The sequence below is a fragment of the Corapipo altera genome, unplaced genomic scaffold, assembly GCF_003945725.1.
Source record: "Corapipo altera isolate COAL_440 unplaced genomic scaffold, ASM394572v1 106, whole genome shotgun sequence".
Classification (NCBI taxonomy): Eukaryota; Metazoa; Chordata; class Aves; order Passeriformes; family Pipridae; genus Corapipo; species Corapipo altera.
Genome location: NW_020885019.1, coordinates 208,129 through 344,589, shown reverse-complemented (window position 1 = coordinate 344,589; position 136,461 = coordinate 208,129). Strand labels below are relative to the sequence as shown.

At 56.1% G+C, this 136,461-nt stretch overlaps 3 protein-coding genes and 1 long non-coding RNA gene across 24 annotated transcripts in view; 2 read left to right on the top strand and 2 right to left on the bottom strand.

The window, feature by feature from the left end:
* TTC24 (tetratricopeptide repeat domain 24) overlaps positions 1–1,964 on the bottom strand; it is a 5,402-nt gene extending 3,438 nt beyond the window's left edge. For 4 of the 5 annotated variants that reach the window (XM_027667772.1, XM_027667776.1, XM_027667775.1 and 1 more), the window contains exons 1-2: positions 635–1,964; positions 1–337 (exon numbers count right to left, since the gene is read on the bottom strand). The exon at positions 1–337 is cut by the window's left edge and continues 491 nt beyond it. In XM_027667772.1, the coding sequence (XP_027523573.1) occupies positions 1–317 (317 nt within the window). In that variant the 5' untranslated portion in view covers positions 318–337; positions 635–1,964. The remainder of the gene's footprint in view (positions 338–634) is intronic. The other variant, XM_027667773.1, reaches the window with a different exon arrangement.
* Positions 1,965–2,995: 1,031 nt separating this feature from the next.
* IQGAP3 (IQ motif containing GTPase activating protein 3) lies at positions 2,996–18,316 on the top strand. 2 transcript variants are annotated; one of them, XM_027667771.1, is made up of 37 exons: positions 2,996–3,547; positions 3,896–4,052; positions 4,126–4,203; positions 4,387–4,463; positions 4,613–4,680; positions 4,921–5,034; positions 5,424–5,602; positions 5,895–5,982; positions 6,238–6,401; positions 6,599–6,686; positions 6,835–6,998; positions 7,114–7,274; positions 7,503–7,627; positions 7,812–7,975; positions 8,234–8,324; positions 8,437–8,604; positions 8,701–8,843; positions 8,917–9,087; positions 9,371–9,454; positions 9,915–9,986; positions 10,544–10,613; positions 10,989–11,197; positions 11,451–11,603; positions 11,716–11,879; positions 12,042–12,266; positions 12,346–12,486; positions 12,936–13,020; positions 13,319–13,551; positions 13,640–13,772; positions 14,075–14,177; positions 14,335–14,479; positions 14,623–14,710; positions 14,978–15,190; positions 15,288–15,454; positions 15,610–15,711; positions 16,067–16,175; positions 16,401–18,316. In XM_027667771.1, the coding sequence occupies exons 1-37, from the start codon at positions 3,330–3,332 to the stop codon at positions 16,512–16,514; spliced, it is 5,028 nt and encodes a 1,675-aa protein (XP_027523572.1). In that variant the 5' UTR covers positions 2,996–3,329; the 3' UTR covers positions 16,515–18,316. The 2 variants fall into 2 exon arrangements, with proteins under 2 accessions (XP_027523572.1, XP_027523571.1); XM_027667770.1 differs by lacking the exon at positions 2,996–3,547 and having other exon boundaries at positions 3,684–4,052.
* A 2,053-nt stretch (positions 18,317–20,369) lies between these two features.
* On the top strand, positions 20,370–121,218 carry MEF2D (myocyte enhancer factor 2D). Of its 16 annotated transcripts, none has more exons than XM_027667781.1 (12): positions 20,560–20,583; positions 63,688–63,756; positions 81,040–81,335; positions 87,470–87,673; positions 94,249–94,386; positions 97,987–98,197; positions 100,901–100,957; positions 104,599–104,789; positions 105,065–105,085; positions 108,190–108,319; positions 111,483–111,732; positions 113,129–121,218. In XM_027667781.1, exons 3-12 carry the CDS (start codon positions 81,282–81,284, stop codon positions 113,457–113,459), a joined length of 1,587 nt encoding a protein of 528 aa, XP_027523582.1. In that variant the 5' UTR covers positions 20,560–20,583; positions 63,688–63,756; positions 81,040–81,281; the 3' UTR covers positions 113,460–121,218. The 16 variants fall into 16 exon arrangements, with proteins under 16 accessions (XP_027523591.1, XP_027523582.1, XP_027523585.1 ...); XM_027667780.1 differs by lacking the exon at positions 20,560–20,583 and adding an exon at positions 38,535–38,556; XM_027667779.1 differs by lacking the exon at positions 20,560–20,583 and adding an exon at positions 38,839–38,981.
* Positions 121,219–129,787: 8,569 nt separating this feature from the next.
* Positions 129,788–131,489, bottom strand: LOC113959030. Its single transcript, XR_003531688.1, has 2 exons — positions 131,221–131,489; positions 129,788–130,012 (listed from the first exon to the last, which is right to left on the bottom strand). It is a non-coding gene; the product is annotated as an uncharacterized LOC113959030 (long non-coding RNA).
* Positions 131,490–136,461: the final 4,972 nt, after the last annotated feature.

Below are 136,461 nucleotides of genomic sequence, written 5' to 3'. Positions count from 1 at the left end.
ACGTCCCTGGAGAGGAGCAGGGCCTTCCTGAAGCACCCCACTGCCTCCTGCCCGGCACCCAGTGCCAGCGCCTGGCGCCCAGCTTGTGTGAGCCCCTCAATCGCAGCCACCCTCCCCACTGCCTCATCACCTCCCTCCTGGGCATCTCCCCTGGCCTTGGCCGCCTTCTTTTTCTTCAGGCTCTTCTTGCAGCTGGGAGGGTTGGTGGGGGCTGTGGAGGCTGCAGGGGCTGCAGGGGTGGTGGTGGTGGTGGGGAGGACGGGTTTGTCAGGGGTGGTGGGTTGCACTCCCGGGTCAGCAGCCTCCTCTGAAGCCATAAGCAGGGGCAGTGACCTGTCTACAAGAGAGGCAGAGGCTCAGGCAGCTAAGTTGGCATGATCCTGCCAGGAATCCCTTTAAATGAGCAGAGTTATTTTATATTATTTATGAAAAATTAGGGAACTCTTGCAGTTTGTTTGCTGCTCAAATTTCAAGGAGGAAAAAGGCCTTTCCACAGAGGACCCTGCAAACCTCGGTGGCCACCAGAGGTGAGAGAGGTCACTCTGGGGGAGCAGGGGAGATGCTGCAGCAAGGGGGGTGGGAAGTTCCCGGGGTGCCTTTTTGGGAGGCAGAATAACCATTTGCACACACTTACTGTTTGCTCTTCAGGCGCAAAGGGTGCTGAGAGCAGGGAGGGAAGGGACAGGGCATCCCTGCCGTCGCTGCTGCAAGTCACAGCTCTCTGATGGGGATGGATGGAGGGGGTCCAAGGGGCCTCTCCACCTGGGCTTCCTGGAAAGTTGCCCCGAGCAAGTCGCAGCCCCCCAGTGATGGCCACTGGCGCCTGGTGCTGGAGCACAGCCGGGTTCTGAGTGGCAGGAGCGTGGCAGGAGCTGGCACAGGCTCGGACAAAGCTCCTGGGGAAGCATATCCTGCAATGGCCCCGCTGGCTCTGGTTTCATCCCTGTCACCAGCATGGTGTGCAGCGCCATGGCAACTCCGTGCAGCAGCACCGGTGTGAGACCTGTCATGGATGGACGGCACAAACTGGGTGGCAGTGTCGTGGTTTAAGCCCAGATGGAAATTAGGTACCACACAGCCACTCGCTCGATCCCCCTTTTTCTCCCTTCCAACCCCATGGAACGGGGAGGAGAATCAAAAGTGAAACTTGTAGGTTGAAATAAGAAGGGTTTAATAATAGAAAACAAAGTAAAATACAATAATAATGGTAAGTAATAATAATAAAAAAAAGGGAAAGAAAAAAAACCCAAGTGATAAACAATACAACTGCTCATCACTCGCTGACTGATGCCAGACTCCCTTCCCAAACTCAGAATCACCCCCTCCCAGGTAATTCCCCCAGTTTATATACTGGGCATGATGGTCTATGGTGTGGAATATCCCTTTGGCCAGTTTGGGTCACCTGCCCGGGCTATGCTCCCTCCCAGTTTCTTTTGTGAACCTTCTCACTGGCAGAGCATGAGGCACAAAAAACCCAAAAGGTCCTTGACTTAGGAGAAACACAATTTAGCAAAAACCAAAACATTGGCGTTATCAACATTATTCTCATTCTGAATCCAAAACACAGCACTGTGCCAGCTACTGAGAAGAATATTTTAGCTCCATGCCAGCCAGAACCAGGACCAATGGATCCTACAACCGCACGATGGAGGGCACAACTGTGTGCTGGGCAGCACCAGTGCACGATGGACAGGACATGGGCACAATGGATCGGGCACAATGGATGACACAACCACACCATGGATGCCACAACTGGCCCCTCACTGTCTCGGCAGCTCATGGCAGGTGCTGGGGGCTCGGTTCGTGGCAGGGCAGGTCTGTGCTTTGGCGCAGGTTGATGGACAGTTGCAGAGCAAGGAGGGCACAGTGAACCCCAGAGCTGGCACCCTGGGCCTGGCACAGCCCTGGCCCCTGGGCACAGCCCGTGGTGGGGTCCCTCAGCAGCCCTTGCTTGGACCTTCACCCACCAGTTCCCCCTACACCCCGGTGTGTGCCAGTCCCTGAACCCACGGGCTCCTCCCGCCCCCCGGTGTGTGCCACCCTCCGCACCCATAGGCGACCGCTGCATCCCGGCGCGTGCCAACCCCCGCACCCACGGCCTCCCCCCCTCCCCTCGGTGGTCCCCACGCACCCCGTTTTGTGCCACTCCCCGCACCCACGGGCTCCCCCCGCTCCCCGGTGTGTGCCGGGCCCCCGCAACCCCCTCTTCACGACTCCCCCCTCCCCTCGGGGGCCCCCGTCCCCCAGTGGTGTCACCCCCCGCACGCACGGGCCGCCCCCGCCCCGGCGCTGCCCCCGCCCGGTGCCGGTGCCGGACCTGCAGCACCCGGCGGCCCCCGCGCGGAGCCACGTGGGCGGCGGGAGATTCAAACCGCGGGTGGAGCCGCCGCCGCCACCGCGGCCATGGAGGGAACCGGGACGGGACGCTGTGAGTGACCAGCAGCGGCAAGGGGGGACTGCCGGGGGAGGAGAGGCGATGGGGAGTGCGGGGGGCCGGGGGGACAGGCAGGTCTGGGGGTGCAGGGGGATGGGGGCCGGGTAAGTCTGGGGCAGTCGGGGGGTGGACAGGGAGGTCCGGGGGTCGGGGGGGATGAGGGGAGCAGGCAGGTCTTGGGGTGCAGGGCGATCTGGGGGAATAGGTAGGTCTAGAGGTGCAGGGGGATCTGGGGGGAAAGGTAGGTCTGGGAGTGCAGGGGTTGCTGGGAAGACAGGTAGGTCTGGAGGTGCAGGGGGATCTGGGGGGAAAGGTAGGTCTGGAGGTGCAGGGGGATCTGGGGGGGCAGGTAAGTCTGGGGGTGCGGGGGTTGGCCAGGGAGGTCTGGGTGCAGGGGGGTCGAGGGGGGAAGGTAGGTCTGGGGGTGCAGTGGGATCTGAGGGAACAGGTAGGTCTGGAAGTGCAGGGGATCTAGGGGGACAGGTAGGTCTGGGGGTGCAGGGTGATCTGGGGGGAGAGGGGGATGTAGGGGCTGGTAGGTCTGGGGATGCAGAGGGATGAGGGAACAGGCAGGTCTGAGGGTGTGCGTAGAGGAAAGGTAGTGTGTAGGGTCCCAGGCACCTGGGGACAAACAGGGGGATGTGTTTGAGGAGTTGTTTGGTGGTGGGCAGCCGGGTGCCCCCCAGCAGTCAAGGGTACCTCCAGCACCAGCAGTGCCAAAGGATCCCAAACCTGCAGCTGTGTCCCCCTGAGTGCTGGCTCTGGGCCCCCGCTCCCTGATGTCAGCTCTGGGTGCCAGCTGTGGCCGTTATTTGGGAAAAAGGGAAGTTGGAAACTTTTCCTCCAACCGCCTGAAGGGCCTGGCTGGTGTCACCGTCATGCTGGTGCCTCCCCCATGTGGCTGTGGGAGGTTGCTGTGCCAAAAGCCTGCCTCCCTTTCTCAGATCTTAGTTTGGGTGGCCATGGGGGCTTCCAAAAGCCCCCCCAAGCAGAGGGCTCTGACGGGCACCCCCATCACTGCCCAGGTGAGCGCCTGACTGCGGCCGAGATGGACGAGCAGAGGAGACAGAACGTTGCCTACCAGTACCTCTGTCACCTGGAGGAAGCCAAGCGGTGGGGCTGCAACCGGGGATCCCCTCGAGCTCAGATTTGGGGGGGGAAAGGGGTGCAAAGGAGGGGGGGAGGGGGGGGGGGGGTCTGGGTGGGGGGCAGCTATAATGCTGCAGAATCTTGCCCAGACTCTGGGGCTTTGTGGCCCTCAAAGATGCTTTTGGAGGTGGTTTTTGGGGGGAGGCCCTCAGCCAAGCACCCAAACAGAACCAGCTGGCAGCAAAGGGCTGAAGGCCAACCTCCCCTGCCAGGGGCATTTATGGGGAGGGGGTTGAGGGGGTCTCCTCTGGGTGCTTTTCCTGCCTGGTGGGATGCTGGGATCTGTGATGTGCCCCATCTTTGCCCTACCAGCTGGATGGAGGCCTGCCTGGGTGAGGGGCTGCCTCCCCCCACCGAGCTGGAGGAGACCCTGCGCAACGGGGTCCTCCTGGCCAAGCTGGGCCACTGCTTCGCCCCGGCTGTGGTCCCACTGAAGAAGATCTACGATCGTGAGCAGACTCAGTACAAGGTAAGGCTGTGACACCAGGGGTGTGTTCCTTAGGGTGTACAAGTTCAGCCTGACTCTAGCTCTGCTTTTCTAGGCAGCTGGGCTTCACTTTCGGCACACGGATAACATCAACTACTGGCGTGATGCCATGAGCCATGTGGGCCTTCCCTCGGTAATGTCCCCCCTCTGCTCTCCCTGGCCAAGGGACATGCTGGCCTCTGCCCTGTGGCAGCACCGTGGGGAGTGCCGGTGTGGCAGGGGGTCTTTGTCTCTGCCCCCCACCCTTGGACACCATCCTGCCCAGGGACCGTCTCGATGCCATCCCCACCTGAGCTGTCTCTTGTCTTTCTGGCAGATCTTCCACCCAGAGACCACCGACATCTACGACAAGAAGAACATGCCCCGGGTGGTCTACTGCATCCACGCACTCAGGTGGGTGGCCTGGCCTGGCTGTCACCACTCATGAGCCGCTCATGTTTGTGCTCACGAGCCCTTTGGTGGCATCACTCCCCGGCCTCGGCTGCCACAGAAGCTTTGGGAGGGAGAAGCAGGTGATGTTACGGTCATGGTCTGTCTTTCAGCTTGTACCTCTTCAAGCTGGGGCTGGCTCCTCAGATCCAGGACCTGTACGGCAAAGTGAACTTCACAGGTATGCTGCTGTGTGGGGGGACCTGGGCTGGGGGCTGGTGAGGAGGGGTTTGCCATTAATGTTTTGGGATCCTGTGGGAGGAGGGGTGTGGGGAGTGAAGATTTTGAGTGAGGTTTGCCAAAGCTGCCTCAGGGATGCTCACCCCAGTGTGGGGATTTTCTGCACCCCTCTGGTCTGGAAGGGGAACAGGGGCTCTGCTGGCTGCCCCCGCTCCAGTACTGTCTCTCTGCTCTGCTCCAGAGGAGGAGATCAACAACATGAAGCGGGAGCTGGAGAAATACGGGCTGCAGCTGCCTGCCTTCAGCAAGATCGGTGGCATTTTGGCCAATGAGCTCTCAGTGGACGAAGCAGCAGGTGACGGGTGCCTGGTGGGGAGCAGGGCTGGGCAATCAGCCCCTGGATACCAGGTCTGAGACCAGCAAACTTGAGAGGTGGTGCTCTGGGAGGTGGTGGTGGTCTGGGATGCAGTGGAGGCACCTGGTTGCTCACCTTCAGCCCCGCATGTGGCTGCAAGGGCTGACACAGCCCCTTGCCCACTGGCAGCACCGGGGGTTCTACATTACCTGTTCTTGCTGTGAGACACCAAGACTTCCCACGTTCTGGAGACTGCAGCTCACTCTTTGGTGGTTCCCACCATCGTGCATGGAGTGGCTCTTGTCCCACTGCGTGCAGGGTTATAGCGGATGGTCCATCTCACTCCTCCATGTCTCATCTCGCCCTCCTCCTTCCCACCTCGCCTCCAGTCCACGCCGCGGTGCTGGCGATCAACGAAGCTGTGGATCGGGGGGTGGTGGCCCAGACGATGGAGACCCTCCGCAACCCCAGCGCGATGCTGCAGGACCTGCGTGGGGAGCTGGCGGGCGCCTACCAGGAGGTGCTGCACCGGGCGAAGCTGGAGAAGGGCAGCAATGCCAGGAACAGGGTGAGGAGGGCATGGGGGGCTCGGGGGGGGCAACTGGGAGAGGAGCAGCCCCTTTGCTGATGGGTGCTTCGAGCTGAAGGGGTCCCTTGGCCACAGACCATACGGTGATTGCTGGGTGAAACACAGCCTGGGAGCCCTTGTGCTGAGCAGAAGATGGGGGAGATGATTCCTCTTTGGGGGCCTAGTTGATCCCCAGGGCTTGGGAAATGAGCCCAGGCACCTGCAAGGGGCCCTGCTGTGTGCTGTGGGTTGAGCTTGGGAGGAAAGCTCAGGGTGAGGAGTCTCTCTCCAGTATCTGCAGGTGATCCCTGAGGGAGAGGACGTCTACGACTGGTGTCTGACCCAGGCTGAAATCCAAGGGAACATCAACAAAGTGAATGGTGAGAGAAGCTGGGCTTTCCTCTCAGGGGGGGCTTTAGGGCTTATAGTGGGACCATGGTACCCCAGGGCATGAGGAGAGTGATGGGTACAGCAGGAATGAGTGATGCAGACCCATCAGGGATCAGGGCTGGATGTGCATTTCCAAGGAGAAATTAAAATGATGGGTATGCAGGCTTCAGCCATAGCTGCCTTTGCTCCCTGAAGCTGTGGGATGATTTACCTGCTGACCTCTGGGATGGACTGGCCTCTTGTAGTGCACGGGGCTCTGGAGGAGGTGGACGATGCCCTGCAGAGACAGGATGTGCCGGGACTGCACCGGGCGCTGCAGGACCCTGTCCTGGCCCTGCACTGCTTCCAGCGCGACAACCTCCAGCTCTACTTGGAGCAGCTCAGCATGGACCGGGAGCAGAAGGCACTGGTAGGTGCTGGCAGGAGCCTGTGGTGTGGGGTACCTGTGCTGGGGGTGCACCCCTGTGGTCCTGAGGAGGAGGAAGGTCCCCTGGGTGGGAGTTGCTCTGCAGGTTGGCAGATTTCTGACAGGGTCTGAGCACGGCTCCTCCATCAGTGTGAGCAGGATGAGGTGTGAGACCCAACACCCATCTCTGCCCACTGCAGGACCTGGGCTACCTGGAGATGCTGGACCAGGAGGAGGTGCAGGCAGGGATCCTCACAGCCAACAGGAGGGGCAAGGAGGAGCGAGCCAGTGAGTGCCAACAGGGACATGGTGCTCGCGGTGCTACCTTGTGAATGCCCAGGAGCTGGTGCCCCTGCCAGCAACCTGACCAAAGGAAGACCAGGCACGGCCACCTCCTGCAGCCCCCCTGTGCCAACTCCCCTGGTCTGTCCCTCAGTGCTGCTGGCTGTCAGCCGGATCAACGCTGCCATCCGCCAAGGGATGCTGGCTGAAACCTTGGAAGCGCTGACGGACCCTGCGGCGCAGCTGCCCGATGTGCACCCCTTTGCTGCCCCCCTGTACCAGCGCCAACTGGCCCTGCTGCAGCGCCAGCACCCACGGGTGAGAGACCCCCAAGCACGGGAGATGAGGGGGATTGGTGCTTCCCCTGTGCCCGGGGGTGCTGGGCTGGAGGAGGGGGTTATGAGGGATCAGTGTCTCTGTCTGCCCTGGGCAGGGTGAGCTGGCGCAGGAGGAGCTGTTCGTGGCTGTGGAGATGCTCTCGGCTGTGGCGTTGGTCAACCAAGCCCTGGATGTCGGGGATCCCGACAGGCTCTGGAGCAGCCTGGTCAGCCCTGCCCTGGGCCTCTCGGGAGTTGAGGATGCAAACGCACAACGGTGAGAAGATGGGCTCTGTGTTTGAGGTCAGTGTGGAGAAATCCAGTGGGAGGGGATGGTCAGTCGGCCTGCACTTTTTGTGGGTTTGTTCCAGCAGCCTCCTGCCCTGTGCCTTGCCTTTCCCCTCTGAAGAGCCAGGCAGCTGGCTGTGGCAGGCGCCATCCTGCTCAGAATGCACTGAACCCTGCTTGGAATGCACCAAGCCATTGCCCTGTGTCTCTCCTTCAGGTACTTTGAGGACTTGCAGCAGCTGAAAGGCCAACCTAGGGAAGCGGGAGCTGAATTCCTGAGCTGGAATGACATTCAGGACAGTGTGAACAGCACCAATTCATTGGTGCAGGATGAAAATGACAGTGAGTCCTGCCCACATGGGGTTTGGGCGTGCAGGGCAGTCTGCAGACAACCCGGGTAGGGAGATTGCACTGGGATTCCAGCCCCAGTGAGACACCAGAGAACCTCGCACCACCCTGGGCTGTGACTCCCTTGGGTGCCTGGAACACGGAGGGTTGAGCAGCACGTCCCTCCCTTCCCACGCAGGAGTCCACGCGGTCAGGCTGGTCAATGAGGCGCTGCTGCAGGCAGACCCCGAGAAGACGCTGGCGGCGCTGCTGCTGCTGGAGGCCGCCCTGCCCGACATCGCCCTCCCGACCGCCCAGCGCTACCACGACGTCCTGTCCCGGGCACAGAGGCAGAAAGCCCAGGTGAGGTGGGGGTCATTAGCTGTGGAGTACCTCCATGGAAGCATGGCATCCCCCCTTGCTGTGGAGTACCCCACTGACTGCATGGCATTCCACCCTGGAAGCGGGGTACCCCAGCTTGGTAGCATGGTATCCCCCAAGGCTGTGACGTACCCCCCCCCCCCAGTAGTGCAGCACCCTGCAAAGCAGAAGGTGCTCAAGGGGGGCTGCCCAGCTTGTTAGACTCCATTTCCCCCCGTGCCCAACTCTGCTGTCTCGCAGGCCATGGGGGATGATGGAACTGTGCTTTGGTGGGAAGAGATCCAGGAAGGGGTCTGCCAGGCTAACCAGGACACAGCGGCAGCCAGAAGGAGTGAGTGCTCTCCCCACACAGGCTCTGGGTGCTGAGCCCCTGTGGGCTGAGGTGCTGCTGTGGGGGTCAGAGGATGAGAAGGTGCTGATGTGAGCCCCCTCTGTTCCCTCAGTGGCTCTGGGCATTGCTGCCATCAACCAGGCCATCAAGGAGGGGAAGGCGGCGCAGACACTGCGGGTGCTGCGCAACCCTGACGTGGCCCTGTGTGGTGTGGTGAGCGCCTGTGCCAGTGCCTACCAGGAGCAGCTGGCAGCTCTGGTGGCCACCAAGAGACCGGCAGGTAAAACCTTGGGAGCTGCAGAACTGCCCCCCCTCCACCTGAGGTGTTCGAGGGGAGCAGCACCACCCAGCAGTTCCTGTCTGTCCCGGCATGCAGGGAGTGAGAAGCTGTACTGGATCCAGCACAGGCTGCCAGATGGTGCTGAGTACTACCTGAGCCTGAAGACCTTTGAGGGCAGCTGGCAGCGCCCACGCGACGGCGGCCTCAACACCGCACACCTGAGCCGGGAGGAGATCCAGGTACAGGCCGGACGGGGCTGGGTGAGCACCAGTGGCATCACTGGGGCTGAGCTGGTGCCTCATGTCCCCACAGTTGGTTGTCACCCGAGTGACAGCAGCGCATGACCGGGAGTGCCTGTGGGCATCCAACACCTCCTTCGTGGTGAGGCTGCAGGCTCGGCTCCGGGGCTTCCTTGTTCGCCGGGAGTTCGCGGCACAACAGCACATCCTGCGGGAGCAGCAGCCGGCTGCCGTCAGGATCCAGGTGATGCAGCCAGAATCCATCCCACCTCTGTGCATGGGGACACAAACATGGGCAGCTGCTCACAGCATCCTCTGGTGGGTCCAGCGACCTTTGCCATTTTACTCCTTGGGCCCCCCGAGGTGCTGCAGAGGGTGGTGTGGGGCTTGTTTCTCTCACAGTGGCTGCTTTGGGTGCTGGTTTCTTCTTTTCTTGTGCTGCGTTATCTTCTTCCCTTGTGTGCTCCTGATTGAGAGTCATGGTGACCTCATGCAGGTCTCTAACTGGTGTCTTCTCTTGTGCCCAGGCTTGTTGGAGGGGGTACAAGCAGCGCAGAGCTTACCTGGAGAGGCTGTGTTACCTGCGAGCCAACGCAGAGGCTGCAATCAAGGTTGGGAAGACTCTTCCTTCGGCCTTTGCTCCCTCATTGGGCATTGCCACCCTCTTGCTCGGCTGCAGGATGGCACCTACCCCCTGCCCAGTGCAGAGGAGCCGAGGGGGCTGCTGGGCCAGGGCAGCATGTGAGGGGATAAGAGAGAACATCTTGCAAAAATCATTGAATAGAATTATGGACTTGTTGAGCTTGGAAAAGCTCTTGAAGATCATTGAGTCAAACTGTTCCCCCAACACTGCCAAGGCCGCCACTAACCCATGTCCCCAAGTGCCACATGTCTGTTAAATTCCTACAGAGATGGTGACTTCACCATTGCCCTGGGCAGCCTGTGCCATGAAGAAATTTTCCCTAGTGTCCAATCTAAACCTCTGGAAATCCTCAGTTTCCCCCCTTTCCACCCACTCGCTTTGGCCAAGTGAGTCCTTGCAGAATCCGACTATTTGAACATCTCTTCCAGATCCAGGCGTGTGTGAGGATGTGGCAGGCTCGGAGGAAGTACCAGGAGAGGCTGCGCTACTTCAGGCAGAATGTCAGTGATGGGATGGGAGCAAAACAGCTCCTGGGAACATGTTGGTGGGGATGGAGGAGAATGATCTGGAGCCCATGGTTGGATCTCCTTCCCTGAGTGCTTGTGGCACAGCTGGAGGGAGAACTGCTGCATCCTGGCCAAGGGGGACACATGGGAAGGAAAATGTGCCAGGGGGGTCTGGAAGCCAAACTATCAGGCTCTGTGAGGTGTGAGGAGAGACAAAAGCCACTCCAGTTCCATCAAAAACCAGGGAATTCAAGATGCTCATTAGAGGGGAAGGAAATTTTGGGGGAAAGGGAGGTATTGGCTGCAGGAAGCGAAACTGCACCTCTGGAGTTGCTGCAGCTTCTGAAATACAGTGAGCACAGGGGAACAACTGCTGAGGAGGGTGGAATCCCAAAATCCCTCCCCGGTTGTGGAGACCCTCATCCCAGGCCTTGGCACACTGCCAGCAGTGGGAGCAGGCAGCCAAATACCTGTCCAGCTCTCCTCCACTCCCCACGTGTGTCAGGGATGCTGTGGGGAAACATCCCCCACCCCCTTGTTTGTCTTGGCAGATTAAAGCTGTAATTAAAATCCAGGCTTTTGTGCGAGCGAACAAGGCCCGTGGGGATTACAGGATGCTGGGTAAGTGTCTGCTCATTGCTGCTCTGAAGTGTGAGGGCTAATTGGGAAGGGGGCTCTGCCTCCTCCCTCACTGGCCTTGCATGGTGGGGAGGTGGTGGCAGGCTGGCCATCAGTGTCCCTGTGCCAAGGACAGGAGTGACAGATCCTTGGTGGTTCCTGGGTGTCAACCTTGGAGCTGCTCCTCTGCCCCCAAAAGCTTCCTGGGGGCTTTTTTGCGGTGTGGCCATGCCCTGTCCCATGTCCTAGTATGGCAAGAAGATGCTTTTCCAGGAGGATGGGGTCTCTGGGTGAGGTCCTGGAGGTCCAAGGGTTTGTGATGGAGGTGGCTGCTCTGCCCCCTGCAAGCATGCACGGTGTCACTGTGTCTTGCCGCAGTCCATGCCAGGAGGCCACCACTGAGCATCGTCCGGCGCTTCATCCACTTGCTGGAGCAGAGTCAGCATGACTTCTGGGAGGAGTCAGAGGTGCTGCGGCTGCAGGAGGAGGTGGTGAAGAGGATCCGTGCCAGCCAGCAGCTGGAGAGTGACCTGGACCTCATGGACATCAAGATCGGGCTGCTGGTCAAGAACAGGATCACGCTGCAGGTGGGGAGCAGGGCAGGGGTCAGGGGAGGATCTCAGACATCTCATGTGGTCCTGCCAAAGTGCCTGAGCCCGTTGGTCCTGCTCTCCATGGCATTGCAGCTTGGACTTATCTCTGCTTCACTTTTCAAGTGGTTGGAGGGGTTGGGAGGGGTTGAGGAGCACTGGAATGCCTCAAGCTCTTTCCAGAGGCTGGTTGGAATGCCAGAGCCTATGGCAGTCCCCAGCACTTCTCTCCCTGCCCACATGGCTGCAGGAGGTGGTCTCCCACTGCAAGAAGCTGACAAAGAAGAACAAGGAACAGCTCTCAGAGATGATGTCCATAGACAAGCAGAAGGGGCTCAAGTCACTCAGCAAGGAGAAGCGGCAGAAGCTGGAGGCCTACCAGCACCTCTTCTACCTGCTGCAGGTGGGGCTGGTGGGGATCTGCTGTGTCCCCCACAGTGGGGGGGCAGTGTGGGGACCTGGTCCCCGAGTACTCCACAACATTTGGGTTAGCTTGGTGTCCCTCGTGCCTGCAGACGCAGCCGGTCTACTTGGCCAGGCTGATCTTCCAGATGCCCCAGAACAAGTCCACCAAATTCATGGAGTCCGTAATCTTCACGCTTTACAACTACGCATCCAACCCACGGGAGGCTTATCTGCTGCTCCAGCTCTTCAAAGCAGCGCTGCAGGAGGAGGTCAGGTGGGTGTCCATGGGTGTCCTGGTTTGGGGACAGGCCTGGGCAAAGGCTGAACCAAGGGCATCATCTTGGATGCAGTTATCTCCTCTGGCTACTCCCTCCTGCTTGGAGAACACACACACTGGTCCATCCCCTCATCCCATCCGCCCTGTCTCTCTCCCCAGCTCCAAGGTGGACCATGTCCATGACATCCTGATGGGGAACGCCACGGTGATCCGGCTGGTGGTCAGCTTCTACCGCAACGCGCGTGGGCAGAATGCCCTGCGGCAGATCTTGGGTGGCCCAGTGCAGGAGGTCCTGCAGGGCAAAGCCCTTGGCATCCGTACCGACCCTGTGGACATCTACAAGGCGTGGATCAACCAGGCTGAGTCACAGAGTGGGCAGAGAAGGTCAGGCCCTGGGCGAGGAGGCTTGGCCCAACCACAGGGTGACAGGCATTGGGATGGTGATGGGATCTTCCTTTCACAGCAAACTCCCGTATGAGGTCAGCCCCGAGCAGGCTCTCAGCCACCCCGAGGTCCAAAGGCGGCTGGATATTTCTATCCAAAACCTCCTGGCAATGACAGACAAGTTCGTCTCTGCCATCACCTCTTCCGTTGACAAGATCCCGTATGTATCCCTATGGTATCCGTGCCCGCCCCGGGAGCACTGCCGGCTCAGAGGTGTCTCTAGCAAGGCCTTAGAAAGGAGGTTCGGTGACTGAGGTCCTTTTGCCCCTTCAGTGCTGCAGGGCTGTTTTACTGCACTGTCAGCAAGCTGAAACCAAATATCAGCAGTGCCCCGTAGGCTGGCTCTTTGGGCCACTCTGAGTGCTTTACTGCTGGTGTTGAGGTGTTGCCAGGGAGAATCTGAGCTGTGGTCATCTCAGAGGATGAAGGCTTCCTCCAGGGATGTCTGGGCTGGCAGCAGGGAAGAGGAGAGAGCCAAGGGATGCTGCAGCTGCTGGCCCCTCCTGTGGGCTCCTCCATTGCCCCAGGGCTGGAGGTTGAGTTGTGGGTGGTAGAGCTGGGGCAGGGTGGTCCTTCATGCTGATGGACCTTTCCCTGCCCTCTCCTCAGCTATGGCATGCGCTACATGGCCAAAATCCTGAGGACATCTTTGATTGAGAAATTCCCCAAGGCCCCGGCAGAGGAAATCGATAAGGTACCCTGGGGCTGGGGGGGTCTGTGCCGTTTGATGGGGTTCATCTGTGTCTGCACATGAAGGGCCAGTATCTCTTCACAGAAAGTCAAGTCCTCTGGACTTAAAAATACCTCCAAGTCAACATTTTCCATGAGCCACTAAGGAAATGCCAAGGGTGGGCTCTTCTCAAGGGTGCCATCTCCTCTGGGAGGCTCCCACAGGGCAGTGCAAGGATGCAACACCCTTCCCTGCTGAGCCACCACCTCCTTGGGCCTCAGCCCGCCTGCTCCCCCAACCCCCAGCCTGTCTTGTGCCCTAGATTGTGGGCAACCTGCTCTACTACCGCTTCATGAACCCGGCTGTGGTGGCCCCTGACGGCTTTGACATCGTGGACATCTCGGCTGGGGCAACCCTGCACCCCGAGCAGCGCCGCAGCCTGGGCTCCATCGCCAAAGTGCTGCAGCACGCAGCCGCCTGCAAGGCCTTCAGCGGGGAGAACGTGCATCTCTGCAGGGTGAACCAGTACCTGGAGGACACCCACAACAAGTTCAGGTGGGCACCAGGACAGCATTGGGGTGAGAAGCCGGTTGTGAGCCAGTGGCAGGGTTTTGGGGTTGACCAAAGGGGTCCTTCTCTCCAGGAGGTTCATCTCTGCTGCCTGCTGTGTCCCTGAACCAGAAGAGAGGTTTAATATGGATGAGTACTCAGAGATGGTGGCGGTGGCCAAACCAGTCATCTACATCACTGTGGGGGAGCTCATCAACACACACAAGGTAAGGGCATAAAGCTCACAGCAAGCAAGCTCTGTTTCCTCTGCTCCCACCTCCTGGGCTTTCTGCCGCATTTCCTCACACTCTTCTGTGTCCCACCCCCAGCACAGCTCCTCTCCTCCTGACTCTTTTTTCTTTTTTAAGCAAGGAAATAACCCAGATTCTGCAGGTTTGTTGCTGCTTGTCCTTCCCTGAACACCATATCTGCTCCATCCCCTTTTGGGTGTAAAGGATGCAAAGGGGAGCCTCTCTCCCTCTTCCTTTGCATCCCCCTTTGCCACTGACTCATCCCTTGCACCGTCCAGCTCCTGCTCGAGCACCAGGACTCCATCGCACCGCACCACGAAGACCCCCTGCACGAGCTCCTGGAGGATCTTGATGAGATTCCTACGGTCCAGTCCCTGGTTGGTAGGTCAAACTCTGGGACACACCACCCACACTGTCAGGAGGAGGGTGGACATGGGGACAATTTGACTTGCATGAAGCTTGATCTGGATTCCTTCTGTGTGAGAAACTGGCCCTTTGGAGCCCAACACAGCTAGCAGGGCTCTCTCTGCCCTTGTAGGGGAAAGTGTTGCCAGCCTGGCAGACAGTGGTGCTGAGCAGGTGCTCTCTCAGCTCAGCAGAACAGAGATCTCCCTTACCCTCACTGGCAAGCTGCTGCCAGCGGCCAGCAGTGAAGAGAGTGACACGAGGAGCTTGCTGCTGAGGTGAGGATGGGCCCCACGGGCATTGGGATTGTGCTGGGGGCTGGGATACTCTAGAGGGGCAAGAAATCCTTGCGTGGAAAGTAAATATTGTGAACAGGGTGGTGGTCTGGAGTGGATGCCTGACATCTCGCTCTGGTCTCTAGTACCAAGCAGATGCTGGTAGATGTGATCCAGTGCCAGTCAGGAGATTCCCTCCCAGAAATCCTGTGGACACAAGCCTTGGAGCACGAGGTGGGTTGAGTGAGGCTGCTGCTGGGCATGAGCTAAAAACGTTTGCAGCAAAATGGCAAAAAAAACCCCTCGCAAAAAGCTGCCCTGCTCCTCTTGGAGCCTTGGCCACTGCTCTTGTGCTCCAACGAGAGCTCCAGTTTACACAGAAAACATGTGTTCTGGACCAGGAGAGATCCACATCAAACTGTGCGAGAGGGGGTTTGGTTGCTCCATCTCCTCGTGCCCCATTTCAGCTGCGTTCCAGGCTCAATGGCTTCTCATCCCTAGGAAGCCGCCCACGACCGCCTCGTGCACAGGCGAGCGCTGCAGGATGCCCAGACCCCCACCCAGCTGAAGCGGCACCGCTCCCTGGCTGCCAACGGTCAACTCTCCATGGAGGAGAAGAAGCGCAAGATCATCCGCAACCTGCGGCACTTGGAGAGCCTGGGGCTGGTGGACTCTGCCCACCAGTACCAGGAGCTCATTGATGAGCTGGCCAAGGTGTGCTGAGTCAGCCCCCCTGAGATCCTGCTCTGGTGCTCTGAGAAAGCTCAGAATGAGGTATATTGGCTTTCTTGCCTGGCTTTGTTCCCTCCAGGACATCCGGAACCAGCGGCGCCACCGGCAGCACCGCCGTGTGGAGCTCCTGAAGCTGAGGCAGACCCTGCATGGCCTAGATGCCAAGACCTTATTTTATGAGGAGCAAATTGATTATTACAACCAGTACATCAAGACCTGCCTCGACAACCTGGCAGCCAGCAACAAGTATGGTTTCTTACCAAAAATCAGTACTTTTTAAAAAAAACCCATTATTTGTTTTCATTGTTCTCTGGTTGTTGTGACTCCTGGAGATGTTGGGGGTCCAAGGGGACACAGGTGGCAGGAGATGAGCTTTCACCATGTGGTTCCTCCTCTTCCAGGGTCAGCGGGAAGAGTAAGAAGCTGCCGTCACTGCACTACACAGCGGCCCGGCTGTTGGAGAAGGGGGTGCTGCTGGAGATCCAGGACCTGCCACCCAGCCAGTATGTAGCCTTGGCTCCATGAGAGGAGCTGTTACTTGGGGTTGTCCTGTGCCAGGGCCAGGAGTTGGACTCGATGATACTTGTGGGTCCCTTCCGACTCAGGATATTCCATGAAAGCTTGGGCAGGTAGAGGAAAATAACCCAGGAGGAGAGTGCACCTGAGCCACCATTGTCCTCCTGGGATGGGGCAAGTCATTTCATGTAGGAGAACACGGGACAGTTGGGATTTGGAGGGGGGATTTGGGTTGTGGGTCTGGCTGCTGTGCTGAGGGGTTGTGCTGGGTGGGTGACCAGCTCCTTGGTTGCCTTAAAGCCATGAAGCTCCTTCTGGCAGTGAGTGGCTCTGTCCCCTCAGGTTCAAGAATGTGATTTTTGACATCATCCCCTGTGAGGAATCGGGCAAGTTCCAGGTGAAAGCCAAATTCATGGGAATCGACATGGAGCGCTTCCAGCTGCACTACCAGGTGGGGAGCCTGTCCTGGGGCTGCCAGTGCCCAGCAAGGCCAGGGAGTGCAGGGGACAGGTGGTGTCCCCTCGCCTGCAGTTTTTGGGGGACTCAGAGCCCACGGGGAGCCCTGCCCTCAGCTGGGGACAGCCTTGTTGTGCATCTCCCACTGCAAGCCCAGCTCTGAGCTGATCCTTCTTCCCGGGCATGGGGCTGGCAGCAGTGACGGTCACCTCTCCCACAGGACCTGCTGCAGCTGCAGTACGAGGGCGTAGCAGTCATGAAGATGTTTGATAAGGCCAAGGTCAACGTTAACCTGCTCATTTTCCTCCTCAACAAGAAGTTCTTCAAGAAGTAACAGGGGTGGGGGAGTGGGATGGGCTACAGGGACGGGGGGGACCAATGAAAACCTGCCAAAGACACCTTGGGGTTAGTGATCCTGGGGTAGGGAAGTTGCTGCTGGCCATGGATCTTTCCTGCCTGGACACAGAGTGCTTGAGCACCTGCAGCCGGCTCAGCCCCAGCCCTGGGCACCCCAAGCTCGGTACTGAGGCGGTACCCGACCTCCTCGCAGGAGGATGCGGCTGCCAAAGCTTTTGCAGCGCGTGTTGCTTTTAAAATCTTTTTTTCGTGGGTATTTTGGCTGTTTAGTTCCTGTGTTGCCAACAGCCAGCTGCTCAAGGACACTATGGATTTCTGGACACTACACAGGTTTTAAGTCATGTAATAAAGGTATTTTAATATATATATATATATATTTCTTCCTCACAGTAAGGCCGGAGAAATGTCAAAATCAGTCTTTATATTGGGGGGTAGGAGAGGGGCAGAACATAGAGGCAATAACTGCTTGTGAGGACATCCGTGGCTGTTCCCTACTAAACTGAGGTGCAATAGGAGAATGTTGGTTTCCAAAGATGAATTTCATTGCTCTCCAGCCAGGCTGAGAACAGATAAAAAGCACAGTGGCTCAGAGCCACTGCCTTCCCATGGATGCCGCAGGGCACCAGAGCAGGGACCTCCCCTTTCTGGGTTTGCCTGGTATTGGATGTGGAACAATCCCATGGCACTGTCTCAGCTGGGATGGTGATGTCTCTCTCCCCTCTTTATTTGCTCTGGTGGGAGCAAAGTTTTCAAATGTGGATAATGATCGAGTTTGTCCACGGATGCATTTAAAGCACTTTCTCTTCATGTGAGCCCCTTCCCTGGGATGGGAAGGGAGCTGGTGGCAGTCCCAGCCTCCTCCCAGCCCTGTCTCCATCAGGCATAGGAGCAGCAAGTCCCAAGCCTGCTCCATAAAGGAACTTTTTGGGGGGATCGGATTTGGAATCTCCCTCGCTGCTCAAGTAACTGCCATGGGTTAGGGTTAGCCTTGAGGCTGGCTCAATGGTACCTCATCTATTGCCATCTGGGGCTCTGTCTTGTCTTTGAAAAGTGATGTTTGTTTGTGAGGGTTTTATGTGTTTTTTCTTTCCCTTCTGTCATATAAAAGCTGCAAACGGTGCTTACCCTCATCCCTGCTCATGCTGGATTCCTGCTGTGCTGCCTCTACTTGTTTACTTTAAATAAAGTTGTATTAGAAAATGCAGAATTGCTCTGGATCATTGTTTCCCCGTGGTCCTCACAAGCCTCTCCCCTGGCTTATCAGGGTCTTTCAGACTCATGACATTCTCTACAGTCTCCCATGTCCAAAGAAGGTGCTTGTGGCCGTGGGCACCAGCCATTAACCATCGTTAGATGGGGACCGGCTCCCTCGCAGTGGTGCCGAGTCAGGCACTGAGGCACCGACTCAGCTCTTGCATGGGGAATTTAGGCCACTTTCAGACACATTTAATTCTTAAATAAATACTATGATTACATCTCCTAAAGACTATGATTATATCTCTACAGGAGTGAAGCAGGATCAAGCTGCAGCACTCTTCCAGGTTTAAAACAGGATCTGTTGGCTGCTGTGGGTGCTGCTCTATCTGCAGGGAGATGATCCGGAGGAGTTGCTGCTGCATGTTCCCATTACCATGCTGGGGTGTTTTTTATTCTAGTTAGTATATTTGTTTATTTTTCTTACCTTCCTTGCCTTCAGAGGAGAATCCAGCATGTCTCTGGCTGTGGCTCGGTGTGGTTTGTTGCCACCAGCCACCTCCCACAGAAGCTGTCGGATTTGCAGCAGCAGCATTTGGCACACGAAAACCATTTATTTGGGATGTTTCGGGGATGGAGGAGAACTTGAGGTAAAGACTCCACATAACGATAATAATCCCTAGCTCTTCATTAAGCAGTCGCAGCACGACTGGAGGGGACTCAGTTTTCCTGTGGAAAAGGTGATTTTTTTGGCTCCCAGGAAGCTGTGCTGTGGCCAACCATGACTCAGAAATGGGGTTTTGGCTCTTGCCTTGTGCCCACACGTTTTGGAGAGAAGGTTGGAGGGGAGAATTGAGCCCTGGGAGCGCTGGGGGAGGCCTGGCGCTGGCACTGGTTCGCTGAGCTCCTCCCGAGGTGGCTCCACTAGATGTCATTGCAAGCTGGGGATAAGCTCGTGGCTGTGGTCACCCGGGCACCAGCCGCGGGTGCTTGGAACACCCGACAGCACTGCGGGTACCAGCAGCCCCCCCCACAGGGTCCTGAGGGACCGTGCTGCAAACACACATGGTGTGGCCCCAGCTGGAGGGGTGGATCCATCACAGTGATCCCAGGACATCCCAAATGGGACAAAGCGAGACTGAGGCTCACAAGTGACAGGGATTCATCCTCACAGCAGGGCCCCTGGCCTCTCCTCCACCCTGGCAGCTTTCCCCAGGGCACTGGGCTCACTAGGGGCTCTGTGGTGCCTGCCCAGGCTGGGACTGTGAAAGGGGCCTGGAGGAAAGCCCATCCTGAGAAGCATTCTTTGGGAATGGGGAGAAAGGAAGAGATCTGAGCTCCCCCTGAAGCTCATATTTCATATCAGAGGATCCTACAATGGTTTGGATTGGAAGGCACCTTAGAGCTCATCAGGTTCCATGAGCTCATCAGGCTCTTGCGATGGAGCAGGAACACCTTCCACTAGACCAGGTTGCTCCAAGCCCTGTCCAACCTGGCCTTGAACACTTCCAGGGATGGGGTAACCACAGCTTCTCTGGGCAACCTGTGCCAGGGCCTTACCATGCTCACAGGGAAGAATTTCCTCCCAATATCCCATCTAACCGTGCCCTCTGTTAGTGAAGCCATTCCCCCACATCCTGTCACTCTTTAGGTACAGAAAGGTGCTGTTTCACCTCATCCAGCTCCTGCAGGTCCTGTCCAATGCCTGACCCACGAGTATTCTCTGCATGGACAGGAAATCATTGTGCTTGCACAGTCCACTCACTGACCTCCCCACTCTGCACCTTGTACTGTAAGTATGTGTATAGATGTGTGTGTGAGAGAGAGAGAAAAATGGCACCCGGATACTGGATATGTGTTACATATTTCACATCTCACCCAGCTGGACTGGGTATAAATCCTGCAGCCTGTGGCCCTGCATGTGTAGGAATTAGGGGGATTGGAGGCAGCTGCCAAGTGTAATCCATGGGGAAATGTGCCACCAAACCCACACTGGGACTGCTGCCCTGGTCTGGGGTGGGAAAGAGGCTGCTGGGGTTTCCCAGGTTTTGGGAGGGAGAGGTGAGATAGGATGAAGGAGTTTTGGGAGGTTCATGGCTGGGAGCTCGCTGTCCTGGCAGCATTCTCTGTCCACTCCAGCCTGCTCGTGGGAACCCACACCCAACAGGGATGAAAAGTTGTTAAACTGGGCTCAGAAAGCTGCTGCCACGAGTCCTGATCCTGCCAGCTTGGGACTGCATGGCCTGGTGCAGCAGGTGCTGGGAGCTGGTGCTGGGTGATGAATGCTGGTTCTGAGTGGGGGGTGTTGGGTGCTGGTTCTGGGTGCTGAGTGTTGGGTACTGGTGCTGGACGATCGTGCTGGGTGCTGGTGCTGGTGCTGGGCAGGCCGGCTCGAAGGTAGAGCTCCCCCAGAGCCGCTGTCCCCGCTGTCACGTGCCGCAGCGATGCTAATCCCGTTTTGAAAGCCCGCGCCCCGCACTGCACCCGCTAATCCCCCTCAGTGCCACGGCTGCGGGGCTCGGCGCTGCCTCGGGGAGCCCCAGGGTGTCCCTGCCCTTGGGTCCCCTCCACAGGCACATCTGCCTGAGCCCACATCCTCTGCCTGCTCCTGCTCCAAGCCCCGAGGATGCTCAGGTGCTCCCTGCCCTGTGCAAACGGGTGCTGAGTCCTGGACATCCGCAAAACACACGTTGGATAGAGGCTGGGCCGTACCGGGTCAGGACATCTCAGCAGTCCCTGGAAGCGCCGTGCTGCCCAGGAGGAGGGAGGAATTCACCTACTTGGCCAACCTGGCTTGGGCACAGCCCTGGTCACTCAGCACGACGACCTTGGCGGCAGCACCGAGGAGGCAGGTGAGCGGCTCGAACCTGCCTGTGTCGGAGCCGGGGCCCCTCCCCAGGGGCAGCCGCCTTCCCGGCAGCGCCGGGGGCTCTGCACCGCGGCTCCCGCTGGGGTGGCCCAGGCTTCGTGCGCTGAGGAGTAATATTGTTGTTCCCTTCCGATGGCAGCAGCTTCCTCGTGGGAGAGGGGGAAAAAGCACAAACCGAACTGGGGAGAAAATAAGAGGGGAATGTTTGCCGACTGTCTGCTGTGTGTTGTTGCTGTTTGTTGTGTTTCTGCGGTTGCTTTGGCAACCGCGGGAAGATATGCCAGGCTGTAGCATGGCGGGTACCAGCGCGGCGTGCGAGAAGCCGGGGCTCCGCTCCCACAGGGCCAAGCTGCCGGCCCGGTGGCAGCCCTCGGTGGGGCTGGAGGGCTTCAGGCAGGGGATTGATGGAGTCACGTTTGTGCCCAGCTCAGCTGCTGCCCTCCTGAGCGAGCCTGTGGTGGGCACTTGCTTCGCACCGCATGGACCTGGCTCAGAGACGAGCAAAGGAAGAGTGACTGGAGGGTCCGATGGGTTATCTCTGCCATGGGGACAGCCGCCAGCCCCACTGTTCCCCAGGAGCCTGGGAGTGTCTGGGCTCATCCCCTCCCTTCTTGTCCAGAGGAAAGGGAGTGAAACAGCCGTGTCGTGGAGGGGCAGCTGCTGCCATGCAGCGCTTGCCAGAGGGGCGTCAGGAAATGCCGAGTGTGGGGGCACCTCTGTCTATCCAAGGAAGGAGCCATTCCTCTGGTACTGGAGCACCAAACTGTGGCCTAACACGGGCAGGGTCATGCTGCTTTCTGTCTCCTGTAGCTCCGTCTCCTGCTTTGTGGGGCAGAGGGGGCTGCTGCCTGCGTGGCAGTGGGGGATGGAGCCAGGATCCTGAGGGGCAGCGTGGGACTAGGGGGACCAGGGCAGAGGAGCCTGGCCGAGGAGGGGATGGGGCCAAGAGCAGCTCGGGGAGGATGGGGATGCTCCCAGAGCCACTCTCTCCCTCCTGCAGCCCCGGGAACAGTGAGAGCTGACATCCGTCAGAGCAGGAGTTGGTGTGCCCCGCGGCATCCCCAGGGCAGAGCAGTCAGGGGGTGGGTGAAGGCTTTGCCCCTGGGAGCCAGGAACATTCTGTGCAGCTCCAGAGATGCGTGTTAACTCTTTGGAGGCTGCAGCAGGAGAACTGAGCTCCTCGGGGATGTGGGCACCGTCCACCCAGAGCCTGCAGATCCCAGGGCTTGGATATTTAGATATTTCTGCAAACCAGTGGTTTGGGGGCTCTGCTGCTTCCTGTCCCACTTTGCACGAGAAGTGCCAGCGAGGAAAGGTTTCAGCCTGCTGCTGGTCAGAAGTGCCAATTTAATGAAATTATTTAACTGCCGCATCTCCAAATGGTGCTTTTTTAACTGAAAGGAGAGGCCTGATGAGGAATCCTGCCCTGAGCTGGAAGCTGACTCATTCTCCTCCCAGTCCTAGGGTCAGTGCTGGATTGCAAATAAACACACCAAATTCCCACTGCTGGGTTCTGGGAACGTGCTCCCGGCTCCGCGCGGAGGGCAGGGACCCAGGAAGAGGCTGAGTGTCCGCCTGCCTCCCACTGCATCCTCCCACCCTTGGAGGAAGGGGGGCTTTGGTGACACCTGGAGCTGTCTGGGGTGGGGGGAAACACCACTTTGCTCTGATGAGGGTCTGAAAAATCCCAAAGGGCAGAGATTTGCTGCCCTGTTCCCTCTTCCAAAAGGAGGCCCCAGCTCTGTGACATCCTTGCTGTGCCCACCAGGCGAGACCCAATTCCCATTTCTTTGCTTACAGCTCTGGTATCTCCATCCCCTCCTTGGCACATGACTTCCATCACAGGATCTCTGGGTGCAGCTTCAGCCCAAGCCCAGGTCTTGGGAGGAAAGGAAAACGGAAGCAATAAGAGGTTGGAGCTGGGACTTGAATCCGCATCCCAGGATGAAAGGGCAGCACTTTCCACCCCAAAAACTTCCCCACGCAGGGCTAAGCAGAAGCTGGAGCCAGCCTGAGTCACCCTGTGTGGCTGCTGCCGAGGCAGGAGTGACCTTGTGCTGCTGAGCCAGCGTGGGCTGGGGGCCGTGGCCCTGTCAGCTACGGAAGGGGAAGCTTTTGCTCAGCATGGATGCTCCAGGGGAAAGAATGAGCTCTGGGGCTGAAATTGCTGTCTGGAAGGGACTAGAGCAACGGGCACAAGGTCAGGGAAGGTCTGGGGTGTGCCCTGTCTCTGAGGGGAGAGCATCAGGGCCTGCTGGAGCAGGGAGCAGGGTTTGGGCACTCCTGACCTGCTGGCAGTGTGCTCTGGGACTTGATGAGCAGCATCTGTGAACCATGCTGTGACAGGACTCACTTTCCTGTGAAATCTCAGGGAAAAACAGATGAAACTCCCCTCTGCTCCTGCCATCCTGTCCTCAGCCTTGGGATCCTTCCAGCCTGGCGCTTGTGAATGTTTTCCCCCCATCAACTTCTTTCGCTTGAATCAGCGGACGTGACTCACCGGGAGGAAAGAAAGGGCTCGGATGAGCTGCTCCATCCGAGGCACTGGGGCCCTTCAGAGCACGGGACACCACAGGAGCAGCGTCCACATCCCCCTGGTTGTGAGGAGCCAAACTGTGGGCTAACATTCCCCTCGTCCCATCACTGTTCCCTCCCCGCGCCCAGCCCAGTGGGTGCAGCAGAGGGGGAACTGGTTGAGCCGGTGCACCCCGTCCTGTCAGAGAGGGGAGATTCCTCTGATGGGGGTTGACACTTGGGGGGCTGTGCTTTTGTCACTGGGGCGGCCACCACACCCCAAGGGGACCAGGTGCTGGGGACATGCATCGCCTTTCCCAAGGGACCTTCAGAGGGGAGCAGCAGGCAAAGCTCCTCTGTGGCAGGTCTGCGCTTTGGTGGGAGGGTGGAAGATGGGGAAACTGGCTCCGGGGGGGGGTTACTCCTCCTGGCACTGGGTTAGGGGAGCAGCCAGCCAGGGTGCCGAATCTTGGCTGGATTAGTTAAAGAGATCGAGCAGCTGAGGGATTAGGGAGTCAAGAGAGCCAGGCCACCTGCAGAGGGGAGGGGGGAAACCTATGGAGGAGAAGGATATGCCAGAGCTCTGGAGAGAGGTGTGCAAGGCCTGGGCTTTGGAGTGATTAGATAAGTGAATCAGGGCCTCGGAGCGATTAGAGAAAGAAATCAGGTTTTACACCAATTAGGTAAAGTCCCTGAGTGATTAGACACAGTGGTGGCTGCAAGCAGAGGTCTCCTGGCGGCCCATGGAACTGATAGGGCCGAGCATTGATTAAAGGAGCATCAGAGGCTGAGAGCAATTTGATAAGAAAACAAAACAGTGGATCAATTAGCCTGGGAAAGAGGAGAAGGCTGGGTGATAATGGGAATAGGGGCCAGTCAAACCAACCCCTACAGCTCCAAGCGTGGGACTGGTGGAGCAGAAGGGAAGGGGTGGAAGAGGGAAAATGGTCCCAGTGGGAGCCTCCAAGGGCTGCGGGCACCTGGGGCACTGGGCTAAGATTGGTGGGCTACTTCAATTTGGCCTTGGCACAGGTGAAATTACACTTGGCCTACAGGTTCATTTACTGTTGGCTGTGGCTGGTGTGAGCCCCACACAGCTCACTGTGGGCTGCAGCAGAGCATTTCCAGATGGCTGCTCCTCCAACCAAGAGAAGCAAAAAGTTCTATATTTCAGAGTCATGGATTCATGGAATGGTTTGGGCTGTAAGGGACCTTAGAGCTCATCAGGTTTCAACCCCTCTGCCATGGAGCAGGAACACTTTCCACTAGACCAGTTTGCTCCAAGCCCTGTCCAACCTGGCCTTGAACACTTCCAGGGATGAGGCAGCCACAGCTTCTCTGGGCAACCTGTGCCAGTGAATTGCAGAGAATTTCTTTTTATTGAGCAGGTTTTGCTCTGGGCTCACACCATTGCCCACCTGGAGCAAGTTTATCCACTGGGAAGGCAGTTACACCAGGATAACTCAGCCCTGCGCCCCGTCCCAGATGCTCTGGGAGCTTCTAGATATGGGTGCCAGACGAACAAGCAATTAAGTAACTCAACGGAGCCTTGAAATAATTAGACCAAGGAATGCAGTTCCGGCAGATGAGTTTAGTGAAGAAATGGGAGTGTTGGAGAGATGGAGATGAGAAGGGTGATCAGGTCTCGGCACAATTATCTAGAGAAAGTCTGCTCCAGACTGATTAGAGGAAGGGAAAAGAGCTTTCCGGGCAATTAGGTGAGGGAAATCAACTCTAGGCAGGAAGAAAATAGACTATGGAAGAGATTGGGGTGGGAGACAGCGAGTTATCTCTGCCCTCTGAGTTAGACAAGGGACCTTGATAAGGGCTTTCCGAGGCAGAGGCAGAAATGAGGATTAGAGGGATTAGGGTGTGCAGTGTGTGCCTGGTGCTGGGGTAGAGGGAGTGGGGACTGAGGTGGCAGGAGAAACTGAGCCCTGCACCTGGGGAATGGGAGGACTGAAATCCTGGGATTAGGGCTAACATGGTAAAACAGGGGTGCTGGCAGTCAGGATGGCTGTGGGTCGAAGTGGGGAAGGGAGCCAGGCACTATTTCCAACCCATCACATGGCAGGATGCTTCCTTAATCTGTAAAACGGGATTAATCCTTCGTGCCCAGCGGTGTTGAGAGCCGTCAGGGTCTTTCTGCACGACTGCCTTTGACTTTAGGACAGAGGAACCTGCAGGGTGGGAGCGTGTTCGGGGATGAGCACGGGGATGGCAGATCCCGGGATGCACTCCAGGATGTGCCTCATGGCACCTGGCGATCCCTGGCTGAGCCAGTGGGAATGGGCAGGCAGTGGGGCAAACTGGGGTGTCCCCAGCAGTGAGCTTTACCCTGGATTTTGGGGTGCTGAGCCACCATAAGAGAGGTGACAACCGCTGGCTGCAGCTCAAGGTCGTGCCGCAGGTCCAGCAGCAGCTGCAGCTGGAGAGTGCCGAATCCTTTGGGAACGGCTGCATTTGCTCTTTAATTAGCCTTGACGGCTGCTGGAGCAGATTTTGCTGGTCCTTTCCTCTCTGAGGTTGGCCCTGGCTTGAAGTCGCAGGGTTCGGTGAGGTCAGGTTCCTTCTTCCTTCCTTGCCTTTTTCTTTCCTTCAGTCCTTGCACACAAAAGGCAGTGGAGGGAGGGAGCAGCATCACCCAGGCACATGATGCTGACTCTGATGCTGCGGGAAGGGGAAGCTGTGGTTTGGCTGCCGGGTCATAGTTTGGCCTCTGGAAATGACCCTTTTGGAAAGGGAAGTGGTGTCTTGCCAAGCTCAGGGCAGGAACTCGGGCAGGGGCTTGGCAGCCCCCTGGGAGAGGCAGCAGCATTGGTGGTGGGCGGCTGGAGTGGGAGTGAGGGACCTTGTGAGCAGCGACCAAGGGCAACGGGGAAACAAACCCTGAGTTAACCCAAACACCTAGGCAGGTCATGGAGAGTTTTTAGATTTTAATTTTTTTAAAAAATTATCTTTTCTCATTTTCAGTTTACTGGTTTTTCCTCCCAATTTGCACATGTGAGATTTGGCCACAGCTCCCAGTGGCTGCTGGCAAGTGACAGAGAGCAGTGCTGGGGCCAGCCAGGGAAGGTCTCATGGACACTCGTCCCTCCTGGGCATCACAGTCCTGCTTTTCCCAGTGGGAGGGCAGCTCTGACATATCTCCTTCACCCCTTGGCCTCTGCTGAGCTTGCTGGGACAAGCCTGGTTTCTGTGGGGTGACAGCGTTATCTGGGACACAAGCAGAGGCAGGCTCCACTCCCGTTCCTGTTCCTTGGCTGGTGTGGATATCCTCAGGAGATAGCACAGTAAATTGTCCCCCTGGGACTCCATGTGGTTCACCTCCCTCTGACAGGATGGAAACGGGGCTTTATGGATGCTACAGCCCAGCAAAGCCCCAGAGGCATGCGGAGCATCCCTTGAGGCCCTACGGGTGTGTCCTCCTGCTAATGCTTAAACACTGCTTTTGTTTGAGCCCTAATGTGGATTTCAATGTTTTCATGGGGTTTTTTTTATTTTTTTTCCCCCTTTCGAATTCTGATGAAAAACGTATTTGGGGAAAATAGAAATATTTAGACATTTCCCTGACAGGTGGCAGAGCTGGAAGAGCTGTGGTGCATCACGTGTGCTGATGAAAGCTCAGCACAAAGAGTTGGGCTGGGGGATGCAGCGTCCTCAGCACCACGAGCCCCACAGGGTGGAATGGCTGTGCTCACCCCACAGGTCATTCCTCCTGCCAGCAGCCCAGCACCAAGTTGCCTTTGAAAGAAAATGGGTTTGAGCTGGATTTGGGGATGTTTTGGGGGGGGGGGGGGGTGTATGTATGTATATATAAAAGTAAAATTTTGGATATATAAAAATATTCATAGTATATTAAAATATACTATATAGCATATTAAAAACCACTATAGTAGGAGTTTTGTATTGAATAAGTAGTAGTATATGTATTAAAATATATATATCTTGCATTATATTGTGCATCTGTCAAGGCTGGAAAGGGCTTTGGTGTTTGTGGTCCATACCAGCCCCCCATTTTCCTGTCAGTGGATGTCTGGGCCAGATGTACCTCGAAAAGGCCAGTGAAAAGCCCACCTGCAGCCCCAGGATGCTGCAGGGACCTCGGGAGTGTCAGTGAGGGACAGAGCTACCCTCCTCCATGCTGATGGCTCTGGGATGAGCCCAGACCTCCCTTTCCAGGAGACAGAGAAATCCCCAGCCCTGAAACTTGCCTTCCCCACCCCATTTTTTCTCCTGCTCACACCCTCAGGCTTTGGTCTCGGGGACGTGTCAGCCCTGAACAGAGAGCGGCCACCGCACCCTGCACTGGGGAGGGAACAGTTCCCATCCTGTGCCCCACTCCCTTCATCCCAGCCCCTCAGGCTTCACCCATCGCTCTGCGTCATTCCAAGGGGGTACAGGGCCTCCTTTCTCACCTAGCAGGGCTGTGCCTTCCCAGGGCTGATCTCTGACCCACCACTCTCCCCACTGGGTCCCCACTACGTGAGCTCCCTGGATGTGGATGCCACGTGCACATGGCATCTCTGCAGCACTGTGTGTTTGGGGCTGCTGACCTGCTTCCTGGGGAGAGAGAGGGGCTGGAGGTCATAGAATCATGGAATCATGGAATGGTTTGGTGCTGGCAGGAAGGCCCTTAAAGCTCTTCTCATTCCAAGCCTCTGCCATGGGCAGGGACACCTTCCACTAGACCAGGTTGCTCCAAAACCTGTCCAACCTCGCCTTGGACACTTCCAGGGATGGGGCAGCCACAGCTTCTCTGGACCAGCTGTGCCAGGGCCTCACCAACCTCATTGTAAAAGACTTCTTCCTTTTATCAAATCTAAATCAACCTCTGTTAGTTTAAAAACATTCCCCCTTGTACTATCTGGCCTTTTACTTGGATCTAGGAAGAGGAGCTCGAGGCCCCTGTGCCCAGAGACCTTGCAAAGACATTTTCCTGCTCAAATTTCAGGGAATTTCTCTGCAGAGCTGTTCTGTTGCTCCCTCCCTTCCCTCCCTTTTCTAACTTGTTGCTGGGGTGGGGGAAATAAATACATTTAAAGAGTTTTGTGGCTGCAAAACCTCTGGATTACACACAGGTTTGGAACTGCCAGGGTGGGGAGATCTCGGGGCAGGGCTATTGGCAGTGTCTCTGGCCTCAGCCCCTGCCTGGTGGGAAAAACGAGGCAGCTGTTCCTAAACCACCTGAAAACCACCTCGGCATCCTCGTGTCCCTTTGGGAGATGACCCAGAGTGTGGTTTTGCCCCACAGCCATGTCTGTTCTGCCTCAGCCACCCTTGGTCTGGATGGACCCTGCAGTGGTGTGAGGGACTGGAGAGCTGGACAGACCCAGAGGGGACAGGAAGACTGGAGAGGGGAGGTGGTAAGAGCATGGGATGGGGTGTGTAGGTTGTCTGTCTTCCCTGTTAGTGGGTCAGGCCTGCATGGAGCACACGCGTCCTTGGGCCGTGCAGACATCGAGGTGTTGAGGCAGCGTCGGCCCCTGGGCCAGGGTGGCCATGGCAGGGGAGCACTGCAATGGTGGTTTTCTCAACTATTGGTGCTGGTTTGGGGGTCGGGGAGTGGCGTGGGGGCCGTGGGGTGGTGGGAGCACTGGGGCTGGCCACCCCTCCCCGCAGCCCCCGCGCATCCCAGCTCCATCGTCAGCCTGACCCCTGATTACACTCCGCAGGCTCTGCATCGCTGCCGTTGCCCCAGCAACGTGTCGTCACCACAGCAACCGTGACAACCTTATGTTCATTAATTTAAAAAGGTTCACAGTGTAACAAATGAAATAGTTATAAGCTTGTCAGGGTGTTAAGGAGCAGGGGCTGACAACTCGCCCCCCTACCTGTGCTGCTGGAGCAGCCCTGCTCTGCCATGAGGTCCCAACCCCAGGCCCGGCTTCATCCCATCCTTGAGTGTGGCAACTCCTTCAGGCCAGTCCTTGGAGCATCCTGGCAGTGTGGCATCTCTCGGTACCTCCCTGGGGATGACATGGGGCCAGACACAGGCAGGGGGGCTGATGCAGAGGTGGCTGTGGGGGATTCAGATCAAAGATGCTTCCCTTGGGGCATTCCAACTGGAGTGTGGCTGTTGTCTGTGATGGAGTCAAGGTGATCCCACCATCCTTCCCTGAGGTCAGTATGGGATCTCACACAGAGGATAATTACTTTCATGCAACCTGTAGCACCTCAGAATCTGCACCATTAAAATTGATATCTTTACTTTGTACCTAATATGGTTGAGAGGGGGAGGACGAACAGATTAAATACATAACTATACACCTATATTCCTTAGGAAACCTGGGCACATCACAGATACCCTGGATATCTGGTGGCAGTCAATTCTAGCTGGCTGAGCCCAGCACCTGGGGCAAATCAACGTTTCCCTTGAAGTCCTGGGCCAGGTTGCTGACAGGTACGAAAAGGTGTTGGAAAGATGAAGGTGCCTGGGCAGTGGATGCCAGTTGAGGATTTGGCTTGTACTTTATTATGTACCATTTTGCTGAAATCTCAGTGGATTTCAAGTTGACCAAACCCCTTTAATCTCAAATAAAGGCCATTCTCTGCCTTTTTGTAAGTGGAAACATGAAAGGAACCGTTTAAAAAAGAAATCTCCTGCCACTGTGATTCTGCTTGGTGAGATGAGAATAAGGTCACTTTTCAGCAAGAAAAGTGGCCGTTTTAGCTAAAACTAAAACTAGTGAATTCTGGGCCACATCCATTCCTGGTAGAAGCCAGCACTTGGATTGCACTCTTTTTTGCTGGCTGGGACTCAGCATTCCCCAGCTCCAACACGGTCCCTTTTGCCAGCCTAGTGTTGTTCTGGGGATGGGGTTTGTCCCTCATTTTGGCCCCTGAGCCGCTCCCCCTCCTGTGCAAGAGGTGGTTACAGCTCACCCACCAGCTCCAAAGCCCAGCCCTGCTCCCTCCATCCCTGTGGCCATCCCTGCAGGCAATGCAATGCAGGCTGGAGCTGATGTTGGAGGATTCGTGTGGTGATGGGGGAGATGGCAGCTGTCATGGCCCTGCTCTCTGCCCTGTGCTCTGGGAAGGGAAATCTAGTGAGGACCCTGGGTGCTCATCTCCTTGCCTTCAAGAGATCCTTCAAAATCTTTCTCAATAATTAAACAAGCAAGGCCTAAAAATAGCACCAAGATCTACTATATGTGGCAGGATAATTTAAGGGGAGAGCAGGGAACAAAATGTCCTCAGTGCCCCAACCTTCCCCCTGATGCCTTGGTGGGCTCCAGCTGGGCACAGGGAGGCTGCTGGGTGTCAGGAGCAAGGGTCTGGTGGCAGGTGGCCGGGATGCCTTTCAAAGCCGCCCGGTTTGGGGATGTTTCATTCCCTGGAAGAGGCTTTTTGGCAGCTTCTTATGCTATGGTGGGTTTTGGAAGGGCATGGCAGCCTCAGCTGGGGGTCCCAGGCTGCAGCGAAGAAGGCACATGTTTGGGCACCCAAAACTTTGACTTGGAGGCATGTCCTCCATTCTGGACAGTGGGCACCCCAGATCTACCCCAAAATAAGATGGTGGCACAGTTGACTCCCAGCCCACAGTGCAGAAGCTGCCAAGTACGTCAGCCCAGGAACAGCATTCCCAGGCACGGCAGCTGGAGCCTTAAATCCCTGCTCTCCTGAGTTCTCACCTATCTCCAAAGCTCCCAGCATGGAAGCAGGGCTGTGGTGGAGTAGATAAACCCATGGTCTGGAAGGGGCTATTGGAGCCTCTGCTCGTAGGAGAGGGGAGGCCCTGGGCTGGGGAGGCTTGGCCCTGGGGGCCTGGCTGAGATTTGGGGCTGTGCCCCCCGGTCCTTGGACAGTGCTTGTGCTGCTCTGACCTGTGTGCAAAGCAAAACAGGACTCGGTGTCAGCAGTGCCAGGGCACCATGGTGTGTGAAACAGGGCTGCCACCACCACACTGAGAGTCAGTGAGGATCCCGACTGGGAGCCAGCAGAGACAGCCAGGATGTTACAGCAGGATTTGCTGGGATGTTGTGCCAGGGTTAGCCAGGATGCTGCACCAGGGTTAGTTGTGATGCCATGGCAGGGTTTCTTGGGATGGTGTTTTAGGGTTAGCTGGGATGCCATGGCATGGTTATTTGGGATGCCATGGTAGGGTTAGCCGGGATGCTGTGGCAGGGTTCTCTGGGATGCTGCACCAGGCATGCTGTGACCTTGCAGAAAGCTCTTCTTGCAGCATAGAGTCCACATGGAAAGGGAGCAGGGCTGAACCCTGGGGGACACCTGGAAAGAGGAGAAGAGGAATGGATTAGGAATGAATGGAAGCCTCAGGGACAGAGCAGGGAGGGGAACCACTGTGCTGCCTCTCAGTCCCCTTTTGGGGCACCCCATGACCTGCCCACTCCCCAGAACAGGGTACCCAGCCCAGCCTCCCCAAAATCCTCGCAGCAAAAGGCAAACAGCTCAGCCGTGCGTTGCATAACCAGGAAAAAAGGCGTCCTCAGAGCCGAGTGGCTGCCGGCCAACGTTTGGCATTAAAGTGGAGCAGAGGATACCGGGAGGGGAGCGTGGATTAGGCGGGGAGGAGACGGGATCAAGTGAGCAGCGAGGGCAGCCTGGCCGCAGCCTCACGGAGGGTCACGCTCCCCAGGGCCGTGGCCAGGAGGGCTCCAGCCTCCCTTTGTGGGCAGAGCAGGGTGGCACACAGCCGGATCTGCGGTGCAGAGCCCCAGGCACCTCCCATCCCAGCCAAGGTTGGGTCGGGCCCACGGCAGCAAGGCTGCCTTGACTCACAGGTGATAAGGACCTCACCCAGGAGAGGCTTTTTGTGTGCACTGGGCTCAGTTCGTGCAGGTTTAACTGGCTGAGCAATGGGGAGGCGCTGGGCCCTTTCATTAGGGCCAGGTGTGCATGCAGGAATCATAGATAGTGTCTCGAGGATGAGGGGATGAAGATGCTCATGCTCAGCACTGAAGTTCTGGCTGCAGAAACCCAGGTCTTTGCTTTCTCCAGGCTGCAGTGTGGAGCTGCTCTGGATCTCGCACTGATTCAGCAAGACGTGAAGGCTTGTAACTTTTGGGAGTTCCTGGAAATTGGGCTGCTCCCAGTCAGCAGTTACTCCTACACATGGAGGAGATGCACTTCCTTGGGGAGCTGCTGAAGCTCTACCCGCCGGCTGCCGCAGCCACCACCTGCACCAGAATGGGGAGAGCGGAGCTGCAGTTCTCTGCTTGGGAAGAAAAAGGAGAGATCAGGTTAATTTGAAATTGCAAGGTGCTCCAAAGTGTTCCCAGTCTCCATTAGCTGATAAGCTTCATGCTGGGCTTAACCCTCTGAGGTGCTAAAAGACGCCTCCCTGGCTGATAAACCCCCAGCAGAAGGAGATGGGGGGGGGCAGGTGTCTGCTGTGCCTGATCTGCCCCAGGCACTGCTGCTGTCCCAGCTGGAAACCTCCAACACAGACCAGCAAAGCTGCCACCAGCTTGGGCTGAGCTAAACCCCAGCTGGGTTTGCTGCCTGCAGAATCACAGAATTACAGGCTCATTTGGGTTGGAAGAGACCTTAAAGCTCATCTCGTTCCACTCCCTGTCCCGCTTCCACTAGACCAGATTGCTCCAAGCCTTGTTCAACCTGGCTTTGAACACTTGCAGGGATGGGGCAGCCACAGCTTCTCTGGGTAATCTGTGCCAGGGCCTCACCTCCCTTATAGGCAAGAATTTCTTCCCAATATCTCATCCTCTGGACTTGCTCCAGCAGCTCCACATCCTTCCTATGCGGGGAACCCCAAAGCTGGAGGTAGCACTGCAGGTGGGGTCTCACCAGAGCCGAGCAGAGGGGCAGAATTCCCCCCTCACCTGCTGCCCATGCTGTGGGGATGAGCACGGGAGAGCACTGGTTTTCTGGGCTGCCAGCTTGTGTTGCCAGGTCACATAGAGCTTCTCATCCCCCAACAGCTCCAAGTCCTTCTCTTTTGGACATTTCCCACCAGGGCTTGGCCACAGTGGTTAGCCCATGGAGCATAAACCACGGTGAGCAGGTCCCACACAGTCTGTGCCACAGAGGGGTGGAGGCAGCAGCTTGCTGGGAGTGATGGCAAAAAGTCCTAGACCAGTGGCCAGGTCAAGGCTGCACTGATGCTTTGCAACAGCAGGGGGTCCTCCCCCACCCCCCACAATTTATCAGCTGATCTCCAGGCTGGTCCAAGCCCTGCAGCCCTGGTAGCCCATGCAAGAAGTGGCCCCCACTGAAGGTGGCTGCCTTCTGCAACTTGAGTTTTTTAATTTTTTTTCCCCTCTCTCGTGGTGGCTCCTGTTTGAGGGCTCACCATGATGGTTCCCACTCGCCTATCTGTCTGCCTTTGGAAGCTGAGCATTCCACAGGCTGGGTGCAAATGGAGCAGTGCCAGTGGCACGGGGCAGGGGCTGGGGATGCTCCAGGGGAGGAGGTTCAGGGCTGCATTTTGTGCCCTGAGGAGCTGAAAGGCATCATGTTTGTACTCAGATTTGCATCAGAATCAGGGTCAGAGCCAGGAATCTCTGCCCCCCAAGAGCCTTGTGGTGCCAGCGCTCATGGCATGCTGCCCAGGCTTCCCGGCCTTGGGTCCAGGATCAGGGCGAATCCCATTTTAAGGCAAAAGGTTATGGGCGGGAAGGAAGTAATCACAAAGCAAACACCACAGCCTTCTCCAGCCACACATGGCTCTGGCACAATAAATAGAAGGGAAGGGACAAAAATAGCCCCCCGGGTTGCGGTGTGGTCACAGAGGGGAGGTAGGGCTGTGCTTTGGGGCGGGGGGTGCTCTCCTACCCACCCTGACACCCTGAGTCATGGGGAAGGGGATGTCCTGCAGAGCTGGGGCTGTCAGACAATGTCCCAGAGCAGAAATGATGAGTGGGCTTCAGGGAAGGTTCCTGAGCCCTTGCAAAACTCACTGCACCCCACATCTGAGCCCTTGGAAAACTCGCTGCATCCCACGCCCTGGCAGAGCTCTGGCGCTTTCCCCTGCGTGCAAACCCCGTTCCCAGCCCCAGGACCCAGCCAAGCTGCACCGTAATTCGGGCAGAGGCAAAGCCCAGATGTAAAGGCACAAGGACTGGCTGGGGGCCCGACAGCCGGGAAAAAAACTCAGGAGTCTGGCTCTGGCTTTGGGAGCAGGGTCGGGGAGCTCACACATCTAAAGCAAGCTGTCTTCCCTGGCCACCAGAGCTGCTGATCCCCATTTGGGGTGGGTTTGGAGCACGGCAGGGAGGGAAGGAGGATGAGAGCACGGACCTGGAAGCAAAATGTGTTCATGCTCCTGTGCAAACCTTGCGACGGGAGAGGAAAAAAAACCCTCATCTCCCCCCAGCCTGCGCCGCTTCCTCCCAGGGTGAGGTGGGAAACACCTCCCGGCAGCACCAGCACCCCGGGGCCGTTTGGGTGGGGGGGTTCACCGGGGCAGCCCCCACCCACCCCCGCCGGGCTCCCGCGCCCCCTCCCCACGCGGCCCCGCTTGTTGGGGTGCGCAGCTGGAGCCCTCCCAGGGCCCTGCCGCTTTAACCTGCCTCTCCCACGTGCTGTCTGGTTGTGCTGGAGACGGTGACGCAGGCAGGACGTCAATGGACGCTGTGGGAGAATTTAGACTTGGAGAGGAAGGGGGGGACAGGGAGGAAAGGGAGCGTTTGCAGGAGCGGGGGGCCGGCGGGGGTGCACGGCCGGGGCAAGGAGGGACCCCACACCCAGCCTTGCAGGGTCACCCGGGAACAGCGCCGGCGGCTTTGCTCCGTGCAGTGTTCCCCCCCTCCCTGCCCCGGGCATATGCTGGGGCCTTCGCCAGCTGCGAGGGCAAATAATCCTCCTCCCGCGCCCGAGCCGGGGTGGGCGGCGGGGGGGGGGAGGTGCTGGGGGGGCCACGTGAAGGCGATGCTTCCTCCCCGCTCGCACGGCCCCCCCGTCTCATCACCACACGTGTGCCACCCTTGTCCTCCTGCGGGTCGGGCGTGCAGCTGGTGTGCTGCGCTGTGCCCTGGGCAAGTCACCCCGGCACGGGCACGGGGGTCACGGGAGCCGCAGCGACAGGGCTGGCAGGGACCCTGAGGGTCACCGGGGCTGTCCCTCGGCTCGGGGCTGGAGAGTTGGGATTGATCCTGTGAGTGTATCTTTCTGCACAGCTCTGCTCCTCTCCCCGCCCCCAAAGACGGGCTGTGTGACCACCAAGGGTATCACCCCCCCTACCCCAGGCCAGGGTCCAGCTCATGTGGGGCTGACAGGACCCCCATCCCCTCTCTCACTTTCAGCTCTGCATCCCAAGGGCATCAGCATTGACAGGGACGAGCTGGCAGTGGCACTTCTACGCCAGCAAGTGATGAGATGAGCCACGAACTGTTTCCTCCCTGCATCCAACTCCGATCTTTAAGAGCCAAACTGGTCTCCCCGAAACTGGCATGGGAGTCTGCTCCTGCTTGGCTCAGAAGGAGGAATGGCAGCAAGGAGAGACAGAAAGTCGCAGCAAGGAGGGTGGAAATGCTGCTCCATGCACAGGACACTGCTCTCGGCCTCCTGGCTTTGCCCCGCACGCCGCTCCTGTCCCTGCGCTCAGTGTGGGAGAGGAACAAATGTTTTTCCCACTTTAGGTTTTTGGGTGTCTTTTATGGTTTTATTTTAATAGCCTGAGCGTGTAGGTGGCTGCATATCTCAGAAGACCCAGGAGTCCTGCCTTCTTCACGCTGGCATAGGGCAAGGGAAAGCAGTTTCCACTGTCAAGAGGCTGCGTACCAGCTGTACGGAGCAGCAGCCTGGTGTGGGAAGGGAGTTACTCAGCATTCAGTTCCCAAGAGACCAAAAAAAAAAAAACCTAGCTCGAACTGACTTTCCAAAATACTTTGAGGTTCATAGTAATGTTCTTGTCTTTGTCTCATAAATATCCTGGGTTGGATCCTTCCCTCATTTCCATCCCGTAACTCATGGAGAGGCACCAGAGTGTGGCTGCTGCGCGTTATTCTATTTTTATTTTTTATTTCTTTGGATACATGATCTCAGTTGATTGGAAAACAAACCCCAGAAAATCCTTGAGGAGAGACTGCAAACAGCTCTTGGTGAGATGACTAATCCCATCTCTATCTAAACCAACAGCGTGCTAAAAATAACCCTATTTCTAACAATAAATATAATAAAATAACTAACTGACAACAAACAGCCCCAAAAAGCCAAACGCACTGAAAAGTCCACTAGAAATATGTATCGGGATGGAGGAAGGAGCCAGCAGAAAACTGTGTCAGTGAGTCAGAGGGGTGGTGGAGGCTGAGGTGCCCGTGCCACCGGTGATGCTTGGTCAGATCCGGCCTCTCTGTCAGGACCGTCTTTACCTCTCACCCTAATGGAGATATTTGTGCCTTTGTTTTGTTTGCTCCAGATCAATGTGGGGAAGGTGCAGAGGCACCAGATCGTGAGGAAGCTCAGCCCAGAGTCACCATCCTGGCCCTCAGCACCTGCTGTCCCACTGAGAGCCCTCGAGCGGGACCCCCTCCCCCAGCTTCGGGCTGCAGGTCCATCACCCCCCAGCCTGCTCCCTGCCCACCAGCCTCCCTGGCCCTGCGCTCACCACACACCTTGAATGTCGGATAATTTTCCACCTACTTTCCACGCACCAGGTGCCTCCCACACCCAGCGTGTTGCAAAACAACCCCCTCAGCTGAGTCACTGGCATCAGGGAACCTCTTCCTGCCCTCCCGGCCTGGGATGGGGCTCAGGGCAGAGCCAGCCATGACGAAGAGTCCCTATGGGAGTACACCCCAGCCCCATCCTGTGTCACCCCAGGCCTTTGGGGAGGGAACTGGGTGTTTTGGGCTTGTGCAGTGCCCTGTGCCGTGGGGGCTTGTGCAAGGAGACCATGTGATGCTGTGTTAATGGCTATGGGCATTGTCTGGGTGAAAATGCAGTGACTCTGCCCCCATCCCCAGCAGCTCCTCTGCATCTGGTTTTGTGCTCCAAGGACATTGGGAGTGCCTGTATTCCCAGTGCTCCAGCTGAATGTGACCCAAAAGGACTCAGACATCCTTGTCATTGGTCCCCAGTCCCCCTTGTGCTGGGACAGTGGCCTTGTATGTGATAGAGTCATCACTTGGTATCCCTGACTTATGGGGCACTGGAGTCCCACTGGACTGGTGTTGGGCTCCTTGCTGCTGGTATCAGAAGGTGGGCTGCATTCCACTGGTCAGGGGGACCCGTGAAACATCTCCTGTGGAGGCTCTAACCCCTGGCACAAGCTTTTTTCCAGCGGGAGCAGTCCCACACCAGCCTCATTTTTATTTTTACTGCTTTGTGCAGCACGTGGGAGCCCGCCCAGGCCTGCCATGCCACGTGTGCCCTGGGAAAGGAAAGCCTGTGCCCCATGCTGAGCCCCAGCTGTGCCATACAGCACTTCTCTGGCATTCCCGGTGGTGGGAGAACTCATCCAGTGGGAACACCAGCTCCTGCTGTGCCCCTTGTTGTGGACCTGGGGTGCAGGCAGGAGGTCTGCAGCTCGCCAGCCATCAGCTCCATCCGCACCCCCAGCCCCGAGGCTGCTGGTGCCCACTGCCAGCACTGTCCTGAGGCTGTGGATGCACAGCACCAGACATAGCAGCAAGACAGGGACAGCACCCCCTAAAAACCAGAGTCCTGCCCCAATCCACAGCCCCAAACTGTCCTGGCATGGAGGTGGGAGTCACTGTTTGACCTTATGGATTTCTTTAGGGCAGCACAAAGCAATTTATCCAGGTTGCAGCTACTGGAGGAGCAGGGAATGTAGTGTCCCGACTTGTAGCAAGGCCTGGGAGCTGTGGCCCTGCCACCAAGGAGCACATGGAGCCATCCCAGTGATGGTGCCAAGTGCTTGGCTGAGGCCATGGCACTGCAGGAAGGGCCAGGGCAGGGCTGGGAGCCCCAGGAGGGCTGGGAGCCCCCGGAGTCCTGTGCAGTGGGGATACCAGAGGCAGGAGCAGCCCCTGGCCTGTGTCAGGGCACAACGGGCAGGGTCATACCCACGAGGGGTCTGTGCTGGTGCCGGACACTGAACCGGGACCTTCCACTGCCTCTGAGTCCCAGATCCAGCATCCTGGCAGCAGAACTAGGACCTCCACGGGCAGCTGATGTCCTCCGTGTGACTTTCGGGACACTCTGACCCCAGAGACCCACTGCTCTGAGCATGACACGCTATGGAAGCAGGGGCAGAACCCACTGTCCCCCCACCACCCCGGGGCAGCTGCCTCGGCCGCGGGGATGGGCTGGACCCCCCTTGCCCACCGACACGGGGGGGGACCACCCCAGACCCTGCGGGGAAGAGAGGGGAGGTCCCGGCTCTGCCCCCCCCTTGGCCTCGGTCCCCTCCCGGTCCCCTCCCGGTCGCCCCCCCCGCCGCGGCCATTGGCCGCCCGCGCCGCCGCCGCCGCCCCTGACGCTGGGCCGGGCCCGGCCATGGTCGCTCCCCGCCGGCTCCGCCGCAGCCCCGGCAGCGGCCGGTCCGCGCCCCGCTCAGGTGGGTCCTTCTCGCTCTTCTTCGCCGATTTGGTTTGTTTATTTTTTTGTTTCCTTTTTTTTAATTGTTCTTTTAATTTTTTTTATTTTTTTTTTTTTTTAACGTTTCGCGATTCTGGCGCTACTTCCGAGAACGCCTCCCTCCCTTCCTCTCCTCGGGCAGCCTTCGGGGGAGGGGGGGCGCCTGTCGGTGTTTGGGGTGGGGGGAAGCGGAGAGACCCCCCCGACCGCCGCGCGGTGCCGCCCCGAGGCGGCGGGGATGGGCGGGGGCGGCGGCGGCAGCGGCACATCCTCCCCCCGCGCCCCCCTCCTGCCTCCTCCCCCTGCCGCTTCAAAACAAACCGTCACCAAAATGGTGCAGAGGTGAAGGAGGGAGCGGGAGGAAGGGGAAGAGGTGGCGGCTCGGCCCGGGCGCTGCGGGGACAGGTGAGGGGGGTGCGGGACACGGGGCGGGGGGTGGGGGGCGCGGGGGATGGTGCAGGACACGGCGGGATGCGGGACGCGGGGGGATGCGGTGGCCGGGTGCGACGCGCCGGGATGGTCCCGCTGGGTGCTGCCGATGGGGCGGGGGCGGCACTGGGGGTACTCACCCCGCTCCGGGGCGGTGGGCTGCGTCCCCGTGGGACATCCATGCCCACGAACCCACCCGCGACACCGCGGCCACCCCCGAGTGGGACCCGCCGCGGCCTGGCAGGACCCGGAGAGAAGCAGGGCCCAGCGGCTTTCGGGGGCTGGGGGCTGCCTTCCCGTGGGATGATGGCACGGAGGGGCTGTGGCGGGACCCGCCGGTGAGGCTCGAGGTGCCGGTGTGGGCTGCGGTTTGATTGGCAAGAGCAGATTTTGGGAGAGCCGGCGGTAAATCGAGTCCGGGAGCGTCCATGCCTTGGCCGAGCGCCGGCTCCGGAGCCCGACAGCTGGGATTGTTTGTGCGGGGGGGGTCAGTGCCGCGGCTCCATCCCACAGCGGCCGGAGCGGGGTGCTGTGGTGGGGGGCAAACCCCCGCGGCCACCCCGGGGCGGCGAAAGCTTCCTTGGCTCGGCGGTGCGAGGGGCCAGCGGTGCCGGGGTGGGATGCAGTGACAGGGCGTCCGGCATCTGCGGCTGTTCGGTATCCCTGACGCCTGCCTGCCCGTGCCTTATCCCTTTCCTGCAGTTCCCAAACCTCTTTGGCTTTGTCATTGGCTTTTATTTTTTTATTTATTTTCCTCCCCCCCTCCCCCCGCCTTGCGCAGGAGAGCAGCACACCGTCAGCGAGACACACGTGTGTGCTTGCTTCCCTCTTCCCCCCAGGAGCCCCATGGCACCCCTGGCTCTGCATGGCCACCAGCTGAGCTGACCCCCCCACCCCCCTTCTTGTCCTCCCCGGCTGTCGGAGCTGCCACAGGGTTTTGGCCGGTGACTCCCTGCTGCGAGGGGAGGGGTCCGGGCAGGCACACAGACACTGGTGCTGGTGCAAATTCCCCTGGCACTTTGGCTCAGCGCCTCTGTCTGTCTGCCTGCCTTCCAGGGAAGGCCTGATCTTGCCCCTCCAAAGCCCTTTCTCTCACAGTGCCTGTGGCCACATGTGGGTTTTCGGGCTGGCTCTGCTCCACCAAGGTGAGTGTTCTCAAAGCACTGTCCCAGGACAGCCAGCCTGAATCTTCACTGCTGACAGGGACAGGGCTTTGCCAACCTCAGTGCGATGGGGATGCTCACCAGGCGAGGCTGCGGGTTTTGGGTGTAGGTAAGTGTTATTCTGGGTATGTTCTTCCCTTCCCTGAGCCAATTTGGTGCTGGTGGCCCTGGCCTGGGAGTGCTGGGGCTGCTCGTGTCCCTTGGTAACTCAAAGCAAGCTGCCTGCCCTGCCCTCGGGATTGCTGTCATGGGCTCCTGAAGGTCATAGACCTCTGGACGGGCCTCATGGCTTCTCCTTTCCTCCCCCACCACCTTGTCCTTCAGCCCCTGCAGTTGTCGTGGCTTTGCCAGGCTGAGGCATCCACACTTGTGCTGGCTCGGAGCAGGTGGCTGATGTCCTCGCAGCAGTGGGGCCGCTGCTCGGGTTTCGCCAGTGCCTCTGCCACGGCAGGGATTTAACATGCTCGTGTTGAAGGGGCATTAGCTCCTGTGTCAGGTGGCTTGGTGCTTCCCCTCCTGCCCCGGCTCTCCCCAGGGCACAAAGCGGCTCGGGGGCTCCTTGGGCTGAGTGGTCACATCCGTGCACGTGCTCGGTCCTGCTGGGGGGCTCTGGGAACCTTGGGAAGTGACAGCTTTGTCAGACAGTGACCTTGGGCATGTCCCTGTGCTTCCCCATGCTTTGGTGTTGCTCTCGGAGGGGGGGGATGGTTAATGGGTTTAATTGGGTTTAATTCCCCCCTCCTCACTGCTGTGGGGCTCTTGGCAGTGCTTGGGAAGTGTAACTGCAGAGCTGGAAAGGGCTGTTGCTATTTCGTGCTGTCCCCGAGCGGGCAGGGCGGGGGCATGGACGGTGCTGGAGTCACCCGGGGTGGATTTTTCCCAGGCTGCCAAGTGAAACAAGTGGGGTCTGAGTCTCATTTAATGCTGCAGCCCTTTATTGCGAATCTGGCAACGTAAAGGAGCCTAAATATGGTCATAAACCACATCCACTTCAAGGTCCCTCCGTGCTGCCAGGGCAGCCTCACAGCGGCTTTGTGCGAGAGAGAACAAAGCCAAAAGTGTCGGACGAAAAGTACGGGAGTGGGACCCAGCTGCTGCGGTGCTGGCGCGTGCCGGGAGCCGGTGCTGGCAGCTGTCTGGCAGGGAGGTGTCAATGCTGGTGCAGGCCCTGGCTCATGGAGAGAGGACGAACATGAGGATGGGGGGAGATGCTGTCTGGCTCATCCTGAAGGAACAGGAGAGCTTGGATGAGGTGTGGAGGGCTCAGTATGGGCTCTTTCACTGGGACCCTGAGCGAGTCATTTAAATCTAAAAAAGCGTCTGTGGTGAGGGGCAGAAATTGCTTTTCCCTCTTCTTTCCAAGCCAGAGTTCTTCCCAGGGTCGGGTTGGCGTCGCTTGGAGCATGCTGGGAGGGACCTGCCACTGGGTACTGTGTGGTGTCCCTCCTGTGTCATGGATCACAGGGCCATGGCTGTTTTGGGAACAGAGGGGACAGAGGGGAGGGATGTGGGTTGCTGGCATCAACTCCACTTTGCTGAACCACTGCTGCCCCACTGAGTGCCCCCAATAGCCCAGTGCTGGTGACCTGCCATGCGGAGCCGTGGTGGTGTGAGCCAGCCTGGAAGGTGATGCCTGAGGCTTGGGAAGTGAGCAGACACATCCCATTTAAATCCCGTTAATACCTGGGAGTGCACATGGAGGTGGCCCAAGCCACGGTGAGCTGCATGGGCAGTGGTGGGGCTGCCGTGCTGATGCCGTGTCTGTGCCGTGCCGGACTTCCCCATCTGCAACCAGAGCTAAAAATATCCCCCTGCCTCGCCCCGCCGCCGTCCCATCTGTTCGGAGGGCAAACTCCTCGGGCCAGGGACTCTTTCTTATTTTCATCACTATTTTGGCAGTTCCTGGAGGCTGAGCCGTCCCAAGTTCAGAGGTGACTCTATTGCAGATGACAGTCCTGCCCCCGGGAAGGTTCGGCTCTGCCGCTGAGCCTGACGCGGTGAGCAGAAAGCAAGTGAGTCAGAGGAGGAGGAGGAGGAAGGCTGGGGGGGCACGGAAACCTGTGGCCATGCCAGTGCCACGGGGCAGGCACCGGGTGCCCCTGGCCACACTGGCCCTCCCTGTGCTGGCAGGACTGTGGGTTGCATCACCCCCTGCCTCCTTCCCCCCCGCTGGTGTCTGAGACTTCACCACCTGATGCACCTCTCAGGGGTTTGGTTTTGTTTTTTCTTTTCCTTTCTTCCTCTAATTAGGGAAGCTTTCAATGAAGAGCTGAAATTTGTTAATCACTTTTTTTGATCAGAGCTCAGGCAGCGCTGAAGACCTCTAGGTTTTTCCCTCTGCCTGTGTGAGCAGCAGTTTGCTTTTGCTTTCAAGATGGATCTTGCCGTCTGCCTGCCAGCAGCTCTGCCTCCCCGGATCTGTCGGTTTGCATCTCGCACTCCACTTTGCTTTGCTTGTGGTTCTTCTTTAATTTTTCCTTTCCCCTCACTCTTAGTGTCTCCTTGCTGTAGGTCCTCACCACTTACAAAACAGACAAGAGGCTGCATCCTTTAAAAAATTGTTAAAAAAGTGCCCACTTGGAGCAAGGGTTTGTTAAATATGCAGGAAATCAATTTGGGGTGATTTATTTTGCGAGGGATAGGCTGTACGTTTGCTTTCTCTTAAATGGGGGCTAAAAAGATGAGGAAGCAGAACCACTGAACTGCACAGGGAGAGTTTTTTGGGGAAACTCATCCTGTTTTTGTGTGGGTCATGCCGAGGCTGGGGGTGTGCAGCAGCTGCTCCCTGATTCCCTTGCTGCTTTCCTGAGCTGTAGGTGAGCCCTGTATAAAAGGGGGTGATGAGATGAGGTGTGTGCAGTGGTTGTGGGGCTCCTTGCTGCCACCTTCCTTGTCACCTGGAGGGGCCTGGTCGCAGTGAGATGTCCCGGTTGTCGTTGAGTGCTGGGATGCCAAAGCAGCTGCCGGGGCCTGTTCCTGATGCCGAGTGCTGTTGTGGCACCCAGTGGGACTTGAAACAGCTTCGTGCCACTCTGGTCCCAAGGGGAGTGGGCACGCAGTGCTGCTGCTCCCTGGCTACCAAAAGCGAAGCCTGAATTGGTGGGAGCGGTGCTGGGCGGGTGTCTTGGTGCATGCAGTGAGGACAAGGTGGAAGGGCGGGGTGATGCCTGTGCCGGGATGTGTCAGGCTCCTGCCTCCACCCACTGTGGTGTCCCATCCCCAAGCAGCCAGACCAGACTGTGCCAGGGCCGTGCATTTCACTCCGTGCCGAGCAGGACATGTATGATTTCCCAACATGCAATTAGCCGTTGGTTTTCCTGGAGGCGGCACACGGCTGTGCCCGTGGCTGCTCGTGGAGAGGGTCGGCAGCACCCACGGCCCTGACCATCCTCTCTTTAATTGATCAGTGCTAACTGGAGTCCAGAGCGGGGGAGCTGAGTCCCTGCCATCTGTGCTTGCTGTGCCCTGGCACCCAGGTCCTGCCGGCATGGTAGCTCAAGGTCAAAGCCGTGCACGGTGGCTTTGGGCTGCTGCCGGGCATGAGCCGGCACAGGGTGAAAGAACTCCCCCCTCCTGTCCTGAGTCAGTGGTGTTTGGGGTTGGAAAGGGGGTAATTAAGTGACCTATTTCTGGGCAGGGAGGAAGGGAAGGAGGAGGAATCGTTTTTCTTTCCAGAGCTTCAAACAGCTTCCAGCAAGCGTCCGGCACAAACCCAAAACCGCTTCCAAGAGGAGGTGCCTCAGTCGCCCCCCAACTGGGGGGCTTGGGGCACGGGTGGGGGGCTGTAGGCTGTGGGGAAGGGTGACCTCCCACTGCAGCACTGCTGCCTCATCGGCCTTTTTTTTTTTGGAAGGAGACAGGGCAAATCCATGGCTCCTGAATTTTTTTTCCTCCCAGCCCCAAAAAATAGTAATGAGATTTGGGAGGCAGCCTGTGGGGTCCCCGACCTGAGCCCACCCCAGGGCTGCCAAGGGATCATCTTAGAATTCCCAGTAGGATTCCTCCTCCTCATCCTTCTCCTGCAATATGGGGGATTATCAGCAGGAGGTGGATCCTGCAGCCCTGGGGGTGCTGGGACTGTCGGCAGGGGGGTTCCTGCTCCGGAGGATGCGGTGAAGCTTTGGGTGGAAGGTGCTATTGATGGATATAAGCAGTGCTTATAAATAGCCCTGCTTGAAAGTTTTCATCTTCCGTTTTAAATGGAAGTGCCTTTTGGAACAAAGTGACTTTCCTCCATCCTTTTGGAAAGCATCTTTCTTTTTTTCTCTTATTTTGAAGATGAAATTTTTCTTTTTACTTTTAAATGTTTTCCTTTCCAATTATTGGAAGACTTCAGGGAAAAATTGCTAGGCACCATATTCAGGAACACATCCCATGTTGTGCACGTGGAAAAAATATGTGGGGTCAGATTAGTTTGGTTTGATTTTCCTTAGAAAAGAAATTGAGAATGGAAAATGTTCAAGGCGTCAGTGACACTTTTCTGTTAAAGCTGACAAGATTTGAGGGGCTGAAAAAATGGAGTTTGCTTAAAACCTGCTGCATCAAGTGTAAGAAAAAAACCCTTTAAATAAATTAAATAAATTGGATGAAGAACTTTAGTGAAAAACTGGCAACATTTCTGGGCTTTTGTCTGGAATTTTTCAGTTGTAAAACCTGAAATCCTCCCCCACCCCAAGCAGTAACCTTGAGACACAGCGCCGGAGCAGGAGTTTCCACTGACAGGGAAGAAAAAAATTAAAATAAAGAATGTAGACAAATTATTTTGACCAACCAGCCTTTTTTTTTTGTTGCAAGGGCAGTCACTGAGACCAGCCCGCCCCAGGGCCAAGGTGGTCAGTCCTGGGACCAGCAGATAAACCAGCGTCATGCAGGGCTGGGGCAGGGAGTGGCTGGGATTGGGCTCCAGGCACAGGTGCTCCTGGTCTGTGGTGGCATCTGTGGGAGAGGACCTTCTGCAAGCTTGGGACTGCCAAGAAATGCATGTTTTTCACCAGTCTTGGATGGTCCGGAGGCAGAGAGGGGTCATGTGTTTGTGTAACCATAGGCTGAGCTGTCGGTGTGTTGTCTAAATATTCTGATAAATGTCCCCATGGAGCTGGTACCCACAGGCTTCCCACTGCCATGAGAGCAAGCTCCCAGGCTTGGGAGGAACAGCCTGTCTGGTCTGAATGCCAGTGGTGTCCATCCCTGGGCTGTGGTGTCCTGTGGCAAATGTGGCACCTCCTCCGAGAGGGGACCCCGGTGCTGCTCGGGTGGACAATGAGTGGTAGATTGGAGTGGCTGAAGACCCCAGAGCTTGTTAAAATCCTGGCATTGCCGGAACCTGGCTCTGCCACCAGCACCCTCTCCCTGCTGGGCACTGTGGGGGGAATTTTTGCCCTTTAAAATTCCACTGCAGGGAGCTCTGGCTTTGGCTCTACCATGAACATGGAGCCTTGGCCTGTGGCACTCGGACCAGTTCAGAATTTGCTGGAAAAACCATGGGGGAAAGCAAATCATTTGTGTGTGTCACTGAGCATTTCCTTCGGCACTGGCATCACCAGGGAGGTCATGGTAGAGGCGAGGTTATAACCTTACCTTCAGGCATGGTTATTACAGATTCATGGAATGGTTTGGGTTGGAAGGGACTTAAAGATCATTTCACTCCAACCCTTGGGTTTATCCCAGGGGGTAAACCACATTTTCCCTGGATATGTGTCTCTGCCCTTAGGAAAGCCCTCTGATAACAGCAAATTTATTTCAATAACTGGGACAGGGTGGAAGGGTTGGGTGGAGGCAGAGCTTGCTTGGACGTGGGCTTGGGGCAGTTTTCCATCTGGTATTCCGGTGAGGAGCAGCACTTGGGATCACATGGACAGTGTGCGCATGCCAGGCTCTCCTTCAAGAGCATGGACCAGTGTGGGGGCTCCCAGGAAGGGCTCGAGGCTGTGAGTTGGGATGTAGCCAGAGTCAGGCCTTATCTCCAGCCTCATTTCTTGGGTGATGCTTTCCCAGAGAGCTCCATGCACTGCTGGACATCTCACTTTGTGTGACTTGGGAGGACTCGATGCCTCGTCTCCAGGGTTTTAAGCACAGGGGTCAATCATGGATCCATCCTCAACCTTCCCTGACTCGGCATGGCCGTCCTTCCCACGCACCGGCAATGAGCTGCCAGGAAAACTAGCACCTCTCGGCTCGCTCATTCAAAAATATCCCCGGCCCCGCGCGGATGCCGCTGCCAAGATGGGGAGCGGAGCCGGCGCTACCTCTTTGCAGAAATCTGTCGCCTCGCTCGGCGGTGGGGAGGCTGGGAGGGAGGCTGGGAGGGAGGCTGGGAGGGAGGCTGGGAGCCGTGGAGAACCGAGCCCCAGCGCTTTCTAAAATAGAAGCAGAACAAATGGTTGGAGCAGGATGCTGGTGGCAAAGGCAGCCAGGGCTCTTCCCACGGCAGCTGGTGGCTGCTTCTTGCTCCTCCATCAATCTTCTCCCCAGAGCTGGCGTTTCCTTGTGGGGGGAGAGGCAAGCATCTGGCTCTTGAGGCGGCCTGGGGCACAACGGTGGTTTTTGGGGTTCAGTGTGACCTCCTGGGTTTTTGGAACGGTTGAGCTTTGAGTGAGCTGTGAGGATGGTGGGCAGGAGGGGGTTTGGTCGGCGTGTGCCACAGCAGCGTGCACCAGTGTGAGATAAGGAGGAGATGAGTTGGGTGGTGCCAGTTGCTGAAGGGACTTTGTCCCAAAACAATGACACAGGTGCCAGGTTGAGCTGTGGGTTGAGCTGTGGGCACGGCGTGGGCAGCGGGTACTGACCTGGTGTGTCAGAGGGCTGAGCACGGCTCTGTGCCTTCCGCCTGCTCCCACAGGAGGGGCGGGGGGTCCTGGCGGGGTGAGTTCCTGGTTGCTCCTGGGGTCCCCAGTTGTTTTTGGAGCTGCATTTGGGCCACCCTCTCCCTCCTCCAAGAGACTGCTGCTGGGGAAGGGCCAAGGGCTGGGTTCCTCACTGCCCTGCTCCCCTTCAGACGCTGCTCCTGAGGGGACGAAGCTGCCCGTCCTTGCTCCGGCCACTGGCACCCAGGAGAGGAAATGGTGAGCCCAGGTCTCGTCACAAATCGAGAGAGTTTGGAAAAAATCTGTTAATTGCCCTCAGGTCTTTGAGCTTTAGGGCCAGACGTGTGTGTGTGTTAGTGAGGAAGACTTCACGCCTGGCTTTGCACCAGAGAGGGTTGCTCCAGCTGGACGAAGTGGAAGTGGGAAGGTCGGGAAGATGATTCCCATAAGGGAAGATGTTTTTGCCTTGTCCTTTCCAGGGAAGAGAACCAGCCACAGCGAGCTCAGCATCAGCTGGGGTGACCTTGAGCTCAGCATCAGCTGGGGTGACCTTGAGCGCCTTTGCTTGGTGAGGGAGGCTGCTTTGCATGGCCTGTCCCCACCAAGCATCGGGGTCTTTTTGTTATGCAAATACATCTTTGGTTTTAGCTTCACAGAGATAAATACCTTTGAGGCTAAATCTGGAGCTTGGGGCACTGCTGAAAGCGCCCTGATGGCCCAAGGGCTGACAGGTCGGATGCTGAAGGTGGTGGTTTGGTGGTTTGGCTTTGCTTTGGGCATGGAAACAAAATGCTCTCTCTGTTTTTCTGCCTGGAGTTATACAAGATTTTTTTGCTGCGAGGAGCATTGCAAGCCCTGGTGGGGCGTCCTTGGCACCCACTGCCCCATGCCTGGATTTCCTACTTTGCAATGATGTGCTGTGGGTTTTTTTAAGCATTTAGAGCTCAGGAGAGCCTTTTGCCCCAGCATCACATCTCCCTCTGAGGACCCCCAATGAGCTGTTCCCAGGCACTGTGGCTCCAGTGCAGGACCGATGGTGATGTCTCCATTCCCCCTGGTGCTGACCACCTGGGTTTTGCTGTTGAGGTCTTTCTCCCACCCCTCAGAGCGAGGCTGAGGGGTGCAGGCTGCACGGCCGGATCAGTGCCGGACGCTGTGCCGGGTGCCGCGCACCGGACCGGAGCCTTTTTCTCACCTCCCTGCTCGTGCGTGGGCGAGCGTGGTGTGGGCCTGGCGTTCCCTGGGGCTCTCTGGCTTCCTTTGGGACCCCGTGAGCCCCTGGCAGCCTGTCTCCCTCGTGATGAGGGGGGTCACAGGCCGTTAGGCTGGGTTTGGGCAGAGGTGTTTGTGTGCAATCTTATTTTTATTTATGAGTCTCTCGGAAATTTTTCGTCACAGCGGGTGCCGGTTCAGTGCCCGACGATGGGGCGAAAAGGGGTGCGAGGAGGATGGAAACATGGCTAAAACTGGTTTAGCTTCTGCTCATGCAATTTTGCTGTTTCTGTGCTGTAGGAGAGCTTGAGGCTGCTGGGATTTGGGGGGGCTGAAGCCCTCGGGTTAACAATCCATCCCTCCAATGGGGTCACGGGTCACCTACAAGCCTGAAAACCCGTAGACATCAACCCAGGGGCTCTTTGGGCTGAACCATGATAGTGTGACACTAAGAGCACCCAGAGGTGTCTCATGACCTTGCAAAAACACAGGGCAGTGGTAGTTTTTTTTCTAATTGGGAACTGGACAGGAACTCAGGGTCTCCCACATCCTGCTGCTGATGGGATGCCACTGGGACCTGCCATGGGCAGAGCAGGGCAGAAAGGAAAGGTGGTGGGGAATAACGGTAGAAAGGGGAGGGCAGCTCTTTTGGAGCTGCTTCTTTGCAAAGTAGGTTGGTTTTGGCCCCGTCCAGGTGCTGAGCCATGGTGGGCAAGGCTAAAGCCACCCCAAAATAGGGGTTTCCTCCACGGGTTTGCCTCGAGTTCCGCAAGGTCTGCTGCATCTCCCAAAGCCCTGCAGGGTCTGTAACATCCATGTCCAGGGAAGCTGCTGCCCAAACAGTGCCCCAAAGTGGGTACTCTGGCCGGGGGACAGGAGCAAATCCACATTCCAGGGAAGAGAAGGCTCCAGGGAGACCTTGGAACTCTTTCTGGTGCCTAAAGGGGCTCCAAGAGAGCTGGAGAGGGACTTTGGACAAGGGTCTAGAGTGACAGGACAAGGGGGAACGGCTTCCCACTGCCAGAGGGCAGGGTTAGATGGCATATTGGGACGGAATTCTTGGCTGTGAGGGTGGTGAGGCCCTGGTCCAGGTTGCTCAGAGAAGCTGTGGCTGCCCCATCCCTGGAAGTGTTCAAGTGTTGGACAGAGCTTGGAGCAACCTGGTCTAGCGGAAGGTGTGTCTGTCCATGGCAGGGGGGTGGAGTGAGATGGGCTTTATGGTACCTTCTAACCCAAACCATCCCATGATTCCCTGAATCCCTCCAGCTACAACACAGCCCTGCTCCTCCAGCCTCTGCTGCTCAAGTCAAGGTGCTGCCTTGGTTCTTTCTTTTTTTTTTTTTAATTCTTTTTCCCTAAATGTGTTACCAGTGCAGCTCGTCCATATTTCCACCACCTTCTCCCTCCTGTTCTCGTGCTGAAGTCTATAATGCTGAAATTATAGCATCCCCCTCGTCACCATGGCAACGAGCAGGGATGTATTTAAAAAAAAAAAAAGGACCAGAAGCCCTCCAAGGATTATGACTTCAGTGAGGGATCAGGCTGGAGGGGAATCTGGGTCATGGCTGGAGCAGACTTTTCTTCCAGCCTGTCTTCAGTAATTCCCCTCACAGCGCCTGGGGCCGCGTCAGGGCAGGGCAGAGCTGCCGCTGCCACCCATGGGTGCCCCTGGGGGGTCCAGCTGCCCCAGGAGGTGCTTCCCTCCCTCTGTATGAGATCACTCATCACCCGTGTACACCCTGGGAAAGAGCATCCTCTGCAAGCTCAGTATTCCCACCCAAAATCCAGGCATTTTAACCAAAAGTCTTTTTGATTCCCAAGCGTGCGGTGCCTGCAGGAGTGCCAGAGCGTTGCTCCCCCACCCCGCTTTGTGCAGTGCAAGTTTTCTCTCTCATCCCCCAAAATAAACAGGACTTTTTTTTTTTATACAATTTTTTTTCTCCTCTTCTTCTTTTTATTTTTTTCCTCCCTTTTTCCACACCCCCAGAGCCGCTGTTGCTGGTGGCAGAGAGCCCAGACTCTGTAGGAACTCAGAAATGCTGCAGATCCAAGCCCCGGCTGCCCTCTCCGTTTTGCAATCCTTTGGAGTGGAGTTGGGGGGAGAGAGAAGGAATAAAATGGGAGGGGATTTTTTTTTTCTTTATTAGAGATTTATAGACTTTCCCACCAGTAGGGACAAGGAGCTGGAGCTGAGCGGCCAATTTCCTACAGTAAGTTTCCAACACTGCTCCTCTCTGGCCTCTGTGAAACCCTCTGCAGCCTCGCCTACGGTGGGTTGGGTTGGTTGAATTTTTGGAAAACCACTGGAGATGCTGGCGGGGGGGGTTGGCAGGGCGAGGGCTGCTGGCGCGGAGGGTTGGAGTTTGTCTCCGTGGGCTGGCACCTCCCACGGGTTAGGTGATGCTAAGGGCCAGGAAAAATCAGCTCAGGTGGGTTTTCTGAGATGTTAAAGCCTTTTTTCTACCTATTTTTTGGTTGCATGTGAACCCTTCAGCTTGGGCTTCCTGGTGGTGTCACAACAGCCACTGGCAGCTGCCAGTCCCCCCGGCTTTCCGGACGAGGTGCTGCTGGGGCACCTTCCCCATCATCCTCATCCCCTTCAGCCATTCGGCCTCTTGAGGTTTGTGGTCCATTTATTTTAAGGTAATTGCAGTGTCCGAGTGCTGGAGTGGCTGGTCAGTACCACGCGGCCGGACAAGGGAGGGGTTTGTTGGCCAGCGTATTTTAAGCAGTTGGTTTCTTACAGACGAGAGCCTGGCAAGCTCCTCGTGCTGGTGTGGAGGAGCTCGGCTGATGCCGTGGTGCCTTCTGTTCCCACATGGGCCACTTTACCTGTGGGTAAAGTGCGAGGGTTCGGCTCCTGGCTCCGCTCTGCACCTTTGTGCAGGATCTGCCCCCCCTCCAGTGCTCCACTGGGGGAAAAAATCCTCCCTTGAGCTGTGCCTGTATGAGATCTGAGTGCTGGCAGCTCTGCTCCCAGTGTCCAGTGATTAATGGGATTAAATTGGTGCCCCTAGTGAGGGTTTTTTTTATGTTGTATCTGGTTTTCTCAAGACTTTTTAAGCAGCGGGAGGCCAGGGCCATGTCGCACTGAGATCTGATTAGATAAGGGAGAGCTGCCTGTGAACAAAATTCCTACCGGATAATTATTTATACCTCCATGTGCGTCACTAATAAACATCTGGATCTGCTCCAAACATCTTCATTTGATTTGTTTTGTAGTTTCTCAACAGGGATGTTTCTCAGCTCCCCACCTCCCTCTCATCACGTGGCTTTTGAGGACTTGGCTGAAATGAGGGGTGGGCTTTGAGCGGTTGCCCCACTGCCCGTGAGATAAACCCATCCCCCAGTGCCAGCCTTGCTCTCCCATTCCTTTCTCTGCTGGGGTGTTGCTACTTTTGGTTTAGTGAATTCCCACTCCTGGATTCCTGTGATAGGGTGACAGTCACATTGCCCTTTCTTGGGAGGAGAAAATTTGTGGTGTTGGTGGTTGCAGAAGACAATACGAGTGGCCAAAACAACCCAAAAAGCAACCCCAGATGTGTTGCTTTCTATTTTAAACATTCTCCTTTGATTTGGGGGCGAACCAGACTCCTGACCTTTCGGAGCGCGTGGGGCTGGCAGTCACGCCGAGCTCTCCGAGGCCAGGGCTGACTTCTTGCTCTGTTTGTGTAGAGCCAAGAAATTACTATTAATAACTTTCCCTGAATGAGAGTTGAGTACCTGCTTCCCTGGGGCTCCTTGGAAGGCTCTGGCTCCGGCGGATAACATCAACAGTCATTATGAACAGGACCGAGAGCATCGCGCAGCTGGGATGCAGATGGGGAGGGACTGGTGTGGGAAGGGAGAGATGAAGAAAGCCTCTGGCTCGCTGTGAAGTGCCTTGGGCAGGGCTTGCAGGCGCCACGAGCCATTTTAGCCATTTTTTGTGTGTTCCTCCATACTTTTTGCAACCCCAGCCCCTCTTTGCATGAATGCAATGGAAAAACCATCCCAAGTTGCTGGAGCTGGCAGTGAATGCCAGCTCTGTCCATGTTGGCTGTAATCCGGGTCTCACCTCTGCTGGGCTCTCAGGAAAAAAAAATTAAATAAATAAGAAAGTTTCAGTGCTGCACCCAGCTTTAATCTCTTTAAACTGTATTTCGCTAATCCTTCATTAGGATCTCATTGTGAGCTTGTTATCCCGTTAGGGCTGAGCCGTGCGCGGCGGCGCCTGCGGAGCCGAGCGGGAAGGGGCTGTGTCGGCCCTGCCATGGCCACGTGCTCTGCTGGGATGTGCTGGCAGAGCTGGGCGAAGTGGGCTCTGCCCGTGGGGATGGGTCCTGCCTCTCTGTCCCACTGCTGCAGAGGAGTGGGTGCTGGGCAGGTGCCAGCAGTCCCAGGGTCTTTGCTGTGGACTGTGGGGATGCCATTTCTGTTCATCTTCCCCTCCATCCCTGGATGTCCCCATCTGGGGTGTCGGAGCTGGGGATGGGGGTGTCACATAAAAAGTGCTGGTTTGGTTGCACCAAGGCTTGGTTGGCCTCAGGAGAGTTTCTGGGAGCCCCCACTGTGAGGGGCCAGGTGCCAAGGGTGAGGTTTCAGCTGGGATTATGTGGGGAGCTGGTGGGAGGTGACTCCGAGGGGCTCGCCAGGAGCCAGGTGAGCTCAGCACATGCTGAACCCCCTTCCCACTGCCACTGGAGCCTTAAAAAAGGGCATCGTTTGGCCCCAGCGTGCATGGGCAGATTCCTTCCCTTAGTGAGCGGCTGCCTTCCCGCTGGGAGGCTGAGCTGGTTCCCTGCTCCGTGCCACCGGCTCCCCCGTCCCGGCCTGGCACAGCCACACTCCCCCTCCACAGCACCCAGCCCTGACACCCCCCCAGACACAGGGACCTTCTTGGGGCGACTGGCAATGGCAACAGCTCTGCAGCACCCAGGGGGCTGGGATACCTGCAAGCCGTGTTTCTGGAAGTTTTTGAAGGAGGAGAGCAGCCTCGCATGAGGCTAAAGCTGGAGAAATGGGAAGTCCATCCCTCCGGATAATAGAGCAGGGCTGAGCCTCGCAGGCTGCGATCGGCGAGAGCAGGAGATGGTCTGCAGAGCCTGTGCAGAAAGCAAAACAAAACCCGCACACCCACACATTCCCACATGCGCAGGCACACACGGCAGTGAGCAGGCAGGGAGGGGATCTGCCAGCAGCCGGAGTTGAGACTCGATTTGATTTGGTGGAAAATGAAAACCATTGCGGCAAGCAAGAGAGTTCCTGGCTTTTCTTTTTCCTCCCTCAAGAAAATAATAGGTGGGATTTTTACCTTACCTGGGTTTTGTTTTGTGCAGCAACGTGGCTCAGAAGAGGAGACCATGGCTAAATGAGTTGCTGCCTGTTTTGTGCTTTTCTGCCCAGTCTCCTCCGTGCTGGAAGGTCTCGTGGGCATGTGTGTCTCCGTGTCCTTGTCCACTCCTGCAGCGAGTTGGGGGAGGGAGGTGGCTCCTGTGACATTGCCCAGCAAGCGACAATGAACTTGGCTCTAAGCCTGCACGTGGCTTTGCCTGAGAGCCTTGGCTGGCATTTAAATTGATGCACATTTATTTGCCTCCAGGTTGGGGAGCGTCTCTGCAGGTTGAGCTTTTGGGCAGTGCCAGGGCATGAGGGCATGGTAGGGGCTTGTGGCATCGCTCAGCTATAGGAGATGGGGTCTCCATAGGGAACCCAAACTCAGATTCCCGACATAGCATTGAGCAACACTGCTTCTTGCCATGTTTATTCTGGCAGCCGGGGCAGTGCTGTGCTGGCACTTGACCTGTGCTGGGGCAGCGTTGGTCCCACTCCCTGTGAGGGGCTTCTCTTCTACACCAGAGCACATAGGAATTGGGGAGTGTTGTGAGCTGAGATTTATGTTGGCTTTTATCCTCCCAGAAAAGAGGGATAGTGATGCCCAGGAGCACCTATCCCTGGCCTTCTTTCTCCTTCCCTGGGTTTCACAGCCCTTTGGGGTGCTCCTGCTGTGGGCTTGGCTGGGGCTGTGACGCCCCACTCCCTGCTGCTGGGAAGGTAGAGCTTTTACAAACCCTCTCTCCCCTTTTCCTGTGCCTATAATTAGCCCTGGCTCCCCGCCACCATATACTGTACGATCCTGGAAAGAGGTCATGGCTTTGCTGAAATTCTTGGGAACAGAGCTGCCTTTGCAGCTGGGAAAGCAGTGCAATTTCCAAGCAGATAAGAAATAGGGCAAATGCAACTCTGTTCCCTGCTGTAACTTATGGGCTCTGGGGATGGCATCCGATGGCCTCCTCCCTGCTTTGGTTCTCCACGTGCTTGGGGGAATGGATGAGTCCGTCTGGGTTGGCGAAGAGGTTCCAACCAGCTCCTGACTCTGGTGTGCTGCTGGACACTGCCCCGGTGGCGGGGAGTGAGGAGACTTCCGTCTTCTCCTGGACTGCTGGGTCTGGTTTTCCCCTTCTGCTGGATCCTGTCAAGGTCTTACCCTGGACTGGAGAAGGAAACAAACCCATTCTTGGGTGTTTGTGGTTCTTTCCACTTTTAAAGCTTCCCATTTTTATGAATTTCCTGGGAGCAGGACTCCCTTTGCAGCAGGAAAAGCATCATCTTGATGACCTTAAAGGTCTCTTCCAACTGAAATGATTCTATAATTCTGTGATTCCATGACCTCTGGGCAGATGACGAATAGGACTCAGCTTTTTTCCCAAGAAGGGGCAAAGCCCACGGGAACTGAGAGGTCTGCAGGGGCTGGGGAGGGTTTTCCTGCCTCTGAACCCTCCTGTGTAAACCAGTGAAAAACTCAAAGTGAAAAGAATATTTTGAAAAGAGAAAACTCCCCTTTTCAGGAAATGTAGACAAAAACACAGCAAAATCCCCTGTTCAGAAGTTTCCCAAAGCTCTGCTATTGTTTCTCTGCCTCTCTACTGTCATTCTGAGAAAAAGCCAGGATAAATCCACCCAAAAAGGACAGGAATGGAGAGAGAGGGCTCGAGTTGCCATCCCAGCTGGGACTCTGCAAGTGCTGTATCCCCCCAGCAGCATCCCAGTGCTGAGCTGATCGTCCCTTTCCAAAGGAGAGATTAGCTAAAAAATCACGAGATTAAAAAGCAAAACACTTTCCATTTGTTGTAATTGGCTCCTGGGCCAGCGAGCTGCTTCTCTTCCCTTCCTTCCCTTTTACATCCAAGCACTCTGATTTTTGCTTTAGCTGACAGGACTGAGGGGTTCTGAGGGAAAGAAGCATTGAGGATGCTGAGGTCTGTGAGGCCACTGCAGGGTCCCCTTTGGCAGCACCAAGAGTTTTTCTGGGGATTGCAAAACTTGATAAACCCTTTTTTATTTTTTTTTTGCATTTGCTGGTGCCAGCGTGTTCAAACTGGGGATTGCATTTGGGATTTGGGATTTTTGCAAGGGTCATTGGTGTAGATCCATTAGAGGCAGGTGATGCTTGTACCGGCAACGGATGTTTCGTTGCCCCCCAGGCGACTGAGTCGTTTGAGGAGCACAGGGCAGTTTCCTATGGATTCATGCTGTTCAGTTGACTGATTAACCAAATTACACAGAAATCTTCTTTTGTCACTGTAGGTGCCTATACACCCTCTTCTGCTCCCCCTCGCAGTGGCGTACGTGGGGGGCGGTGTAGGAGTTGCTGACGATGGCACCGAATGTGCAAGTGTTTCTCTGCACCTCACTGGGGAGAAATATTTTAATCTTTTTTTTTTCTTTTCTGTCTTTTTTAATAAAAAAATAGTGGATCTGAAGTTTGAGGAGTAGGTGCCCACTCCACAGAGATTCACTGAGGATACGAGGGGGTCTGGGGCTTGAACCAGGAGATTTGGGTAACCCCAAGGATGATTTTTAGTCTCTGGCTTGGAGTTTTCCCCTGCTGGGTTTTTGGAGGTGGCTGGGTGGCAGAGTCTCACTCCATCAGGATGTGACTCCCACTTTTCTCGATGCAACCCCCGCTTTGCAGCTGGTGAGGAGCCGTGCTCAGCTGCTGGACTCAAAGAGTTTGCACGAGGGGTCAGGGTGTGCACATCGGCTCAGGAATGAACCTCCTTTATGCTTCCCAGGACTGAGCAGCCCCGGCTCTGGCTCAGGTCACACCTGTGCCAGGTGGTTTTCCAGCCCCTCTCCGGGGTTGTATCTGGTGGGTGCTGGGGTCTATGGCTGCCACTGGTGGGCTGGGTGCTGGAGCTAGGCCAGGAGGTGTTGTTGAAGGGCGCTGGGGCCTGGAAGGTGGCAGCAGCCCTGGCTGTGGCCGAGTCTGCTCAGGGCACACCAGAAGGGCTGTAGCACAACCCAGAATTAAGTGTGAGTCTCCCAGGCGCCGGTGTTTGACCACGGAGCCACATCCCCTCTGCACAAGGAGCTCCCTTTTCTTTCTTGTTTGCGAGTCTCCTTACAAGCAGGTTTAAAAAAAGCTCTCGTCTTCCAACAAGAGCCACAGAGCTGGGTTGGGATCTGTCCCCATTCCCAGGGTGGGAGATGGCAGTGAGGGGCAGGGGGAGATTTGCCTTATCCCCCTTCCTTGTGCGTGCCCACCTCCTCCCTCTGCCTTTGCAATGGTGTTGGCCCAGGGTCAGTCCGCCCTGGGAAAGCTCTGTGCCACCCCAGCACATCACCCAATTGCAGCTGAGAGGTGACTTAGGACCTGCCACCATCTGTCAGAGCAGGGAGATGGATGGGCTGGAGGTTTTGGACGTGGCAATGGTGTTTGTTTGGTTTCCATGGGGAGAGGCCGGGCCCAGTGGCCGGTGGCAGCCCGAGCTGCCCGGGGTTTCTGTGGCGATGAAGAACATCCCGGGGTTGGTGGCTGCTGACTCAGGTGACAGCAGAGCAGGGCCACGAGGGGTCAGGGCTTTGCTGTTAACGATGAAGGTTGTCTCCCATCCTCCCTCCTGCCTGGCTCCAGCGCCACACCTCACCCAGTGGCCCTGGAGTTTGGACTTGCCTCACTGAGCCAGAGCCGGGGCTGGGGCTGAGTTGGTCTCGATGCCGGCGGGTGCAGGGACACCCAGAGCGGTCGGGTTCCCATGTTCTGGGAGGGGACAAGTGCTCCATCCACCTGGGTGAACTCCCTTGGGGTCCTTGGGTACCTGCCCACGGGGTGTATTTCCTGAAGAGGCGGTGAGGGGAGCTGGCACCTGTTTGCCCCGTGTACTTCACCCGTGCTGGGCACACACACAGCAACTCCTGTTGCCTTCCATGAGCCGTTCACATGGATCCACGTCAGCGCTGCAAACGCATGAGCCCTGCCTGACGTGAGGCCATGCTGGTGGCCAGGCTGGTGCCAATGCGTGCCTGGCACACCAGGACGGAGTCATGGATGGGGTTCCTTCCAGCATCCGCTGCCTGGTCCTTGCTTCTGCCAGGGCCCCCTTGGACCTGCCTTTCTCCGGGGGCAGTGGAGGCTCTCTATGTGTGTGTTGAAGAACCAAACTCAGCGTTGATTTTCCTCCGGCTCCACTCGTGCCATCCGTGGGTGGTTGCGTTGGTCTGGTTGTGGAGCATCAGTGATGAGTTGCTGTTTTACCTGTGTGTTTGTGCAGGTGGGGTTTGCATCTCCCCCGTGCCTTGCGTGGAGTTTACACTGATGTAAAGCAACTGCAGAGCAGTGACAGAGGATCCGTCCCCCCACACGACATAAGGGGGAGCTTGGCCTGACAGATGAGTGAGAATCGGATCCGTGGCCTCTGGGGAGAAGCAGCAGAGGACAGGAGGGGTTAGTGGGGAGTCAGGAAGGCTTGGAGGAGTCTGGGGGGCAAAACAACTGATGGTGCTGTCTCTGCTTTACCTCTGCCTGGAAATGCCAACAGGAGCTGGAATTAGAAATCCAGAGTGGCTGTCAATGCTGCTGTGAAATCTCCTGCATCCCTGGAACAGCACCGGGGCCTTTCACATGGTGCCCTGGCAAGTACGGAGGGCAGTACTGCAGCCCCTCTTGGGACCTCCGGGAAGGTTTTGCACATGCACCATCCAGGCTGCCATGAAGTTAAATTAGATAATTGGATAAAATTAGTTCAGGAAAGTGAGCAGTGGCTGCTCTGATCAAATGTGGCAGCAGCCATTTGGATGCAGATCTGGACCTGGACCCGGACCCGGTGCCCAGCACAGAGTTGCTGCCTCTCTCGGGGAAGGTGCTGGTGCCCTCGGGCCCCGGGGCTGGTGCCAGCAGGTGGCAATGTGGTCTGAAGCATTGTCATTGTCACCAGGGCAAGGGCAAGCACTGGGTGCTTGGCATATGGGACACCCACATATTGGAATCCCTGTGCTTTCATGGGAGTCCTGGTGATGTTCTTGGCTGTTTTGGAGTTGGTTTTGGGGTCTTCCTGGTGCTGGTGGGTGAGCAGGATGGGACAAGGAGGGAGCCAAGGGGATTGCTCAGGGGGAGGTGACTGGGGGTAGGGCTGGGGGATGCTTGTGTGTCAAGGTCTGCTGTTACCTTCCCCTCTCCGTGCCTCAGTTTCCCTGCGCTGGAAGGCTCAGGTGGTGCTGCTGGTGGTGAGACCACCCCGTGTGGGCAGCTGTGGTCCTGCTGACCAGCTCCTGCCCAATGTGCAGGGCTTGTGGAGTGGAGACATGCCAACTGGAGTCTGCCCAGGTGTGGGCACCCACGTGCCCTGGGGTGCTTCTGCTCCCATCAGATGTGCTGGGTGCAAGGAGATGGGTGGCCCAGCTGTGCAGAGAGGGCAGAAGCAGGGTGGGTGCTGTGAGCCAGAGGAGACTCCTGTCTGTCTGTCATCTTCTGCTTCCCCTGGTCCCCCCAGCACCCCTTGGTCACCAGTGTGACGGTGCGTGGCCATGCTCCGAAAGCCATGCCAGTCCCCAGCCCTCCTGCGCCTCCGGCCGCCCCCGCGTCCAATACAGCTGGAGGTTTCAGTTCTGCATCTCCACTGCCCAAGGGGAACTCAGCCAGCGAGAGCGAAACTCGGTGGCTCCAACGGTTGCACATGCTCACCGCCCCCCCCCCCCCCCCCCCCCCCCCCCCCCCCCCGTCCCGGCCCGGGCCTGCGGCCCCGGCGCCACCCCCGCGGCGACAGCTGGTGCCCGCTCCGCCCCTGTTACCTTCCCTGGAGCACAGCTCAGCAGGGACGGAGCGGTCACCCAACTCCCCTCCCCAAATCCAGGGACTCGATTTGGGCAGGGAGCCCGTGCTAGGACTCTGTGGGGCAAAACCTCTGCAAGGTTACCTGGAGGAGCAGGGAAATGCCCCTCCACGATTCTCACCCTGCCTTGAGCTGGGGACACCTTCACCTCATCCCTGTGCAGGTTTGAAGGAGCTCCAGTGGTGGTGGTTGCATTCTGGGTGGTGTGAATGTGCCCTCAGCACAGCTGGCTTGTGCCATCACTCTTGAGCCGTTGCTCACCCCTGTGCTGTCATACCAGGCAGCCGAGCATCTCGTGCCACTGGAGGTGGGTTTCTCCCTCCTGGCTTGACACGCTGCCCTCCTGTCCCCCTTTCCACAGCCCCTGGTGCTGTGCTGCTGTGATGGAGCCGCGGTTCCTTGCTGCATTTAACCACCAGCCTGTCCTGCCCAGAGTGGGATCTCTCCCAGTTTGTCCCTTCCCACCTCTTGGTGTCAAGCCAGAGGAAACCCAACTGTAAAAGACTCATCAGGTCTAATTAAGCCCTGGGGATATTCGCAGTGGCTGGTGCAAACCAAAGGCCAGGCCATGGCTGAGATGCTTTAGTTTCATGGGCTGGAGAAGTGGAGAAAATTGGAGAAACATGGAGAAAGTTCTTTTTTTTTATTTTTTATTTTGTCTGCTCCTTGCTGTTGCTGGGACCCTCCCAAGACCAACCCAGCACAGCCTGGGAACTGGGGTCTGGGATCTCCCTGGTTTGGGGTGGGTGTCCATGGACTCCTGGCAGAGGAGCAGCAAGCTGGACTGGGAGCCCGGGGTGGGGAAGTTCAGGTTTGGCATCCAAATGTTTGCAGCCCTGAGCCCATTGCTAAAGGAAACATGAAAAAAGAGGAAGGAGAGATTGCGGTCACTGCTCTTCTCCTCCGCAATCTGCGCCTCCCTCTTGGCCCCTTTGGCTCCGGGGCTGGTTTTTCTGCCCATCCATCTCCCCTTGGCTTTCCTGCCGTGGCAGTGGCCATGGATTGTTTATTTGGGGGTATTACATGTATATATGATGTAGGCAGGAGTTGTATATATTGGGGGTTTATATATATGAGAATAAATATATATTTGGGGGGTTATATAAAGGAGAATATGTATATTTGAGAGGGGCTTATATATGTGGGAATGTATATATTTGGGGAGTTATATATACAAGTGGGAATACATATATTTGGGGGGTTATATATATGGGAGTGTGTATATTTTGGGAGGGTTGTATATAAGGGAATATGCATATATTTTGGTGGCATTATATATATGGGAATATGCCTGTGTTTGGGGGTATTAGTGAAGACTGGCTGTGGCATGGGGGCTGCTGAGCATCAGCTGAGCAGATATCCAGGGAAGTCTCCGGAAGCCATCCCTGCACATCCTCTGGGATCCTTCTGGGCAGGCTGGAGCAGCTCCCAGCATCCACTGCCTTTGCATGGCAGGTTGTGCCAGCCCTACTGCATCAGTTAAAAATGGGGGTCCCAGGAGGTCCCCCCCTGCCCTGAGGAGTTTTGGTTTGTCGCTTGGCGAAACCGAAGCTTTGGTTTTCAAACAGGAACAATGTTATCGCCTGCTCAGCATTTCTGCCCCAAAGCTGGACATAAAGATTGTCTCCTCTTTCCCCTTTTCCTCCCCTCCTCTTTTCACTCAGAAAGGGGAATTCACTTGCTTTTGCCACCTCCATCCCTCCCCTACGTGATTTTTTCCCCTCAGCTTATGAAATAACAGAACATTTTGAAAACACGATACTTTTCCCCTTTCCTGAGCAGCATTTCTTTGTTTATAACAAGAAGGCTTCAAGGGCAGATGTGTGACAGGGGTGAGAGCTGTGGGCTGTGTGGGGGCCGTGGGGGCTGCTGGTGGCCCAGCCCGGCCCAGCCCCAGCCCCTCACCGGGAGCTGGTCTCACAGAGCTGCAGCGGGTGAGACGGTGACCTTCCAAAATACTCCAGAATCCAGAGTTTCTGGGAGCAGTGCTGGGATGGTCATCCACCAGGGCACAGGATGTGCATGGACAGACATGGGGAGATGGCAGTGCTGGCAAGTGGAGGCTTTGATCCTTTGCAGCAAAAAATGCTGCAAAAATGGGGTTTACTGGTGCTGGATGTACCACTGGGTCCAAAGAGCAGTGGCTTCTGCAGCTTGGCTGGGGTGTGAAGCAGCCCTGGAGCTGTGGGTCTGGAGAGGGTTGAGCCTTTGAGCTGGTGTCTGTGTGCACTGAGGGCTCCAGACTGTCACCCCATGCATGCTGTTCATCCCTGTCTTGGGTGACACTGGGGTGTGACCCTGCACTGTGGGCTAAACCCCCTGAGACTGATCCTGGTCCCTCTGGAGTTTCTCACCTTGCCTTGCCCCAGCAAAGGGGGAGCTCGTCTGCCGGAGTGGTCGGCAGAGGCACTGCCATTAGTTGTCATGATCTGGGGACTGTGACATGGCCACAGGCTGCATGGAGTTGGGTGTTGTCCGACAGTTGTTGTCCCAAGAGCCTGGTGGGCTCTGGGAGCTGAGGATGTGGCTGCTGCCAACAACCAACCACGGGCAGTTCTGTCGGTGCGAGGGTCTGTGTGAGCAGTGACTGCGTGGCTGTACCAGCTGTCCTGTGGTACTCTGGGGATCCTGGAGCCCACAGAAACACACGTTCATGGCTTGTCTACTGGTGTCCCCCATGGAGGGGAACAACTCTGTGTACAGATATATGAGGTCTTGCTTGGCCAAGTGTCCCCCATTGCATCCCAGTGAGCTGGCAGAGCTGGCCTCGAGCCCCCCGAGGCAGGTGGGGTTCAGCTGCGCAGAGCAGAGCCAGCCTGGGGCAAACCTCAGCCACATCCTCCACCCAGCCTAGCCCATGGTCCCTGGTCCCCGTGTGGCTCTGCCACCAGCCCCGCAAGGCACTGCTGAGACCAACAAGAGCTGCTTGGACACCGAGGGGGAGCTCAGAAGCCTGTCGAGAGCCCCTTTGCAATAAACACCAGCTTCCCTCATCCTGGCTGGGAGTGGCATTCACAAGGTGGAGCTTCTTCTGTGGGTCCCCTTGTCCCCACGTGGTCAGTCATTCTGTAGAATGCTCTGTTTTATTCAGGGAAATAAAGAGGTGGTTCTGGGCGGCTCAACAGGTTGGTCTGGGCATTGACAGGTGCAAATGGGGCAGGAGCCCCACATCATTGTGCCCACTGCTCCCCCATTGTGGAGGTGACAGTCAGACTCATCTGTTTGTCCTGATGAGAGAAACCTTGCGACTAGTCCATCTGGAGGAGCCCAGATGATGTGGCATGACATTGGATGCTGGAAAGCTGCTTGCACCTCGGCTGTTTTGGGGTGTCCCCTCTGCTTGGCTCCTTGGGAGCAAGGGGTAGGTGCAGCCCCGACTGGAGTCACACGCTCCTTACTCGGGCTTTGTTCAGGCTGAATTTTGTAATGCCAGGAAATGAGCTGGCCGTGGGAGGGGAGGCAGCCGGGGGAGGAAGGCTGGTTTTGTGGTTGGAGCGGAGGATGAGGACGCCGGAAAGCCGAGCACAATTCCTTGCTCTGTTGCAGGCGCTGGGGGTGAGGCTGCAGCTCGGGAGCTGATGGTGTGTTCGGAGAGCGGGCGTTGGGCCTCCGTGCCTTGGTTTCCCTTTTGTTCAGCAACGCTCCTCTTGCAGGAGTGTGCCCTGGGGATGGGCTCTGCACAGGGCAAGGGCTGTCCCATGTCAGATGGTGACGGCCACTGGTAGATGAAATGATGAGACTGGCTGAAGCTGCTGGGCTTTGCCTTGTGGGTCACCTCCTATCTCCCAGTGGCAAGTGGGATGAGTTCAGCAGCCACATTTCCTCCTGGGCCGTGGCAGTTTCTCCTCGTGTGGGCTGTGCTCCCTCTCCAGGAGAGTATCTGAGCAGGCAGGTTGGTGCTTTTCCCTGTGAGATGTGTGTGAGAGTCTTCCCAGAAATCGCCAGTTCACCTAAAACCTTGAGTGACTTGCTGCTGGCCATGCTGCCAGCCTGAACTGTGTCCCTCATTAATGTTAACCTTCGGTTTACCATTTGTTTCATTCCTGAACTCTTTTTAGCTTCTTTCCCCCTGGTCTCTTTATACATGTCTCCCTCACTCCTTTTCCCCCTTTCCTTTCACGGTCCCACAAGTTCCTGTATCCTGTCCCCACCTCGGACACTGGGATGCTCTCCATGCATAGCCTCAGGGCTCCTGGTTCCCTGCAGGCTCCCAGCCAGGTCCCACCCCACCTGTGTGGCCTTAGCAGTGATGCTCAGGTTCAGGGCAGCAAAGGAGGGGACCTGGGGCCAGGACTTCAGCAGGGAGCCCCTCACTGTCCCCTGTGGCTGCCACGCCAGACAGATGGGGTGTGTGGGGAGCCCTGTCCTTGCCTCCATCCCCTCAGATTGATGGCTGCTCGCTTTGTCTTTGCAGTTGGATTGAGGAGTGGTGGCTGCAGCTCATCCCTGGCAGGAGTAGAAGATGCAGGAGGCTGCGTAGCAGGTACAGTGGAAATCCCAGCCTCTGGGCTCCTGCCTTCCCCCTTGGCTTCGCTTGCCAGGGACTGTGTTTCTGCAGGTTGGGGGCAAACAGGGGGTCCCCACAGAGGTCACCCCAGCTGGGTGCAGCTCAGGGGCTCAGAATCCCACAGTGGTGCTGACCAGACCCTGCAGCCCTGCTCTGGTGGCAGGAGGAACAGCAGGTCCTGGTGCTGCAAGGGCACAGGAACATCCTGCCTGGCTGTGCACCCCTCACGTGCTGCTGCACACGGGGGTCCCAGTGAGTGGGATGGGGCAGCAGAGCCCCCAGAGCAGGGCAGGAAGGTGGCACCCAACAGTGAGTGTCACTGCTGTTCTCCAGTGCCCAAGCTCCCCTTTGCTTCCCTGCCTGGCACAGCTCTGCTGAGTCCCAGCCATGGCCCCAGCAGTGATCTGGGACTCTGGGTTTTTTGCAACACATCACCTTGTATCTGTGCAAAGGAGGGTTTTCCTGGCCTGGTTTCTCCCTGTGTGGACGAGACATGTGGCTAAACCTGCTGTTATTTTGTCCCTTGCATTCCTCTGAAATAAGGTGCCCCTGGGAGAGGGCATCATGTCCAGGTTTTTTCCCTTCTCAACCTTCTTGGCCTATTTATTGCTCTTACAGTAAATGTTTGTGTCTCCTGTGTCTGCAGTGAGGTTGTGGTACAGACACCACCGTGGGCCCAGTTTATGAGGGCTCTACAGTTTCATGTAATGCATCTTCTGTACCTGAGAGTGAAATCAATAAAAAGGAAAGATTTTTAAAAATAATCAGCCCCCAGCTCCTGAACGGAGGGAGCTCTGTCACCGCTGCTTAGCGAGCAGTTTTGTGGGGTTGTGATGGCTTTTTAGTGCCGGAGAAGGGGCAGGTAATTTATGTGGAGGCCTGATGCTGGGAGATGGGGACAGCATCGCTGCTTCCTCCGCAAGGTCAGCACCAAGGGCTTCATCTGCTGATAGAAACCAAGAGCAGCTCCCCAGCCTGGCTTGGGGTGAGTGCAGCAGACAGACCTCACTGTATCTCAGTGGTGCTTGGTGTGTGCCAGGGATGGGCTGTGGTGTGCTGGAGGAGAGCAGGGCTGGAGGGCTTGGCCAGGTCTGTCCTGCTGCAGCTCGGCCGAGCACAGTGTTGTGGGAGTGTTCCAGGGGGTGGTACAGGACCATCTCTGGTCCACTCGCTCTGGGAACGTGTTTTAGTGCAGTGAATGACTGCATGGAGCACTGTAGTGATGGGTCTGTCTGCTGTGGGGGGGGTGTGAGGGCAAGACCCTCTTTGGGTCCCAAGTACTGTGGTCCTGGTGCTCTGTGCATGTCCGGATGCTGGTGGGCACTGGCAGGATCTCTCTGTAACTGCGTTCTCCCCCACATCACGGTTTGCTGCTGGAGACAGGATGCTCAGCTCCGCCGGCTCCATCCTGACCAGTGACAATGGCTCCTTATTTTTCAGGCTCACACAAATTCTTGTTTTTTGGGTCGGCAGTGTCCTCCCACGAAGCCCCTTGCTGCCGCCGGCACCGGCACAGAGTTTTGAGGTGGGGAGGAGCAGTTTAGTGATTTCTGCCACTGCAGAACTGCTCGCTCCGAGGAGCAGCACAGCAAGTGGTGTGCTTAGGGAGGAGGATTTCGAAAAGCACCTCCAGGGACTGCTTTGAGACTCGTCCCCTTCGCTCTGTGAGCAACAGGAGCCGAGCAATTAGAGGAGCAATATTGACCCAGCCTGGGAAGCGTGACACGGCTGCACCGGGCGATTTAATCTCAACGAAGCCACGTCCTTGCGTCCTGGACGTGCAGCATCGCTGCCCATGATCAATAGGCATTTTGTCTTTCTGAGGCCAGCCCTGTTTGAGGCACACCAGGAAAACCTTGTTCTGCAGCAGAAAACTCTTCTAGGGCCTGTGACCTTAATTGAATCGACTCTTTTATGTCCTGAAGACAGTCACATCGTCTCACTGCAGCCATGCTCGGTAAATCATGTGTCCGTCCCCGCATGCACACACCCCGGGGTCTGTACCAGCCTTGCTTCTCTGCTGATGAGATTTTGCAGCCCGAGGCTGATTTGCAGCTGCTTGGGAAGAGCCCTTGGGTCACCGGATCTGCTCCTCCACTGTCTGAGGCCTTGCCTGTGTTCTCTTGAAGGTTTAATGGTGGTGGAGACTGGAATTGGCAGCTTCCAGGCTCCAGCCATGCTCAAGGTGCAAGTGTGCCACCTCGCCTGGCACCTGGCTCTTTGCATCTGGTAGGATCTTCCTTCTCTCTCCAGGGAGAGCTCATAAAAGCCAGCTGGTGGGCACACCAAAACCTAAACCCCCACTTCTTGCCCCTTTGGGACGTGGGACCCTGGATTTGGTAAAGCAGTGGGTTCCTGCTGTCCTTGTGGCAGCTGAAATGTAGCCGAGCTGCTGGAGGTCACCTTTCCAGTCCCTGCGGAGCTGGGCGGCCTTTCCTGGTCACGGCTCTGCCCTGCGCTTTGGGTTCTGAGCTCATCCGCTATTTTGCCACTGGCAGGGGAAAAAAAAAATGTCTTCAAAGCCCTTTTCCCTTGGGGAAAAGCCAACTTGGTCAGAAATGTCTGCGCAGAAATGTCATCTAACCCAGCAGCTGGCTCATCCTCCCCGGGGGTCCTACGGCGACCGTCCCTGCGTCCCCATCCCACCGTGTCCCCGGGTTTGGGGTGGTGGAGGAAGCGAGACCAGGGCGCTGTTTTTGGCAAGCTCTGGCCGCTCCCTTCCCCCCACACGCTTCACCACCCCCTCCTGCCTCCGCATCTGCCTCTGCCCTTCAGCCGCCGCCGAGCGCCCCGGTGCCCCCCAGGCAGGGTCTTGAGGGGACTCGTGGGCCGGCCAGTGGCCTCGGCGGCGGTGACGGTGGCTCGGGCACGGCGGCTCCATCCCGTGTGCTTCCTCCCGGCCGCCAGCGCGCAGCAGCCGTGGAGAAGGACGCAGCCACCCTGTCTCCTGTAAGTACCTCTCACTCTTTCCACTGGAGAGTTAAAATTAGCAACTTCTTTTTTTAAAGCAGGCGTCGCTTTAAACCTCGCCAGCCCAACTGGGTTTCCTTTTATTCCCCCCACCCCCCCGCCCCCGGCTCCTTTTCTCTTGATTTTTTTTATTTTGTTGTTATTGTTGAACGTGTGCGTGCACTTTTCTCCCTTTTTATTTCTTCTTTTTTTTCCCTCCTTCGTTTCGTTCCTTCCTTTTTTAAACACGGGTGACGCTGCAGTGTCGGTGCGGAGTTCGGAGCCAAATAAACAGCCCGGCGCACCCCCACCCCGATCGCCTTACAGAGCCTGGGGCAGAGCCCAGCGCCGAATTTAGACCCTTATCTATTGTCAGCCTCCGAGGTCGCCGCTGCTCTGCCAGGGGGGGTTGCCCCGGACCCCCTTGTTGCTTCTGACACAGATCCTCGATGTGAGTTTGCCTCTTGTTCTTTTCCCCTCTCCTTTGTGTTCGTGGTAAAGCACCGAAGTGCCCGTAAATCAAGACCCGTTGCTTTTATCGAGGGCTGCGTGGGCAGGGAAGGAGAGGGGGGGTCTGGGTGATGGGGGGTTCCCCTGCTGGAGAGAGGGGGAAACTGAGGCACGGAGGAGGGGAGACAAGGCTCACCGACGGGGAGTGGGTGAGCCGGGATTTCCTCCTCTTAAAATCAAAACAAACATAGACAAGGAAGGAAAAGGCAGCAGGCGTGGGCTCAGATGCAGGATCGGTGCCTGTCCCGGGGGATGAATCCCTTTGGGACGCTCGCGCTCACGGGTCCCCTGTGGCAGGGACGGTTCCAGGGGTGACAGTGTGCGGGTGGAGGGTACTGCGGCCGGAGCTCTGCTGTGCCGGGACGGGGCCGGCAGTTGGAAGTGGACGTCCCAGCCCGGATCTGCGAAAGCAAACAGGAAGGCGAGTGGGGAGCAGCTGCCGTGTTAACTCGGAGGTTATTTATTGTGGTTCCTCTGAGGTTGGTACCGGGGGTTTTTAACACCCTCCTGCTCGGTGCCGGATCCTCTTGGCCGGGGCTGGATGCCCGGTGCGGCGGGAGCTCACGCCAGCCACAGCGGAGGTGAGCCGGGTACCACGCACCGGGCATCAGGGGCGGCAGGAATGTCACACTGGGGCTCTCTCTCCAGTTCCTTCTCCTCCCTTGACTATTTCTTAAATGCTTAGTTTGCTCTAGAGCCCAACCTGGCCCAGGTGGAGGTGGTGGGGGTGGATGTGACAGGGCTGGGACCAGTGCTGGGCTTGGCTCATCCTAGAAAAAGTTTTCTCTGTTCAGTTTTTTTCAGAGGTTTTTGTGCTGTTGCTGCTTTGGGGTGAGAGTTAATAATACTGATAAATTGCTTATCCACACCTGTGAAAATGGAGGTGTGGAGCCTGTAGGAAGGGGGTCAGCATTCTTCAGAAGTGTTTTTAGTGTTTCCCTCCCTCTTGGGAGGGAAAAGTGTTTCCCTTCCCAGGTGTGCACTGCCCTGGCTCCAATGCTCATGGATGGCTTGAACACAACCAGGGCCGGAGGCCAAACTGCACTTTGGGCTAAACACAACCCTTTACCCATCACTGGGAGTGGATGAGGCAGGTTCTCCCCTCTGCTTGACTTGGGGGAACTTGTCACAGGGTGGTCCTTGTTGTTGCAGGAGCTACTACAGAGTCCTGGAACCTACTACAGGAGTTTGGAACCGAGTGGCTGCCCACAATACTACCCTGGGCTGCAGAGCCCTTTCCTCCTCCTCCACCTCCTCCTCCTCCTCCTCCTCCTCTTTTGGGCAAACAACCCATCAGGGCAATTATTTATTGACACAGTTTTACATCCCCACCCTTCAGCAAAACTTTTGACTGAAGTATTTTCATTTCTACCTGCAGACTTGTGCCTCACTCTTTCTCTTCCCCCCCCCTTTGCATGTATGCATAAGAAACTGCCTTATTTGAGTTTTTTTCCCGATATTTACCCTTTTCCAAGAGGGATCGTGGCTGATGTTTATCCGTGACACTCCTGCACTCATGATGGCTCTGCCCTTGGGATACATCTCCTCTGTGCTGCAGGAGCATCCCAGTGGCTTTGCTGCCATCCCTCATAATCCAGCTGGAACCCATGACCAAGCTGTTGGCTTCAGCCATAGCCGTGCACCAGCGGTGCTCCAGTGTGGGACTGTTGAGTGTGCCAGACCTGGGTGCTTCTGGAAAGTGCCAAATCTTGACATTTTTGGCAGTGGCTGGGCATCCCCATTGCTCTCCTGACCATTTCCCCCATGGTTTGCTGGGATGTCCTTGAGGGGCACATGGGCAGCGTCCACACCCCCAAAGCACAAGGCTGCCAAAATCAGCACCCTTCTGACACATGGCTTTTGGTGCAGCTGCGGAGAAGGGCTCAGCTTGTTGGGGACCTTCCCCCCACCTAAATCCTCCTTGCTGAAACACAGGCTTTGGGGTTAAAAAATTCCCTTTTAAAAACAGAATACTTTTCTCCACTGTTCCTGGAGGTTGTGTGCCGGGATGAGCTCTGGATGAATCCGTCTCTCTCTAGTGGGAACCATCACCCAGTGGGTCTGTCTGCGGCTGCCACTGTTGGCCATGGGGCTGGCAGACGTCATGGCCTCACTGCAGTGGCCTGACTGCTGCCAGGGAGCAGAAGGACAGGATTTGTGTGCCTGGGCCTAGAATGTGCGTCCTGTGAGTGAGTAGCAACAGCTGAGAGCCAGCTGTCCTGAAGGATTTCGGCTGCCTGATGAGCCGGATCCTCACCCCTCCGGCTTGCTGGCATGCAGCTCAGGATACATGTGGGTGCAAGCTGTGTCTGAGCTGGGGAGCGGGGCTGGATCCTGTCCTGGCTGACAGCAAAGCCTTTGGGTGCAGTGGGCATCCCCTGGTCCCAGCAGCCAAGGGTCATGCTGGGGACAAGGGGCCCTGATCTGGTTTGTGCCCTCCTCCCCACCCTGGCTTTGGCTGCAGCAGCTCTGGGCACCCCCGGTCGCTCCAGTGCCTGGGCTCTGGATCAGGAGTGCTGGTGGTGGCTGATGTTATTTGTGTGCCAGGAGACACTGTGTTTTCAAGGCAGTGCAGGGGAAGAGGAAGTTAGACCCGTTTTTGCCATGGGGCATCTTGTCCTGGTTCCTTCTGTTTGCTTACAGTGAGTTCAGTTTGGGTTTGGTGGCAGCTGGACCGCAGTCCCTGGGCATTGGTGGCTCCTCCTCTCACACTTGGGCTGTAGATCTTAGAGCCAAGCGACGGCTCCTCATGCCCAGGGCCTTGAACCCAGATAACCTAGCGCTGGGTTTGGGCCTTTGTTTCCTTTATTCACTGAAATAGCACTGTCTGGTGGTGAGCTCCCAGGTGTTGGATGGCAGTGCACTCCGAGTGTGATCCTGTGGCTACAGACCAAAGTGGGGTTTTGGGAACGTGTAAAGGTGGATTGGCATGTCCACCTCTGAGAAAAGCAGATAGCCAGGATGACAATTTTTGTGGGTTTGTTTCCAGGCTGGAAGTGCCGGGGACAAGTCGGAGCTGTGATAGTTGGGATGCAGGCAGAAGCCTGGTCTTGCCCATTCCTGGTGGTGTTGGCCTGATCTTTCCCATCTATCACTCCAAGGCACTCTAGTGAGCTCTGCTGCAGCATCACCCTCCCCATAATCAGCATTGCCATATCACTGACAAATTAAGTTCTTTTTCTTCTTATCCTTCTCGTGGTCAAGTGGAGCTGGTGACCACCGTCTCCTTCCCCAGTGATGGGAAGCTTCTGGCTTCTTCACCAGCTCCTCCACACTCCAGTTGAGTCATGGATCCTGCAGCCCCCGAGGAACCTGGTGCCTCCTGCCCAGGAGCTCAAGATGTAAACCCTGATGGAGAGCAGTATCTGCTTCTCTGCTGTCTCCATATCTTTGGACCCGACGGAAGCGACAGTTGCCTTGGGCATGGATGCAGTCAGCAGTCACTAGATGCAAATAAAATCAGCAACCTCGTGACTTTGGTCATTGCAGCTGTTACTCACCAGTGCTTGAGGGTGAAAAATCAACAAAGAAGTGGTTTTGGGAGGCTGGTTTGAAAGATCTTGGTGGCCCTTGGGAAAGGACTGAGTCTTTGGGAGCAGCGCTGCCGAGGTCACGCACTGGGAGGGAGGATCGTGTTAGAGGGCTGAGCTCTGAGGTGGCAACTGTGGGCCTCTGTCCTCTCAACAGCCCTGGCTCCCAGACTGAGCCTACACTGGGCTTTGGGTGCTGGAGGATCTGCAAAGCTGCTCTGGGGTGTCCCTTCCTGGTTGGGGACAGGGCACGGGGTCTCTGAAAGTGGGGCTGGGCTGGGCTGGGGATGGAGATGAAGACAGGCTGAGAGAGCTGGGGCTGTTCAACGTGGAGAAGGGAAGGCTCCGGGGAGACCTTAGAGCCCCTTCCAGTGCCTAAACGGGCTCCAAGAGAGATGGAGAGGGACTTTGGACAAGGGCCTGGAGTGACAGGAAAAGGGGAAATGGCTTCCTACTACCAGAAGGCAGGGTTAGATGGGATATTGGGATGAAATTCTTGGCTGTGAGGGTGGTGAGGACCTGGTCCAGGTTGCCCATAGAAGCTGTGGCTGCCCCTGGATCCCTGGAAGTGTCCAAGGCCAGGTTGGATGGGGCTTGGAGCACCCTGGTGTAGTGAAGATGTTCCTGCCCATGGCAGGGAATTTGGAACTAGATGAGCTTTAAGGTTCCTTTACACCCAGACAATTCTAGGATTCCATGATTTGTACCACACTGCTCTTGGGCAAAGGGACGGTGACAGCAGGATGCTCCAGGCTGGCTGCAGAGGACACATCCCCAATCCCTGTGCCATTGACATGGGAGGGAAGAGCAGTGTTTCCTCTGGGACAGTTTCACTTTCTGCCGTGTCCCACGGGGCTGCCCGTGGATTTCCGTTGCTCTCGTGGATGGCCCGGAGCAACAGTCAGGTCTCATGGAATTTCCCCTGGGTAAAACCCACCATGGGAGAGAGTTGTCCCCTCTGCTGCTGGGGGAAATCCTGTCCCCTTCATGGAGAGCCCCTAAATTCCCTGCAGGGAGGATTTTGCCCTGATGCTGCTGAGCTGCCCCTGGGAGCCTCACTGGGTCACAGTGGTGGGATCCTGCCCCCTGTGTGTGAGCTGAAGGCAGTGGTTGTCCCCCTTTGGCCTGTTGTGTTTTGGGACTTGCAAGTCATCAATGTCCTTGGTGACCACAGTGGTGATGGTGACCGCCGTGAAGGTGCTGGCAGCAGGATCCGTGCTGAGCTGCACCGGGACACGGTGCACCCTTGGGATAGGGGTGGTGTTGGGGGTGTGGGGAGCCTTGGCTGCACCCACGCCCCAGGTTTGCATCTTGCCATGCTGTTCATTGACAGAGAAAACCCCTCAAAGTGAGACATTGCTGCCATTGGGCACTGAGGCTTTTCCTGGGCTCAAACCCCCCACCCCAGATGGGGAGGCAGCTCTATGAGCAGCAGAACTGGGTGGACCCAAAAACTGTAGCGACATCCACTCTCTCCATCCCTTCCCTTTCCTCCCTGTGGCCTCAACACCAGCAAAGTCCCCTCTATGGGGCTGGTTTGGGGTGGAGAGCTGCTCTTGCTCCCCACTGGTGCGAGGATGGCTGTGACGGCCTCCAGATTTATGAGCGCAGGATCCGACCCCGAATTCAGCTCCCTCTCCTTCTCATTCTTTTTTTTTAATGAGTCAACCTCTCATCTGTCATATTAAACCTCCTCATTACCAGGTATCTAAATTTTGCTCTGACAATAGTGACAGGGGAAGCTGCGATCTCATTGCCACGGCGCAGGGCTCTGGGGAGCTGGCAGGTGGTTATTTCATGCCCTGCAGGGAGCCGTGGGGGTGGGCGACGGAGCCGGATAATGGGCTCTCGCTTCCCATCATTTAGAAAACCCTACTTAGTGTAGAGGGGAAAATTACCCCCAGTCTCCAGCTCTGGAGCTGGTTATGGATAACCATGGGGTAAGGGGAATGGTTTTTGGAGGGTCCGGCTGCTCCTCCCTGGGGGTGTAGGGTGGTTTGGGATGAAGGGGTGGGATGGGCATGGAGGATGGATGGGGGCCGAGGGTGGGTGGGGCTGAGGGTGGATGGGGACAGAGAGTGGATGGGGGTGGAAGGGGATAAAGGTGGCCGGGGATGAGGATGGATGTGGATGGAGGGTAGATGGGCATGGAGATGACAGGGCTGCCCTGTGCAAGCAGTTGGTCCCAGCCAGGGAAGGGGATGCTGTGCCCATGTGGGGGTGCCCCAGCTTGCTGTGCACACCCAGGGAAGCCACTGAACTACCTTAGAGACCAGAGCCAGGCTCGGGGTGATGAGTGACCCCCGCTGCAAGGATGCCACTGCCAAGGTCACTGCTCAAGGTCATGGGACTTTTCTGGCAGCTGCATCAGCCTTTGGTTGCTGTTCCCAGGGTGCTTTGAAGGTCACTTTAGCAAGGGGCTGTCTGAGCCCTCCATTTTAACGCTGAGCCTTGCAGCAGCTTGTCCCTGCTAGTCCCTCCCTGCAGCATCTCCTTCCAGGAGAGAGGACCAGCTGCCACCCTGGGAAGCCATGTAGCATGAGGGGCTGCAAGTCCCTGCTTGTCCTGGTCCTGTGGGCTCTTCCTCCTGGAGGCCATGTCCTCACCTTGACATGGGGTGACAATGGTTCCTTGGTTGACTTTTGACCAAGGTCCACGGGTTTGCCAGTGACCTTGCCCAGGCCTCCTGCCCGGCCTCCCTTTTCCATGTCTCCTCCAACCTCTGCTGGCTCTGGCCACGCTGGCGGTGCAGAGAAGGTCACCAGCTGTCCCTGCTGCCACCCAGCCTCTGCAGAACACATCCCCAGCCTGGGACGTGCTCCTGGTGTGGTGGATGTGATGGCCTCCCTGCGGCGTGGGATAAAACCATGGGATTTAGGGTGCAGGGGACCAGGGTGCCTGGTTTGGGTGCTGCCTCCAGTCCTCGCTGGTGCTGACACTCTTATTTGTGGGTGTTGTCTGGGTCCACACTGGCACACGAGCTGTAGGGGAAGAGAAGATCAACTCTGGTTTAATAATTTCCTCTAAATCCTTTCTTTCACCCGCCCTCGCACAGCAAATGCTGGTTCTCCAGCATCGTGTCAGGGCTGTGCTGTTCCCCAGCCTCTGCCGGGCTTGGCACCGCGCGAGGTTTTGTTACAGCTCAGCGGAGCTGGTTGCGCGGTTGGCATCTGCTTTTCTCCAGAGAGCGCCTGAATCTGGGTCAGGAATATATGTGTCTTTTTCAAATTCCTTGGGGGCCTGACTGGATCCAGCCTCGCTCCTGCTCCCCTCAGCTCCCAAGTTTTGTACCTGCAGCTGGCAGGACCGATCCTGTGCAGGCAGGAGGAGCCGAGTTTGGTGCCCATCTTGGGGAAATCGGGGCCCCGCTGCAGGCATGAGGTGTGCAGGAGGAGCTCTGCTTTGGCACCTGCCAGGCAAGCGGGATTTAGCCCCAGGGAGGGTCAAGCAGCCGCATTTCCAAGCGGAAGGTTTGCTCTGGAGCCGTATTTTGGACTCCTTCCTCTCCCCTCCCCCTGCCTGCATCTGGAGGCTCGACACAGGAACCCAGATAGCATCATCCTGAAACCAGAATAGAAGCCTTGGAGGAGACTTGAGCATGTTTGTGCGGTTTTGATCTCGGTTTGTAGATAAAGAGGTGCTAAACAATGCTAAGCTGCCGAGTTGGAGTCCCTCACGGTGTGTGCAGCGGGGCTGGTGAACTCGATGGCAGCTGCCTGTTGCCCTGCTGGGGACATCCCCAGGCAGGTACCACATTCCTCCATGGTGCCACATCCCTCCAGGGTGCCACATCCCTCTGCTGGGGCTGCTTCTACCAGTGCTGCCCCCCATCCCGCAGCAAAGCTGGCTGCGAGTCCATCACCGGGTGATGGCTGGCACCACGCAGGTGCCTTTGCTGGAGAGGAAGACCAGTGTTAACATGGTACAGGCACTGCATTTTAGGGAAGAACGCTTTTCCCCCTCTGCAGAGGAGAAGGAAGTTGGTCCTGCAGATCCAGAAACCACCAAGAAGGAAACTAAAAGTCCTTGGTGTCAGCATGGAGGATATGTTAAAAAAACAACAATTAACTCACAAAAGGCAGTGAGAAAGGAAACAGGAAGGCAAGAACTGCAGTTAAACAGACGGGTTCAAGAGGTGACTTGAGCTAAATCCTCGTCCTTAAGGGAAGGGATCCAGCCCTGGTCGTGGGTGGGGAAGTGACTCTGTCAGTCTGTGCGGGTGCAGGACTCGGTAGCCTCGAGCCGAGGCTTGGAGACCTCGGCTGCGGTTCTGCTTTATTTGCAGTTGCTTTTATGGCTCTTTGCAGCGGGTGGGGAGTCAGAGCTGTGCCAGGGGCTGCTGGGGCAGGGCAGCCACACTGCACCTCAGCTCAGCCGCTCCTCCTGGTAAGAGCTGCAGGTTTGTGGCGGGGAGCAATGCAGCAGGGCAGGGGGGCAGCTCTTTCTAAAGTATCGTTGCCACCGTGAGAGCATCACTGCTCCCTCCCTCTGCTTGGCCCTTTCTCCCACACCCCAGCACAGGGTGGTGAAGGGCTCGGCAGTGGCTCGGCGTGGTGGGCGTAAACCACTTCCCATGGCAGGCCGAGCTCGTGGGCTGGTTTGCAGCACAGAAATCCAGCACTGTCATGGGCTCACCCCCACAGAGTGGGCAGCAGATGAGGGGGGGATTCTGCCCCTCTGCTCTGCTCTGGTGAGACTCCACTGCAGTGCTGCCTCCAGCCCTCCAGCACAGGAAGAATGTGGAGCTGCTGGAGTGAGTCCAGAGGAGGCCTTGGAGATCCTCTAAGGGCTGGAGCCCCTCTGCTATGGAGAGCTGGGATTGTTCAGCCTGGAGAAGAGTCCTGTGATACCTTAGAGCCCCTTCCAGTGCCTAAACGGGCTCCAAGAGAGATGGAGAGGGACTTTGGACAAGGGTCTGGAGTGACTGGACAAGAGGGAACGGCTTCCCACTGCCAGAGGGCAGAGTTAGATGGGATATGGGGAAGAAATTCTTGGCTGTGAGGGTGGTGAGACCCTGGTCCAGGTTGCTCAGAGAAGCTGTGGCTGCCCCTGTATCAAGTGTTCAAGGCCAGGTTGGATGGGGCTTGGAGCACCCTGGTGTAGTGGAAAGTGTCCTTGCCCATGGCAGGGGAGTGGAGGGGGGTACCCGGTGGGGAAGACCCCATCTTGCTGCATTCAGTCCTGTAACTCTCAGTCAGCCCTTTGACTTGATGGAGCCAAGTAAGGACAAACCCACCTTTGAGAGAATTCCTGCAAATCCTGGGTAAAAGGTGGATTAGTCCTACAGTAAAAGCATTGGGTACCTGGGCAGAGCTGGGTTGGGCTGTGCTCTGCCTGTCACCTGCATTTCTCCCTCCAAATTGGGGCTTTCTGTGCCATGATCAGATATCCTCCCATTCACCTCGTCCATCAGATGAGCTGCATCTTCACAGGGCAGTGTTTTATTTCTTTCCCTTTTCCATCCTTTCTTTACCCAAGCTCCAACTGTCCTTTGAAGCTGCTTTTGCAGGTTTCCTCACAGCCAAGGACATCCCCATGGCGCCAGCCCTGGTTTGGGGATGGAGATGGGGGAAACGTCCCTTGAACCAGTGCCATGTTGAACCCATCCCAGTTTTGCTGTCACCCGTGTTGCTGGCTCTGCTGTGTGTTTCTGCACAGGCACGAGTGGACTGGGGAGCGTGGTGCCACACGCCGGGAAAAACAAAGAGCTCTAAAGGCAAATACATTTTTGGAAAGGATGCATTTATTTCCCTTTATTTATCTTCCTAAAGCTTTTGGATTCATCTTTTTGATCTTCCCCCTGCAGCTGCACGGCCAAGGTTTGGTTTATCTCAGCTGACATTGTGCTGAGAGCACACGGCTTTGCAAGGCGGGCGTTAAGGAAGGGCAGCTGAATTCCTTTGCCCTCGAGAGGAGCAGTGTGTTGTGCTAACTTTAGTAAGGAGCAACTAAAAAGGGATGCAATAAAAGTATATTAAAAATAGCAAATGGCCATAGAAAGTGGATGTGAGACTTTGAGTGTCCCTGCTCAGAAACATGGGGCTGTTCAGGAGGAATGGAAAAGTGACAAATTACAGAGCGGTGCAGAGCACCCCACTGCTTGTGCAAAGCCAAGGCGAAGCCACTTAGAAACAGGTAGAATAGATCAGAAATATGTAGGTAAAAAAATACAGAAATAGAGACTTAGAAGAGTTATCAGCTCCCCTGTGTCCCCAGCTCTTGGAGCTGGGGATCCAGCCCCCCAAATTCCTTGTTTTGTAAAAACATCTCCCAGCTGACATTCCTCTTTGCTTTTTCTTTCTTCCCCCATTTGCAAAATGCTAACTCTGCTCCCTCGCCCGTCTCTCCAATTTGGAGCAATTTACTGGGAGCCGGGGATGAATTACTCAGCACAGAGTTAACCAGCACCTGCTCGGAGTTAATTGGCATGTGTGCTAATTGCTGTGATAGTCACACTTGTGCGAGTGCGGGGGGGGGGTGTAGGGTTGATGTGCGGGCGCTGGCGGCTGCCTCTCTCCCAGCGCTTCTTGCTGCCTCCCCGGGGCGATGCTGAATTTCCTGATCCTTGCCGAGATTCCCTGCGGCGGAAGAGGGACAGGGTGGCTTTTTGCCGGTGCAGTGCCAGTGGTTTGCTTTCCAGCAGGTTTGTAGGTCCCTTTCAATGCCCTTGGACCTTCCTCTCCAGGCTGTAGCGTTTTCCTTGGAAAACCAAGCTCAGGAGAAGGAAGCTGCTATCTGAGAAAGAAGATGTTTTAATGACTGGGGTTATTGTGTTGAATAAAATCACCTGCGGCCCCAAAGGTTGAAAGTTATTTAGGAGCTCAACTCCTTTTAACAGTCCTGTGCTCTGGGTGCTTCTCTACATACACGTTCAGGTGCTTAAATTCCACCTGATCATGGAGGGGAGGAGGGTCATGGGTGATCCTGATGCCTTGGGTTGGGCAATCAGGGACACAGAGCAGTTTGGTGGTGAAGGAGAAGGAGCTCCAGGGGCAAAGGGGGTGCTCCTGGGTTGGGGCTGAGCCGGCAGTGGCAGTGCTGGCATGGGGGGCAGGAGGAACAAAGGCAGCTCTCCAGGTTTCTTGCACTTCCAGGTGCTGATCAGAAACTCAAGCCTGTGGTTGGACTTTCTGAAACAGCCACCTGGGCAGGAAACGTGAAAATACCTGGGTTTAAAAATATGGTGGGGAAAAAACCCCAACCTAAAAACAAATAAACCCACCCCCAAACCCCAACTCCAACACCAGGAACATAAAGAGAAAAGGGAGGAGTTTGAAATCCCCTCTGTGGAGTGCATTTGGAGGGCAGCAAACATGCCTTGCTCTTCTCCATCCCTCCTCTTCGTCCCATCTGATGGTTGCCCTTGCAATGGGGTGTTTTCCTTCCCATGCAGGGGAGAAGGATCAAGACCATCACATGGCAACTCCTTTTCTCCCCATGATGATGAGCAAGAAACTGTTAAGTTGCCTTTTTCTTGTGGAGAACTTTACTCAGTGGCATGAGCAAACCCCGAGGCTGGGACAGTGGTCCCCATCCAGCCGAGGTGCTGAGGATGCAGGATTTGGGATTCAGAGCAGCAGGATCTGGTTTGGTGGTTGAAAAAGGGGATTTGAATTGAAACATTTGGGGTTTATTTGTGGCCCAGGGAGGGGAATGTGGTTTGAATCCCGCTGCTCCCATGCAAGAAGCGTCGGCTCGTGCAGAGGTCAGGGCAGGCATGAGCAGCATTGGGATCTTCTCATCCCTACAAATATCCCATCTCTTTTCGAGCACTCTGGAGCTTTTGGCTGCAATAGCATCCTGTGAACAAGTCCCACAACGAAATTGTGTTAAAATATGTTTCCTTTCACTCAGTTTAAATTTACTACCCGTTGTTCTCCAGTGTTTATTGTTGCTTCTGGAGAGTTCCTCTTTGGTTTGGACAGTAAATCCGCCGTCTTTCAGAGGGTTTCTCTGTCCAAGAGCTGCAGCACTCGGAAAGAATTAGCATCTTGCCCTGGGTCCGGATGTGGAGCTGTTGCTACTTCGTGCTGCTGCTGGCGGTTTTGAAGATGCTGAAGGTGAATATTTTTCAACCAGTCTAAAGAAATGGCATCTCTGAAGGGAAAAGTGGCAAAGCAAACCCGGCAGAAATTTCCTCCTCTGCCAAAGCTCTCTATGCATGCAAAATGCTCACCTTGGCCTCGAGCCTTGCGCTGTGGACTCTGTCCCCTGAGGCCTCACAGTGAGGGAAACACTGAGCAGACACTCCAGGTGGATGTAACAAAAGTCCTCATTTTCCTTTTGGCTCTTCCCGTATCACCAACCTTTGAGGGATAATCTTGTGGCAGCCCAGCACCTGCATTCCCTGCTTGCTGGTGCCAGCCAGGGCAGTGGTGCTCTGGAACTGGCAATGCTCTGAGACCAGTGATGCTGTGGACTGGTGATGCTGGGGCACTGGTGATGCTCTGGGACTGGTGATGCTTTGGGTCTGGCAGTGGTCTGGAACTGGTGATGCTCTGGGGTCAGCGATGCTCTGGGACTGGCAATACTGTGGGACCTGTCTTTTTGAGGCTGCCCACAGAGGGACAGGGAGCTGAAGGACATCCCTGGCACTGGCTCAGCATCCCCCGTGGTGACAATGCTCCTCACAGCCGGACGGTCCCTCCCATTTGCTGCTGGGAGGGAAACACTCACCAATTTTGAGAAATAATGGTCCAAGCAGTAAATGCCATCCCTGTATGGTCTGTCCTTGCAAAGAGTCTTCCTGGGGGGATTTACAAGGGGAAAAAAAAAGCAGGTTTTGCTACCCTTTGTCTCTTCAGTCTCCTTCCTGTGCTTCCTCTTGCGCATCCTCCCTGAAGGGCAAATGGTGGATTTTGGGGGTGGGGGGAAAAAGTCTCCCCATTCTCCTGTGGGCTGCTTAAACCTGCACTAAACCATAGAAGACGGTGCATGATGAATAATTTTACCGAAAAAAAGATTAAGCGACTCACATGACTCAATGAACCCCAAAAACAAGTGTGGAAGTGAGACCATCAGGGCTTGTTTGTTGTTGAAACATGGTCTGATGAGAGGGCAGAGGACGGGGCCAAGGTCCCTGGGGGCCTTCAGTGTGGCCTGAGGGGGCTCTAGGGTGGGAGAGGAGCAGGAGGAGCTCGGTCAGGGTTGCCTGCGGCTGCTGCAGTGCATTTGGGATGAAGGGATAGAAGAAAAAGCTTTTTTTTTCATGCTTTTTGTAACAAGACCAAGAGCTGGGACTGCCAAGTCAAGGCAGATAGGAAGCTATTTTGGGACTGGCTTTTCCCTCTACCCGGGTCTTGGCACAGGGCACCTCGCCTTAAATGCAATGTTATCACTGCTGTTATCCAGCCGCTCGCAGAGAGAGCTGGGAGAAAAACATACCTGTGGAAAATGAACTGGCTGAAGTTCCCTCTTTGTCCCCCTCGCTGCACTGCAGCACATGCTGAGAAATGGGGGTGAAATGGGGTTGGGAGGCTGTGTCAGGAGGTGCCCTGGTACATCTGGATAGAGCCTCTGGCATCAGGGGATGGAGGTGCCCAGGGGGGCTGAGTCCCTGCCCTGTGATCTGCTGTGGGATCCCAGAGTGAGGCTGCAACCATGTGGATGCTCTGGGATCTGTGGACTCACCCCTTTGGGAGAGCTTAGGGTACAAGATATTCCCGAGTCAATCCACTCCCCCCCCCCCCCAGATCAATGGAAACATCCAATGTCTGGCTGTGGCTGAGCTCAGTGGAAGGCCAGGCTGTCTCAGCTGCCTTCAGAGTCTTCCTTTCTCATAAGAATTAGGTTTCTGTGCCTGGTTATAAGGTTTTTTTAAGTAATCAAATAAAGATATTTTAAAATTCCAAATTGAAGATTAGTGCAGAAATTGGAGACGGATTTAAATTGCCCGAGCTAATCACCAGCCACTCGACTACTTATGACTTTATTAAGAGAAAAAAAAAGTCTGGAGTGTCACAGAGGAATAATGATTCATGGGCACGTTGCTGCCGTCTCCTCCTCCTCCCTGAGCATCGCCATGCCCGGCCCACACGTGTCCTGTAGCGCGGGTGCTCTTGGGCTCCGTCCTTGGGGTTCTTCAAGACCAGGTTGGATAAATCCCTCTGCAGCCTTTCTGGTCCCAGAGCTGAATGGGAGGAAGGACCAGAGACCCCCATGGCCTGGGGAGTGGGATCCGCACCGGCGGAGGGAGGATGCCAGGAGGGCACTGGGTCCTGGGTGCGGTTTGGGAACAGACTGGCTCACTCCTGTCTCTCTCCTTGTGCAGGTTTCTGAGCAGCTGCTGACGGCTCAGCCCCGCTGGATCCGGCCGCACACGAGGGTACCATGAACTGAGCACGGAGACACCCAAAACTCTCTTTTTTTTTTTGTTTTGGCTTTTTTTGGGTTTGTTTTCCACCCGTGAAAAAAGCCCCTCGACGCTCTTTAATGAAAGCGTTTTGAAGCGAGTTACTTCTCCCCTCCCCTGAGCTGAAGTTGTCCCGGGTCTGGTGAGGATTTCCAGAGAAGATGGGGAGAAAAAAGATCCAGATCCAGCGGATCACGGACGAGCGCAATCGGCAGGTCGGTGCTGCCCCTCCTCACCCCTTCTCCTCCTGTGCCATTGGGGATTTTAGGGGTTCTGTTTCAAAACCACCCATTTCCATCTCATTTTGGGCCACTGGTGCTGTTTTATTCCCAACCCATAAAATAAGCAGATGGGTGAGACTCGGCGCAGGGGCTGGATCCAGGCAGATCCTAGAACCAGGCAAACAGCCCCGTTGCACCACGGCCCCCACCCAGGCGTTGCTCCTCGCCTTGGAGCTCCTCACACCATTTCCATCTAAGTGCTTTTCCAGAAGAAAGTATCTTCTCCACTTAGTTAGTTCCCTTTTTGTTTTTTTTTTAAGTCTTGCAGAAAATATATTTCAGTTGACATTTTCCATGTGGTTTTTCCAATAAAAAACAGCCACAACAAGTATCCATTTTGCTGAACGCAAACAACCCAAATTATTCCTTTTTTTTTTTTTCTTCTCAATTGAAAACTTACATGGCTCCACGGTTTTTTTCCTTGGGCTGTGTTGAAGCCAAGCCCGAGATACGCATGCATGTGCATGTGTGTAGGAATGCATTTGTGTATCTCAGAGGGAAAAAAAACCCATCAGGTTTTTCCCAAATTTCCGTGTTCCTTGAGCCGGAGCAGCGGAGCAGCAGCTCTTTGCTGGCCCAGGTTTGCTCTGGGATGACTCCATCGGTGTACTCCCCATAACCACAAGACTTCCAGGCAGGTCCCTTTGCTTCTTGTGCTCCTGGAGTTTGGCTAAGCAGATCCAAGCCTCTACCCTTAGTCCAGCAACCTCCACACCCCAGAGTGGCCTGCCACACTTCTTTCCTGATGCTTTTATTACGTAAAAACAGAAAAAAAAAACCAACAAAAAAAAGTGTGGATATATTCCTAATGCTTAAAGAGTGGCAAATAACAGAATTGGATGAACCAGTTTATTGCTCTGCAGCAGAACAATAGGAAATGGCAGGTTTTCCTCATTACAGCTTCATTTGAGGGGAGGGGGCTGGGACGAAGATCAAATGGGCTTTGCTAATGTCCCAGTTGCTCCTGGCACTGTTTGTGTCCATAATGACGAGGAAACGGGGCCTTAGGGGTTTTTAAAGGAGCCAGGCTGTATTTTATGGGGCAGCACTGCAGGGGGGAGCGAGGGATCCACAGTGACTGGAGCCCTGTTGGAAGTTCAGACAAATGGAAAATATTTGGTAATGCTGGAGGGGGGTGGCACAGCCTGGCCCTGCTGGATAAGGCTTCGGGAAAGGAAGGAGGCACTTCTCTGCCAGAGACAACAGTCAAGGTGGTAGGGCTGTTTTTGGGGGTCTTGCTGCACCAGGTGGGATTTGGCAGCAGTAGTTGCTCTGCCCGGCCGGATGCTGTGGCTTTAGCGTGTCTCCCATGTCACGTGTTCTCCCCAAAGCCCAGCTCCCTGGGCTGGGGGACATTGGTTTTCCCTTGGCAGCAGCTGCAGCCCTGGCTGGGCTGGTTCTTCCAAAACCCAGTATGGGAGCATTGCTCCCCACCCCAGCACGGCACGTCTCGCTTTGCTTCCCAAAAACCCAGCCCTGTTGAAGTTGAGTGTCAGCAAAGCTGCAGCTGTTTAATTGGTCATCAGCGCAGCTTTGCAATCAGTTACTTTCGCTGCTCCCTTTCTTTGGGAAACAAGGACACACCAGGAAGATGGGACATTTTGTGAAGGGCTGCTCCAGACAGTGGGTTGCTGATCTGCTCTATCCACCACAGTGGGAGCTGTAAAGGTGGTGAGAACCCTCCTGTTCCACACTGTACATGAGCAGTGCCAGGATTTGCTCCCCAGAGTCAGAAGTGTCCCCTCTTACGTCATCTCATGGAATCATGGGATGGTTTGGGTTGGAAGAGACCTTAAAGACCGTTTTGTCCCACACCCCTGCCATGGCCAGGGACACCTTCCACTAGCCCAGGTTACTCCAAGCCAAATCCAACCTGGCCTTGAACACTTCCAGGGATGGGGCAGCCACAGCTTCTCTGGGCAACCTGTGCAAGGGCCTCACCACCCTCACAGGGAAGGACTTTTTCCTTGACATCCCACCTAAATCTCCCATTCATCATTTTAGAACCATCCTCCCTTGTCCCATCAATATCTGCCCATGTGAAAAGTCCCTCTCCATCTTTTTTATAAGCTGAAAGGCCGCAGTGAGGTCTCACTGGAGCTGCCTCTTCCTTCTCTCTCCCATTGCCTCCCTCTCCGGCTGTTATTGCGGATCAGGATGAGAGGCGTCCGTGCGTGTGTTCCCGCTGTGGCTGTGGGCTGTTGGCTAAGCTGGCTTAAACCCAGTGTCTGGGAGCATCCTCAGCCCACTCCTGCCTCCACGGCAGCCCCCGCGCTCTGGGGGCACGCTCGGCTCTCCGGTGCTCTCCAGGAGCGGAGCAGCCCGGCACTGATGAATTATGGATGGGGCTTTGTGCTGCGGTGCTGCTGCTGGAAATGTAGGGCTGGCAGCTCTGTGCACCATCCTCGGTGTGCCCGGATGGCTCCCACGGCACCTGCGCCTGTCGGGAGAGGGAGAGATGAGGAATGGGCGTAGTGCGGGGATGTGCTGGAGAATGGTTGTGCGAGGAGCTGGAGGCAGAGCCGCTCTCGACACCTGCGGTTCTGCTTGTGCTGCTGAGGATTTCATCCCTAACTGTGGTTTGAGGGCTGCTGAGGCATCGTGAACCTCAGGGAGAGTTAAGGCTGAACAGGGGCTCTCCAGAGCCTTTGCTGTGAGGTGAAGCTCTTCCCTTGCATCTCACACCGAGCCTGCGGCATCAGTGAGTTTGACCCTGCTCATGTCCCACATTCTGCCTTTCATGGGGGCACAGACCACAAACCCACATGGAGGCTCCAACAGCACGTGGAGTTGCTGGAGTGGATCTGGAGGAAGTCACGGAGATGCTCTAAAGGCTGGAGCAGCTCTGCTCTGGAGACAAGCTGGAGCAGCTGGGATTGTTCAGCCTGGAGAAGAGAAGGCTTTGTGGAGACCTTAGAGTGCCTTCCAGTGCCTACAGCGGCTTCAGTAGAGCTGGAGAGGGACTTTGGACAAGAACCTAGAGAGACAGGACAAGGAGGGGATGGTTTTAAACTGAAAAGGGGGAGAATTTAGGTTAGATATTAGGAGGAAATTCTTCTGTGTGAGGGTGTTGAGGCCCTGGCACAGGTTGCCCAGAGAAGCTGTGGCTGCCCCATCCCTGGAAGTGTTCAAGGCCAGGTTGGATTTGGCTTGAAGCAACCTAGTCTCACTGAAGGTGTCCCTGCCCGTGGCAGAAGAGTGGGACAAGATGAGCTTTTAGATCCCTTCCAACCCAAAGCACTGTGTGATTCTGTGAATTACAGCAGCAGCCAAAACCAGGAGACGAGAGCAAGTAAGAGTCACTAATGTCATTAGAGGAATTACTGGAGAGGATTTGCCACGACAGATCAGGCCATCAGTCCTTCAGGGCCAGGCCGCTGACTCTGGCAACCGCCAATATGGTTTGCATCAGGGGAAAGGCAAAAATCCCCTGCTAGTGTGGGGCAGTAATTCCTTCCTGACCCCTTTGGTGATCGGCTTATGCCCTGAAGCATGAGATTTGATTACCTTCTTAGACTTACAAGGTTAATTCTTCTAGATCGGGTTCGTGCACGGCGTCAGGGGAAGGTTTGGGGTTTCTGTCCCGGGTCATGGGTGGATGCCCAAGGCAGCATTAGGTGATGCCTTTGTGTTATGTGATGGCTAAATGGTAAATCTTTGCTTTTCTCTGGAAGAAGTAAGGGTGCCAAGACAGAGGAATGCTCCTCTGCCCTGTTCCTGTCTGCAGAGGGAATATCTCCTCATCTGTAGAGGGATAATTTGGTGCTTTGGGTTCTGCTCAACTCTGCCCAGGTTGCTGGTTGGTTTGGGGAAGGTGACCCCACACTCAAGGGCAAAACCCAAACCAAGCTTGTTCCTGGTCTTCATTGCCAAGAGCTGCCCCCTTGCTCACACGCCTCGGCCTCACCCTGTTGCCTCTGATCTCAGTGGATGAGAGGTCTCGTGGTGCTTGGCAAGGTGTATTTTGGTGAGGTATCCCCAGCACTGGCAGCAGCAGAAGCAACCACCCTCTGCTGTTCCCTCTGTCTTGGCAAAGACATGGTGTGTTTTCCTCTCAGGGGCTCCTCGGGCTGCTTAGAGGGTGAGTCAGAGCTGTGGGGCCGTCCCGGCGGGACAGTGAGGCAGGTCGTGCCAGGCTGTGGTGCTGCTGGAGCTGCGGCAGAGCACCCGGTCTCTGGTAGGGACGTGGGACCATAAACGCTGCTGCCACAGTGCTGGGGAGCCCTGGCTTGGTTTTAGTGCCTGTCCTGCCATGGAGGAGCAGAATATCAGCTGACCATGCGGCTACTGGCTGCTGCGTGGCACTGCCGGCTCTTGGTCTTGGGAGCAGCCGGGTCCAGCACCTGGCAGCAGCGATTTTGGGTGGCCAAGAGGCCCAGGATGCCACCGAGGAGGGGAAATTGCTGATGACCCCAGAGCTGGCCCTCAAGTAATTTAATTTGCGTCAGAGCGTGCCAGGGCTGGGGCAGCGCTGGCAACGTGAGCACCAGTGCTCACAGCCCGGCTGCAGCGAGAGCGGGCGCACGTGGAGGGTGCAGCGGCGCGGGGTGCCAGCCCTGCACTTTCCAGGGGATGAGGCGATTAGAGCCGAATCTCGTTACTGCTTAATCATCTCTGGGAGATGGTGGGGAGGGGCAGCAGCTCCCTGTGCCGAGCGTGCCCAGACCTGCCCCTGCTCTGCCCTCCCACCACAGGCGGGGGCACGGCTCTGTCTCGAGGGGTGCAGGACCCCGGGGGGTGTGTGCTGGGTGCTGTGGCAGCATCGTGGTGGCACTGCTCCTCAGCGCTGGCATGGGCTGGGAAGCTCCATGTTGAGCTCTTTGGACTGTTGCTGTGACGCCACTGACTCGGGTTGAGCAAAGGCAGCAGCCTCCTTCACTCTCCTCCCTCAGCTCTGCACATTAAAGCTGTTCAGCTGCAAAATCGATGCTGTGGTGGAGGCCCAAAGTGGGGTCGAGCCCTCCCGTGCAGCGAGGGAGCAGCTCTCGGCACCCAAGGGCATCTCAGCTCGACTCCAGCCCTTCACCCGGCAGCTGCTTCACCCCCAGAGCGATGCTTAGAGCAAAACTGTGACCTCCTGCCTTTTATTGTCTTTTTCTGCTTTTTATTTGCTGAGAGGGCATTGGCCAAGCATCGCATCTTCCCCAGCAGTGTGCCACGTGTTCTGGAGGGGTGAGGGACCCTCAACAGCTGTCTGCACTGCAGCAGGGACTGGGAGCCCCAAACCAGCTCCCTCCCCTCCAGCTGGGTCCCGTTAGGAGCGTGGCAGCAAGAGCTGAGCGTGGGCTGGGAATCGCAGCCCAATGTCTGCCCGGCAGCTGGAGCGGGTGTTGGAGCCAGCACCCAGTTTGGCCCCGGGCCCCAGCCAGCTCACCAGGATCAGTCCTGCAGAAACTGCCTCATTACCCAGCATCTCTGGTGACAGCTCAAGGCAGGGCAGGTTGGGGGACAGGGGACCCCAGTAGGCAGGCAATGTAGAAAACCCCCCAACAAGGTTTTGGGGACAGCAAGAGGGAGCACGGGGGGCTCGGGGTGCCCTTGGGGAAGCACAGCCTCCCAGGAGAAGTGGGGGCTGGTGAGCAGGATAGTGAGTCAAGGGTGGGGTGGGCACCCCAAGGCAGCTTCTGGGTGCTGAGCCCCCAGCTCTGCAGCCCCTAAGGTTGGGTGCTCACAGTGCTACTGCGGCAAGCGAGGACGAGATCTCCATCACTTGAACATTCAACTTAAAAACTGCCGAGAACCCGCAGCCCCCAGACAGATGGCAGCTCTGCTGGGGATTTTGCTGAAATTTATTTTCTCTTGATTTGGCAATATGTGATTTCCAACGCTGATAATCATCTTTGTGCTTGTGAAGTGTCTGCTTTTGGAGGATCCCAAAATAGGCAGCGATATGAACTGGTTGGAAGAGGGGAAAAAAGAGAGGAGAGCTTGGGGTTGGGTCCATTTGAGGAAACTGCCCTCCCTTTCCTTTTGCTCTTTGTCCAGTGGTCATTCCATTTGTCTCTGGGAGGTGTCAGGTCTGTGGCAGCATGGACAGAGTTTCTGACCACGGCTGTCCTTGCTTTCAGGTGACCTTCACCAAGCGCAAGTTCGGCTTGATGAAAAAAGCCTATGAGCTGAGTGTCCTGTGCGACTGCGAGATCGCCCTCATCATCTTCAACCACTCCAACAAGCTGTTCCAATATGCCAGCACCGACATGGACAAGGTGCTGCTCAAGTACACTGAGTACAACGAGCCCCACGAGAGCCGGACCAACGCAGACATCATCGAGGTGAGGCCACCCGTCCGCTCCCCGGCTCTGCTGTTGTGGTGGAGCCAGGGCTGGGTCTGGCACCCCACCGAATGCAGGAGGTTGGTGCAGGGTGGGGATGGAGCGAGCAGACCTTCCACACTCAGTGCCAGATGGATTTTGCATCCTTTTGGTTCAGCCTACAAAAGTACTCCATTTGGGTGGTAGAGTTATGGTAGAGTTATGAAGCTGTCTCGAGTTATGTGTTGACCTGCTGCCTTGAAACTGAGGTGCAGGTTTGCTTTGTGGGACTTTGCTGTGGTCCAGGCAAACCACGTGTTTGGAGGCATCTCATGGGGTTGCTGCAGTGGGGTGCCTGGTGCAGCTGGTGGCATTGCCACAGCCCAATGTTCTGACAGACACAGTGGGGTTGTGGGAGGGCACGAGGAGTTCAGATGAGAGGGACCTTGGGCGCCTCTAGTCCAGCCCCTGCTCAAAGCACGGCCGAGCTCACGGGTTGGTGGGGTTGCTCAAGGCTTGTCCATCTGTGTTTTGTGGGTCTCCAGGGATGACCCAACCAAGTCCAGTCTGACCCACGCCTGGCACTGCCACTGACACGTCCAGACGGTGCTCATGCCAAGGCTGCTCTCTCCAGTCTACTGGCATTGCAGGAGATGCTCAGCTGCCATGTGCTGTCAGTGCCCCTGTGCTGGCCCTCTCCACTGCTTTGTCTTCATCCCTGGTGCTGGCAGAGCATCACCGGGCCCAAGCACACGGTGTTTGGCTCACACAAAGGTGCCAGCGGTGCCTCAGCCATTGGTCACATCCACGGAGATAGAGCTGTGGGGTCATCAGATGCCATTAAATCTGGGCAAACGAAGGGCTTGGCTGGGTAATTAGCAGCATTACGGCATCAGTTAATGCCTGCAGAGCCGCTGGTGACAGAGCGGAGCCCTGTGCTGCTGGAGGAATCGGGCTGAACCACTTCTGCCTTTGAATCCCTTTGGTGCGTCTTGGCCAGCATGCTCAGGCTTTGATTTCATGAAGGAGAAGGGAAAAAACCCAACCTGCCCCCTAAATCTTGCTTTCTTTTTTTTTTATTTTCTATGAAATGTGTCTTTTTGAGAGGTTTGGACTTGAGGTTTTCACCTCGTTGTCCATCTAGTTGAGCCATGGCCAAGCATCTGGCAGCATCTGCCTTCTCTCGCTGGGGTTTGGAGACTCTTCTGCCACCGCACAGTTGCGTAGGGGCCTTAGAAATGGTTCAGAAATGTCCTTTTTGGCCCATTTGAGCCAGGTGATGCCCCTTCTCTCTGAAGATGCTGGGGGTTTGCAGGCGCGTTTCCCTGCCACGCTCGCCAGCGCAGCGTCTCCGGGATGCTCAGACTGCGGCGCTTGCAGTGCCGAACAGATTTGTCTTGGCCTAAAAATACCGTAAACATTTTGGGCAGCGTTCTCTGTTCCCGTATGGTCCAAGATGCAAACACTCCCAAGCCGACAAGTTACACACAGTCCTTGGCACCCAAAGAAACACTGTGTTTGCACCACATGAAAAGCTGGATCTGCATCCAAAGCCAAGGAGAGGAACATTGGGAGCGGAAGGATATTGGTGAATGGCAAGAAAAGGAGCCCAAACACACTGGGCTCGGCACATCTTGCTGGCAGAGCCGTCACGGAGCGAAACCCACAGGGGTGAAGGCAGGTCTGGAGGCTGCTCAAGCTTCCCTCCTCATCTTCGTCTTGTCTTGGAACAGGGTTAGGGCTGCTTTAAGATTTTTACCGGTTTCTCTCCCACATCCATACCCCCAGGAGACCATTCCTGCTCCTGGTACTGATTTCCATTTCCCCTCGCCCAGGTCAGGTCCCACCAGCCCAGCTGTGTCCCCACTGCACACAAACCCAATTTATCTCATGTTTCTTGGTGTCTCCCAGTTGAACGTGACTCCCGGAAAGTATCTTCACATTTCAGAAGTTTCCTGTGTTAAGCATTTAGAGACCATGAAGGTTGAGGCTGGGAATTTGTCACCAAATATGATTTTAAGTGGATTTCAAGGACCCACCTTCCCTGTGATGCCCACAGCCCCTTCCTGCTGAGGGATGCAGCTCTGAGGGACTCTGGCATCATCTCAGGAAGGATGAGGAGCAGCTGGGACCTGGGGGAATCAAGGCAGAAGCCTCCTGATTTTATTTTCCTGGTGGAGGGGGAGTGGGCGGTGGCTCCAGAGGTTGGGCACTGTTACCACAGCTCAGGGCAGGACAAGTTGCTCTGTCCAAATTATGTTTTAAAACAACAGTAAACGTGAGGATCTCCTGATTTTTGGCTGTGGGGAGGGGCATCTGTGTGGGGAGCACTGGAGGCACCCCAGCCTATGCTGCACAGGAATGCCCTGGAGCAGTTTACCCCCCTGGATATTTAGCAGGAGGCAGAGCTGCTCTGGGATGAGCATACACAGCCCTAGTTCAAGAGGGGTTCCACACCCCCCGACTGCCTTTTGGGGACCATCCCCCATGGGGGCATCCCTGTGTCTCAGCCATACCAGGGCTCGGCAGTGGCTGTCGTGAGCGGGATTCAGCCACGCAACCCCTGCGGCTTCTCCGTGCCCAGCAAAGTCCTGGCTGTTGGAAGCTTTTAAGTCTGAGAAAATCTCTCTAATGCAGAAAGGGGGGTTTCCTTAATCAGGCGGGGGACAGCTGAGCCCCCAGACAGGCACGCTGGGTGCCACGTGCGCGCCCGGCCTGGGATCACGCCGGCTTTGCTCCTCGCTGTCGCTTCTCGTTTCCTCGCAGCCCGGCTGACGTGCCAGTTTCTGATAAGGGACTTGGGCAGAGCAGAGCTCACCGGGCACTGGGATGCTCCACAGCCAGTTAAAGCCACACAGCCATTTCTGTCCTTTCCTTGGCTGAATGTTCTGGAGGGGGGCTGATTTTTCCCTAATTCTCCTTCCTGGAGTTGTCATTCCCCAGGATGTGTAAAATCAGGCATTTTGCAGGATGCTGGGGAGGTGGCAAAGTACAGAGGCAGCTGCCGGTGTCTCATCTTCATCCTCATCCTCATTCTCATCCTTATCCTCATCCAGACTTCCCCAAAGCCCAGGGTGGTTGAGTCTCCCTCCTCTAAGGAAGTCAACCACATCCTGGTCAAGCATCGTTTCCTCTCACATGTTCTGCATTTCATGCTGCTCTCTCACGCTCTTCAGGTTGGAATTGTGCTCCTGTGTGAGCTGGGATCATGGGAGTGGGAATATTTCCTGGAAAAGAAGGACCTACAGTGGATCCTGATAGAATGGGGGTCCTGGGGGTGGCAGCGAGAGGGGCAGACAATGAGCGAGGTCAGTTTTTGCTGTGGGAAGTTCTCACCCTGGTTTTCTCCTCTGAAAATTTTCTACTCGGAAAGAATTGCTTTTAAGTCTCTTGTATATGAAAAATAGTCGTGTTCCACTGGCTGCAGCCCAGTGACAGAAAGGTTTCCTGAAAACCTCTTTGTATCTTCTGTTTTTACCCTGGCAAAGAGAATGACGAGGAATGAGAAGGAAAGCTCTTTTCTAAAAGACCTTACAGAGATCCCGAAAACAGGAATCTTTGGGTTTGATTCCCGCTCCAGTAGGATTGTTTTCCTTTTACATCATCTTAAAAAGCTAAAAATGTGGGACACACATTTTTTTTGTCAAAAAAAAATGAAAGAACCAGCAGCCAATGCCTGTATGGCTGATAATGGCATTTTGTTGTCCCAAACCTCTTGTTGAGCAGCAGATTGCTGCGAGCTGGGCTGCCTTGGCTCGTGTCCTGCTGCGACTCGGGCCCTGGTCACTCACCGCCGCCGGTGCTTCCCGTCCCACCGTGCTGCAGATCAACCCTGTCCTTGGCTGTGCCAGCTCTGGAGCTCGTCCCCTTCCCCTTCCCTGCAGCTCCAGCAGCCCCTCGCTGTGGCCAGGGTTACAGGCAGGGTTACAACAGGCTTGGGGCGGGGATGACAGCGCTGCAGCAGCCCCTCACAGCTCAGGATGCTCCAAACCCACCCAGGCAGGGAGCTGTGGGTCTCACAGACAATGAAGTTATGACTGATTTTAAGAAGTTGGTGTCTGGGAAGAGCAAGGAGACCAAGGTAAAGCTGTGTTGGGCACTAAATATGTTAGACCACAGAGAAAGACCTTGGGAAAGGCAAAGGGCAATGCTGTGAGCTGTTTCAGGGTCTAGGTGAGCAGAGCCACGTCCACCCCATTCCACTGCTTTCCTTGACAGCCTTGTTGAGGAAGCAATCCCTGGGATGATTTCATGAGGACTTGGAAATGGCAAAATACTGCAGCAGCCCCTCACTCATCCCTGCTCTTGGTTTGGGTGGCGAACAGGGGGCAGAGACAAGGGCACTGGGAGCTGTCTAAAACATCCAGGCCTCTGTGTTATTGCTGCAGGTTTTAGAAAGGAGAAGGATGTTGTTGCTTGGCTGAAACCTCTTAAAAATTCTGTTGTGAGGTTCCCTCCTTCAAAGGTCCCAAGGGATGGCCATGGCTTGTCCATTCCCACAGCTTCTGAACCTGCCAGCAGCTGTTGCTGGAAGAGAGGAGCTTCCAGGGATGTGAGGGATTGCTTTCCCAATTCCCAGCCAGGGATGGGAAGGCAGAGGTGTGAGGTCCAGTTCCTGTCCCTGCAAAAGGAATCGTGGCGAGATGGCACAGCCCCTGAGACACTGGAGAGTCTCCCCAGCACCCAGCCTCAACCCTTCTGCTGATCATGGAACGACTTTTTCCATTTTGCCTCTGAAAGAGAAAAAGGAAAAAACTCTTTTTTTTTTTTAGAGAAAAACTCAACTTTCTGTCTTTCAGCTGCATCGGTGAAACAAAAGGTTTTGGAAAAAAAAATCCACAAAAAGCAGTTTAAAAAAAAAAAAAAAAAAGAAGGCAAAGCTGTTCCTTCCCCACCAGCAGTGCCTCTTCCTCTTTTGGGCCATTCTGAGAACAAACAAGGACACATAAAAAAAATAGAAAAATAGTAGGGAAAAGTCCTTGGGAACCTGCAGAATGAGCCCTGGGAATGTCCCGTTCATGGCAGTGACTCCAATTCTCACTGCCTTTCTCTATAGAGGGACAGCACAGGAATTTGTGGTACCAGGAATTATTAGGAATATTATTGTTAGGTATAAGAATTATTCAGAATCATTATTATTAGGTAATTAGTTAATAGTTATTAGGTAGCAGGAATTACTGGTAATGCCAAGCAGAGTGTCAGATGCCACTGTGGCCGGGAGCGAGCCTGGTCCTTCACTGCTGGAGCTGGAGCTGGACGAGGACATTTCCCTTCTGCGACTGAATCCAGCAACGAGGGTGAAAATGGCGCCACGGAAGGAGTAATTTTAATGGAAAATATTGTGAAAAGCTTCAGCTGGATGGAGAACAGGCTGGGGGTGGGGGTGGTGCCCATTGCTTGGCCGTGGCCACCTGGCACAAGCATCCACTAAGCCAGGCTTGCAGGAGAAGTGGAGCCATGTGGCACCAGTGCTGTGTGGACCAGTGCCGAGCATATCCTACCCACGGCGTTCCCAGTCTTTCTGAAGACATCCTGGTTTTTATTCTCTCCAGCAAAACTTCCCCTACAAGCCTTGTGTTTCCCAGAGCTCACAGGTAGTGGAAGAGCCACTCCTGAACACACTTTGGCCTCAGAATGGAGATGCTTATTGCTGTTTAGGAAGACAGAGAATTGTCAAGACTTTTTTTTTCCCCCACTGCTGGTTTTGGCATGAAAAGGGACTGAGACTTCCAGGAAATTCTGTAGCTTTGACTTCTAAAAAAAACTGAGTTGGCAAGTGCTGGTTCCATCATAATGCCTGATTGCTTTTGTTATGTTGAAAATAGAGTGATTGAATGTGGATCTCAACTGGCTGCTGAGCACGAGTGAGGGACTTTGGGGTGTCACTGTCCCTTGTGCATGGCCCAGACGGGCGGTCACTGGGCTCCTCCTAATGAGGAGATGTCTCCTTGTTACCTTGGTGCAGCAATGCTGGGGACCTTTCCTGCTCGTGAGTCCAGTCTTGGCGTGGGGTTTGCTGCCCAGTGTTGTCACCATCGCCCCCCTGTGCCACCCCCAGCAGCGCTCGCAGCTGTCACTGTGCCACATGCCCTGTCCTGTGATGCTCTTCCCGTGGCACCTTTGTGTTTGGTAAATGCCACCCGTCTGGTTTTGTCAAGGATGAGCTACTCTTTGCTTATAATTTTGGGTTTTATTTTTCTGTTTGTGAGCAGGTTTTCCCTGGTTTTTGCAGTAAAGCAGAGAGCATTAAGGTTTATTTCCCCTCCATGATGTGGTACTTGTAGGTGACAAATGTGCCTGAGCTGGTGTGGGGCCAAGTTCAGCTCCAGCATAAACAGAGCCTTTGAAAGCAAGGAAGTTTCTCTCCATTCCTCCCTGTGCTGTAATTCCTAAATTAGAGACACCCTGTCATCCAAACCTAGGATCTCTATCCTAACTTTTTGACCCTGTTGAGGTCAACAGCATCTTGGGGCCATGGTGTTGATTTGTGCGAGGGCAAGTTGTGATCCGTCCGGGCTGGTGGGTGTTCCGGGGGGAGCTGCCTGTGCTCCCCATCCCCACTCATGGATCTCAGACTGTCACGGTTGTGTTTTCAGACATTAAGAAAGAAAGGTTTTAACGGCTGTGACAGCCCGGAGCCTGACGGTGACGACTCCATAGACCAGAGCCCTTTGATGGAGGATAAATACCGCAAAGGCAGCGAGGATCTGGATATCCTGTTCAAGCGATACGGTGTAAGTACCTGCCCATGGCTGGAAAACCCTCATTATATGTTCTTTTCTGTTTTGTTTCTCTTCTGTTCGACTTCCTCCCAACCTCATCCCCTGCTCCCTCCCCGACACCCCCGTGTCCCCCCAAACGTAACAGGCGCTGAACAAGAAGCACAGGGAGTGCGAGAGCCCCGAAGGGGATGAAGTGTTTGCGCTGACCCCGCAGACGGAAGAGAAATATAAAAAGATTGATGAGGAGTTTGATAAAATGATGCAGAGTTACCGGCTCGCAGTGAGTAGCTGGTGGCCTGCAGCCCCCCGGTCCCCTCCCCACTGCCTCCAGGTGACGGGGGGTGGATTTTGCATGGCTTTGCTTCGGAGCCGTGCCGTGCCTTGGGAGCCGATGCCCGCAGCCCCCACAGCCCCGAATGCAGCCGGCTCTGACAGGTGAGATGCACGAGGGGCCTTGAGGGTCCCTCCTGTTTCCCACCCTTGGGAAAACGGTTCCCATTAGCTCCAGTGTCCTGAGCTTTCCTAGCTCTGTCTGGACAGTGTAGGAGGATATTATCCCTCTTCCCTCCTCTGCTGCAAATACTGAATTAGGGCCTCCTTTTTCACCTTCTTTTCCCCACAAAAAGAATTTTTGTTTGGGTTAAGATTCCAATGTTCACACGAGCTGGTGGTGAGTGCCGACCCCTCACATCCCTGCAGGGCTCAGCCTGGTTTGGGCTGTTTCACATTAATTCCCCCCAAATCCACCGAGCCCTCGGGGCAGCTGGTGGCCGTGGCAGAAATCCAGGGAGGTTTTAGCCTGTGATCCCAGAGCTGTCACCGGCACCGGGGTGGCATCAGGACAGTGCTGAAAGGGATTTGTGTCAGGAGACAGGAGGAGGAGGGGGACGTGTTTCAAATTAGTTGTTAGTTCAAGGGAGCAGAGACTGTCGATGCAGGCAACGGCTTTTCAGGGGGATTAGCCCCGAGTTGCTGCAGCCATAATTAATGCTGTGGGAGCAGGAGGGAGGCTCCTTTTCCAGGGGTGGATGCAGCACAGCAAAAATGACACACACACCCCCCAGCAAAATAATCTGTCCTTCTGTGCTTTGCAAATCCCCACAAGTTAAAATTCTGGCTTTTCTCGAGAGCTAGGTCTTGTGAAATCCCCAGTTTTTATTTTGCTGACTCAGTGCTGTGTTACTCCAGGAGCCTCGCAAGGACCCCAAAATCTGCATCTCCATCCCTTACATCTTGGGGTGGAGGGGGTGAGGGGACTGCTCTGAGACCTGGGAGGGCTAGGGAGTGGAGAAGAGTGGGGTGCAGGAGGTGATGGTTGCTCGCAAATCTACTGTGACAGCGAGCCCAGCCCCACGAGTGGGTTCAGGGCAGGATTAGCTCTGGTGAGGCTTGGTCTACCTCATCCTGCCTGGTTTCACTAGTGGGGAGCAGGTGTCCACCTTACCAGGGCTTGTGTGGTGTGGGTGCAGCTGGACGTGCACGTCCCTAGCACCTGGCACAAGCCCTGCCACTGGCACAGAATAGGCCCAAAAGCCACCTGAGCTTTCCCCTTGGGAAGTAGGGGCTGCTCAGCCTCAGTACATATCTGCTGCAGAGGGAGGGCTCCCAGCAGACCCTCGTCATCCAGACATGCCAGTCCAGAGGGACAATCCCAAAAGTCCTTACGGCTGGTGGCATTCAGGCGCTGGGCGGCTCCTGGTCAGGGCGAAGCATCCGGCTCCCCCACTAAACCTCCTGGCAGTGAGAGGCCGAGCGGTGCAGGTGGAGCGTGTGTGGTTGAAGATGACGCTTTTCCATTTTAACTGCTGGGTTGGTTTGGTGTGTGACCAGAACTAACCTGACAGGGTGGCCGGGGCAGCTTAATGACAACCGTGTCTGCTAACGAGAGGCCTTGACGGGGCTTCTGCCTCTGGTGTTTGTCCTCGCTTCTAACAAGAGCAGAAACCCTGGAGTTTGGCTGACGTGTGCATCTTCTCCCCCAGATTTTGGACCAATATGCAAACCACTGTCCCTAGCTGTGCCCTCCCTGGGGCGAGGGGAATCTGGTGGCCTGGGTATGTGTTGCTGCACGCTGGGGCAGCATCAGCCTGACGCTGGTCTGCAGGTGCAGTGGGATAGAGCTGAGTTAAGGCAAACCTCGGCTCTCGGGCCGGTGGTATCCACCTCCTGGCTCTATCACTCATGCTGCGTTGCAGAGGGGGTTTAGATCTTCCTCTCCCTTGCTGGGAATGTGCACGCACACAGACGTGTTGGCAGTGATTTATTACACAACGCTGCTCCGGTGTTCGTGCGACACCCAAGAAACCTTTCTCCTCCTCCTCTGGTTCTGCTGCTGTGCAGGATGAGGTCCTGGGGCTGAGCAGAGGGAGGGCTCCACGTTCTGGCTCTCCCCAGCGGTGTGGGGATTGCTGAGCCCTGCCCCTGTGAGCGGGAGCAGTGCTGCAGCGCAGGCTCAGAGCCGCTGTCCTCGCAGCTTGGCTGCGGCCGCGGGATAGCTCTGAAGGACAGGGTGCCCTTGGAGGCAGGTGGGGAGGGTTCCTGGCAGCGAGGCGTGGGTGAGCACCATCCCACTCCTTCCTCCCATCCTCCCCCCTACCTCCAAGGTGCAGCACCCATCCAAGAGCAGATTTCTGGAGGGGAAGGGGCCACAGGGCAGCAGCCTCCGTCCAGCTGTAGTAGGGAGATTCTCAACTCCCTCTGCCCTCACCAGGGCAGCCTCTGGGGTCCTGGGTCTGGTCCTGCCATGGTCCCATCCAGCGCTGGGCTACTCTGCCTCTCCATCCCTGAGCAAATTAAAGTGGGACTTTAGCAAAGCCTCTGCTAAAGCTTCTAAGCAGGTGCCCGCTCCTGTTAACGAAGAGCAAATCAGTGACATAAGACAGACAGCCAGGATAATCGCAGCGGGTCTGGCTCCCACGGGGACACCGGTAGGTGAAGCTGGTCCTCGACCTGCAGCCAAGGATAGGGCTTTAGCGATGCTCCCGCTTCCCTGGGGTCAGCTCCTCCTTCCCAGCAGCTCCCAGAGGAGCCAGGGTAGATGACAGTGTCACCTGGGGGCTGTGTGGAGCAAAATGAGTCTTTCCCAGGTGCTCAGCCACCAGCACCAGTGCCCGCCCAAACTGACATCCACTGTTGGCTCCTTGGAGGGCTCTTTCCACCCCTCTGGATGAGGAACGGCCTCATAAAACCCCTGCCGACTCTTGGGGTGAAGGGTAGTGCCAAGCTCGGCCACTGTTGGTGCTGGTGGGGCAGACCACTGGGGTGCTGCCCATCTTCATGCTCTGGGATGTTCTCAACTTCTCCTCCGTGGCTGCCCTGAACACACTGAGGGTAAATAAATAGTCTCAAAATGAGGCCAAAACAGCAGGTTGCAGAGCTCTGGTGTGTCTGAGGGGACAGCCCATTGCTCTTCCCGTGTTCCCTGGTGAAGTCTGGGTTCTGGTGCATCCCCCTGAAAGGGCCAGTGTGGGTTCAAGCACAGCAGCGCAGGCCAGCAGTGAGATGGAGGTTTGGGGACCCTGGCTGTCCCTCCTTGATCAGCAGTAGGTGTTGCTGCTGCTGGGCTGCAGGAATTCGGCTCCGGCTGCCCTTTACCCCCCACTCTCTGTTCAGTCCGCAGTGCCCGCTCCCAACTTTGCCATGCCCGTGACGGTGCCAGTGACCAACCAAAACACACTGCAGTTCAGCAACCCGGGCAGCTCACTGGTGACCCAGTCCCTGGTGACCTCGTCGCTGACAGACCCCCGGCTCCTGTCGCCGCAGCAGCCAGCACTGCAGAGGAACACGGTGTCCCCGGGGCTGCCGCAGCGGCCAGCCAGCGCAGGTGAGCCACACTGTGACCCTTCACACCCTCCCCTCCCCATCCTCCCTGCCCAGAGCCTGGCTGGGCATGCAGCACCAAGCACAGGGCATCCCGGGTGGCAGGGGACGCCCCTGCTGCCTCCCTGGGTCTGTGTCCCAGCATCCGTGGGTGGCAGGAGCAGCCTGGAAGTGTTGTTGCCCCTGGCCGTGTGCTCCTGTCCTCCTGCCAGAGGTCGATGCCCCCAGTTTGTGCCTTGGACGCAAACTGAGGGCAACCCCCCCACCTTACCCAGATCTCTTTGAGAGCTGGATGCCTGCAGGGATCTGTTTCAAGGTTGGGCAGCACAAGATGAGTCACCCAGCGCCATTCCCAGGCTTGGGGGTGGCTGCTGGCATCCCGCTTGCCGGTGGCACTCCGGTGACATGGGACTGCTGCCTAAAAAGGGCTGTTCTGAGTCGGGCCGGGCTGGTTGCAGTTGGTCCCAGTGATTACTCATGTGGCTCTGCTGACAGATTGGAGGAGCCGTCATTTCCAGCAGGGACCGGCGATGGGTGGCGGAGGGCGGGGTGGGGGAGAGGAGTTGTCACCCGTGTCCCCTGCAGTGCCGGGGGGGGGACAAGGACGACGTGTGACCACAGCCCAGCTCTCCCACAGTGCGATCATAAATAATAATAGCGTGCAGAAAGCCCCTGCCTGCTATTTTGGGTGTCACAGATGGTCTGTGAAAGTTGCATGGGCTGCAAAATGGCAGAGCTGGTGCCTGTGACTGCCTGGACGTCTGGGCAGTGGGTGCTTGGCTCTGGCCCCCCGGCGCTGTGAGAGCTCGGGGAGGCTCTGCAAAGGGGGTGGATTTGGGGAGAAGGGCTGGGAGGTGCCTCCAGAAGCACATTATGTGGTGGGTCAGGGCGAGCACAGCGAATTGCCTGGCTGGGATGCAGTAGGAGCTGTGGTTCAGAGATGGCTTGTTTGCTCACTGCTCTCCCCTCAGGGGGTCTTTGAGGTGCCTTGAAGTGCTCAGGTATCAGTATCAGGATGAAGCCCCAGACTTGCAGGACAGAGGTCATTCCGTTCTAAGTCTGGTCCCACAGAGCAGCATCTCACTGGGCAGCAGAACCCTCCTCAGGCACGGGCAGCCAGCGCTCTGGCTGCAGGGATCTCCGCCCTCTCACAGGCCCCTCGGCTGAGAACAGAAGAGGCTCCCTGGTAAAACAGACCCCGCTGGGGGCTCGCCGTTTCCAGCTCACTCGCTGCTCGTTTGAGGGGGATCATTTTGTGGTTGCGAATGCAGAGGTGTTCCAAGTCCGGCCATCTGTGTCTCATTCACTCGCTGCCTGGGACACAGAAGAAATCCTGCTTGTGGGAGCCAGGGCGTTGCATGTTAGAAAAACTCCCTTTTTTCTCTTAAATTTTTTTTTTAGCATTGCACCGGAGCCAGGAGTGTTGTTTCCAAAGCAAATGCGCAGCGAGTGCTGGGTGGTGCCTTTGCACTGCCCAGTGCCATCGACTCGGGGATGGGAGAAGGGCAGACAAAGGGTTGTATAGGGCTGGGAGCAGGGTTGGCATCACTCACCCAAGGGAGTGAGCCCACTTCAGCAGCCTGGGCACCAGAGGCTGGGGTGCAAGTGGAGTCCCACAGCAGGGCACAGCCCTAAAATCCTGGTGGGTTCCCTCCTCCAGGACTTTAGAGGCACCAGGACCTATGGCTTTACAGCCCCGTTCCTTGAAGGGAGGATGCTGTGGTGCCATGTCTGCCACATTTTGTGAGTCACTTTGCCCTTTCTCAAGCTGTACAATATTTGGGACCACTTCTGTTCCCAACCCTGCTCCCATGTGGGGAGCAACTGTACTACCCTGCACAGCAATGCCTCAGCCCTCCTGCCCTCCTCCCGGTGTCAGGGGCTCACTGCAAGCCTGAAGCCGAGAGCCATGGGCTGAATAAAGGTTTCTGTCTCAGGTTTCCCCATCTGGGCTGAGAAGGGCTGGGCGGTGGTTAGAGGTGGGGTTTGGGATCGGAGGCTCCTCGTTCCCCAGCCCAGGGCTCCAGGATGACTGCGGTTGCAGCTTCAGAGCCTCCGCGCCGGCTGTTGGCCACAATCGCCGCCCGCGGCGTAGCCAGGCAGCCCCAGCTGGGGAATAGGTGGCTTTCAGAAGTGACTCCATAACATGGCAGAAAAAAGTCAAATCTTCTTACAGGAGAGGCAAAATGTTCAGTTTTTGGGGAATGTAAAAGCCCCCTGTCTGTTTTTTCCCGACCTGGTGGGGAGTGGCAGCACTTTCCAAGCGTTGGGACCGTGGGAGGCCGGATCGTAGCAGCGTCCTGGCAGTGCAGGGATGGTTTCCATTCGGCATGAACATTACAGGGGGGATAGTGTTTCACATCGTGCTGCTGGGGCTCTCTTCCCCAGCAGCACCGGCCCCGTGTCCCCCAAAGGGGGGCTCGGAATAAAATAGCCACAGTGTTTTCCAAGCTGCCTCCTTTGGAGCAGGCTCCTGTGCACCTGGCTCCTTCCCAAAGGAAACGGATCTGCCTGGATAATGTTTCCCAACCTGATCACCAGGAATGCTGCTCATTTCACCCAGGACTTTCTCCCTGGCGCCACAACCCCACTTATATTCCTCTGCTTTCCTCCACTGTGCTCCTCCCCCACTTCCTGCTCCCCAAAATGGGGATGCTCACCCTGTTTCTGTGTGGATGGTGACCCTGTGTTTCTGGTTGCTTTGCAGGGGCGATGCTTGGGGGAGACCTGAACAACACAAATGGAGCCTGCCCGAGCCCTGTGGGTAAGTGAGGAGCCTTTCAGCCCTGTGCCCAGGGCTCCGTGTGCCACTCCTGCCCATGGTCTCCCCATGTGTCCGATAGGATTTTGCTTTGCTATTCAGCGGGAAGCGCTGGGGAAAATTTTGCTGCCATTGGCAGTGGGAGAAGTTGGCATGTGGAGCTCCAGCCTTTGTGGGGACTGCTGGTTTCAGTGAAGACCCCAGAGACTGAGGTGTGTCCATCTCCCCTGGGTCTCTGGGGTTGCTGAAGATCAGAGAAGTGATCCCTGAGGACCAGGATTTGGGCAGCACTGGGTTTAGCTCCTCATGCTGCAGCCAGTTCCCCCCCCGACCTCAGGTGATCAATTAACACTCAGTTCCTCCTCGTGTTTGGGCCCTGTAAAGCAACTTTACTGCAAGGAAAAAAGCTCATTAAGGTGCCTTTCCACTGCGAGAGCCTCAATGCTAACAAGGCTCAGGCCTTGTGGCTCAGCTCCCTGGCTGTAAAATGCACTGACAACATCTCCATCCCCACGTCTGCCTCCGCCGTCTGCAGGCTGAGGATGTCAGCCCAGCGCTGGTATGGGCACAGCACAAAAACCAGTGATGGCCCCAGGTCCTGCTGGGAAGCTGCTGCAGGCCGTGGGCTTGGGCTTGACAGGGTGGATGCCATCCGTCCCAGGGCGAAGGCAGCCTTGCTCCAGGAGCATGGCTTCTCACCCCCTCCAGGCCTTTTTGCAGCAGGGCTCCAGCTGACAGCACGGAGTAGGAGTGTGAAATTCCACATTGCCCCAATTAAAACCACATTGGAGCCGGGTCCCGCCGGTTGTGTGGATGGGGCTGGTCCAGCTGCGGTTCGGCAGCACTGTGGCCGCCTGTCCCTGTGCCCTGCACCACAGCCCCTCCTGGGAATAGTCTTTTCCCTGTGCTGGGCAGCAGCCATGCCAGTGCCAGCGGGATTTCTTCCCAGCTGCGCCTCCAGAGCAAACCCTGCCAGGGCTGTTTGGGAGGCTGCATCTCCCCGGGACCTCGCAGTGCCCAACACGAAGCTTTGCTGCTCCTCGAGGGCAGAGGGAAGGGGCCGTCGTGCCCCGGCCACCAGGCACCTTGGCGGCCCCTGTCCCCCCGCCGCCCCCACGTCAGCTGTCGGGAGCAGCCGTGGCGGTCGGAGCTTGGCAGGGCCCGTGAATGTCACCATTGACGTCACCGGAGCATTCCCCGCGTTCCTGCCGCCACTGCAGGAAACGGGCGTGAGGAGCAGGGACAGCCCGGCCGGGGCCAGCCCCGGACCCCCGCTGTCCCCGGCCCCCCGCCCGCCCCGGGGCTCCCCGCACGGCAGCGGGAGGGGAGCGTGGCTCTGGCTCTGGCTCTGGCACTGCGCTTGCGGTTTTCAGATACCTGGGACATCTCTTCCTCCTCCTTCTTCTCCTCCTCCTCCTCCTCCTCCCTTGCAGTCTCTGCAGCACTGAGTGATCACCTGCTGCCTCTGAGTCATCAGCTGCGGGTGCCTCTGGCCGGATCCTGCAGCAATGCCGGCTGTATCCCGGCTGTATCCCTGCCCGTGCACCACAGCGTGTGCCACCCTCGGGATGCTGCACCCGGCCTACCTGCCTGCCCCGAGAAGGGAATTGCTGAGCCCTGGCTGTCCCCAGTTCTGCTCAGATTCACACTGGGGTGGTGCAAAGGCAGCCCAGAGTGCTTCACTTTTAGACCCCTTTTTTGGGGGTGGGGCCTTTGCTGGGAAATCCAGGCAGGAGCACAGCCCTTCTCTCTCTGGCTCACTGGGGTGGCTGGGTCCAGGCTGGGTGGAGACAGTGATGACAATGCTCGAGGCCACCCGCCTTTGGGGGTGAGTGGCAGCACTGGAACCCAAACCAGCTCCCCTCCAGCACAGGGGCCACTCCGATCCACACCCCAGGTGACGCACACGATAACGTGCCATGCCTCAAACAGGGAGTCACCATGAGAGCCACGTGTGTACCCATGTCGGTGCCACCTTGGGCAGGAGAATATCAAGGGGTTTAACATTTCTTTTGGCTTATCCATGGCCACTGGCACTGTGGGTAGCAAAGGTCACCTGGGGAATTTCAGCACCTTTGTTGTTAATAAATCTAAAAGCCAGTGGTCTTGTGAGCAGGACGCCGACAGCTCACGGTACCGGGACCTGATGCACCAGGCACATGCCTTTTGCAGGGCTGTTCACGGTGATTCAGGCCTGGAGGACGCCTCACTGGGGACAGGAAAGTTGGTCCTCTCCCTCCATCAGGGACATGGGTACCGGAGTTGCCAGCCTGCAGCAGCCTGGCCACCATGGGCATCCCTGATGGCAGGTCCCAGGTGCCTGGTGGGGCAGCACCTCCCATCCCTGGCAGCATCGGTGGGATCAGACCCATGGCTCCCAGGAGCGTGGCCATCCCCTGTGCTGGGGGGGGCCTGGTTCACCCCATCACCGCTGCGTTCAGCCCCGGGACAGCTCTGAGAGGCAGTGGCTGGCACTCGGCCCCCGCGCGCCGCGGCTGCGGCGTCACTGCCACAGCCGCCTGCTGAAATGCAGATGCAGCGCAATGGTAGATGTGATTAATAATGCAATCAGCGACCTATTTTTCCCGGTCTAACGTGCAATGAATATGAGGGCTGAATCCTGGTGATTGCTGAACGCCTTTCTATCTTTGGGGCCTATTCAGAGAAAAAAAAACAACCCTCATCAGAACAGTAATCTGATCCAATTTATTCCTTTCCTGATGTTCATCAAATCTTTTCCTTTTTAATTTTTTTCTTCCTTTCCTTTCTTCTTTTTTTTTCCCCTCTTTGCACATAAAATCCTTAAGTGGGGCATCAGGAGGAGGAGGAGGAGGAAGGAACCTCAGATCTTCAAAGGGGCAGTGGGAGCAGTGAACTGAGTCCTCACTTGGCCATAGCCCCTTTTTGCTGCTCTGGTACCATAAGGAGACCTTACAAGTGAATGTGCCAGTAATTACCTGCCATGGCAGAGCCGTGGTGCCCGGCCAGAGCATGTAAAGAGCCTCTGATCAGGCCTCTGAGATGTACCAGGTGTTACTGCAGGAACAAAAGGGAGTTCCTGCAGGTTGAGGAGCTGCCCTGGGCACTGGGGACTCGGGGCCACTGCCTGCCCTGCCCTCACCCTGCAGGGTAAGCCTGCCTGGGTGCAGGAGGGTGTTGGGGAGCCTGGGGGGATGAGGTGCTGCTCTCCCTGGGAGGAGTATCCATGGAGCCCTGCTGTGGCACTGCTTGCTGTGCATGTGCATTCACCATCACCATGTATTTACCACCATGCATTCACCACTACCATGCATTTGTAGAATCACAGAATCATGGAATGATTTGGGTTAGAAGGGACCTTAAAGATCATCTAGTTCCAACCCCCTATCGTGGGCAGGGACACCTCCCACCAGACTAGGTCGCTCCAGTCTGGCCTTGAACACTGCCAGGGTTGGGGCATCCACAACCTCCCTGGGCAACCTGTTCCAGTATCTCACCACCCTAACAGCAAAGAGTTTCATCCTAATATCCAGCCTAAATGTCCCTTCTCTCAATTTGTACCTGTTCACCACCACGCATTTGCCATTGCCATGCTTTCACTGCCGTGCATTCGCCATCACACCATCAACTTACCTCTTTCATCTCTATCACCCATTTTCTCGCAGGAAATGGCTATGTGAGTGCCAGAGCCTCGCCGAGTCTCCTTCCTGTGTCCAATGGCAGCAGCCTGGGCAAGATCATCCCAGCCAAGTCCCCACCACCACCCTCGCATGGGACGCAGCTCGCCGCCAACAGCCGCAAGCCAGACCTGCGTGTGATCACCTCGCAGAGCGGGAAGGGGCTGATGCACCACCTGGTGAGTGCCCGTGGGTCTGTCGGGACACCAGCTGGGGTGGGAGCGGGTCCCCGGGCAGCGGACAGGCCGCAGGGGACTTGGTGCTGGAGCAGATGCAGGGCAGGCGCCTGTTCCATGCAGCAGTAGTGGAAGCTGGCTGGGGCTGTGCCGGCAGGGAGATCTGAGGAGGAAGGTTTGGATTCCCATTGTGGTGCCGGCGAGCGCGGGGTGCGGCGGGGACGGGGCGCTCGAGTTAACGGTGCCTCTCGGTTCTCTCCCTGTTCTCCCGTGGGCAGACCGAGGACCACTTGGCTCTGGTGAGTTCCCTCTGAGTGTGCATGGTGGCAGGGTGGGACGTGGGCCACTTGTCCCCCTTGGTCCCCACACCCTGCCCTGGCTTGACAGAGGCGTGGAGCATGCGGAGGGGGTGGACACTGGCTCCTTTGCCCTCCATTGGGAATGTGATGGGATGTGGGCACCAAACACACAGCCAGTCCTGCCTCAGAAAATCAACCCCAGGAAAAATGCACTTATAGGAAAATCGAGTACCCTATGGAAAAGAAGGAGCTGACATGAGCTGTAAAGTGCCTGTTTCTCTACCAAGGCCAAAAGAGTTGTGCTGGTCACCCCAGGGAGGTGAGCCAGGGTCCCTTTGGGGGCTGTAGAGCCAAGCTGGGCACCGCCACTGGCCTGGACCTGCCCCGTGGGCTTTGCTGGAGCCACCACAGTTACAGCACGGGAAGACCTGGTCCATTGCCAGCACATGAGAGACAGGGAGTAAATCAGGCTCTTCCCATATTAAGGATATTATTTAAAGCCTGTGTAAATCCATGGGCTGGCTAGTGCAGTCCCTAAACCTCCCTTGTGCACGGGGCAGTTTTCCGTGTTATTTTTATGGCTTTTTTTTCCTCTTCCTGCCAGCAAAGTGAATGCCACCTTGTTTGTGGCAATGATTCACTGTGCTCCGTTGCTATTCTGGTGCAGGGCAGATGGGCGACAGGTCAGCGCAGCGAGGGAAGGGCAAGAGCTGCTGCGGGATGCAGATCACAGCCAGGGAAAAGCTCTCCAAAACACAGGAGTAAGCCAGTCCCTCTGGCAGCCTGCAAGGAGACACTCTTGGCCGGGGCAGGGATGGGCCAGGGCTTTGGCAGACGTGGATTCTTTTGCTCTTTGTGCCCCCAAACCCTTCTTGCTTAGTGGCCCCCTCCCAGCAGCTCCCTGCCTCAGTTTCCCCATGTGCAGAGAGAGAGCAGTCACTCCCCTCCTCCTGGTCTGCTCATCCCCATTCCCACTGCCCAAGGCGTTTCCAGGCTCCGGGAAGTGAAGAACATCCTCTCTGCAGCTGAGGTGGCAGAAGGGAGGTGGAGGGTGATGAAATACGGTGAGCGGGGGACAGGGACTTTGGCACAGCTGGAAAGGGAATGCGGAGCATTGTCCCTGCTCACCCCTCCTGTCCGGTACAGATGCCCCCCTGCTCCATTAACCTTCTCCCTAGATTTGCTCCCTCCATATTGCTCAACTTACACACCAGATCCTCTCTCCAAATGGCAGCTCCCACCTCTTTCCAGGCAGCAGCAGGACGAGTCAGCAGCCACTCTGCTGCGTCCTGCCCCTCTGCCCAGAGCCTCTGCTGGCAGCCCCAGCCCTGCCAGCCCCGGCTCTGCTCCTGCAGCTTTGGGCTCTGAGCACGCTCTGCTCCTTTAGAGGGTTCAGAGAGGCATCCCCCCATTTGTCTCCACACTTCTAACATGGCAGGGGTAGCAGGAGCCATTCGTGGAGCTCACAGCAACGCATGGGCTCCCCGGGAGCATGTGCATGGTTTGGTGCCAGCTGGAATGGCAGTTTGCAACTGGAGCATTGTGTGCGGGCATGGAGTGTGAGTGACCCGGGGTGGGGGGCAGCTTGCACACCTCCTCTCTGCATGGATTGGGGTGAAAGTCAGGATGACATCCCTGCACTCGCCTTGTGATTCCCAGGGCTGATATGCCTGGCCCAGCCCGTGTCCCAGCAGCCCAGCCCTCCAGTGTGGCCACACTTGTCCCTGTGCCTCTGCTCTCCTGGGAAAGCTGCAGAGCCCCAGAGCAAGGGGCAGAAGGAATGGGGCTGTGGGCTGTGGGCTGCATCCTGCTGAGCTGGCTCGGGGTCCAGTACACGCAGGAGAGGGATGGGGATGGGTCCTGCTCTCTGTGGAGGCATTTCTTGCCGTGTCCTTAACCCATGGCAGTGGGCATGGCCGAGGGTGGCTGCCAGCAGGATGCGTGCCAGGAAAACCCGCTTCTAGAGCCCAGGGCTTTAGCAATTAGAGTCCTGGTAATCGCCTTCCCTGGGCGGGCGGTGGGAGGGACCTGCGGGCTGGGCACCATGTGGGCGTAGGGTGTGCAAATCCAGCACAGCCAGGTGCTGTCACCCTCTTGGAGGTAGCCAGGGCAGGGGTTGAGCCTCCAGCCTTATCCTGGGAGAGTCCCCATGGCCATGAAGCATTGCATGGTCCATGCCCAGCCCTCCAAGGCCCTGGAAGCCCTCAGTGTGGGAGGAAGGCTCCTCGCTGTGTGCTGAGGGTGCAGCCAGCCTCGTGCCAGGCATGATTTAAGCTGGGCACTGCCCCAGTCTTCACAGGGTGACGTGTGCTGGGGTGCTTCGGATTAGAGGCAAGCCTCTTGAGTCTGATTTAAATCAGATCAGCAGAGACAGTCCAGATTATCTGCCTTGTAAACAGGGCTGAATCTGACCTGTAGATCCGCCCACGTAACTGCCTGGAAAACCACAGGGGGAGGCTGGCGTGCACTGGTCCAAGGGCAGAATTTTTCCACAGTGGACCTGCTAACACCTGAGTCACACAAACCTCATGAGGGCACCGAGCTGGCAGGTTGCTGAGCACTGGACTTCAAGTTTAGGGATACCACAGAGTCCCTTTAAAATCCTGAGGCCAATGCTCAGCGTCCTCAGCTTCCCTTGAGGCAGATCTTGGCCACTGAAGCTGAAGGGAAGAGGATGTGTCAGCTTTGTGCTGCCTTGGCTGGTCCTGGTGGTCCCTTTGTCACTCCTTGGTAGCCCAGCAAACCTCACACACAACCTCTGGAAAGCAGTGAGGAATAGTCTAAAGCATCCTGCTGATATTTGCCCCCCATGCACAGAGGGACATGGCTGGTCCTGGTGAGTGAAGCCCAACCCTGGGCAGGAAGGGGACCTAAGGCCAAGTGACCTGCAGATGAGTGTCACAAGGTCCAGAGTGGCAGTAGCTGCTGTGGTTTGCACTTTGCTTTGTTGCAGTGTGGAATGGCCAGAGGATCAATCCTGCTTATCCCACAGTCTCTGTGCTCAACCCCAGTGCATGCCCAGGGGGTCTTGAGGGGCCACAACCCACAAAGACGACAGAGTCCAACCGTCTGGGTTTTAATTCCCTCCCTGTTTGCTCCCACAGCAGAACACGCAGAGGTTGGGTGTCTCCCAAGCAACTCACTCTCTGACCACACCGGTTGTTTCCGTGGCGACTCCGAGTTTGCTGACACAGGGGCTGCCCTTCTCTGCCATGCCCACAGCGTACAACACAGGTAAGAGCAGTGGCCAGGTCTGAGCTCTCCGCTGAGTGAATTAACAGGAGAGGGAGATGTGCTGTTGCAGGGATGTGCCTGTGCTCTCCAAGCAGCTGCATCGTCGCTCATGGAACTTGCTGCTGCAAGACATGGTTGAGTCCAAAGGTTCCACAGGATTAAAATCAAGGGGAAAGTCATTATATAAATGCTGTCGTAGCCAGAAGGGCTGTGAGGGCTGATCCTGCCCCACTGTAGCCCATCAAACTGTGCAAGTGGATGCTAATTACAGCTGCACCCATCCCCGGGCTCTCCAGAGCTTGGGGGATGCTGTAATAGGGGCTTAATGACAATGAGCGTAGGCCCCCAAAAGTTTGGGAAGAATGCAAACCAGCCTGCTCGTAGGCACATCTGATTCAGGCTGGCGGGGTTCAAGCCAGCCCCAGGCGACGGTGACAACACAGTTGCCCAAGCAAAGGGGTTGTTCATCTGCCACCTGTCAGACCTCCGTGAAAACTTTGAGGACTTGCTGGTTGCCTGTGTAACTTGCTCTGAGCTCAGAGGAAAGTTTACAAAAATGTAAAAAGCTGCTTGTCTGGAAGAACCCAGAACAGGCGTGTTGGGAACTCCTTCTCCTAAATTAGTAGGTGTAGCCCTGAAGATGCTGGTTGTGCGTGATGAGGCTCCTCTCCCCGCGTGGCAGCCAGGCTGGGCACAGCCAGAGTCCCCAAAATAGGTTTTAATTGAGCCCTGTGCTGCTGCTCAGGGTGGAGGGGCTGAATTTCAACTCTCTGTAGTTATTTTCTCTCAGAGCTGACCACGGGCAGAGCCGTGTTCCTGCCCGAGCACCAGTGGTGTCTGTGCCACGGGGTTTGCTGTGGGAGTGAGCGTGGGGGGCATCGCTATGGGGTGCAAACTGCAAGCCTGGGCTGTTGCCACTTGTTTTACGAGGGCTGCCCTGTTAATTAAGTGGGAATTATCTTGATTTGTGAAGGATCTTGAGCACAAGAAGCGGCTGAGGGAGCTGGGGGAGCTCAGCCTGGAGAAAAGGAGGCTCAGAGGGACTCCCTCACTCTCTACAACTCCCTGACAGGAGGATGGAGCCAGGTGGGGTTCGGGCTCTTCGCCCAGGTGAAAAGTGACAGGACAAGAGGAAATGGCCTCAAGTTGTACCAGAGAAGGTTTGGGTTGGATATTAGGGAAAATTTCATCATGGTAGAGGTGATCAGGCATTGGAACAGGCTGCCCAGGGCAGTGGTGGTGTCACCATGCCTGGAGGGATTTAACATATGTGTGGATGTGGCACTTGGGGACATGGGTTAGTGGTGGCCTTGGCAGTACTGGGGGAATGGCTGGACTTGATGGTCTTGGATAGCTTTTCCAACCTAGATAATTCCATGATTCTGTGATGCTGCCAGGATAATCATCTTGTGGGTCACTGTGGGATGCAAATACCCTGAGCAAACTCCCAGCCTGGGGCGTTGCCACTTGTTCTTTCCAGGACTCACCTGTTAATTAAGTGGGAATTGTCTGGATTTCAAGTGGGTGCAGTTGTGCCAAGCTGCCTGGCCAGGGTTACGTGCCCTTTCCCATGCCGGCTCCGCAGCTGGATTCAGTCAAGCCCAATCATTCCCAGCTCTGTGATCCAGGGAGGCTCCAGCTCCAGCCCTGGTGGGGGCTGTGGGGGCGGCCACTGTAACCAGTGGGTGTCTGGAGCTCCCAAACCAGAACGGCTGGTGTGGGAGGTGAAGGACGTTGGGTGGGGTGTGCCGGGGATCCGCCGGCGGCGTTGGCAGCGGTTCAGCACCGGCACAGCCACCTCTGTGTGTGCTGCTGGGGCGGGGACAGCTGAAACCACGAGACACCCAAAATTAGAGAAAGGGGGAGGGAGAGGGCACGGGGAAGGTTCGATTGACCTGTGGGTCCGTAGTGTCTGTGTCAGGTGTTGGCGTGGCCGACCAAGGTTTGAACATCTCCAGGAGCAGCAGCACTTTCCCCCCAGTTTTCTCCATCGTCATTCCCACCCCTTGTAAAATCTCCCCTTGGTATGGAGGTGCTCCACGGGGATTTGGGATGCTCCCGAGGTCCTATAGGGGAAGGGCATCGTCCTGCAAGTGTGGGGGGGTACCGGGATGTGAGGTGTCCGTGGGGAGGGACACGGTGGCTGCTGAATGTCCCCATGGCGGGTGGGGAGCGCCCCCTGCTGTCACACGGGGGGGTGACCCAGGTATGGGTGATGGTGCCTCAGACACAGGTGGGGATGCCCCAGGTACAGGTGAGGATGCCCCAAGTATGGGTGAAGGTGCCTCAGGCACAGGTGGGGATGCCCCAGGTACAGGTGGGGATGCCCCAGGTATGGGTGAAGGTGCCTCAGGCACAGGTGGGGATGCCCCAGGTACAGGTGAGGATGCCCCAGCTGTGGGTGAAGGTGCCCCAGGTACGGGTGGGGTGCTCCAGGTATGGGTAGGTCTCACCAGCTGTTGGAGGTTTGCTGCCCAGGGAGGGGAGGACATGTGTGTCTGTGCTCTATATACCCAGCTGGAGGGTGGCTGTGGGGTGTCTCACATGCCCACAGTCCTTCCTGGGGGGAGCTGGATGCAGCTGCACCATGGGACTGCCCTTGCCACCGCTGTGCCTGGGGGATAACGGCACCGGTGGGTGTTTGGGGTGTGGAGGGTCCTGCCAGCCTTGAGGCCAGAAGGCAACTGGATATAAGGAGGAAATGGTTTATGCTGAGGGTACTGAGGCACTGGCACAGGTTGCCCAGAGAAGCTGTGGCTGCCCCATGCCTGGAAGTGTTCAAATCTGGGTTGCATGAGGCTTGGAGCAACCTGGGATAGTGGAAGGTGACCCTGGAGGTTGGACTAGATGACCTTTAAAAGGTGCCTTCCACGGCACATAATGCTGTGGTCTAGTTGCCATGGTGTTGTTTGGTCATAGATTGGACTTGATGATCTCAGAGGTCTTTTCCAACCTCCATGATTCTGTGATTCCAGCCCAAATCATTCCATGGTTCCAAGAACTGTGTCCTCTAGCTATCATCCCTGTACCACTTGCAGCACAAGACGATATTCCGTACGTTGCGTGTTTGTGTCTCTTGCAGGTCTCCATCTTCTCACAGCACTCAGGGTGCTGTGGGAGCAGGTTTGACATTGAAATGACTGAAGGGCTCCTTCTCTTCCAGATTATCAGCTGACGAGCGCTGAGCTGTCCTCGCTGCCAGCATTCAGCTCACCTGGAGGCCTGTCCCTTGGCAACATCTCTGCCTGGCAGCAGCAGCAGCAGCAGCAACAGCAGCAGCAGCAGCAGCAGCAACAACAGCAGCAGCAGCAGCAGCAACAGCAACAACAGCAGCAACAGCAGCAACAACAGCAGCAGCCACAGCAGCAGCCGCAGCAGCAGCACCTGGTCCCTGTGTCACTAGGAAACTTAATGTAAGTGGAACAGGTACCAGGGCCACTCAGAGAGAAATGGGGAATTCCTCAGAGGTGCCAAACCTGCAGAACTCCAGCTGTGACTCCTCCCTGCTGGGCCCTGGTGGGTCCACGCTGTGTTTCTGGGGGGCAGGAGCAGCTGCAAGAGGAGCCAGCCCAGCCAGCTCAGGAAGTCTGGGGAGTCCTGTCCCTGCCTCTGTCATAGGAGTGACCCAGAGTCCCCAGCTGAGATCAGAGCAGTGGCATGCTCGGGGATGCTCCAAGAGCTGCATCCTGCTGTCTGTCCACAGCAGGATTGCTCCCTGCTCTCAACTGGGGGGGCCAGAGATACAGCCAGAGTCAGCATTAGATGTAACAGAAGTTGCAGGATAAGGTGTCTGGAATTGTGCCCTGCTGGTGTAGGAAGAAGGTGGCTTTTAGTATTGCAAATAGATTGCTTTCCTCCAGGGAAGAAAACACAAGCACTTACATATTGGAGCAGGTTTTCTGAAGTGGATCTCCTTTTAGTCTGAAATAAAGCATCCACACACCAAGTTACTTGGTCAAAATAAAGATTTAAGCAACTTGCCTGAGATGACACTGAAACTGTGGGACAGAAAGAGGCAGGAATCGAAGAGGGGAAATCTGTGACTTTGCCCCAGTCACTGAATCAAAAACTCTGATATGCCCAGCACGAAGTGCCAGGTGAATGGATGGAGGAATGGACGGATAGACGGCAGGAGGGAGGGGTGGACTGACTAGGCTTTTGTGCAGGGAGTTCAGTTCATTTCCTCACTGCCTGGAGCACATTTTCCAGGCAGGGCAGTCAGCAGCTTTCCCAGCAGCCACCCAGACCTCTTGCACCAGTATGGAAAGTCTGAATGAAATTTTGGGTTGTAGCAAAGAGGTTCCCAGTTTGGAGCAAAACCCTCCACCATGTCTGTGCAGCCCACGGGGATGCTGGGGCAGAGCTGTATGGATACCCATGGGACAGGGATGTCACACCCTGTCCTTCTCCTCCTGCTGCTTTGGGACGGTGGGTAGGATTGGAGCTGGATCACAGGGTGCTGGGGGAGAATAGGTGCTGCTCGTGGGGTTCTGCAGGTCCCAGGTTGGCAGTGATGTGTCCTGGTGAGCGCACAGCTCGTGTGTTCTGGAGTCGTAGTGATTCATAATTCTAATTTTGAATCCAGATTAGTAATCTAATCCAGGTTCATAATCCTGTGTTCATTTGGCTGTGGAATGTGCAGGTTTTGGATTCTGTGTATCGGAGGGTAAAAGGCTGTGAAAAAGATAATAATGAGAAATTTCCCATTATCTCTTTTTTCATCTGTTTCTCCCCCTCCCTCCCCTCCTGCTCTCCTCCTTCTCCTCCTCCTCCTTTCCCAACCTCTTCCCCTGCCTTCTGGATGCCCAGACAAGGGAGTCACTTGTCCCACACCACCACTTTGACTGTCAACACCAACCCCAACATCAGCATCAAGTCGGAGCCCGTCTCGCCCAACCGGGAGAGGAACACTGCCACCCCGCTCAGCACCTTCCCCCACCAGCCCCGGCACGAGCCCACCGGCCGCTCGCCCGTCGACAGCCTCAGCAGCAACACCAGCTCCTACGAGGGCAGCAGCGAGCGGGACGATCCCGCCCGCCCCGATTTCAGCTCGTCCCTGGGCCTCCTGCGGCCCAGCAGCGAGCCCGAGGGGGAGAGCCCCTCCGTAAAGCGCATGCGGTTGGATACCTGGGTCACATAACGCGTCCCCGCCATCCCTGGGAGCTCCGGTGGGGCCGCGGGAAGGGGGCGGGAGGGGCGGGGGGGCGAAACGGGTGATGGGGATGGGCTGGGGTGGGGGGAAAATTATCATAAACTGCCTGAGAAATAGCTTTAGGATTTTTGTAGGCATTCATTCTAGCGCAGCAGGCGACGCACGCAGTACATACGGCTCTCCTTGGCCGGGGCCGCGGGCTCGGGAACAGCCAAGGGTGTGGGAACGGGGCACGGGAATGGAATTTCTGCGTGCTTGCCAAAAACAGCAGCCTCTGGCGATGCTCCCCCGCGGGCGGGCGGGCCGGGCAGTCGGTGCCCACTGGCTGGCGAGACCCCTCCCCGGGAAGTGGGACCGTATCCCTTGGGAAGAGCGCCTGCAGCAGGACGGGCTCCGGGGGGAGACAGGGCACAGAGCACCCCCAAAATGCACCTTCACACCGTGCCCGGGCACTCCTGGGTCCATGTGCAGGAAGGGGCAGTTTGGACACGATCCAGCTCTCCGAAAGCTTGAAGGGCTTTGGCAGACACCAGTTTTCCTCAAAAAGGGTTTTCCTACACCAGTTTTCCCAAACCAGCTGGAAAAGGAGGCTGAGGGGGCTTTGGTATGAAACAGGATACAGCTGCATCCACAGCCTGCTTGGGCCTCCTGGATATTGGAAAGCTTAATCCAGGGAGTAAGAGGCAGATTTTTAAGTCTTAATCCCGTTTGCAGTTTGCATGACAAGTGGATGCAGACAGCATCCTTTCATCCTTCCTAGCAGAGCAGGGAACTCTACCATCTCTGACCAGGGTCACTGAAACACTGGAGTTCCTCTTTCCCAGGAAAGCTTTGCCTCTGCCTGGGTGCAGTGGGTTTGCAGAGGGAGGATGTATTAGTGCTGCTTTTCAAAGAAAATAGTGGGTTTTATCAAACGACATCCGTAAAAGCATTTTAAAAATGCATTCCCATTCCACATGGGCCAAAGCTTTAAATCAGGAAAATGAGAAGAAATTATTTTTTTATTGAAGGATGCAACTGAAATAATGATCCTTTGGGATTCTGCCTGAAGGTTTCTGGGCCTCAAAAGGTAAGAGTGAGCTGTGTGGAAAATCTGCTCAAGTCTCGATGCAGTGATTTAGTGGAAGGAAAAAGGAAAAAGAAGGAATTTCCTTGTCTTGCCACTTGCTCTGGCAGTTTCCCGGGGAAAGGTGTCAGCACTCTGATCCCAAAATGCAGCAGCCAGCTCAGGGGTGGAGGATTTGGAGCAGAAGGGTCTGTTCCCGACCCGTGTAGGTGTTAGGGAGAGCTTTCTCCCTGCAGGCGCTCTCCTCTGGGATGCTGATTCCCCATCTCCCTCCCAACCTGCCTTGTCACCCTGTGCAGGGACACCCCAGCCCCACTCACCCCTGGGCTCACGGTCACAAACTGGCACAAAACCTGCCTGGATGCCACCTTTGCCAACTCCTTCAGCAGCTGGAGCCTGGCCAGGCTGGGGGGGCTGCAGAGGAGCCGGGAGCTGCTTTGGGGTCAGCTTCCCCCGAGTTGGAGCAGAGGGAGAGGAGCAGAGTCACAGGGGGATTTATCCTCCTCATGGATCCCTCTGCCAGGTGTCAGCACCAGCTGAGCCTTGGAATGAGGTGGATGGCATAAAAATGTCCCAGGATGAGGGCAAACCAGAAGAAAATGTATGGTTTTTTATAAACGTTTCCCAACCAAGCATTTATCCCAAAGTTTCTAATTTGGAAAAACGAGACAAAAAAAATTGATGATTACTGTGAAATGAACAGGGGTGACCTAAAGGGAGGGGTTGGGGGAGGAGAGGAAATCCTCCAAAAATCCTTGCAGAGGGGTTACCCACACATCCCTCCTGAGCTGATACCTGCCCTGACCTTCCCTCCTCTCCCAAGGATCCATTGGTTTGGCTGTGGGGACCTGGGGAGGGGTCCAGGATGGCAGATGCTTGGCAGTGCCAGGGTTCCAGATAGTGGCATCCCCTGCCTGCAGAACGAGGCATGGAGCGATGTGTGGGATAAAATTGCCCCATCAAAATCTTGTCATATCAAATTCCTGCCACAAAGACTTTTCCAAATAATGGTTTGATTCCTTTCCAATGATAAATTTGGAGTTCCCTCTCCTGTTCCTGTGCTCTGGAGGGCCTTGGGCAAACAAGGGTAAAGCCCCATGGTGCCAGGGAGGGCTCCTGGCAGGCTTTGTGCAGTTAACCCCCCCGTCTCCCCTCCCCAAGACGAACCCAGCGGGTACCGCTGTGTGCCAGGGACATGCTCGGCTCTCACCTCCGGAATGCCGGCGCGGCATCGGCGGCAGAAGCGAATCTCCCTCCCTCCATCTCCGTCTGTCCGTTGAGAAGTGGGAGAGACACTGCGGACCATGGTCCTCCTCGCCCACGCTGTGACCCCCGACCCGGCGATGCCCGATGTACCGGACGCGCACCTGAGCTCTTTGCACGGCCTTTGCTTTGGAAATTAGGCGGGATAACGACGTCTCATCGCTCTTGTTTTGTATTTCAATTTTTTTTTCCTTCACAAAAAAGAAACTCGACCCAACTCACCGAGGTCTGCCCCGCTGGGAGCGACACGGCAGGAGGGCCCAGCAGAGCAGTTTTCTCCAGAGACCCCAGCGGGGAGGCGGCGGCGAGACCCCCCTGGCACTTGACGCCACCGGTGCAGAGCAAACCCTGAGCGGGGAAAAAAACCAAAAAAACATTTTTGCTCATGGACTTCACGCCCTGACTCCCAAGTTCACACTTCTGCCTGGAAGCTGAGAGCCTGGAGAACCACGAAATCCAAGACACAAACGCTCTGGGTTCCGTAGATGCAGGTTTAGATGTGCCTGGCGGGGAAGGCGCCGGCGGTTCAGCGCCGGGCTGTGCCGTGCCGGACGGATCCGCAGCAGCGCGGCAGCAGAACTCCACGATCCCCTGGGCTGGTGCCACGGGCAAGTATGGCTCGTGGGAAGGTGGGGCTGCCCCCGGTCAGACACGGCTTCACGTTGTGGTGAAAGGGGTTTGGGGGCTGTTTGTCGGGGTCTTCATTTTGTTGGGGGCTTAGGGTTATTTTATTATTATATTCTATTTTTTTTTTGTCCGGGTCATTATCCTTTATTTCCCCCCAGACTGTAGTATCCGGTAAACTCCTCCTAATTTTCAAAAGACAACGAGAAGAATGACAATCTAAGAAACCAACACCCTCCTTTGTGCTTCTATAAATATGTTTCTGATCTAATTTTATTTCTTGTGCTCATCTGTACTGTTGACAGTTACAATTGTGTATAATTTTTTTTTTAATTTGGAATTTTTGCGTTGTATAGGGTTTAGTTTTAAAATATATATATATTTTCCATTTTTTAAAAAGGGGTGTTGCAAAAAAAAATTGCACGATTTAAATGACAATAGTTAAAATGCTGCAGTTTTTAGAGATGTGGAAGCAAAATGGAGCTTATTTATTCTCAAAGGCTATAAAGGTGTAAAATGCATGAAGAAAAAAAACATTTACAAAAAAAAAAAAAGACAAAAAAAGTGTAACCTGAACAAAGTGTAGCGTTAAAGATTTTAAAGGATGACAACAACAAGAAAAAAAGAAAAAACCAACAAAAAAAACAGCTAATATATTGTGTTTGGGCTAGTTTGCTTTTGTTTTTAATTGTTCCTTTTTTGGAGAATGAAATACAATTGTGTATATTTTCATATAAGAAGTATGCACTGAGATGTTTCCAAACTGATATATTCCTTTCTAAACGTGTGGTTACTTACCAAAGTCTGTTTCTGATCTTTACCTTCTGAACTCTCTGTGGATGCTCCAGCCCACGCCCGCCGGGGCCTGACGCCGCGGCCACAGGTAAGCCGGGGTGGGGGCACCGGCGTCGCCCCCTCCTCTCCCTGCCCCAGGGCGGCTGATTTGGGGTGCTGGTGGATGTGACCGCGGTGCTGGCGTTGGGGGGGCTGTGACCCCCGTCCCGGGAAGGCTGGTCTTTCCCAGGGCTTGGCTGGCTGGTTTTGGGGTGTTTGTGCCGGCAGCGGGGGAACGGGGATGGCCAGGACTGCAGTGTCCCTCGTGGGACGATGCCAGGGGAGCAGTGTTGCAGGGGGCAGGTGCAGAGGAAGGGATGAGTCCCATGTGCCAGGAGCACGGAGCGTGCAAGGGCTCTGCCACCAGCGTGTGCCGGAGTGGCCGGGGTTTGGTGCAGAGAGGAGGAGGAGGATGGAAGGAGGTTGCGGGGTCTGGCTCAGGTGATGCTGCTACTGGTAGCCATAGGAGCAGGATGGGGTGGGAAGCTGCTTGCCCTCCCCGGGAGGAGATTTAGGGATGGAGCAGGCCCTAAATGATATCTCGAACCTGAAATCCCGGGAAGGGCTGCTGGCACGTGGTGAGGATGGTGATGGATCGAGGGGGATGGTCTCGCCTGCTCTGGGCGGCTGCGGGGCTGATCAGCTGGTGCCAGGGTGGGGTGTGGGGGACGGGGTGACCCCCTGCTGATTGGGGTGGTTTTGGGCGATGGCGAAGAGCTCGGCTGTGTTGGATGTTTGGATGAGGGCGTCGGTGCTGGGGGGTCCGGCAGTGTGTTGTGGTTGTGCGAGGGGCACCACCAGGGGTGGTGGCAAGGAGACCCTTGGGGAAGGGTTTTGCTGCTGTTGTGTGTTTGGGGCTGCTGCCAGTGTTGGGATTGGAGGGTGATGGAAGTGTTAAATCCAGAGCTGCTGGCAACGGGCCGTGCGTGGTCCTGGGGGAAAGTGGGGCAAAGAGAAAGAGTTTCCTTTTCTTCCCCCCTTTTTCACTTCCATCTTCCCTCCCAAAATAGTCTTGGCAAACCAGGGAAAAAAGCAAATTTACAAAAAAACCCCACCTTTTCCTTGAAAATTTCACCTCCTGCACTTTTTTCTTCCCTTATGTTGCTCATTTGGGAGATTCCCCCTAACGCTTTGGATGGGAATTGTGAAGTTTGTCACCAGCTCTGGGGAAAAGGCTGCAAACTGCTTCTGCCAGCCTAGAGCTCTGCCAGGGGTGAGGGGCCCTCAACATTTCAGGGGTCCCCTTCGCACGGATCCCTCTGTGTTGCTGGGGTGAGCATCCATTGGATGAGGAAGGATATTCCCAGCCATGCCTTGGTCGTGCCATCCCTGGTGCCACATCCTGCCTTGCCCTCCCATCCTTCTGGCTGAGGGCACAATTTGGGAATATTTTGGGGATTTTTACCACTTAAAGTGGCAAAAATTCATCCCTTTCCACCTCTCCCAGGGCTGTGGGCGAGTCCATAACTATGGGCTTCAGCTGAACGTTTGCTCGTTTCCCTTTCCCATGTTTATCCTTTGCCTTCCCCTTTCACTTCACTTTTATTTCTTCTCTTTTTTCTTTCTTTTCTCTTTTTTCTCCTTTTCTATCTTTTTTTTGTTTTGGTTTGGTTTGTTTTTTTGTTTCTTTTTCTCTTCCACAAAAAATCCCAACCAGACCCGTAAACCAAGTATTATGTTTTCACTACCTCCATCCATCACCCTTCCCTTTCCAATGCCAGAAGCCATGCTCGGGATGTAAGAGGGCCTTTCCCCCTTTATTTTCCCCTTTCCTCCAGAGATTTTATCTCCTCTGTGTCCCTCTGCCCCTCCTCTCTCTGGTCTCTCACCTGTAGTGTTTTACCTGGCTACTGTAACTGTAAATAGCGAGTTTCAATCTGTTAGCGATGGTAACAGTACAGAAAACTGGTTTTGGGGTTTTTTTTCGTTGTATTGATATGAAATGAGATTATATTTTTGTCAGAGTATATTGTAATAATACTGACTTTGGACATGGCCGAGTTGTACAGCGATTTCTTGTTTAACCCTCTTGGCTCTTCCCTTGCACCCCCCTCCCCGTCCCTCCCTGCTCCCCAAGTTTCCGTGTCCCAGACCCAGACCTGGCCGGGCTCCCAGCTGGGAGCAGCCACTTGGCAATGGCTTCACACCAGGGATGCTTTTCCACAGGGTTCCCAACACGCTGGCGTGTCCCCCCATGGGTCTGGAGAGGTCAGAAACATGCAGGAGGATATTTAAGTGAGCCTTGGGTATAAGGAGGTTCCTGGCGTGCAGGGATGCTCCCGCTCTCTGCTACACTCCCGGCAGGAATCAGGGACCTCGGAGGAATGGATGAGGTCATTCCAGCTCCCCTCTCCTCCCTAGCGAGTGGAAAACCACGCTGTTTTCCAGTTTCTTCCTCCCGAGCTCCGTTCTCTGGAGCGATGCCTGTTTGGAATGTGCTTTCCTTAAGCCAGAAGAGGGTGGTGTGGCTCAGGCTGCGCCGGGATCGTCTCCGAGCAGTCTGAAGTAGTTTTCCGGGAACTGGAGGTTTTACAACATCCCCAGCCCAGTGCTGCGGGGAGAGGCGTTGGTGAGCCGGGGTGAGCTGTTCCCCCCCTGCATCCCACCCACAAATGAGGGATTTCTTCCCTTCGGCTGGGTTTGCAGAGCGGGATTTTCCTGCTGGTGCCACCGAGATGTAGAGACCAGCCCAGTTCCTCGCTCTCTGGGCACAAACCCACTGCAGAGCCTTATGGAACATCCTTTCCACAGGGAAACACGCTGTCGTGGGACAATGCTGAGATGTCCCCGTGGGCTCCCAGCATCTCCTGCAAGGCTGAGGGGTGAAGCAGCCCAGCTCAGGCCACGACACCCCTCCTCCCCACGGCTCTTTCTGAGCAGTGTGCAGACAAATAGGACACTGAAGAGGTGGAGACCATCACGGCTGTGCTGCTGCTCCCCTTTTGTGTCCCACATGGCCTCTGGGTTGGGTCTCCCCCATCCCCTTCACGCCTCTGGTTCCCTGTAGCTCAGTAAAGCAGGTAGGTGTTAGCAAACTCTGGGGTGTCTGCAACAACCTTTGTAAAATAGAATAGACCCTTTAAATGATGCACTAAAAGAAAAAAAAAAACAAACATAAATCCCCTCTCCCTCAGCTTCTCTGTGTGATGGTTCGTTGGATCTCCCCGCTCAGCCCGTCTGTAACAGCACAGGCAGCTCTGCATCCTCTCCCCAGGGTGCTGCACAGGTAGAAACAAAACAGGACGTGCACTTCCCCTGAGGAGTTTTATTTATTGTTTTGAGAAGCAATTTAAAAGGAAAAAAAAATAAACTGTGTATCTATAATATATATATATATTTTTAACCTCTTTTCTTTTCCTGATGCTCCTCCACCCGTGTGTGTGTGTGTGTGTGCGCGAGTCAAGGGATTCTGAGTGGGGACCACAGTGTCCCCTTCCCCGTGTCCAGCTCTCCGGGGGACCAGGGTGTCCCCTTCCCCATGTCCAACTGTCCGGGGGCGATGCAGCAGAAGCCCAGAAGCAGCAGTGGAAGGGGAGGGAGGATTTATGCTGAGAGCTTGTAACGTTTTAACCGAGATTTTTGAATAATTCCATCTTTCTCTGGAGTATTTGCACCCTTGGGGTCTGGCCTGACCGAGAACCTCCCCCACCCTGGGGATGCCATCGCCCCCCATTCCCATCCCCTCCTGTCCCTGCTCCCTTGACAATCAGTGGCTCCTTCCCAGGGACTGCAGCACGTGGTTGAGACGTCTGTTTCGTTTTTTCAATATTCCTTTTTTGTGCTGTATGGTGATGCGTTATTGTATATTCCACAATAAGAAAAAAAAATATATAAAAAAATGATGATAATAATAATAATTACGATGAGAAATTCTTATGAGTTTTGTTTGGAAACTCTTTCACTATATTTGTTGTAAAGAGGTTTACTATTAAAAAGAAAAAAAATACACGTTTCTGATAATTTTCCATGCCTTTGGCTCTTTCTTTCCTGCCCTCCCCATGGCAGGGTGCAGCAGGGTGTGTCTCTCTGGCCTCCAGTTCCTGCCAGAGATCCCGGCAAGGTGGGGCTGCTCCTCTCTCACCTGCTCTTGGTGGCCGCAGGTAACACTGCTGTCCCTGCTCCCACTGGGCACATGGGCCTGAGATCACCTGGATGAAAAGCAGTGGCCTGGCAGAGGGACACACCTGGAGCAGCCCCGGGGATGCAGGAGCAGGGCGTTACCCCTCTGTCCTGCTCAGCTGTTCCCAGTCTCCCTGTCTCGTGTCCACAAGGGATTCAAACAGGCTGAGGACCAAGATACCCCTGGCTCGTGGAGAGTCCCCTCCCCACAGGCCACCCTGAGGAGGGGTGACAGCTGTCCTGGGGTACTCTTGGCTGCTCTTTGATGCTCTCAGATGCCTTGGGATGCTCTTGGCTCCCCTGGGATACTCTCAGTGGAGATGGTGGTCCCCACCACCCAGTTTCTGGTGCCTTACTGCTGGAGGCGCCGAGTCCTTGGGCTGGAATGGACACCCCAAGACACGCCGTGCTGTGGCTCCCACAGACCCTTGCAGTCTCCTTCCAGGTCAGGCACTGCCTTTCCTACCCAAAGGTTTTCCTGGTGGGGGCTTGACTTAAGAACGAGGCCTCCCTCCACCCAGGGGTGGATTTCTGTTGGGCTTCCAGCCAGTGTGCCAGGTAAGTGTGAGCTCCTGAGGACCTACCTTTGGTTTGGGGTCCCAGTCACACACCCCAGCTGGGTACCTCTGGGTTCAGGATACACCCAGGAATGCTGTGAGGCTGATGCCTGCAGGAAGGGCAGCAGCACCCAGCTCCTGGGGGCCTCACCTCGAATCCTGGGCCCTTCACAACGACAAAGACATTGAGGGGTTGGAGTGTGTCCAGAGAAGGGCAGTGGAGCTGGGGAAGGTCTGAAGCACAAGAAGAGGCTGAAGGAGCTGTGGGGGCTCAGCCTGGAGAAAAGGAGGCTCAGGGGGGACCTTCTCACTTTCTACAACTGCCTGACAGGAGGTTGGAGCCAAGTAGGGGTCTGGCTCTGCTCCCAGGGAGCAAGGGACACAAGACGAAACAGCCTCAGGTCGCACCAGAGGAGGTTTAGGTTGCATATTCGGGAGAATTTCTTCACCGAAAGGATGGTTGGGCACTGACACAGGTTGCCCAGGTGGAGTCCCCATCCCTGGAGGGATTTAACAGACATGTGGTACTTGGGGAAATGTTTAGTGGTGGCCTTGGCAGTGCTGGGGGAACAGCTGGACTCGATCTTGGAGGCCTTTTCCAACCATAACAATTCCATGATTGTATGGTTTCAACTAAACCAGGCCAAGAACTGCCTCCCAGCGAAAAACAGTCTTTTCACCCCAAAACTGACTGGGGGGAAGGGGAAAGATCCCCTTCCCCACCCCACGAGGGCTCTGCTCTGACCCTTTATTCCCTTTAATGCCCGTACAGCCCAGCTGTTCCCGATGCCGACCCCCCCGATTTTGGGGAACGGGGGGTGGGGTTGGGGGGTCGCCCCCGCCCCGGCGCGTTTCTCCGCGTCGCCGCCAGGTGGCGGCAGAGGGCGGGGCTGGCGGCGCTGATTGACAGCTGTCAATCACCGCGGGGGGGGCCGGGGGCGACTTTGGGGCACCGCGAGGCTGCAGAGCGGGGGAAATTCGGGCCTCAGTGGGTTGTTTCCGTGTTCCACTGACCCCCGTGCTGCGTGGCTGGGGAGTTCCTCGGTCTGGTCTGAATTCCTCGGACAGGAGTAAAACCACAGGGATGGGCTTTGGCGGGACCCGCTCCCGGGCACCGGCGGCACAGAACGTCAGCGCTGGCCTGGGCTCATCCCACAGCGTGGGCAGCACCTCAGGGGGGCATTCGGCTCCTGTGCTCCACTCAGGTGAGATCCACACCTGCAGAGCTGCTTCCAGCCCTGCCCCCAGCACAGGAAGGATGTGAAGCTGCTGGAGTGAGTCCAGAGGAGGCCACGGAGGTGCTTCAGGGGCTGGAGCCCCTCTGCTCTGGAGACAGGCTGAGAGAGCTGGGGGTGTTCACCTGGAGAAGAGAAGGCTCCAGGAAGACCTGAGAGCCCCTTCCACGGCATAAGGACCTGACCAGACAGGACAAAAATGGGTTCCACTGCCAGAGGGCAGGGTAAGATGGGATATTGGGAAGAAATTCTTGGCTTTGAGAGTGGTGAGACCCTGGCACAGGTTGTCCAGAGAAGCTGTGGCTGCCACATCCCTGCAAGTGTTCAAGGCCAGGTTGGATAAGCTTTGGAGCAACCTGATCTAGTTGAAAATGTCCCTGCCCATGGCAGAGGGATGGGACGAGATGAGCTTTATGTTCACTCCCAACCCAAATCATTCCACGATTCTCTGACTCTTTGCTGACCGAGCCAACGATAGCAGCCAGGTCTGTGGGCAGCCTGCAAGGTTTCCAACCCATGCAGATGAGGCAAGGACCTGTCTTTCCCCTAGAGGATCTGGAGCATCCACAGACTTCCCAGCGCTTCCAGAGATGAGTTTCCCCATCCTGGGAAGATGGTTTGAAGAGTGGGATCAAAGCCATCCATCTCTGAGGGGTTTCTCCTGGCAGGGCTTTGTACCAACATGTTCAGTCAGCTGAATGCCACCAGCCAGCCCCAAAATATCCCACAAAACATTTTTGTTACAAAACTCCACTTCATGCAAGCTGCTGTTTCCCAGGAGCAGGCTGGGAGCTCCAGAAACCAGGTCTCCCTCTTCCCCAGTCAACTAGACATGGGGATGGCAACACCAAGGGTTTATCCAAAGGCTCTTTAGGGAATGCAGGATGATCCTGTTTGTCCCACAGCTCCCTCTGTGCCAGAGGTGCTCTCTGGCTGCACTGGGAAGTGAGTCTGCCTGCTGGGGACATGGCAGCCAGAGGAAGAGGGAGGAAGGAAAGAAAAATCCTCTGCTCTGTTCACTCAGCTGGTAGCCTGGGAAGGACCTGGAGTGCTGCACTCCCATATTTCCAAGTTTTGATAACAGAGGAAGCTGGAAGCTCAAGTTTGGTTCCTCCCTATATGTGGGGTTACCTTTAGTTAGAGCCTCTTCCAGCTCCAGGTCTAATCACTCCCTGCAACCAGACACTGTTCTTTGTGTGATGGAAGAATAGCAAAAGAACAGAAAAAGAGTAGTAAAAGAAAAAAGTCCAAATTCATATTATTTCTCATTTTTTGAGATGTGGTCTCAGCTTAGGAGAAGGAACCCAGAATCAGTAGTCTGAGGCAACAGAGGGCATTTCAATCCCTGTTTGGCTGGATTTGATATGAGGAGGATGCCTGGGACAGCACCTTTCCAGAGAGCCAGTGCAAAATTTGCATCCATGAAACCACATGCTTTGCACATGCTGTGCACCCCCACACTCGCACCCTGAGATGGCCCAAAAGCTCCTGGCTTCTCCAGAGTGTTTATTTTGCAGCCACCCTACTCACACTTTGAAGTAGATTTAAACAGCAACAACAAAATTATAGGCCCAGTATAAATCTTTAATCAGAATATGTTTCCCCCTCCGAGCCTGCACTGCTGTGCACAATCAGAACGCAAATCAAAAGAAAGCGGAGTAAATTATTCATTGGGAATCTATTCCTGCTTTCCCTACATGGGAGACTTGGAGGCAGAGTTCGGGGTGAGTGGCTGTCTCGGGACTGTTAATATTCACTCCGTTGAGCTGCGGCCACAGCACTGAGGGATGGGTGAACTGCCGGGAACTGCAGCCCCTGGTTCTGCTCTCCCGTGGGGGGCAAGGGGCTGGGGTGATCCATGGGTAGAAGCTCCACCAGTGTGTCCTCCAGCCCCTCGGTGCAGGACAGGATCTTCCACCCAGCCCGTGGCCACACCTCCCCCTGCACCAGAAATCGTCTGCACGGATTTACAGCCGGGGGAGAACGAGCCCCCTGAGCCAACCTGGTGTGTCTCACCAGCAATTCCCATCCCTCCCTCATCCCACGCATCTCACCCACCTACACACACTATTTATGGGATGCCCAAGCCGACGCTGAGCCCCATCTGACCGACGGGGGCTCCGCTGCTGTTTGTCACTGATGGGACACAGAGACATCAGGAGCATCTAAACACTTAGGCAGAGCTGCCAAAGCTCTTTGTAGAATATGTTTTTAGAGGGGGGAGTTGTTGCTATTATTATTATTAATATTAATATTAATATTAATATTGATATTATTTTAAACCTCAAGGTATTTATCCAAGAAATGCCTGGGCCCATCGTTGCCGAGTGTCTGACTCGGCACATTGTTCTCGGCCATCAGTGAAATCAAACCCCTTTTTCTTGAGGTTTTTTTTTTAATTTTATTTCAGAGTCACGCTCCACGGCACAAACTGTAAAAATACATTTTAAAACGGCCAAAACAGACAGGTCGAGACCTTTCTGCTAACAATCCTCCACCCCATCCTTGAAATCTAAAGTAGTGAAGGATTTTGCAGAAAATAATGGATCATTTTCCCATTTACCCATGATTCAAGGATTAATAACTAATCCCATCAAAGGACATCTGCTTAGATTGTTCCTTGTCAGTGAAAGTAAATAGAGCCTTTTAGTCTTTAGACCTAAACTCCTCTGAGGTTATTATGCAGAGGAACCTCCTACAAGCGGTTGCTTTCTCTGTCACTCCTGCTGTGACTAACCCTGGAGGGAGAAAGCAAACTTTGCAAGTCCCTGGACATAAAGGTTATTTGCTAGAATGGAGGAGACTTTTATGAGAGGCCGGGTAAGCTGAGACCCTCACCCTCCCCTAAGGCTCGGCTCGGGCAGGGGGCTGCAGCCCTTTGAGCCGCTTTGTCCTGCCTCTATGGCACATTCCCCACTCCGGGGCGGGAACGCAGGGGCTTTGCTCCCCCGAAAGCTTCTCCTGTGCTTCTTCAGAACAGCTCTTTCGGGGTTAAATGGGAAAAAGAGGAATCGTTTGGGTCTGGGTCCAAAATCCCCAGAGCTGGCAGGAAAATTCTGGGAGGGAGGTGGGTGTGGAAGGGGTGGATGGGGCTGGGGCTCCACTGGCACATGGGGCTGGCAGAGGAATGGAGACCGTGGGGGAAGCGTGGAGGGGGTGACCATAGGTGTGGAGGGGGTGACCATAGGTGTGGAGGGGGTGACCATAGGTGTTGAGGGCAAAAAACCTGGGAAATAATGAACTTCCTGTTAAACAATGGGCTGTTGGAGCATGACTTGAGCCTGTCATCAGTGGGGCTCCCAAAGCTGCTTTTCTGGAGATGGAGACATTCCCAAAAGAATTCTGGCCAGGAGGGGCTCAGCCAAAATGTGAGCAAATTGCCTCAAAGAAGAGGAGCCCTGTCTCTTCCTCTGCCCAGGAGCTGTTCTCCATAAATATTAAGTAATGGGCCTGCCCAGGGCAGATCCCTCGGGGTCACCTGGGGAGAGCCCAGTGCAGGGCACGGAGGATCCCAGCTCCCTGTTCTCTCCTTCTGCTGGGGTGGAAATAACCACCGGTGCCAGTGCCAGGCCATTGGAGGGATGCATGTTGTAAGCATTTCAGAACATCTAAAATTAGACTTTGTCTTTTTTTCCCCCTACCAGAACATGGCTGAGTGTCTCATCCACCAACACCAGCTGTGGATTTTTTTGCTCTCGCTTTGGAAAAAGCTTCCTCAGAGATACAGACAAAAAAGAAACGCCGCTCCACCCTCTCCCTGGCACACACAAAATACGAGAGTAATTACAAACTGAGGCTGTGGGCCCCAAACCTGGACCCTGCTCTGAGCTATTGAGGGAAATCTTTCAAAGCCGAATGGAAACCAGCCCCGTCGGCCTTTTGCTGTCGGGGGGAGGCTGGTCCTGCTGTGCTCAGCCCTCCCAGCCCTCCGGACCCGCAGCCCCATCGTCCCTGTAATCCAGACTCGGCTCCGAGCTCCAGCGAAGGGAACAATTGCAGGCAGAGCCAGTGGGAGTTCAAAAGGAGCAATACTGAATTAAACGATAGCAATTTCCCTTATTTTCTGCTGCTTAAAGGTGCACGCTGGGAATGTTTAAATATCCTTGTTATCCCCTTCAATACCTAGGGAACATTTTTTTAACGAGCTGGGCTGCAATCAGGCCGTGTTCGTGCCAGGCATCTCTTACAACAGCCATTCTCCAAAAGAGCTGTCCAGATCAAAGCCCTTTGAGGCAGAAGAAAAGGCACCTGCTGGACTGAGGGCTCTGGGCAGCTGGGTGAGCCAGGGTAGGTGCCGGGGGGACAGTTTACCCAATTTTACCGACACAAAACAGAGCTCCCCTCCTCTCACAAGAGGGAAATTTTGGTATTTGGTTTAGGTTGAGTCTTTGGGTTTGTTTTTTTCATGGCTTTTTTTTTTTTTGATATTGGTTTGGGGATGAGCTGAGGATAACATCACGTCTCAGGCTGAGATGGTCTGATACAAATGAACTTGCTTGTTTTCAGGCTCCAGCCCCCTTCCCCTCTGAAACTACCAGGTTATGTGGGTACCTTTGAAGGCATCGAGCCACTGTTTGGCCTCTGGGGTGAAATATTAAAATTTCCCAAGCTGTTAAAATCTCTACCTGAGGTAGGAAAACACTTGCTGGGGAAAGAGGCAGGAGGAAGGCACGAGGCTTTGCAGCCCTGAGTGGACTCGGGGGAGAAGGGATTGTCTCACTGCGGGGTCCAGTCAAGGTTGGAGCAAAGGGAGCAGGTGCCCAGGGTGGAGGCTGCGGGCAGGCAGTGGCTGCCTCTACACCGCTGGCACAGCCCTGCAGGCCTGGGGATGGCTCTGGAGCTTCTCTGATGCTGTTCCTTCAGTGTGCACCCGCTTGCTTCAAAATGCGGCTTTTGTTGCCATTTTCTTTGTCTGGTGGCACCGCACGGGAAAATGCCCAGCGAATGCAGGGAAGGGCCATCCACGAGGTTGGGGGGTTTGCAGTGAGACAAAGACATTTATTTAGAAATTACCCAGTTCCAGACCCCTCTTCCTCACCCATGAGCCACTAATCTGCCCAGGCACCTGTACCCCAAATTTTGAGGTGACTGGGAGTGCTGGGAGAATCTCAAATGAAAACCTGTATCTGAACATCCCATGGTAGCAGTCACACACAGGTTCAGAGGCAGAAGTGGTTGTGTAGATGTGGTTTATACAAAATACATGTGGCTTGTCTAAAGTCACACATATTTGTGGATATATCAGAGCAAATACTTAAAAAGCCAAAAATCATCTTTGATCCATATGTGACATTTCTTCCAGAGCTGAAACACCTCCCGCATGGAGCCTCTCTGAGCTGGCAGGGAAAAAAGGAGGGAATTTCCCTTAAAAATCCCAGCAGGGAAGCTCCATGCTGGGGCCCTGTAGGCTCCCTGCACCTTGCACAGCCTCAGAGGTGCTCGCTGGTGTCCAGCACCCACCAGTGAGCACAGGGAGCACCCACTGCTTTTCCCCAAGCAGGGAAGGGCTGCAGACAGGGCGTTTTGCAGTGGGTATTTTGCACCTCCACACTCACAGGGGCAGAGGGAGTATCTGTATCTCCCTACAGGAGCCCTGCAAGGAGGGAGCCCGGAGTTGCTTGGGTGGATGGAGCTGGAGTGTGCCCCGTGCAGCTGGGTGGAAATCCCATTGTGCCCCCACCCTGCCCGGGGCCTCCGTGTGCCACACCTGTGGTACACACACCCTTCATGCTCAGGGCACGCACACACAGGGCACACACGAGGCGGGTACACTTGGATAGGGCAGCACACGCAGGGTTTATGCACACCCCGGGGGTTTCTGTGCAGTTTTGGGGGTGCTGCTGCCGAATCACGTCCCCCCCCCCGATGTGTGTGACTTCTCCCCGGGTCTCACCTTGGCAGGGAGTGGGGAAGGGGCTGGGAGGACAGAGCTGCACCCGCGGCGTTGTGTTACCTTGCAAAGACTCGTAGAAATAAAACCCGGGGGGGCTGCACCAGGTGGGGGAGACTCCTCGCCTTGCGTGCTGCAAACCAGACCCTTCCGGGCGGACTTGCGAGTTTTCTTTGGGTTTTATGGAGGGGGGTTTGCATTCTTTTACGGGTGCGAGGGCTGGGCGGCTCCCTGCGGGGGCAGAGGGTTGTGGGGGCGGCTTCTCCGCGGCCTCCGCGGAGCGCAAGTGCCCCGGGACCGGGAGCGGCGGCGGGGGTTCCGCGGGTCCCTGCCCGTCTGCCTCCCCCGGGACACCCACCGCCGAAAATCCCGGGTTTCCGAGGTGAAAATCCTCCTGGATTATCCGAGACTGACCGCCCCCGCCGCCGCAGCCCGGGATTCGCCTTCCAGCAGAAACTCGCTTTAAAAATAAGTTTAAAGCTCCCGTTTTGCGGCACTAACGCCCCTTTCCCTGTCGTGTGGCAGCGCCTGGCGCTGGAAAAATAAATATGAGATGAGACGGGCACAAAACGGGATGGAGGGAAAGGCTGCGTGCCTTCCACTGGAGGAGCCAGCAATGCCGAGGGCATTCCGAAAAAATTTCTCTCTCTCTTTGCTCCAACCCCTCCTCTTCAAAGTTCAGTACCAGATAAAATAGAGCGGCACCCAAAAAAAAAATTCAAGGTCTGTCCCAGCAGAAGGCAAAGGTCCTCACTTTCTTTATTTGTTACTTCGGGATAAGGAGGGAAAAAACAATAATCCACTTTTGTTTTTTTTGTTTGTTTTTTTTTTGCATAAGCTGGTGGGCGAAGCCGCCGTCCTTGCTGGCGGGCAGGGAAGTGATGCCAGAGGGTGTCGGAGCTGGAGTGATGATTTCTGCAGGGAAAACGCTTCATCTCGTTGGTCGTCGGTAGCTGTGAATTTGCCAAGAGAGAGGAAACCGAAGAGGAATTTTAATTCTTTTAATTTCCTTTCTAAACAGTGTTCTCTGCATTTCGAAGCTCACGGGAGGTTTGCAGGAATAGGCGGCTGAATTCCTCAAATATAAATAATAACCAAATCAAACTACAGAATGGGACGGACGGAGGTGCTCGGGGTGACGGAGGGTCCCTCTGCCCGGGGCCGCGGCTGTTCCCGGTTCTGGCCATTCGGAGTAAAAAAATGAATGGGAAAAAATTTATTATCGTAATAATAAATCCTGGTGACTCGGGAACTAAAGAGGGATAGGGTAGAGGAACGCAGAGAGCAGCGACCCAGACGGGGCTGAGAAAAGCGGCTCAGCTGCCGAGGTGCGAATGCAACGGCTGAAAAGAGCTTTCCCCAAATAAAATAAAATAAAAATAAATTCAAAAAACTGGAAAGAAAGAAGGGAAAAGATCCACGCAATTAACTCCGTCCCCACGGCTGTTGTGCTTGCAAGCAGGAATAACCCGGGCTCGGGCACACGGAGCCGGCCGGGCTTGCGGGGATGCTGCGGTGTCCCCGGGGTTGGGCTGCTGCCACCCCCATGCCCCCCAGAGCCCTTGGGAATGTTTTGTTCACTTTGACTATTTTTTCTACATTTTTAGTATTTAAACCAAGTCGCAAAACACGCTTAGCGTAAGGAATCGTTTCCTGATTTCAGTTCTTTCTCGTTATTTGGGGGCTTGGGGGGCGGCTGAAAGAGAGAAAATGTTATTTATTTGCGGGAAAAATTAAAAATAATCTAGAGCAGGGTAGAATATTGGAGCCCAGCTTGAAACGGGCATTATTCTTCTTTAATACGCCGTGATTAGGGTTTGTGGAAGGAGGAAAACAAAGTCAATTCCCCAGTCGAGGGGGGAAGCCGGGGGGAACTTCATGAGGTGCCACTGAGGGAGACGCTGCGATGCCCCCACCCCGAGCCACACCGCGGAAAAAACCCGCTCCCCGCGCTGCTCCTGCCATGACCCCCCAGCTTTAATCAGCATTCAGGAAATGCCAGGGAGACTTTGCCCCTAATCTGTGCTTATTAAGCAAAAAACCCTACGATGCTTATAAAATCGCAGGTAACAAGGAAACCCGCTATCGAGTGCGTGCGCCGGGGATCGCCGCTTTATGGTGGGGTTTTTTTATTAATAAAATGCAAGAAGTCAGGAATTACCTTTAAAACACTCCTTCGGACCGGAACTGGAGCCGTCCGGCCCCCGCCCCGGCCCCCTGCGTGTCCCCGAAGTACCGGGTTATTCCCGATATATGCTGCGGGAACCGTGCGGTTTTTGGGGGCTCTTCGGCCGGTGGAGGGACCCCCACACACACTCCGACCAGGCCGTGCTGCTCGCTCGGAGTTTATTTCAAAGGGAGAAAAATTTTATTTGATTTAAGGAGCGGATTCGGAGCAGCCACGCGGGCCCCGGGCGCGAGTGTCTGCGCCCCCCCACCACTCCCGAGCTCTTTGTGCCCCCGCGGCCTCGCCGTTTTCTTTTAAAACCCGCCAAACACCCCCAAATAACCTTTTCCCCTCCTTGTCCCCGTTGCCCCGCACGCATCACCCCAATCCCCACCCCAAACCCTGCTGCGGTTCTCTCGCCCCCCGCGCCTCCGTGGCTGCGGAGGAGAGAGGTTGCCATATTTGCATATATGGTAATGAGCTCTTAATTGTCAGGCTTGCTGCGCTTTGCTGATCGATTTCGAGCAATCCAGAGGTTAAGGAAGCTTGGAAATAGCGCGGCTCCCCCCTTCCCCCCAGCCCCCCTCCCGAACCCCCCCGCGCGATGGAGCTGGCCCCGCATTTGCATCCCAACTTTTTTTGACTCTCACACGTACACTTTACGTATCGGCTACGTGGAGGCTCCTCGGCCGCTCCTATATATCCTTACGCCGGGCACGGCCCCCGCTCCTCCGGCGGCGGCTCCGGGCTCGGGGCCACCGTGAAGACCCGCGGGGCCCGGGGGCGAGTCGGGCCGGGGGCGGGCAGGTGAGGGTAGGACAGGTGAGGACAGGGCAGAACGGGCAGGCAAAGAGAGCAGGGGAGGGAAGGCAAGATAGGCGGTCAGGGAGAGCAGGAAGGGAGGGCAGGTGGGCAGACGGAGCAATGCAGACAGGTAGGCAAGGAGAGCAGTGCAGGCAGGGGGGGCAGGTAGGCAGGCAAGCAGGGAAGGCAAGGAGGGCAGTGCAGGCAGAGAAGGCAGGTGCAGACAGGGTAATGCAGGGAGGGCAAGCAGTGCAGGATGAAGAGCAGGGCAGAGAGGGCAGCGCAGAAAGGACCCACTGCCCATACGGGAGCATCCCCCGCCGACAAACGCCCCGAGCGGGGTGAAGAAGTAGGGGGAACCCGGGAGAAAGAAAGAGGAGCGGCCGGGCCGGACTCTGCCGGCCGACCATCGCTCGTCCACCCCCGCCCCGCACTCGCGGCCGGGCCGGGGCGCGGAGCCCCCGCGAAGCCCCCGCAGCCCCCCGCAGCCTCCCGCGCCGCGCGGGGCCGGCCCCGCAGCCGGACAAACAATGTGAGACTTGGCGGAACAAAAGCGGCGGGGCTTGAGTTGCTGAACACGTCTGAGGCCAGACGAGCCGCGCGATTTATTGGACTCGGTAAGAAAACCATAAAAAAAAAAAAAATAAGGGGGGCACGGGGGGGCGGGGGGCGGACGGGGGGGAGGGAGGACTCTCAAAGCGTCTTTATTATGGGCTGGGGGCGGCAGAACTGCGGGGCCGGGTGGAGGATGCCCCGGGAGCGGGTCCAGCTCCTGCTTGGGGCTGGGGGCGCGGGTACACCCAAGGCCGGCTGCGGCGTGGGAGTTTCTCCCAAAGCCCCGAGGGCAGGGGGAGCTTCCCTCCCTCTTCCTCTCCCCTCTCCCCCCACCCCGGCACCCCGCCATCTGAGCTAAGAGAGTTTGGGGATGGCCGAGAGCGGTCTCCCGAACCACCGTGATTTTCTCTCGGTCCGCGGATGACCCAGACCCACTCCGAGTGAGGGACGGTTTCACTTCTTGCACCTTCTCCCGGCTCGAGGACCCAGTTTTGGGGTGCGGATGCCCCACTGGAATCCCCCTCTCCACCTCGGACAGGGAATGGGAGAGGCCTGGCAGGACACGGCCATTCCCAGTCCTCGTCCCCCATCCACGCACGCCCGTGGGCTCATTGTTGCCCTCCACGCCAGGCCACGGGGCTTTGCGCTTTGCTGGAGGGGATGCTCGCGGGGCGTGGGCGTGGAGCGACTCCTGCGCCCGCGGTGGAGGGGAGAGGCACCCCCAAATCCTCGCTCCTGCAAGTGGCTTCCCCGCGGGAGAGGCCGAGGGGGCCGACAGGGGTCGGGTCGGGTCGTAGCGCGGAGCGTGGGCGGTGTCGCGTGGGGACACGCACACGAGTGACCCGGGAAGTGGAGGGCCCTGTCACCTCCATCCCGGAGTAAGATTTTGGGAGAGGAGGGAGCGGGATACGCAGAGCCGAGCGTTCCCCGGATCCACACCCCGTTATGGAATAAGCAAATCCCAGTATATGGGGCTGGGAGTGAATTAAACCCGCGTGGGAACAGGGTCGGTGCGGAGGTTCCACGCCTCCTCCGTGCGCGGCGGAGCGCAGCCGGGTGCGGAGCGGAGAGGACACGATCCCTCCCCCGCCTCGCAAACTTCTCCTTGCGCGGCATTTCTCAAATTTCTCCCCCCACCCCAATCAGGTTCGACCCGCTCCATCACTCGCCAACCCCCCGCAGTAAATAACCGGCCGTGGGGCGGCCCCGCCGAGGCTCCCCCTCATCAGGCTGCGAAGGGCACCCAAATTAAGTGGATTTAGGGGTTTTTAGCAGTTATTGGAGCCAGACGTGATGCCCCGGCCGAAATCCGCCTCTCGATTGCAGCGGGCCCGGGCGCCTGGTGCTGCCACCGATGGAAAATCCCTCCCGGCTTTTTTTTATTTTCTGCTAAGGAAGCTTTAATTTCTATTTTAATTTGTATTTTTTTTTACTTGTATTTTAGTTCTTATTTTCCTTTTCTTTTTCTTTTCCTTTTTCTTTTTCTTTTTCTTTTTCTTTCTTTCTTTTTTTTCTTTTTTTTTTTTTTTTTGTGTGTGTCTTTAAAATCCTCATCCTTGCAGTCTGTCCTTGAGTCTCCCCTCTGCACAGGGAAGGAGAAGAAGCTGCGCTCAAAGAGTGCGCGGGGAAAAATCAAACCGAGCTTACTTTAGGTTATTTTTCAGTTCGTGCGCGGATTCCCTGCTCTGCAGAAAACCACTTGGTACCCACGGGGTCAGGCTCTGCCCGGCTCGGCTCTGTTTTTAGTCCCCGAAAATTAAGTTTTTATTTATGCACTGGTGTACATGGAAATTTTAGGGCTGGAAATCCTCAAATTTGCCGTTATTGGGGCGATCCCGCCATCGCGGCGGCTCCTTCTGTTTGCCGGCGATTTGGATTTCTTTTTTTTTTTTTTTTTCGGGAAAACAGTAAAGCACGGAGCAGGTTTTTATTTGCCAAGAGACTCAAAATACACCCGAGCATCTTCTGTTAATCGCTCGTGTCCTTCCTTAAATCCTCCCAGATCGGGATGACTCTAACGCGATGTTATTATTAAATAAAATTAGAACTAAAACTGCACTGTCATCGGGGTAATCCCGGGGAGAATACAAGTTTGAAAGCGAAATCCGTGTCTTTGTAGCCTTTCTCAGGATGAATCGCAAAATTCGTCGTGTTTTTTCTTTTGGCGGGTTAAAAAAATAATAATTATAATTTCTGGAGGAACCTGAAATAGAAATTTAGATTTTTTTTTTTTTTTTAATGTGGATTTAATAAAAGGGAGAATAAAAAGAGGGAAGGCGTGTGGTTGTGTCCCTAAAATCCCATCTCAGCGAGGGTGGGGAATGGTGGAAGCCGGCCCCGCCGGGACCCTGCAGAGCTGCTCCGCCGACACCCACGTGTGGGGGCTGCGCGGACACCCCCGGCGCTGCCGGCTCTTTAACCGACCCTTTCTGTGTCTTCTCTTCCAGGAGAGCCCTGGCTCCGGGTCCAGTGGCTGCTTCCCCCCCGGCCGGCCCCAGTCCCGCTCTGCCCACGGGGGAGAAGCCGCTCGCGTGGGGAGCGCGGCTCAGGTGGGTGACGGGGAAACAAGGAGGGAGAAATCCCGGGGACCGCCAGCCCCGGGGCGCGAGCAGCTCCGGGAGGGCGTGGGAAGGGCCCTTCGCCTAAAAGAAATTGGGGGCTGCAATTCAGTTGGGGGTCGCAGGTGGGGGGAAATCCACTGATGCCTCCAAAAGGTGCTGCATCCAACCCCGCCCTCCATCCCCTGCGAGCACCCACAGTCTTCCTGAAATCTACATTTTCCTCCCCAACCAAGTCTAGAAGCAGACGAAGGGAAGGGGGAAAGGTGCAACGACACCCCACACCCCAAACCCTCCCGTGCAGACGGGGGCCCACAGAGAAGCCAGGCTGGAGGCCACGGGGAGGGGCTGTCGGCGGAGCAGCGACAGTCCTGGGGGGCAGAGCCCCAGCCCCGGGAAATGGGGCCAGAATGGTTTGGGCTGTCCATAAGGCTGAGCTGTTGGGACCACCCTCCTGGGCAAGTTCGGGAACCCCCAGGACTAAGAAGGTTCTCTGCTGCCTCGATGCCTCACAGGACCCTCCCTGGGGTTATTTCCACACCCCCTGGCCCCGTTTCCCCACTCCCAGGCAGAGCTGCAAGTGCTGGGCCTGATGGGAGCCAGACCAGTGGACTCCCATTTTCCCAGTGGGGGCAACTGGGAGAGAGGACCCTGGCAGGGCAGGCATGCCACCAGCTGCACTGATGGTGACAGTGGGAGAATCTGGCTCCAGGAAGGAGACAAAAGCCGTGAGTAACTTCCCACTCTAAACTCACAGACCCAAATCCAGCTGGCTTTATGCTAGGAAAAAAAACTCCGAGGTGAAGAGGAATTTTAAGAGAAAATGCAGGGGGGGGAGGGAGGGGGAAACAACCCCCAAGCTCCATTCTTGTTCAAGGAAAAATCATGGCTTTATTTTTGGTGGGATCTGTATTACAGCAGGAAAATCAAAGGGTAGTTAGTGGCCTGTGGGGTTAAAACTACTAAAATAAGGTAGCATTTGATTCCATCTGGGAGCTGCACAGCCCGGCTGGGCCCCAGTGGCACCGGCACCACTCGTACAGCGGCAGCAGCACAGAAGAGCAGAGGTTCCCCTCCCCGAGAAAGGAGAGCCCGGGGGGCTGAGCCTGGGGGGCAGAGAGGAGGAGAGCTGGAGAGGTGGGGTGATGGTCATGGCTGGTGGTGGGGTGGGTGGTGGCAATGGGTGGTGGCCAGTGGTGGTGATGAGGGTGATGGTGATGAGGATGGTGGTGGTGATGGTGCCAAGGGTGGTGAACGGGATGGGCATGAGGATGGTGGTGGTGATGATGGTGCTGAGGGCAGTGAACAGGGTGGTGAT

Excerpts from the sequence above, each read along its gene's own strand:
- IQGAP3 (XM_027667771.1), top strand. The coding sequence starts at position 3,330 with ATGTGGCTGTGGGAGGTTGCTGTGCCAAAAGCCTGCCTCCCTTTCTCA. Across the intron at positions 4,464-4,612 it reads TACTGCATCCACGCACTCAG|CTTGTACCTCTTCAAGCTGG; the intron begins GTGGGTGGCCTG and ends TCTGTCTTTCAG. Across the intron at positions 8,325-8,436 it reads CACAGCGGCAGCCAGAAGGA|TGGCTCTGGGCATTGCTGCC; the intron begins GTGAGTGCTCTC and ends CTGTTCCCTCAG.
- MEF2D (XM_027667790.1), top strand. The coding sequence starts at position 81,282 with ATGGGGAGAAAAAAGATCCAGATCCAGCGGATCACGGACGAGCGCAAT. Across the intron at positions 87,674-94,248 it reads CCAACGCAGACATCATCGAG|ACATTAAGAAAGAAAGGTTT; the intron begins GTGAGGCCACCC and ends TTGTGTTTTCAG. Across the intron at positions 111,733-113,128 it reads GTGTCACTAGGAAACTTAAT|ACAAGGGAGTCACTTGTCCC; the intron begins GTAAGTGGAACA and ends CTGGATGCCCAG.